At 39.9% G+C, this 122,195-nt stretch overlaps 1 protein-coding gene across 2 annotated transcripts; it reads right to left on the bottom strand.

Annotated features, from left to right (window-relative positions):
* Positions 1-11,083: 11,083 nt before the first annotated feature.
* Positions 11,084-97,799, bottom strand: LOC145988847 (organic cation transporter protein). Of its 2 annotated transcripts, none has more exons than XM_083124082.1 (10): positions 97,661-97,799; positions 59,915-60,026; positions 52,776-52,974; positions 50,155-50,258; positions 45,992-46,149; positions 33,118-33,286; positions 24,146-24,379; positions 22,455-22,669; positions 15,772-15,962; positions 11,084-13,775 (listed from the first exon to the last, which is right to left on the bottom strand). In XM_083124082.1, the coding sequence occupies exons 1-10, from the start codon at positions 97,740-97,742 to the stop codon at positions 13,554-13,556; spliced, it is 1,686 nt and encodes a 561-aa protein (XP_082980208.1). In that variant the 5' UTR covers positions 97,743-97,799; the 3' UTR covers positions 11,084-13,553. The 2 variants fall into 2 exon arrangements, with proteins under 2 accessions (XP_082980208.1, XP_082980209.1); XM_083124083.1 differs by lacking the exon at positions 97,661-97,799 and adding an exon at positions 90,703-90,827.
* Positions 97,800-122,195: the final 24,396 nt, after the last annotated feature.

Below are 122,195 nucleotides of genomic sequence, written 5' to 3'. Positions count from 1 at the left end.
TGGCCAGGACTCGAATTTAGAACCTTGAAAGACTGAGATGTCTTCCCTACTCTGTTTGTTGCTTGTCTTTTTATATTATCTTGTTTATCTTCCCTCTTTTCTTTTACCTTCTATCTTTTTTAAACTTTTCTTTTACCATTCTTCATTTTCCCTCTATACCAATCCTCTCTTTTTCTTTCCCTTTGTCCTCGTAGCTCCTCTTTCTTTATCTTCTTACACTTTATTTTCTTTCCTTTTCTTTCTCGCCCAACTTTACATTACTTACTTTCGCTTTTCCTGTTGCTTCAATTTTCTTCTGAAAAAAAAAAGAAAAACTTCCAAGACAAAAATACCAAGAGAGAATATGGAAAGAACTCAAAGGTTGGGAACAACACCACGTTCCAGATTTTTATTCTGTCCTGTTCTTTTCATTTCCTTTTGCCTCGTCCTCGTGTGTGTGATTTGTCCTTTCATCAGTTTCCAATTATTTCCATTCATTCTCATCTTCACGATTAGTCAAAAGTGCCTACTCGTTATTCCAATTTTCCTTTAACTTCGGGATTCCTACTATTTTTCTGTCACTTCCTCCTTTTCCTTATCCACTCCTTTTCTTTATTCTTCTGCTTTCTTTCGTTTCTGCCTCCCTCTCTCTATCTTACTATGTTACTCTTTTAACGACATAATTCCGAACATTCTCTGGTGTACAATATCGGGAACAGGGGAACTCGAAATACATAAAAATGTTTCATTTTATAAGTGAGGATAATTTAATATTGGTGTACGGACGACGCTAAAGCCGGACAGGGTAGGTCACTGGTTCCAGAAAGCGGTTCCTGCCCATTGGGGCAGGCAACCCTGTTCACCCTCGTGGTGCTAGTATAGTTGATGTCTGTGGTTGGAGCGTTGTTTGACTAGCATATTCTTAATTTTTCTCCACAGAATAAAATGGTGGCACGGCAACTATTATGTAAAATACATGGCAGTGTCTCGCTGCCACGTTCTTTTTCTGCTCGAACCTCAAAAAAGATGCGCGTGGCAGTAGACTCGGTCTTTGTTTTATCGTGATTTCATCATGCTATGTATGCAATTACGTCTGTAACACATACTGTAAAGTTGTAGCGATTACTTTCACAAAAATGTTTTAAGATTAGGTCCTTCAGCATTCTTCTAATAATAAACCTAAATGCTCTCCTAGTTAGGTTAAGTTCTATTAGCATTAAAATAATATAGTTAAATGCTTTATAAAGAAAAAGGTTCTAAATTACCTGTACATTCATTTCCACTAATCATAAACTTGCATTTCTCTCGTCTTAATCTGTTCTTAAGATTTGTAACATCCTCTTAGCAGACGAATTACGTGGCAGCAGCAAATTTGATGCTTATTCTTACTGCTGACACGTGCGTGGCAGCAGACTCGGCCAAAATACATACAGATAGCTACCTGGTATCAAATTGTCCACACCGTAAGCACTTTCCCCCAAAAGATACTTTCAAACCATTGTCTCCCATATTTATTCCAGACCAATGCTGGGATGGTATCTTGGACGAATACCAAGGACCCTTGGATTTATTTCCGACCATCGTTTTTGCACTTTCGCAACATTGGATTGGATTGTTTTGTTGTTTTAAGTCCACTTTATGCACAGTAAGGCTAATCGGGACTGGACCTACAGTTTGAAGTGGGATCCGAACCACTATGTGCCTCCACTGGGGATCGAACCCGGGACCCCTTGCTTACAAGGTCGTCCACTGCGCCGTCGGGAGGCCCACCTTTCAAGCACAAGCTGGGAACAATGCAGCGTTGCCAGGTCAGATTTTTAAAAATCGGGAGATAGTCCCCTGAAAAATCAGGAGATCTGCTTAAAAAATCAGAAGAACTAATAATAGCGGATTATTAACGTTCTGGGGGGGGGGGGGGTAGAGTTGGAAAAGCTTTCCACTATCATTATTGAATGTTAATTATTAATTTTTGGAAGTCAAAAGATAAATTTATTACTGTTATGTTAATACAAATTTTATTGAATTTGCACTTCAAGGGTACGATAACCCCACCCCCTTAATTCACCTAAGGTAAAGGTACAGTTTCCCCAAACCAGTGGCGATGATCGAGTACCAAAACTGAGGTGGTGCAAGGATTGCCTCCCCTAATCGCCGGCATTGCACCTACACATTGCAAAAAGCAGTGACATTACTGAAGAAAATCCAACCTCGATTTTCTGTTCATCTCTCACAAATGTTCTAAAATAAATTGTTGTGACTGTGCGTGGATTTATGTACTTATCGTTTAAAAGTTTATGGAAACATTTCATGATTTTTGTGTTAACTAAATCTAGAGCTTCAGCCACTACGCATTCGAGGATATATTTTTTAAATGCTCTACCTCATAACACCTTAGATTGCTTTTATTTAAAAATAGCCAAAGTTACGGGATGTAAGAAAACACAAACTTTTTTAACAACACATTCAAAGCATACTCGCATTAATGGTAATGGAGAAGGGCTATAATGCCTTAACCCCCGAAATATCCTTGAATTAAAACTTTTCTTTCAATCACGGAAAGTAACCAACCAGTATTAGACAGAGTGATTGATTGATTTGATTTATTTTACTTCGCATCTGCCATATTTGTTTAATCGTAAAGATGTGAAATTGACGAAGGGACACTCACAAAGAGCACCCAAGCCCAGTCTGGGATTCGAACTCGTGACCCAGTATCAGACATGTCATGTCGCAGGTTTTTTCTTCAACTTTTTCCCCAGTCACTCGAGACAATGTAAATGTTAATTAAGTCAGCTTTTTGCATTCGAGTATTACCTGGTATAAAATCGGGAAAGAGAATTTCTACCACTACAGTATTGATTGAGTAGAAAGAGACATAAGACCAATTGTAGTAGTAGTTACGCTCAGAAATGGCTTAAAAAAACAATGCTATAACAGCACGAACTATGATATCTAAGTTAAGAGGTGATTAAGAAAAAATAAAACTGCGACGTATAACTGTGGTATAAGTCTGCAACAGCAGTTTACTAAGCCGACCTCCGTGGCTGAGTGGTTAGCACAGAGCTATGAGATCAGGGATCCCGTCTCGGGATCAAATCTCGGCCTAGGCATGGTTGTCCCTTCATCAATTTCATCATATCATCACTCATCCTAGTCTTCGCGATTAGCCAAAAGTGGCAGAAATGCGAAGTAAAATAAACCAAATCAGTCAATCGACAGTTTACTAAGAGTTTTGTAACCATAACCTTTGGCTACATTCGTAATGTGAACTCCCTATTTTATCAAAGTTAAAAACTTGAACCTGTATCTAGCATTTGCAAGAAACATTACCTTAAAACTGAATACTTGTTCGTATGTGTGGGTGGCAACATTGGTATCTAGTTGTAACCAGTTTCCAGTTGCCTCCCCTTTGACAAAACCTCACCAGATGGGGAAAGTTAGGACACCCGCCTTGGAGTTCCCAATCACAGATCATATTTCCCAATGCACAAAGGGCTCAAGAAGCCGCGCCTCTTTCCCAGTGTCATCAAACCTTGTATGACACTCCTTCCCCACCTCTCTCTCTCTCTCTCTCTCTGTGAGCAATATTCATGGGTCTTTGCATTCCATCAGCTGAATATGTAAATTGTAAATCAACTTTCGATTTTTAAAAAATAATTGTTCATTATAAATATTTAAGGAAGAAAAAAATCAGGAGATTTCCACATGTTCCTGAAACTTGTCAGGAGATCAGTAGATCGTGCTGAAAATCAGGAAATCTCCTGTGAAATCAGTAGACCTGGCAACACTGGAACAATGTAACATTAGGTATCCACCCACAACTATCGCACGACATAGTACACCAATTTACCACCAGAGCACACATACGCTAGGCGAGAGCGGCACAGTGGCAAAGTGTGGAACTAAGTGGTGAGACATAAAATTGTCCGCAAAAATGGTATGCAGTATTTATTGCATATTGCCCGAAGTCTCAGGTTCGATTCACGACAAGTGCTCGAATGAAGTATTGACAAGGCTTACTGCGGAGAGAGCCTTGGTCTAAAATGCCATATATAGACATTAGCAATGGAAGACTGCTCTAGACAATTCAACTTAGTTTACATGACAAAGTTGACCAGGGACTGACAGGGCTCTGAATCAGTATAATCATCCCCCTGTGGAGCGTCTGATGTCTGATGTCAGGCACGTATCCTAGAAATATATTTCGGGGGGATCCTAACCAACTGTCTCATAATAATAATAATAATAGTAAATAATAATAATAGTTTAAATTAAAATAATTATATTTAATTAAATATATGTATATGAATTGATATTGTATTTTCATTACATGACATTATCTAGCTTACATATAGTTTAGCCGGCCCCCGTAGCCGAGTGGTTAGCACATCGCGCTACGACGCCAGAGGTCCCGGGTTCGAATCTTGGCCTGCCCATGGATGTTTGCGAGTGTCCATCCATCAATTTCATCATATCATCACTCATCCCCATCTTTGCAAATTAGCCAAAAGTGGCACAAAAAGCGAGGTGAAATAATGCAAATTAATCAATCAATCAACATATAGTTTAGATCGCCAAAATGAAAGAAATTAATGTAAAATACATAAAGAATTGAATATTTATTCAATAACAAATAAAGAATGTTAGATCCAGTTGACGAAAAGTAAAGTCAATGATTAATACTTTATGCATATTATTGATTGATTGATTGATTGAGTTGGTGTTTTAAGTTCACTTTATGCACAGAAAGACTAATAGCGACTGGACCTACAGTTTAAAGTGGGCTCCGAACCACTATATGCCTAAACCGTTTATGCATATTATCGTAAGTAATAGTGTGCATAAATCTTCTTTGGTACTGTCATTCAAAGTTATGATCCCAATATAATGCTTGCTTTCCAATAACAAAATGTTAAATTAGTATATTTCCATTATTTAATTTTAGTACTTGGTAAATCTTTCGTGAAGGGGAGGGGGGGGGGGGGGTCTGGACAAGAAACGTCCAGCCTTCGGTGGCCGGGCCTCTTGAAGCCGTGTGAGGCCGGACGTCGACCGTGAGCTCGGAGGCTGAGGCCGTGGTTGAGATGGAGTTCGGAGGATGAGGCTGTGTGAGACCGGAGGCCGACCTTGAGCTCGGAGACTGAGGCCGTTGGAGGCCGGAGTCTGAGATGGAGTTGGGAGGCTGAGGCCGTGTGAGGCTGCAAGCCGATGGGAGCTCGGAGGCCGGGCCTCACGAGCAAAGTCAAATAGACATCTCTGCATACACGAAAGCAGGATTCGATCACACAGAGAGGGCCTGCCCGATGGCGGAGTGGTAGCGTCGTCGCCTTGTAATCAACGAGTCCCGGGTTGGATACCCGGTTGAGGCACATAGTGATTCGGATCCCACTTTAAACTGTAGGTCCAGTCCCGATTAGCTTTACTGTGCAAAAAGTGGACTTAAAACACCAACTTAATCGATCACACAGAGCTCAATACCACCACTAAAGCTACATCTCGTTTCCAATAGATGGTATTATGAGAATTATTGAGAAATTCGGATTATATGAAACTGTCTTTCAGAAAGGAAGCCTGGCCTCTACTATTTTGTTTGTTAGGAAACATGCCAGAGTTTATTTAGGCCTCGCGGCTTAGGAGCTTTCCCTAATTTGGCACCTTGTTTGGCTCCTTATTGCGTGGAGTGTGGTCTTTTCCCCTAACTTCTGGACTTTGTAGCAACCACGTCCTCTGTCGTACACAGGATTTTTGTCAGAGAGGGATGGTGGGGGTGGACTTGTAAAAGTGCGTAGTACCGTATGTACCTGAAATTTTTATATGGGGGTCAGGCCATTGATAAAACTTGAACAGTACAATTATTATTATTATTATTATTATTATTATTATTATTATTATTATTATTATTATTAAATATTAATACTATCATGCTAGTGATTAGAATGTTGATTTATAGGCACTAAAAACCTCTCGAATAGGCAGGCAAATAGACACCAAAAATGATGAAAATAGGCATTTAAAAAGGCACTATACGAGTAAAATCAAGAAGGCATAAATAGGCATTTAAAAATTCACCTTAAAATAAAAAATAACAATAAAATAAGCATTGGATTTTTCATCTTCTAATGAACAATTACACTGACTGCATTAGCATTGCAATTTATAATTTATAATTACAGTTTATTCATAAAAGTGCGTTGAAGCTTCACAAACTATTAATACTATTTTGAGCTAAATTCACCTTTGCTGGAAATCAAAAGTTGAAGTAATTCTGGTATAAGTATGTTATTGATTGCGACAATTTCAACAAATGCCTCAATTGCGGGTACCATTCTTCTCAATGAAAAAACGAGAACATTTCCACTCTTTTAACAAAAAAAAGTTTTAAAGGATGTTATTAAAATTTCTCTTTAAAATTATGAACTTGTGTTACCTATTGTGCTAATTGTGCACAAATTATGCATAAATAATTCACAAGAGTTTGAATTAAATCCTTACTTGCAGGAAAAGGAGGGTAACATAACCTGGTTAACTTAAAGAATTTGCATTATTTTATATTTGTGCGAGTATATGACCTGTTTATCTGTGTATGTGCATGAAATTTTAGAATAAATAATATCGTTTGAATTAGTGTGATTCTCTGTATGCAACGTGAGGCCACTAAAGTACGTTTTTCACATATCTTAATCACAGCATTGTTGTATTCGGAACTGGGGTAATGTGAGATCATAGGCGTAACTTGGTGGTAGCAAGGGGGCACTTCCCCCAAATTTTCAAGTTTATTAACGTTTACAAGTTGAGGGTATTTTGTTGACCTCCTGGACCTGAAGAAAATAGAAATAATGATTAAATTTTATGATTTCTGAAATGTAGCAAACTTGCCCTGAACGCTATTCTAATGGAATGGAAATATTCTCGATTCTGTATTTTTCCAGAAAAGTGAAGTCCTCTGTTCGATTCCCTCGCCCACCGATATTTGGTCCGAAGTTACTCCAATGTGTGAAATGATGGCTCGTCACAGTATCCATTGTTCACCATTTACCCTGGAAACAGAGTTTGCAGAGTAGTCGGAAACAAAGATGGCAGCCAGCCTCATGAGGCCCGGCCTCAGCCTCGGCCTCCAAGAGACTTGCGAGGCTGAGGCCATGTGAGGCCGGAGGCCGAGGTCCTGTGAGGCTGGAGTCCCACATGGAGTTCGGAGGCTAAGGCCCTGTGAGTTCGCAGTCCCACATGGAGTTCGGAGGCTGAGGCCCTGTGAGTTCGCAGTCCCACATGGAGTTCGGAGGTTGAGGCCGCGTGAAACCGGAGTCCCACATGAAGTTCGGAGGCTGAGGCTGCATGAGGCCGGAGTCCCACATGGAGTTCGGAGGCTGAGGCCCTGTGAGTTCGCAGTCCCACATGGAGTTCGGAGGCTGAGGCCGCGTGAAACCGGAGTCCCACATGAAGTTCGGAGGCTGAGGCTGCATGAGGCCGGAGTCCAACATGGAGTTCGGAGGCTGAGGCCGCGTAAAACCGGAGTCCCACATGAAGTTCGGAGGCTGAGGCTGCATGAGGCCGAGGTCCCACATGGAGTTCGGAGGCTGAGGCCCTGTGAGTTCGCAGTCCCACATGGAGTTCGGAGGCTGAGGCCGCGTGAAACAGGAGTCCCACATGAAGTTCGGAGGCTGAGGCTGCATGAGGCCGGAGTCCAACATGGAGTTCGGAGGCTGAGGCCGCGTAAAACCGGAGTCCCACATGAAGTTCGGAGGCTGAGGCTGCATGAGGCCGAGGTCCCACATGGAGTTCGGAGGCTGAGGCCCTGTGAGTTCGCAGTCCCACATGGAGTTCGGAGGCTGAGGCCGCGTGAAACAGGAGTCCCACATGAAGTTCGGAGGCTGAGGCTGCATGAGGCCGGAGTCCCACATGGAGTTCGGAGACTGAGGCCGCGTGAAACCGGAGTCCCACATGAAGTTCGGAGGCTGAGGCTGCATGAGGCCGAGGTCCCACATGGAGTTCGGAGGCTGAGGCCCTGTGAGTTCGCAGTCCCACATGGAGTTCGGAGGCTGAGGCCGCGTGAAACAGGAGTCCCACATGAAGTTCGGAGGCTGAGGCTGCATGAGGCCGGAGTCCCACATGGAGTTCGGAGACTGAGGCCGCGTGAAACCGGAGTCCCACATGAAGTTCGGAGGCTGAGGCTGCATGAGGCCGAGGTCCCACATGGAGTTCGGAGGCTGAGGCCCTGTGAGTTCGCAGTCCCACATGGAGTTCGGAGGCTGAGGCCGCGTGAAACCGGAGTCCCACATGAAGTTCGGAGGCTGAGGCTGCATGAGGCCGAGGTCCCACATGGAGTTCGGAGGCTGAGGCCCTGTGAGTTCGCAGTCCCACATGGAGTTCGGAGGCTGAGGCCGCGTGAAACCGGAGTCCCACATGAAGTTCGGAGGCTGAGGCTGCATGAGGCCGGAGTCCCACATGGAGTTCGGAGGCTGAGGTCGCGTGAGGCCAGAGTCCCACATGGAGTTCGGAGGCTGAGGCCGTGTGAGGCCTGAGTCCGAGATGGAGTTCGGAGGCCGAGGCCGGAAGCCGTCCTTGAGCTCGGAGGCCGAAGTGAATTGGACATCTCTGGTCCAGACTCTCTGCACTCCCCCCCCCTAAATACGTCCTTGTCTGATGTGTCCAGTTCATGCGTGCTTCTGTTCGTCCTTCCATTTATTTATTATTTTCACTATTCATCCTTATGTTCGCGATTAGCCAAAAGTGATAGAAACGCGAAATAAAAAACGAAATCAATCAACAATTTTATATATATATAATTGTTACAAAACAATAGAATGAAGAATGTGAGAGAAGAAAACTAGAGTTCAATAGAGGAAAACATGGAACTGTCAAGTTGGGAAATAAATAACACTGCACAACATGAAATTTGCCCTTTAGATGAAAATGCGTGATTCTAATGTATTTGTGCATGACAAAACCGAATATGTAATTTGTTTCCGTGTATCACGTGTCATTTAGCCAAAAACACAAAATTTGAAACTTACATAAGAAACGTATGGTACAATAGCCAAAAGTGTATTTCTCCTGTGTTACAAAGAATGAAAGCTCGAAATTATACATTGGTATGACAGGATAAGATGTATGCAAGAAGGTTACATGAAATACCGTTGATTCATGTTAGTGGGACAGTCGGGACAGAGGTAATCATTATGTCCCTTAACACTGGCCACCACGACAGGCATCAAGAACATATCACGAGATCCAATTGACAAGCCCCAAAATGTGGGATGCGGCAACGAGAAATAAGCTTCACGCGATTTAGCCCACCATAGGTGCTTGGCGTTCCTCCCTTTCTCTGTAGTCAAGAAGTTCTTATTCGACTGTGTACTGGACACAGCCGTCTAACCATGCAAGGGTTGAACCCTCCATAAGCTGTAATGTCATTGTGAGTATTCTACATATTCTTGTTGAATGTACCAATTTTGCTTTCCTCCGGTAAACTTCTAATCTCATCAGCTGTTTTTCATCCCTGTTGGGAGATGATAGCAGTGTTTTATCACATGATTTTAGCTTTAGCTGGTCTGTGAGGAAGCTTTAATTAATTCGACTTTTTAATGTATTGTTTTTGTCTTGTCTACAACCTTGCGCTTTTTACAACCCTTGTTTTAACATTTTAAGTAAAAATCTTAGATAAGGGCAGAGCGTGCCCAAGGGGGGGGGGTTGATGGGGGTTATAGCCCCCCCTTTGGCCTAGCATTCCTAAAAAAAAGAAAGTCAAATGTAGGAAAAAGACGGCAAAATGAGGGATGAGTATGAAAAAGAGTGTACGTAACCCCTCCCTTTCGAAAATCGTGGGCACGCCACTGGATAAGGGGATATTTTCCTGCATATATTGAAGGGTGAAAAATGGCCACACGTGCCGACGGAACCAAAAATTTTGACACAATCAGAATGTCTTTCTGTTCCATTACACATCAGGCTTGGTTTGATGAAAATCTTCGTCAAAGCACTAGGCCGAGAAGGCCAAGCTTTCAGGTACCTCTGGACAAAATCCCCACGCTTAAGTGAGGCAAAGGTTATGGAATATGTGTTTATTAACATGATGCTGCGTTTCAAGTTGGTATGCTCTAATTTCCTAGGTAATTTGAAAGCACAAAATTATGAAGCCATTGTTCGTGACATGTTGCATTCATTTCATGTCAAAGGGTGCCACATGTTACTCAAATTACACTTTCTGAATTCACGTGTAGGCTTTTCCCCACAAAACCTGGGAGGAGTCAGTGATAACATGGGAAACGGTTCCACCAGGACATTGCTGTGCTTGAAGAGCGCTTCAGAAGACGTTGGAACGGTAGTGTGTTTGCTGACTATTGTTGGTCTATCATCAGGGAGACCCCTACATACGTATATGTATGTACAAGCATAAATGCTCTACAACGTCATGTTCGTAGGTATTGTTACTGTGTTTTCTTACTGTACAGTGTATTGTAATATGCCTATCACACATACTTGTAGCAATGCATCAGGTGGCTGTCGTCCAATGAAAATGATGCGTGATAGAAGCATACGGTTTTCACACTTCAATTCTGTATCTTTTCTTTAGTCCAAATCACATTATTTCATCTCAAGGACAGAAAATGTCTTCAAATGTGTTGTGCAGTGTAATTCATTATGCAGTTTTACACTGTATTCTTCCAGTTACTCTTAATAATAATGCATATTTGTCCTGTCAGAAAAGATAGATTTTCTTGTTTACACATGAAATCCAATAGTGGATTCACATTCCCAGTGAAGGGGCGAGAGAAATGCATCAGTGGCTAAAGGGGTAGGATTATTTTCTTGGGGTAGTCTTATTAATATACCATGCAAAATACCTATTTGGTTTAAAATATCATAAATTTATTGAATTTTTTCTCGTTGAGTGGAGTCAGCGAGTAGGGTGAGGGTGACAACTTCGTCAGCGTCGACCCGCTTGCCCCCCTTCTCTGGCGCCGTCACTACAGTCCGCCCGGTAAGCAAAAAGTTTAAATCGCTCATTGCCGTTGCTAGGGTAAAATATGAGTATGCGATAGGGAGTATATTAGGTACGAGTCACATTTAAAGGTTAGGTCTAAATTAGGAAAAACAAAAAAATATATTAAAGAAATCTCTTTATTTTATAACATTCACAACTACCATATCGATAGAAATAGATAAAAACTCTTATAAATATTAACACAAATCGCCAGCTGCTCGACTCAACAATGGTGAACGGTAAAAGTCTTTGGCTTAATCATCCACTCACTGAAAATACCAACAGTGTAGCACACATTAAAACGTTTGTGTTAAGATATGTCGTACTCTTCACAGCATTTGCGTTTAGGTTCAGGGTTTGCAGGAGTTGAGGCAAGTGGTGGAAGCGCTTAGCACACTGCTGGATTCTCATCTTCGTGTTCGATATGGTTTTACAACAGGGATTAAGTTACGTTTCACACCAAATAAAGTTTCCAAAGCATTGTTATTTGTAATATGTAACTACGTAGGTCCGTGTAGCAAACTTGATTGTAAAATTATCAGGAACAAAACATTAGGCCTCTTTTATGTAATGCACGATGCTATTTTCATGTTAAGGAAATTGCATCATAAGGTAAGGAAAAGTTCCCCCCGCACATTCTCGAACTCGGCTATTTTTGGACGTGATGTGAGAAGCACCACGCCCCGACCGCCTTTATCTCTCAGGGTTGCCCCCCAGCTACCCACTTATTAGAGGCTGGTTGAGCTCCAGAGCCTCTTTATGGAGAGACGAGGTTGGAAAAACTCCGACTTTAGATCCATCTTTCCGGGAATCGAACCCGGGTCTCCCGCGTGACAATCAGGCACCGTACCAACTAGACCACCACGCGTCCACACGCACACAGATATATATTGAAATTTGTCCAGTCTGCGCGGTCACACACAAGATATGGGTTCGATTCCAGGTGCGGGTGAACTCAGGTGGGAATTTTTCTTCCGGTGGCCACTCGCAAGCCGCTCTGGGGTTCACTCAGGCTCTCATCAATGAATACATTGGGGGCAACCCTGATAAGAGGTGGGGTAAATGCAACAGCAGTGTGGTGCTGATCACATCACTAACACTATGGCCGACATCAAGAATGGGTGAGGCTCTACCTCCACACACCTTTTTTCTCTTATGGTATGCTGCAATGTACAGGGGGTAGTTTTATCTATACCCTGATTCTGAGTGCTTAGCCAATGAAGTAACTTGAAAGCTTTAGCACTACACTAAAAAAAAACCTTGCAATTCTGCTCATAAATTCCCAGCATACTGGTGAGAACGTAATATACATATTTATACGAAGCAAAACTTCACACCCAGCAAGATAATTCTCACAATAATAATGAGAATGATAACTAACTTTTTTTCCCTGAGACGAGATATCGTTAGATTAGTCCGTCTGCAACAATGTCACGAACGCACGTCAAATCCGTAACGTCAAGCATCAGTGTTTTTGCTAGGTTAACATACCTGGTAAGTAATTCAATAGCTCAGGGACATATTTTCATGATGTGTATAGTGGACGGCTATTTTCGTGTATTTTTGGTATAAGATAAACTTTTGGCAGCTGAGAATATTACAATCAGTCTTCAATGTGATATGATCAAGTTAATGTGTTGTAGCAATTTGAATAACATGTGCTCTCTGGTCCAGTGCTTCCTGTAGAGAAATATTCACTCAATTTTACCTAGGGTCACAAGAGGTTCTAATTTTCCCAACAGGTCCTATATTTTAGACTTATGTCCGAAGAATTTGTAAAAAGTCGTAAATGCCCTGCATATCGAGCTAGAAAAACCTTTTAGTGTATAAGGGAAATGTGACAAAAAATGGCTCCCCAGAAGAATTCTTGAAACACTCAAGAATTTGAAGATGTTTTATTATTGAACTAAAAATCCGTCATTTCACAAGATTTACTCACATTATGATATTATTAGCTCTGAATGATTATGTTCTAAATTTTCGATGAGTGTATCATCCCTATATTTTGTCTATAATAATCTAGTAAACCTAATTATACTTTTGTATTATTAAAAAAAGTAACACAATGGCAGGATTTTGCACTGATTTGAAGACAATTTATAGAAATATCCGGTAGGTAACATTATCGACAATTCTACCTAATAACAAATCCATTTATATGTCTTATCAGCTCATAGCGATGGAGTAATCTACATGTCAAGTAAAATTATTGATAACTTACTGACGACTGTGAATGTGACTGTATTTAGGACACTGTCTTACTTTTGTTGTTGGTGATCTGGTAACCCTAATTTCGCCATAAGATATAGGATTAGCATCATTGAAGATGCTTCGATACAAAATGCAACTAACTTCACCCGATCCAAGACAAAAGAAAAAAATAACATTCCCCTCCAGCCATCTTGGAAGATATTTTCCCAAATCTTCCCTTCTTCCTCATAACATTCACGAACAAACAAAAAAATATATATAATATACACCTTTCTTTTGAGAATTAAAAAAATATCCATCGTAGCAAATACGTTGCTCAACTCTCGCACAAGTATATAAAAAAGTCGAACTTCTTCCATACACACGTCAGCATGTAGGCCTTCTAAGCGGTGACATCGTGAGTTCTAAGCGGGAGGGATTCCTTCTGCTGCTTCTTCCCGAAGCACGACGCGCAGGCGGTGTCCCCCTGCCCAAACTTCTCCCCGTCCTGAAGGGTCTGGGGCAGAGCCTGGTTGAGGGTCTCAGGGAGCAGCAAGGACAAGAGGCCAGAGATGAGGGCGATGGTTCCGAAGATCACGGTCGGAAGAGTTTTATCAAAGGCGTCCTGCGGAAACAATAGCACAATCAACAGAAGAATAACTCCAGACCAGTTACATGGACTACGAACAGCACGCTACAATGGCTGTGACCCTTCCACGTAGTACACCCAATTGTCAACCTCACTTCCACGTAGTATACCCTGGACTGAACTTTGCACACTAACGAGGCTTTGGCGTCTGGACCTACGGCCAGTATAATCCTCTGTATGTGTGTGTGTGCTGTCTTGTGTTCTCTCCTTATGTGTGCTGAGTGCCCCTTTACAGCCTCAGTTTTTAACTTAAGCAAGAATATTTTAGTCCTACGACATTACAGTTATATTATTAGTTATATTTTAGTTAGCCTAAGTGCTGACGCACCAAAAGTTTTAAATTCAATCAATCAAGCACGCTACAACGCTACTACTAGTAGAGGTCGTATCCTGGCTTGGGTATGGATGTTCTTTGTGAGTGTCCATTCATCAATTCCATCACATCATCACTCATCCTTATTGTCGCGATTAGCCAAAAGTAACAGAAAAGCGACGCCAAATAACAAAAATCAAATCAAGTGAACTACGAACATTGATCGATTTGATTTATTTTACTTCGCTTTTCTGCCACATTTGGTTAATATCGAAGATGGGGATAAATGGTGATACGATATGGATGGAACAATCACAAACACATGTGGGCAACAGAACACAAATCCTACAGAGAATTGTCCTGTCTGTAGGTCCGGCGAAAGAGCCTCGTTAGTCTGCAAAATGAAGTCCAGGGCATTTTAGATGGAAGGGAGGTTGAAATTTGGGTACTTAGGGGAAGATTACCCCTTACACTCCGAACTACGAACAGACTGTTCTTTTTCAGTGATGACCATATAAGACTAAAATGCATTTTCAGTAAAATTTTAACCTCAAATATATAAAGAAGAAAATGTAGAGACAAGAAAAGAAAAACAAACCTCCAGGTTTCGAGTTTTAAGTCTACGTTAAGAGCAGATAAGCTATCATAGACTAGATCTACAGTTTAAAGTGGGATCCGAACCACTATGTGCCTCCACTGGGTATCGAACTCAGGACTGCTTGATTATAAGGCCTATGCCATCGGAGAGGTCCTCCATATGTTTCCAAAAATTATGACAAAACAAACATACGCTCATATGTACAACGTATACACGGTAGTCATATGAACATTAATTTTCATTTATTTTGTTTTTAGCAAAGCACATTTGTTCATTAATATTGTGCCAAGAAACACTGTCACAATTTAAATGCAAAGCAGTTTCCAAAGTTCACGGTTGAAATACAATTTTTACACTAAAACATAATAATTCCGTGTAACTTGCAAAAAAGTCTGATATCAAGAGCCCCAACTATGATCACATAGGCTACATTATTGTAGCATTGTAGCCTACTTATATGCGAAGTAGTTTCCAAAGTTCACGGTTGAAATACAATTTTTACACTAAAATTGTGGCCGCGGTGACTCAGTCGGTAACGCGTCTGACTACCATGCTAAAGGTCCCGGGTTCGATCCCCGGCCGGTTCAAATCCGGGAACTTTTCTAACGATGGAAGCGGCCCCGGCGCCCACCCAGCGTCGAATAACATGGGTACCTGGGGGAAACCCTGGGGGGTAAAGGCGGTCAGGGGCGTGATGCTGATCACATCACCCCCACTCACGACCGGATCAAGAAAGTGTGGGGCGTTACCCCCACACCCCCTATACGCTTTCATGGCGTGGTGCTATGCACAGGGGAACACTTTACCTTTTTTTACACTAAAATATAATAATTCCGTGTAAGTTGCAAAAAAATCTGATATCAAGAGCATCAACTATGATCACATAGGCATTGTAGCATTGTAGCCTACTTAATCATGTGTCATAGAATAGATATAATGTCAATTAACAGCCTTCTATGAATGGTGGCAGTAAGTCACCGAAGTCGATATGCGAATAAATTATGTCTTTTTCGCAAGTTATAAGGAATTATTATGCATATATTAGTGTAAGAGGTACTCACCAGGAGCGTAATTAGCGGCGTGAGCGCCCCGCTGAGACGCGCACACATACTTCCAATCCCCAGAGCAGTGTTCCTCACCACGGTTGGGAAGAGCTCTGCCGTGTAGTTGTAGATGATGGCAAAGGACCCGGCGATGAAGAATTTACCAATCATAACAATGGTAGTTGCCGACACGCTGCCCACGGAGGTTTCTGGAAAACAACTGCTCTTGCATTAATTGTTCCCTGCTTTCCTATACAAGAAAGCAAAAGAATACAAATATGATCTGAATCTTAATGTAGCATGTGGAAATACATCAGTGCACTCCTAGTGCAAAGATTCCAGGGCATGATTTTCAGGCAGGCTGTGGTACGGTGATAAATTTGGGGGGAAATTCTAAAATCAAAAGAGACAAACACTTTGTATGACATTACATGTTATCACATTATGGTGATTTGATAATATTAATACATCAATAGATTTTTTAAAAATAATTGTTATTTTGTTGGTCAATAATTTCCAGTGTTCCTTATTCCAGAATAGAATTGGATTATTTGTAATGCCCATTTATTTTGTATATTGTGCATAATAAAAAAAATCATCTTAAAACATTCATCCTTCTGGTCCTCTCTTAATATTCATCAACATTACTAAGGCTGATAAGTGCGAGTAGATTTAACAACAATCAACTCTGAATTATCAATATTCATTGAGTTTCTGTGATCATCCCTCTCTCCAGAAATCATATCCTCATTGGTTAGCACTCACCCACTCATTAATTGGAATAGCTTTATACTCTTTACAATAGCTGGCCGGAACGATTGACTTGGTAAGTAATGACTTGTGACTTCATTGGGGGTAGGTAGGACGGTTAAGCCCTGCAATTGGAAAATGCCCTACGGTAGGCAATTTTTTAGATTCGGTTGTCCAAATCCCAAGCTTAGAAACAAAAAGTTAAGTAAGTTCCTCGGCATTTTGACCGCCCCCCCCCCCCTCGCAACACACGCACACACACACACACACACACACATATACACATCTATTTACTCAGTTTCGTGATGCACCTCTAGTACGAGGTAGTGATGGACATTCCGTCTGACCTCATGACCTCATTTCTTGTCAACCAATACCCGTTGAAAGACAGTCATTTACCTACCTATGTGTATAAACCTTATTACATCAGCATTGCGGCATTCTGTATGCGCATGCGCACCTGTTGTAAGTGTCTGATACTCCTGTGAGCTAGAAGTAGTTAGCAACTCCTTTTGAAAAATTTAATTGCTTTTAGTGCTTTCTTCGTGTTAAAAAGGATGAGCGTCAGGAGGAGACACTCACCAGTTCAGTATGTACTGTACCACATTATTCTAATTTAATCTGGGGAGGAGAAATACTATTGTTTAGACTGTAGATAATTTGTGAGGTTCAATTTGTGTGTTATGGTATGTAGCTTCTCTAAAGTCAGTGGTATCGGGAGTTTATTGTACTCTGCAAATGCAGTGATTAAGAATGATTTCTTTTCTGGAGGTTTGTCTACTTTCTTTCAGTATTTCGACAATTGTTGCTATATATATACACACAGTGGAACCTTGATAATTCGAACTTGAGGGGGAAAAATTCAAGGTATCAAGAATTTCGACTTACCAAGGTTCAAGTTATCAAGGTTCCACTGTAGTGTATATATATATATCCAGTGGCGCAGGAACGTTTTTCATTTGGGGGGGGGTACAAAATTCAGCCTCCTCTATATATATATATCGAAAATATTCCATTTTAGAACAGCACACGAATTTCCTGTTTTTTTTTAAAATAAAAATTGGCATAAATATTTTTTATTTCTTTATTTTCCTTAGAATTTATGGTCATTTTAAGAACAGATTTTAACCAGATAACAATTCCAAAAAATATAAAGCTCTGGACCTTGTTCATGGGCTCATTTTGAATTTAATGAAACGGAATATCAAACGGAAATGTGAAAATTGCGAACAAAGACATCTATTGATTTTTAATGCAGAGTGATATTTAAGGGGGTGAGGAGGATTCCCCCTTCCCTCGATCTTCAGCCATCCCAACCAGGAATAATCGTCTCTCACCAACTGGATATAGAAACCATATTATTGAATATATCATACTTATAGAGTCCACATCAGTTCAGTTCATTTTAATTTTAAAGTCCCATAGCTAAGCATAAAAATATCTTTAAACAATTTATGGCAGATGTGTACCACATCCAATGCCTTTTAGAAGCCATGTATTCGGTATTTCCTCAGATATCTATAGGGTGTTGTATTTTTTAAAAAAATATTTAGTTGAGATGGTTCCCGATCAGCTCGTAAGAGGTCTAATTAAGTTTGGAATATTTGTAAAACATTTGACAAAGCATTTATTTGTAACATAATTACTTTTACCTAACGACGTTCTTCAAGCACTGAAAGTAATATCATTACATATACAAAACCGAAATCCTTCAGATCTCAGAGCAAGCTAGGAAAGCCAAACGCTCGAAAGTTGTTTTATTTCTCTTTTCAATCTTCGGTTCCGGCCAAGGTTTCTTTTCGTATTTAGTAGTATTAAATGCATATACATGCATGTTTTAAGGTGACTTGTCAATTCCTCGTTTACGTGAAAAGGTGATCATTAATCTAAGGAAAAGGATGTGCGCATTACAGTTAAAGATTTTCGCATCTACAAAGAAAATCCAAAACACATTCCCACCTCGCCAGCCTATGTGGCGGAGGTGTTAGCATAGCGTTCTACGACGCCAGAGGTCCTCTGTTCGAATCCTGGCCTGGGCATGGGTGTTTGTGAGTGTCCCTTCAACAATTTCATCATACCATCACTCATCCTCATCTTCGCGATTAACCAGAAGTGGTAGAAATGCGAAGTAAAATTTACCAAATCACTCAATCAAACACTCCCATCTTGCTCAAAGACCTTGTGAATTCATTTCAAACTCTACCAATATCTACGATACCAGCCGAATGTGAAATGTCATAAACCTAACCTTAACTGATTAGAAAAATAATTTAGAAGTTTTAAACATACCTTTTCCTTATACCCCCAGTGCAGTGCTTTCATGCAGAAAAATTTGCAAGAAATTGAATGAAGTCTAGTTTAGATAACACAGTGGCCTTGACAAGCCAACTGGCAAACCATAGGACCTGCAGTGAGTCTCATTTATCCCGTGCATTCATTTGACTAATGTAATTTCTTCCAGTTTGACTTTAGGGTTTAACTTCGAATGGAGTGGTAGCGTCGTCGCCTTGTAATCAAGGGGTCCCGGGTTCGATAACCGGTGGAGACACATAATGGTTCGGATCCCACTTGAAACTGTAGGTCCAGTCCCAATTAGCCTTACTGTGCATAAAGTGGACCTAAAACACCAAATCAATCGTACCAATCAATCAACTTCGAACGGCATTGTGTTTGTGTTGTATTCGATATCAAAATTAGATTTTAAGCGATTAATGTCCAATTCTAAGTACTATATCTAATACTTAGGTAAAAGTTAGTTGTCGTCCCCTGATAAAATCACAAATTGCACCTTGTTCTAATGTCTAGGAAAGGGGAACCTTTCATTTGACCTAGGAATGACATCGAGATGAGACAAGTCGAGAATTGTCACAGCCTCATCTCGTCTCCTGTGTGGTGAGTTTGAGTTTGACTGAGTTTGAGTTTTAAGTCCACTTTATGCACAGTAAGGCTAATCGGGATTGGACCTACGGTTTAAAGTGGGATCCAAACCACTGTGCCATGTGCCTCCACCAGGTATCGAACCCGGGACCCCTTGATTACAAGGCGACGATGCTATCACTGTCCCATCGGGTGAGGTCCTTCTCGTTCTTGTTTGTGGTTTTCTTTTGTTTCGGTGTCCACTCAGAAATTGTTAAAACTTATTCTATGTATATTCACTTCATGGGCTAATTGGGACTGAATCTACAGTTTAAAGTGGATTCCAAAGCTCTGTACATGTTGGACCCTTCAATTACAAGACGAGATATTTCGTCCTGACCCACGAAATGTTTAGTATAAGCAACACGTACATTGTGTCACCACTCAAAGTTTCACAACGTATGTCATTAAAGCAAAACTTTTCTTAACGTCTTTCGGCTTTATATCTTGTTTCGATGCTGTGAACCGTCGAAATACGGAATTATATTGTAAATAGATTAAACCGGGCAGCACAGGCTCGCAATTGTTACTAATGCATTAACTTTGCAATTACAGTAAACAAAATACACGACATTTTGAAAAAATAAGTCAATACGCTTGGTATGTCTGATAAGACACACAGTAATTTAAAATTATTTTACCAATTTCTTCAAATATGATACCAGAGTTTCGAACGAGATCATCTCGGACATCAAGTATCGCCTCGCTTTGATTTTTCAGAGATCTATTTCAGTCTCGTTTCGAAATTGAGAGGAAACACAGACTTTTCTTGTCTCAGTATCATCTTTATGTTCAAAAATCTCTTAATATATATAGGTTTAAGTATAGTTTTCCCTCTTACAAAGTTATGAAGTACAGGAGTACATTGTACCCCCCCCCCCCCCAATGTCTCGTCTCATTTGTGTAAGTATTTCGTTTCGGAAAATTCAATTTGAAAAATTCAAAAGAAAAGGTCAGTCATATACTCTTCTGATGAAGATTTATACGTATATTATCTTTGAATCGACGCGACCACTTCTTTAGAAAAGTGTACCTCCCTTACGCAAAGTAGCATTCATCTGGAGCGTGATTTTCTGAGAGTAAACTTTATCTGATTCCATCATTTCACAGAAATTTTACACAATTTTCATCTCCTTAAAGAGGTTTCCAAAAACACACGTCAATGAACTAACTACATAGTAACAAGCACAATGTAGTAGAATAAGTTTATAATGGTTTGAATTTCTGTGGTAGCTAAGTAAGATAAATTAGATAATGCTTGTAAGTTATAAACAATATACCTAAACCTTTTTTATTGAGCGAATTGAAAATATGTTCCTTTAACAGTAGCACCTTGCGTCTGTCAAATTATCTAAGGGGGGTACAGGGGGTACAACGGGATTTACGGATTTAGGGGGGTACAGTACCCCCCTTCAAAAATTTGAGGGGTAGAATGTACCCCTGTACCCCCCGTTCCTGCGCCACTGTATATAGCTATATATAGCTATATTGTTCACAATTCTGTAGAGAAACGGATCTGACTTCCATTTGCTGGTTGCTTTTTGCAAAGTCGGATAAAGAAATTGTTTAAAAGTTTGAATATGTGTGAATGATAGCCTAATTTTTGAAGTTTGAAGAACTAAGTATAAAGACGAAATTTGGGATCACAGTGAGGAAATGACAGATTATATGATTTTTAAAGGCTTAGATCTGTGTGAAAATTCCAAAATTCTCGATAAGTTCTATCTGGTTTGGAAACTGGAAAGAATGAGAGCTATTCTTGTTAATGGTAAAATTAGCAATGAAAAAATGAGAGCTATTCTTGTTAATGGTAAAATTAGCAATGAACGCTTGCTGCAAAGAAAAAAATGATTTTTGATCCTACTGTCAAAATAATATACTACTGTATATGCGTTTGAAGAGCTTAATTATGCATGAAAACCCAAAAAATCCTGATAAATTTAACTTGGTTAAAAAACTGGAAAAAATTAGAAATTTTATCAAAAAGTAGAAAACCATGAGATGTTTTTAATGTGGCGTTTATAAGTCTGGAATCGGTAACTGTTACCGAAAAGTAGGTTGTCGAAATCCTTGCGCTCAAGTTTTAGCTGATCAAAGCGTGTCTCAGGAAATGTTTAGGCCTAAGTGACAAGAGACACTTGTTGCTTGGAAACCAATGATCAGAAATAAATGCAATCTTCCGAATCGAAGCAACACGACAAGCTGCACGTGTCGCTTGAACTGGGCAGTTTTCTCAATGGTGCGCATTATATCCTCTCTATCTGTTGTTAGCGCATGCGCGGTTAATGCTTTCTTATATACTGAAGGGACCACTGTCGCTTGTTGCTTCGGTATGAAAGCTCCACAAGACTTGAAAATAGTGTTATGTACACGCAAAGGAAAAAAAAACGTTGTGGCAATATAACCAACTCGGATTTGTACGTTGAGGAGGCATTAGGTTTTAAAAAAATCATGATAAAAAATACGTACAGGGGAAATATTTCCTAATATACTCACGTGTGGAATAGAAAATCACTCTGTAAGAAATACGGACATGAACTATGTCTCTTTATGTATGTGTCTTTACATGTGCAGCGAATTTATGTGACAGGGTCATAGATAAGAAATAGATCAGGATGTAACAATCGAAAGTTGAACAGGGAAATGCAAAAGTCAATAACTTTCCCGGTCTTCAACACAATAGCCCCGTCTAGTTCGCTGCACTTCTTGACTCTCTCTGCACTCGCTCGTCTACCGTAGTTGATTACACGGAGCAACACAAACTCGTCTACTTTGTTGATTTGGTGTCTGCGCCGTTTGCACTACGTTCTAGAGCGGTGTAATGTGTGGTGTATGGTCACGTGGTGCATGATAACTAATCAAATGAACGTTTAAAGCACCAGACAGGCCTGGAACGTCATTTCCTTGCACAAGCCTTACACCGGGATACACCTGCACTGCAACGAGAGTCAAAAAATGCAGCGAACTAGACGGAGCCAATGAGACAAATCTAAAGGTAATAAAAAGTGAAGAAAATTTAAACGTAGACTGGGTACCTGTAGGAATGTAGGCGGCTGTTATGCAGGCAATCCCACCCAAAGCCATGAGGGAACTGATGAGGCACCTCCGCCCCGTTCTGTCCATGAGAAGCATCGTCATGACGTAGCTGGGGATCTCCACCAACCCCACGATGAACAGCAGGAGGAAAGGGTTTCCGAACATTTGCCCCGTGTTCAGGGACAAACCGTAGTACGCCAGGCTGTTTGCGAACCTGAGGAAAGATAACGTAAAAGATTTGCTTGTCTGTCATATCTATAACATGGAATTCTACGTTTTCATATTCACATATTCACTGATGAAAATGATTTAAAATAGCAGCAAGTATCTGAACCTTATTTTATTATATATATTTACCAATGCATTTTAATTCTTTGGCACACTCGGTTGCCAAAGGACAGTGTCTCCCAAAGAAGCGGTCGCCAAATGACAGCGTCTCCGAAAAGAAGGATCGACAAAATATAGTGTCGCAAAAAGCAGGTCGAAATAAGCCAGGGTCGCAAAAAGACAGGGTGGTCGAAGGACTAGGTTGCCAAAAGACAGCATCTCCCAAAGAAGCGGTCGTCAAAAGAGTCTCCTACCTTTCGGAAATAGTGATGATTCGTGACTTAGCTGGAATACGAAGTGGTCAGGATAGCGATCTAAGGGGTAAGGGATTCGAATCCTGGACAAGGCATTGAAATTTGAAATGAACAGGTTAAAAAACGATTAGAATGAAAATAGAGATGAAGGCAAATGGCAATCGGAAAAATGATTACAAAATAAAAAGAAAACTGGCAGAGTACTGCCATGCAATTACATGTTCGATTCTCAGCTCACACATAGCAATGTCAAATTCCAACATTGTTTGTCGAGACAAAATGGCTTCCTTGGTTATGAATTCTCACAGACGTCGTCATTTTATTTATATTTACTGCTTTTTACATTTTTAAGACACATTCCAGGATTTCAAAATTCGTAAGTTATGCTTGCTGCATAAAACGAAGGTACAATATTGGAACGATTCGATTACTGAATTAACAACTTTTCAGCAACTTAACAAGTGTTTACTAATTTATTTGTCTGGGTTTTCTTTTGATTATAAATCATGCAGTACGTGTCTTATTATCAGCTTAAAGAGCACAATTTAATAAAGTTTGATAGCATACATTTATAGTACGCTGGGCATGGCAAAACTAATCGTTTGATTCTGAATTTGATGTGATTACTTTATAGGGGAGCGGAAGGACTTTCAGAATATAAATGCCTTCTGAATTTGTTTTGAATACTTGTTTATAAAAGAGGTAAAAAGGTAAAGTTATCCCCTGAACATTGCAAGATATCTTTGCATAAGGTGAGAGGAGTGGAGGTATGATCCCACGCATTCAAATCTTGAGCATCTACCACGCTCTGGCAGCCTTTACCAGTAAGGGCTGCCACTAGGTATCCATTTATTGCACGCTGGGTGAATCCCAGAGCCGTTCCATGTGGGACATTCCTGGAAATGTTCCATCCGAAATCACCCGTCCCGAGAATCGAATCCGGGTCTCTCGCATGGCAATCAAAAATCCTACCGACTGTGACATCGCGGCTCTGCTTGTGTATAAATTACCCTAAAATACCACTTGTATGAACTATACAACTTCTTCAAAATATACTGGGATTAATTGTAATTTTAAAAACATGCATTCCGATAATGAAAACCAAGTACCAGTTTAGGCACGTGTTGAGGGCTTTCTTGCGAAGGTTGGGGGTTCGGAACAGATCAAGGACTCCGTAAGTTCTTCCCTGCTTCCCCGCCATAGCTTCCGTCCCTTTGGACATGAAGTGGGCAACATCGACATCCAGGCCCCTTCGGTTCTTCCTGGCCGCCTTCTCAACGATCTTCACAGCCTCCTGGATGCGACCTTGGCTCCACAACCATCGCGGCGATTCGTCTATCAGCCTGGAATACAATAACACTACGATTACTATTGTTGTTATATAATAATATTGCGGATGCATCCCCTAACAAGGCACTGGTTGCATTGATGGCCCAGCACGTTGGGCACTGGATCGATCATGCCACCTATGGTGCAAGGTTCGAGTCCTGATGTGGGCACGGGTGTTTCATTGTCAGTAATCTCATGTAATACCCATAATCGCTATTAGCCCAATTAGTCAAAAATAACATGCAATAAGAAAAATACTAATACAAAGCATGAGTCACTCATTTACCAGTTAAGGAGCTAAGACAAATGTAAAACAAGAACAAAACACACACACACACACACACACACACACACACACACACACACACAACAATTGATTTCTTCTAGTGTGAGGTTTAAAAAAATCATTTCAATAAACGATCAATTACAGGCTGCGAATAAGACCTATCAAATATTTCCTTTCTGATAAGTTCTGGGAGTCCAAGCGTCGGATTTCTCAATCATCCAGAGATTAAAATTGTGTGTGTGTGCAAACTTTATAAATGTGCGATATTCGAGCCACACCTGCATGAGTAAACAAAGGTTCCCTAACAATAAATTATTAAGTAAACTCTGGAGCTGATAGGCTCAGAGAGCATTCATTCTTTACCTTAAGAGAGATAATATTCAAGGTAAGTTATGATTGAGTTGTGGATGCACAAAAAGAGACATTAAACTATTGTTTGCCCCTTCCTTTGACATCAAATAGAAGTAGCTATTACAAATACTATCTAGATAATTGGAGTTTGTGTTGCTTCTTTATCTGACAGGAATGTTTGTTTTAGGAAACAGTTAGACTTGCCAGTATGAGGAAAATGTATTTGCCTGTAACACATGCTTATCTACACCAGTTATTCCAAAGTATATCTCTGTGCACGTAATCGAAAAAGTGATTGCAAATAATAATAATAATAATAATACAATCGTCTTTATTAGAGCGGGGCGTGTTTCGGCCTCGAGGACCGCTCTTACAACAAACCCTTGTCTAGGTGATTAATACAAAGTAAAGTAAAAGTAAAGTACACATGGAATATTTGAACATATCCTGATGACATCTATGATGGATGAATATTGAATACAAAATACAAATTGAATAAAAATAAGAAAGAAAAAATATTATATGTATAAACTAATGGACATGTCAGCTGGAACAATGAATGAAACAGCAATAGCAATAGCAATAGCAATAATAATAATAATAATAATAATATTGAAAAGACAAAAGAAAAAGTATGAAATTTAGAGTGCTAACAGTTATAACGAGTTACATGAACAGAGTTGCCAATTATTACAATGGATATATATACAGGGTGTCAAAAAAGTTCGTTTCCAACGCTTAGGAGATGATGCTACAAGTGAAAATAAACACAAAAGTTCATGTGACGAAATGCCGAAAACGGCACCCATTCGGAGTTATTAAAGTGGGAAAATTATGTTTACAAGGAAATAGTGGCACAACGGTCAACCATATGACCGCGGCGAAGGACGTTCCACAAAGAAATGCGGCATGCTCTATTCAAAAAAGCACATGGCAGATGTGTGAAGTTGATGCGCAAGGGATTCCCCAAAAGGAAGCGAATGGGTCTGTTGAAGTCAAGGGGGTAGGGAAGGGTTTAGCGAGATGTGTTATCCACGGAAAGTGATATGTGGAGACTGACAACTAAGAAGAAAGCGAATATCCGTAGTGGACATCACCATTACGTAGAAAAACAAAGATGGTGGTCGTGGTGCGCTAGGTTGCATATGTGTCGCCATGTTCACTGTGTGCATAGTGGAGGTGCCGAGGGAACCACATCACAGACGATGTTCAAACTGTCTGCCATTAACTTCCACGCAGAGATGACAACGCCGAATCAACGATTGTCTAGTGTGACCAAACAACCCCGCGGTGTCTGCTATCGTCGCTGCGGCGACATTAATACGTGCAACGAGATCATCGGCTGACACGACAAATGTTTCGTATACGAGGCGTTTCACCTCTCCCCATAGAGAGAAGTGCAGGGGGGTGATGTCCGGCAATCTTGCTGGCGAAGGGTGTTCCACAAAGAAATGCGGCATGCTCTATTAAAAAAGCACATGGCAGATATGTGAAGTTACGGTGTTAAATGTTGTCATGGATCGTCCTGACACCAGTACGCGCGCTATAGCCAGTGCCCACAACACCTCCCATGTTAATGTGTGGCGCGTCCTATCCGAAGAGGGAATGTACCCTTTCAAACTCCAAAAGGTACAAGACCTTTTACCTCAGGTCTTTGACCCACGTGTGGTGTTTTTCCAATGGTTTTTGCATCACAAGGAAACTATCCCGAATTTTGTGAACAGGGTGTTGTGGACCGATGAAGCAATGTTCTCCAAAACGGGCGTGTTCAATAGTAAAAACAGTTACGTTTGGGATTTTGCAAATCCACATGCAATTCTCGTGGCACACCATCAGCACAGGTTTGCAGTTAAAGTGTGGTGTGGGATAGTGCATGACCATTTGATTGGGCCGTACATTTTCCCTGTTCGCCTGTATGGCGGTACATATCATGCATTTCTTCGTGATGTTTTGCCTGAACTGTTGGAGGACGTGCCCTTGGCACTGATGCAAGGTCTATGGTTCCAAAACCTTTGTGCACCAAAGGCGGGAAAAAAAAAAATACAAAAGAATTTTATTTTCCTAAACAGTATACAAGATATAGTTACATAGAACGATTATTATTTTTTATGTATACGGATAAAAGTAGTCAAGCTACTTTCGGAGGTATGTGCTTATGCCCTGGTACCTGAAAATTAACCCAGGGCGTCAGTTCCGTGAATTTTTTACGGATTCCCCCGCTTTTCTTTGATTCATCCTTGATTTCCATTATTTTTTTAATTACAATAATTCACTGTGACATTGGCAAGAATGTCCCAGTGTGAAGAACCAAATTTGTTCGGTTTTCCTGAACAAAGTTGGTTTCACATCATTCTACAAGGTAAGAAGATTAAGATAAAGGTTAGAAATAGTAGGAAGTAAATAAGTGTTAGTGTTTAACATTAATATTATTTATGATCACAGATACGAAATTACATGAGTGTGTAATTGGGTGGGTAATGTTTTCTTAGGATCAGTTTTATTGTGTGTCGTGTGCATTAGTGTTGATGGATGAGATGAGGAATGGACATTAACACGATTCTATGAATGTTAAGCAGGGTCTATGTTCTAGTATGTTATGTTTGAGATAGTGAGAGTATTATTGGCTTTGAGATGTACGTATTAATAGTAGGAAGAGATATGAAAGAACGAGTGGTACCTGATGCAAGGAGACTTGCGGGAGACCAGCAAGAGTTGGTCGGACTGGGATGAACATCGGTACGACGGTTGGTACCCGGGACATCATCAGGAAGGGAAGAAGTAGGGAGGGATTTCCTGGGAAGTATCGGGTACATTAGTACGTTCGGTAGTGGAAATATAGAGAATTGTCAAGAATCAGTGAGAGAAGTTTGCAGTGTGTTTAGTAACGAGAATAAAGAAGGGGGTGTAAGCTTACAATTTAAGAAAGAAACGAAAAAGAAGAATCTTGGTTAAATTCGGTTGGTTCCTAGGTCGAGTCCTTGCAGTGTTATCCTTTGCCTTTCTCCGGGGAGACGTAACCTTTTTTCGTTTTGGCGTATCACTGTCTTCTGTATTAGTGTCTCCTTCTTGATGTTCCTGTGGGAGGTTCTGCTTCATTATCCTCTTGGTGATCTTAGTCCTAAGGAGGGATGTCCTGTTGTTGAGTTTGTCGAAGGTGGATTCTTTGTGATCTTCTGGGGGGTATATTACATTCCGGAGGTAGGGGTTGAATGGGGAGGTGAGTGATGCCGGATTTGAAGAGGGAATGTTCCTCTTTCGACACCAGGTTTGTTAAGTCGTTTAGTGACGTAAAGTGCTCGGGATTTCTTATTAACTGGTACGTGTTGAAGTTTGGTAGCTTTTGTCTTAAATCTTCGATTTGTTTGTTTGATGTCTGGCAAAAGAAGGCTTTATGTTCCGGTGTGTCCGTCTCGGTTTTACATTTCAGGCATTTATCAGTCTGTCTGAGGTTGTGCTTATTTAGGTGTTGACCGTAGGGACCGTGTCCCGTTAGGAAATGTATGAGACCTCTCGTGGGATGGAAATGGTCCATCGAAAGTCGTTCTTTTATGTTTGGAAGGAAGCTGTGAAGTCTCCTTCCTTGCGTAGCTTGTGTCCATTCCTGTTGCCAGACGCTAAACAAGTGGTTGTAAATTTCTGGTACCGTGGCAGGGCGTATTCCAATTAGTTTATAGATTTCGTCCTCTTGTCCATTTCTGAAGTAATACTTTGATGCTCTAGTTTTAATAACGATTTCAATAGGCTGTAGGCCCGCAATCATGAGAAGAGCCAGGGTTGAGGTTGTTCTGAATGCACCCGTTAGGCGAAGTATCACTTTGCGTTGTGAAGATCTCAATCTGTTTTTAATGTACTGTTTACTGGTTTCCATGGCCCACAGGGGCGAACCATAGGAAATAATAGAATTATATATGGTAATGAGATATGTTTTTATGTGTGATAGTGGAAGGTTGTAGTTTGCTGAACTCAATGTGGCTAGACTGTTTATAGTTGTTTCGGCCTGAGTTGTTGCCAGGGCTATGTGTCTGTTAAAAAAAATCTTCTCTTGAATAGTAATACCAAGGTATTTAGCTTCTCTTACTCTTTTTAAATTTCTTTCTCTGAGTTTGATTTGAGGGTTTCTTTGTAACTTCCCCTTAAGGATAATATAATGAGTCTTTTCCGAAGCTATTTTGAGTTTAGCATGATCACACCAATTGGATAGCATATTGATTGCAGTGGATGCTTTATCTTCGATTTCCCTTCTTGAGTTACCGGAAGTGAGCATGATAATGTCATCCGCATAAGCTATGATCTGGTCTATGTCTGGATGGTCTTGTAGTTTCATAAGCGCAGGCTCCAAGTTAGTATTCCAAAGCTCGGGTCCCAGAATGGAACCCTGAGGACAACCTTTTGACGTGATCTTACTCATTTGTAGATCCGGATATTTTATGCTAATTTTTCTGTTACAGAAATAACTTTTCAGAAGTAGGAAGAGTGTACCTGGGCAGTTCATATTTTTAAGTGTTTGAAAAAGGCTGGGCCACCACAAGTTGTCAAATGCCCCGGCGATGTCCACCATGATTCCAACCATGTACTTGTTTTGAGTGTTTTGTGTTGTAGACGATAGCAGGCGTAATGCATCGTCAGTGCATTTACCTTTCGTGAACCCAAATTGTATCCCTGATATGGGTTTGAGCAGGCGAAATTCTTTGAGTCTTTTTAGGATAAGTTTCTCGAAGAGTTTTCCCAAAACGTTGAGAAGGCATATTGGTCTGTATGAATTGACCCTGGTTTCATCTTTATTTGGATGTTTCTTGATGATTATTAAGTTTGCTTCCTTCCAGGTTTCTGGGAATATCTTCTGAACAAGGCACTCATTAAATAGTTGAGTAATGTAAGGCGTAAGTACTGGGATGATTTCTTGTATTATTTCCACAGGAATTCCGTCTGGTCCCGGGGACTTCTTCATTTTCATGCTGCTTATTTCGTTTTCTACTTCCTGGGTAGTGAAAGGTAATATTGGTGATTCTGGATATGGCTGGTGATAGATTTTTCTTGTATCCTTATTTTCCTCGCTGTCGTTTTCAGGTTTGTCGTCTGGTATGAGATTCTTCATTAAGAAGTTGATGGTTTCTTCCAAGTCCTTTGTCATATTCGTGTTGTTCTCGTCATTAATTAAGGTGGAAATGGTTTGCGGTTTTTTTATTTTGCCGGTAGCGATTTTATACGGGGTGCCCCATTTATTTATTTCCAGACGTTTTTCGATGAAGATATTCCATTGTTGTGTCTTATAATTTAGTAGCTCGGTTTCGTATTGCTTTTTTTTGGCACGGTAAATCTGGAGGTTGGCATTTCTGTATTGTGCGATGATGGATTTTTGATATAGTTTCCTGGCTTTTTGCATTTGTTTCTTAAGGTTGGTTAATTTCTTTGGCCATGGCTTCCTCTTCATTTTCCTTTGGTTATCTCTGGGTGATGAATTTTCAATTGCTTGTCTGATGTTTGCAGAGAGTTCCTCTGCGAGCGTGTTGAGTGATTTTTGTTGGTCCAATTGTTCAGGGATAATGAGCTTTTCTAGGAATTTTTGATGATCGATTTTTCTCCAGTTCAATATGTTCTCCTGGTTTGTCTGTTCAAGCTGATGTTGCCTGTAGATTAAGTCGAATAGTATTAAGTTGTGGTCGCTTGTTGTGGCGAGATCTATAACTTTCCAGTTTTGGACATCGCCCAAGGCCCTTGCATTCGTGAGTGTTAGATCAATGTTGCTTGAGGCGCCCGCCCTTCCCCTGTAGGTGGGGGGATTATCTGGCTGATTTTCGACTTGTAGGTTGTGCTCAGAAATGAATTCCTCCATGGCTACCCCCTTGGTGTCGGTTTCTTGGCTGTACCACCACGGAGAGGAGGAGTTCGTTTCAGCTGTGATTATGATCTTGTAGTTTTTGTACGCATTGCAGATCAGATCGATTTTTTCCAAATATGGGTCTATGTCATGGCTGAATTGAAAATAACTATTTATTAGGATCCAAGAACCATGCTCGGAAGATATTTGAGCGCAATTTATGTGTGTGTCACAAAATTGTGCTATTTTGGTGATTGTTAGATTTCTGTTTAGGTTAATTATTGCTGCCATGGTTTGATTGCGGTCCTGAATTGTGTGAACGTTGAGTGGTATGTAGGGAATTTTGTTTTTGGATGTGTATGGTTCTTGCATGAGAATTATGTCAATGTATTGCTCTTTGCAGTAATTGATTGTTTCAAGTGTTGCAAGCTTGCTTCTTCTGGTGTTGATCTGTGCAACGCGTATCTTGTCGTTATCTATGAGTGCCGTACTAATTGGTGGCATCGGGGCCATTCGTTTGTAGCTATGAACTCCATTCTCCCGTGTGCCCTTACAAAGTCCGCGTAAACATCGTCAAGTACCAGGGACTCTCCGCGACGTCCGAAAGCTGTCTCGGTTAGCCGGAGCAGCTCCTCTGTGTCGGTAGGAAGGTTGTAAGTTTTTAACGTTATCCTGTCCACTGCTTCTGGTATGGGGAAGGTAATAGTTTTGCCCTTGCTATGCTTCTTCCTGACTAGTAGTCTCAGTGCAGTAATGAGAATATCTCTCTCTTCTAGGCGTGAAAGTTTCAAGTTGTGCTCGAAGTTTCTATATATTAGGTACGGATCCGAGGGATGGGATGAGTGTTCTGGCGAGGGTGATGGAGGTTCCGAGTCAGTATCGAGATCGGTGTCATATAAGTCAAGTGTGTCTTCTGCAGTGAGTTCAATTTTCTTGAATGTGAGAGGGGTGTGAGATGATGTGTCAGATGTAGGTGTTCGTGTCAGAGCGGGTTTTATTACCTCAATTGGGGCAGAAGGTGTTGGAAAAGGGTCGTTGAGGATGGAATGGGTGTTTGTAGTGAATTTTATATTCTCCGATAGGTTGGACGGTTCAGTAGAGAGGTCGAGAAGGGTTGGGGGATTGAAGTATGTGCTATATGGGTACATACTTTTGTTCACCATCACATTTCGACCAAAATGTGCGTCACTTCCTCGATGGCTTGTTCCACAATCGGTGTATTGGTAGGGGTGGGCCTGTGCCGTGGCCAGCAAGATCGCTGGACATCACTCCTCTGCACTTCTTTCTATGGGGAGAGGTGAAACGCCTCGTATACGAAACATTTGTCGTGTCAGCCGATGATCTCGTTGCACGTATTAATGTCGCCGCAGCGACGATAGCAGACACCGCGGGGTTGTTTGGTCACACTAGACAATCGTTGATTCGGCGTTGTCATCTCTGCGTGGAAGTTAATGGCAGACAGTTTGAACATCGTCTGTGATGTGGTTCCCTCGGCACCTCCACTATGCACACAGTGAACATGGCGACACATATGCAACCTAGCGCACCACGACCACCATCTTTGTTTTTCTACGTAATGGTGATGTCCACTACGGATATTCGCTTTCTTCTTAGTTGTCAGTCTCCACATATCACTTTCCGTGGATAACACATCTCGCTAAACCCTTCCCTACCCCCTTGACTTCAACAGACCCATTCGCTTCCTTTTGGGGAATCCCTTGCGCATCAACTTCACACATCTGCCATGTGCTTTTTTGAATAGAGCATGCCGCATTTCTTTGTGGAACGTCCTTCGCCGCGGTCATATGGTTGACCGTTGTGCCACTATTTCCTTGTAAACGTAATTTTCCCACTTTTTCCCACTTTAATAACTCCGAATGGGTGCCGTTTTCGGCATTTCGTCACATGAACTTTTGTGTTTATTTTCACTTCTGGCATCACCTCCTAAGCGTTGGAAACGAACTTTAGTAACACCCTGTATATATTTATAACAGAAAAGTTGCTCGTGATTATGTGCTTAGTTGCCTTGCTAGTAGATGATTTTTTAGTTTCTTTTTAAACTGCGACCATTTAAACTGAACTAGCTTTATGAAATGCAGGGACATTACCAGAAGAATTTCATCCCCCCTCCTCCCACCAGGAATCGAGCGTCTTACCGACTGGAGACACAAATATGATGAATACTGTGTAATTATTGTTTTATTCGTGGAAATATTTAAACACACAAACGCAAGAAGATGAAACCATATTTGAATTAACACCATTGTAAAATATTAGTTGCAAGACAAGACACTCACCACCAATGTCCAATGAGAACAGCGCTGTGCAGCCCATACACCACTTGTAGCCATAGCCTGTCTGGTATTATGTAGCCCCACAGTGCTACGGCCATCACACCAGACGCAAAAGCTCCTTGAAATAGTATTCCACACGCAGTGCGTTTTGAGGGTCCTACTATCTCCATCGCTGCAAAGGAAGATTTATATTATATTAATCTAATTCTTCTGTGCGCAAACAGTAAATAATTTAAACCAATATAATGTACAGTGTCTTTCAAAAGTCTTAGGACAACGACATTTTATAATAGGCAACCTAACTTACATAAGGCGTTGGAGGATTACCTGTAGAGTTAGGTTCAGTTTCAGGGTTGCCACATGCACAATAGATATGTGTGAAATAAGCGAAAGGAATACCACTATGATTTACTATGTATTTTAAAATTATAAAGAAATTGAGTATTATATCGCAAATGACAAAATACTTTATGAAAGAAATAGAGTTCCATTACATAAACAAAAGCGATTTTCTACTGTTTTATCGTTGATGATTCTACACATAAGAAAAGAAGAGGCAGGAAAGGAGAGGAGAAGAGAGGAGGCGAAAGGAGAAGATAAAAGCAGCGGAGGGAAGGAAAGAGAGGATAGAAAGGTACAGAATAAGAAATGAGAGAAAAGGAAAGAAGATGAGAGAGGGAGAGAGATATGAAGAAAAGAGAAAAAGAAAGGGGGAAAACAAGATTGGATGAGAGGAGAGTGAAGAGGAGGAGAGGAGAGGAGAATATTATAAAAGATAGGAAAGGGAAATTGTACATTGGAGTCTGGAATCGAAGACAGGAGTGGAGAATAGGCGAGAATATGAGGCGACATGAAATAGAAGCAGAGGAGAAAGAGGGAAGAGGAGAGAGAGAGGGGGGGGGGAAGAAGAGAGGAGAGGAGAAGGGAAGCAGTTGCAGTAAATGAGGACTAAAAGTGATAAACGTTGTAAATGCCAAAAGCGAAAGTGTTGGGAAATCGCATCGTTCAGCACATCGGCCCGTAAAACCGTGCACACTAGTGACCTCTTTACACGCCCTCTGAACTACTTAGAGGGCTCCCAGTCACATTTCATGTTTACCACATTTCACAGTCTAACGTGGAAAACGGTGTTTGAATTATTGTGGCACTTACAGCGTTTACCAATTTTAGACTTCAAATATCGTCTGAGCTTCAATAATTGCTGCATTAATCAAATTATCAACATAAAACATTCAAAAAACATTTTGAAATTCCGATTTAATAAATAGGCCTACATGCTCGGGGCGAAATGTCTTTTGGCTGAGTTCAGAGCAAGATAAGATCTTCTGCATAAGATTTTCGATTTTACCTACGATTACACCACAAAAACCACGAATTTAATTTTCATATTCATGAGTAGTTTCCAAATTTGTTCCTCTTGTCAATTCGTTGAAATGGAGATTTTATTATTTAATATTTCATAGTTAATACCAAACGGAACCATCCTATTCACACGGCGTGGACATTGAACACAATGGGATATGTCTAAAACTTACGAAAAGATTCTGCTATCGGAGGGGTTTGAACCTACGACCATTAGGTTGACAATCCTGAACGGTAACCACCAGTGGCGGTGATTGGGTTACAAAAACCGGGGGGCAAAGTGCTAAAACAGGGGGAGGGGCAAAGACAGTATAATTCCCTTTGCATATAAGAGTTAGCATTGTGTAGGGGTAAAAGTGGCGAAAAGTGGGGGAACTGCCCCCTCGTTCCCCCTAATTGCCGCCACTGATAACCCCTACCCTACAAAATTACGTGTTTTTCTATTTGTACTTTAAAGTGTTAGATAGAGCTGGCCAATCTGAAACGTAGATGCAACTCACCTCCTACATGGAAACTTCTCATAAATATGAAAATGAAATTCGTGTTTTTAGTGGTGTAATCGCAGGTAAAATCGAAAATCTTAGGCAGAAGATCTTATCTTACTCTTAACTCAGCCAAATGACATTTCGCCCCGAGCATGTATTTATTAAATCGCAATTTTAAAATGTTTTTTGAATGTTTTATGTTGATAATTTGATTAACATAACCCACAGCGCTACAGCCCTTGAAGGGCCTTAGCTTACCTACCGACTGCTGGTCTCCCTCACACACTGTTCCGCCGTCACCTGTTATAGCGTGGAGGTCTCAGACCAGTGTTGGGGTGACGGGTGATCAGCCCGACGAACCCCCAGCCGTTATTGTAGGTCTTCTTGACCAGGTTACGCTCACTCACTCGGAGCTTCCCAATTTCCTCACGATGGTGGGTTGCCACCGGCCCTATACGTAGGCCGAATAAATTCCGACCAGAGCCGGATTCGAACCTACGCCGTCCCGCAGCGAACGATCTCAAGACGAGTGAACGCCTTAACCCGTTCGACTACGGAGGAGGACTGATTATTTGATTAATGCAGCAATTATTGAAGCTCAGACGATATTTGAAGTCTAAAATTGGTAAACGCTGTAAGTGCCACAATAATTCAAACACCGTTTTCCACGTTAGACTGTGAAATGTGGTAAACATGAAATGTGACTGGGAGCCCTCTAAGTAGTTCAGAGGGCGTGTAAAGAGGTCACTAGTGTGCACGGTTTTACGGGCCGATGTGCTGAACGATGCGATTTCCCAACACTTTCGCTTTTGGCATTTACAACGTTTATCACTTTTAGTCCTCATTTACTGCAACTGCTTCCCTTCTCCTCTCCTCTCTTCTTCCCCCCCCCCTCTCTCTCTCCTCTTCCCTCTTTCTCCTCTGCTTCTATTTCATGTCGCCTCATATTCTCGCCTATTCTCCACTCCTGTCTTCGATTCCAGACTCCAATGTACAATTTCCCTTTCCTATCTTTTATCATATTCTCCTCTCCTCTCCTCCTCTTCACTCTCCTCTCATCCCATCTTGTTTTCCCCCTTTCTTTCCCTCTTTTCTCTCTTTTCTTCATATTTCTATCTCCCATTTCCTCTCCTTTCCTCTCATTTCGTCTTCTGTCCACTTCTATCCTCTCTTTCCTTCCCTCCGCTGCTTTTATCTTCTCCTTTCGCCTCCCCTCTTCTCCTCTCTTTTCCTGCCTTTTCTTCTTTTCTTATGTGTAGACTCATCAACAATAAAATAGTAGAAAATCGTTTTTGTTTATGTAATGGAACTCTAATTCTTTCATTAAGTATTTTGTCATTTGCGATATAATACTGAATTCTTTTATAATTTCAAAATACGTAAATCTTAGTGTTATTCCTTTCGCTTATTTCACACATATATATTGTGCATGTGGCAGCCCTGAAACGGAGTCTGACTCTACAGGCAACCCACCAACGCCTTATGTAAGTTGGGTTGCCTATTATAAAATGTCGTTGTCCTAAGACTATTGAGAGACACTGTACATTACGCTCAATCAATATAATTTCTATTAGATAATGCATGGTGCTTTCGCAACACCAGAACCTGATGTTTAAAATTCAACGATGTATTTGATACAAGTTAACAACACCTTTTAGCAACAATAACAAAAAAAGTGTTCCCCTGTGCTTAGCACCACGCCATGAAGGCGTATAGGGGGTGTGGGGGTAACGCGCCACACTTTCTTGATCCGATCGTGAGTGGGGGTGATGTGATCAGCATCACGCCAAAGACCGCCTTTACCCCCCAGGGTTTCCCCCAGGTACCCATGGTATTCGACGCTGGGTGGGCGCAGGGGCCGCTTCCAACGTTAGAAAAGTTCCCGGATTTGAACCGGCCGGGGATCGAACCCGGGACCTTTAGCATGGTAGTCAGACGCGTTACCGGCTGAACATCAAAACGTAATTAATCTTACATTGTTTTGAAGTTTCCATTTAAAATATGGTAAGGTTAATTGTTTACCACAATCCTTTACTATCGTAATTATTGATGGTAAAGATGTGCAAGTTCTGTAAGAAGTGTTGAATTGGTACCACAAAGATAATTTTGTTCTCGCTTCAACTGAATATAATGTTTCAATGGTTTAAAATAGATGTCATCAAGCGAGGAACACAATAATAAAATAACACGAATGCGTCTTTCGTAAGAGATACAAAGAGGGGCCTTAACACTTTATCAATTTTAATATTTTGAAATTTGTAACAACGTGGATGCTTGGCGCAGGTTAGCGACTCTTCTTCCTTCTTAGTTCTATGAGCATTTAGAAGCTGTTTTTCTTCCTTACTATTAATCGGTTATCTTCATGAAATATTTTCAATATATTAACTTTCCTCCCATGTAAAACGCTGTGTAAATTTCTGATAATCTTCTGTCGCAAAAAGCGTCTCTGAAACGAACGGTCACAAAAAGACATCGTCTCCGAGAGAAAGGGTCGACAAAACACAGTGTCGCAAAAGATCAGGGTCGCCAATAGACAAAGTCGCAAAAGATCAGGGTCGCCAAAAGACAAAGTCGCAAAAGATCAGGCTCGCCCAAAAGACAAAGTCGCAAAAGATGAGGCTCGTCAAAAGACAAAGTCGCAAAAGATCAGGGTCGCCAAAAGACAAAGTCGCAAAAGATGAGGCTCGCCAAAAGACAAAGTCGCAAAAGATCAGGGTCGCCAAAAGACAAAGTCGCAAAAGGTCAGGGTCGCCAAAGGACAAAGTCGCAAAAGATCAGGCTCGCCCAAAGACAAAGTCGCAAAAGGTCAGGGTCGCCAAAGGACAAAGTCGCAAAAGATCAGGGTTGCCAAAAGACAAAGTCGCAAAAGATCAGGGTCGCCAAAAGACAAAGTCGCAAAAGATCAGGCTCGCCCAAAAGACAAAGTCGCAAAAGATGAGGCTCGCCAAAAGACAAAGTCGCAAAAGATCAGGGTCGCCAAAAGACAAAGTCGCAAAAGATGAGGCTCGCCAAAAGACAAAGTCGCAAAAGATCAGGGTCGCCAAAAGACAAAGTCGCAAAAGATCAGGGTCGCCCAAAAGACAAAGTCGCAAAAGGTCAGGGTCGCCAAAGGACAAAGTCGCAAAAGATCAGGGTCGCCCAAAAGACAAAGTCGCAAAAGATCAGGGTCGCCAAAAGACAAAGTCGCAAAAGATCAGGGTCGCCCAAAAGACAAAGTCGCAAAAGGTCAGGGTCGCCAAAGGACAAAGTCGCAAAAGATCAGGCTCGCCCAAAGACAAAGTCGCAAAAGGTCAGGGTCGCCAAAGGACAAAGTCGCAAAACGTCAGGGTCGCCAAAGGACAAAGTCGCAAAAGATCAGGCTCGCCAAAAGACAAAGTCGCAAGAGGTCAGGGTCGCCAATAGACAAAGTCGCAAGAAGACAGGGTCGTCTGAAGACTCCGTTGTCACAAAACGGCATCTCCGAAAGAAACGGTGGCCAATAGACGGAATTCGAAAGAAAGAATCCAGAAAACAAGTGGTCACAAAAACAGATGGTTGCAAAAACACAGGATCACCGAAATATAACGTCGTCAAGAGACGTCTCCGAAATAAAGCATTAAAAGAGCACTGTTGCAAATATGTAGGGGGAACATGCGCAATGCTTTAAAGATTTATCCATAATCAGTTGCTATCTCAAGTGCCGAGGTCACCGCACGTCACTGATGCGGAATATTCCGTTCAATGCTTTATGTTGGTTGCTACAAACTGCAAACTATAGGTGAGTGTTCTTACAAAGTGATATTATGCAAATGCAAATAGAAACAATTTCAAGTTTTTTTGGTGGGCAATTTTTTGTAGCCGTGACACATTAAATATTAGTTTTGCAATGCTATTATTTATACAAAACAATGAACTAAAAGCTTAATATGTTAAACATAGAAAGCAATACTATTTGCATTAGATGTATCAAATAATTGAAGACTTGTGCAAAAGAAGGGTAAATGAATGAAGGATATTATACCTAGGAGATTCTTGCCATTGACAGAATTGTGTTCTACTGCTCAGGCTATAAAGATTAACACTAGCGTCTCCAGGCAACGGATGGTCCATTTCCAATTCCAATTCACTCGTTCCCTCGTTACCTTGAGCCCAACCCAGACACACTGGTTCTAACCAGGGTTTCGGAGCGGAGTGCGGAGCGTACTAAAGGAGCGCTCCGGAGCGACTTCGAAGCGTCATTTCTACTCCGCTCCTCGCTCCGGAGCGGAGCGTGGTACGACAGCACTCCGATCCGGAGCGGAGTGGTTCGATTTCTTGAGAGACACGCTCCGCTCCGGAGCGGAGTGGTTCGACTTTTTGAGTCGCACGCTCCGATCCGGAGCGGAGCGTGATATAACAGCACTCCGCTCCGGAGCGGAGTGGTTCGGCTTTTTGAGACGTACGCTCCGATCCGGAGCGGAGCGTGATACGACACCACTCCTCTCCGGAGCGGAGTGGTTCGGCTTTCTGGGACACACGCTCCGATCCGGAGCGGAGCGTGATACAGCAGTACTCCGCTCCGGAGCGGAGTGGTTCAGATTTTTTAGACGCACGCTCCGATCCGGAGCGGAGCGTGAGACAACAGCACTCCGCTCCGGAGCGTGGTGCTTTTAACAGCACGCTCCGATCCGGTTAGGAGTTTTTTTTTTTACACGAATGCTGTAATGCAACTATGAATAATGGAATGTGCGCATTAAAGCCGACTTCCGTGACGGAGTGGTTATAGTGGAACCACATGGAAAAGAGCCTACAGTCCTGTTTCCACGTACTCTAGTTGTTTGTCTGTATGATCGCCCCCGCTTGGAGGGGAGGGACAGAGTGGATCATGCTTCCTTATGGCCCTAGTCGAACGGGTGAAGGGGGAGGTGCGCGGGGAATTTTGGCCGAAACTTTTTTGTTTGCGGTCGCTCTACAGCACAGCACCCTATGACGTCAGGGATCCTCCCCCATACAACAGACAGCTTCGTTTTGTGCCGTATTCCGTTTTCCTTGCAGGTGACTCAGTGCAATCGGCTAGGGCATTGGTCTTGTGCCCGTTTCAAGAGGGAAGGAGAGTGAAACTGGCACATAGCTTGTTTGTGTGTGCTTTCGGGGTTGAGAACTTCGTTCGCTGCGCTGTACGTTTCGTTCGACGTGTCCGTATAATAGAGACATCGCCTTTGCCAGACAGTCCAGTGTTGCCAGTTGTATTAGAATTATGCTACACCAATTCTGGCTAGATTGTTCTCTTTTAAAAGTATTACTTGCGCGTGTTGTTCTTCTCTTCACTGTCATAAAAATAAGCCTTTAAAAGCTGTGTTCTCTTGTATCATTACATGCATATTATGTGTGCTTGTCAACTGTGTTGTATGGACATTTAATTAAATTTTTAACGCCGCTGATACATGGACGTCTTCAGGATTTTTTCCAGGAAGGGACAAGCAAGATATTTTTCCAAGGGGGGGGGGGCAGAATGAGGCAGAATTTCCCCAAAATAGTATTACTCCCTTTAAAAAAATTCTACAGTTTGAAGTTATCATGTTCCTAATTAATATATATTACTGTGACTGAAATGAAATTATATGCGTGAAATATATACTTTTTGATTGACTTTCATTTCCGGGTGGCGTGGCCCCCTCCCTTCCGGACGTCCATGTGAATGGAGAAATCATTCCAACCAGTCTCGGTTAATGGAATTATAAGGTGACTAGATTTATTAAATCAATATACAAGAACAAAAAAGAAAAATCCGTAATTGTTAATTCTATGGATTATAAGCCACGAGAATCATGGAAGATCTATACTGTAATAATGAATTGAAGGAAACCATGCTGAGTTTTTATTTATAGTCTACCTGTTCAAGTAGGAATGGAATGGTGCACAAAAAGAATTACAAAAATGTATGTAAAAGAAAACCAAGTATTTCGATCAAGTTATTTCTATAATTGTAATCAACAATGACCAATTGTCCTTTCAACTAAGTATAAGTTTCAATTTGTCTTTTCCGGACTATTACCTTTGCCTTGCCTTTAATCGTATATTTATCATGATCCGTAATTTTAAACAAATTCTAGATAAGTCGGTAAAAAAATAGGACACCGAAACTATGGAAAAGAAATATACTGTGATAGAGAAACAAACAGAAAGGAAACATTAATGACATTAACGCGGGTCAAACCAACACCATTTGTCGTTGAGAGCTGAACTCACATCCACGAACTCGCAGAAATATTCCCATGGAATTCGTTATTCATCTGATATTGAATACCCAATGATGCTTTCTGTTATGTAATAGACACTTATAAAGTGAATAATTTATTAGGTAAAAAGTAAAGTGTTCCCCTGTGCTTAGCACCACGCCATGAAGGCGTATAGGGGGTGTGGGGGTAACGCCCCATACTTTCTTGATCCGGTCGTGAGTGGGGGTGATGTGATTAGCATCACGCCCCTGACCGCCTTTACTCCCCAGGGTTTCCCCATGTACCCATGTTATTCGACGCTGGGTGGGCGCCGGGGCCGCTTCCATCGTTAGAAAAGTTCCCGGATTTGAACCGGCCGGGGATCGAACCCGGGACCTTGAGCATGGTAGTCAGACGCGTTACCGACTTTGCCTGATTTCAGAAAACACACACACACACACACACATACGTCAAAGATATGAATAAGAGGCTGTTCATTTGGAAATTAATTTCCAAGTTGTATTTTTATGCTCTTCTGAATAGATGTAAAGGAAAGTGAAGTCTCTTATTGTTAAACAGAATTATAAATGTATATTTGCTTAAGGATTAATTTATCACAATATACTTTGCAATTATACATTCAACATACGTTGAAACAATGCCTTTTGTTATGGACTTTTGGTGGATTTAAGACTCAACAATACGCTATCGAGAATAGACCTACAGTTTAAATCCTACCTAAAGTGGGATTCGAGCCACTATGTCTCTCCACCGTGGATCGATCCCAGTGCCCCTTCATTACAAGGCGACGTTGTTACGACTATGTTATCGGGGTACAGTGCGCTACTTTTTTTTTCAGTTCACATTTATCAATTCTCTCATTATCATCGTCGCGATTAGCCAAAATTCAAAGCTAAGTAACAAAAATCAAATCAAATGCCATCAGTGACGAAGGCACGTATTGCTCGCAGCCCTGTTTTTCAAAATGAAACATAAAATTCAGGACATGCCCCTATCCAAGTAGGTAATATTACATTTTGTGTTTATCACGGTTATTAAGGTTTATACATCTTGTTTCGACTTATCTGCTGACTACACATTGTTCATTACTGAAAACTTGCTTTCAGTTTGCTGTGTACAGCGTACTCAGTACAAAAAATATTTATACGTATACTCAGAAAGTTAAATATAGCAACATTTCATTCGTTGTTTTTCCAAAATTTTTACAATTTTCTTATAACCACCATGCCTATTTCCAGGTTACTGCTTACAAACTTGAAATGTTAAGATATGGCAACCAGACATTTCTGTCTTTTATGAGTTCCCTATTTTGTAATTTTTGCAGTAGTATACGTATGTAACCATTAAATACCTATTTTAACTTCCTGCCTTTAAAATTGGGAAAAAGAATCGATATGACAACCCTGTATTTCATACTATTTAAATTCCCCTGTTCGGCTGTATACAAACAGCATTCCGATTTTCGACTTTATAACTTCATAAAAGTAAACCAAATGTGGCAACTTACATTTTTGGTTAAGCCGGTTTTCAACTTTCTAGTGTCAGGATTTTTAAAAAGTTAGATATGAAAACTCTGTAGCTATTTCAAATTAAGACGTTTCCTTATTGGCCGACGGTAACATTAATAAGCATGATTCCGATTTTCAACTTCATACCTTCAAAAATCGAAAAGTTAAAATTAGCAACCTGAATTTTCAATTAGTTTAAACTTTTCCCTTTCGCTACATTCAAAGTATCATACATAACCAGCGTAAAAGAAAGTAAGATATGGCAATCATGCACCAGCGAGTGTTTTGCATGAACACCTGTCCGCCTTTTATCTTCCTCCGTACAAGTTGCTTCGGCTTTCCTCTACGCGCTCCTGACCTTTTAGAAGGTCGAAAGGATTTTCTGCAGTAGTTTCGCCAGTGTTACTCGAACCAATATTCCGGAATAACTCACTTCTCCCGCGGCGTGGACTGTAACGTCGGGCCGATATGCCGAAGTGCTTAGCCCGAACCAGAAGCTGAACGGAAATGAGTTTCAGTCGCGATCCCTGGTGGCAGGAAATGAGAGTGGTTCCATTCTCTCAACTTATAAAACCACAGGTGGCACACCTGCTAGTGAAATATATTGTCCCCAGAAGTAGTAGTAGAGTAGTAAAAGTTATAATGAAAATAATAATAATAATATCGCTCTCTTCACGAAAACAGTCCAGTGAAGATCGAAGCTTCCCCTTGCATTCTCCACACCACTGGCCCTCCAGGTTTGCCACACTTCTTCTACGCTTCACAGTTGACACATTGCGCGTTGTACGTCACGGACACTGCCGGCTTGTAACGATTCCATTGAAAGTCAATGTATTCATTACAAGCCGGCAGTGTCCGTGACCGTACGTATGCGGTTGATTGTGCCTTCTCTGGTGTATTGTGTAAGGATTATTCCTTGCTTATTGGCAACACTGTAGGTGAGTGACGTAATCTTTTCTGGACTGTTTCCGTGGCGTTAGCTTTAGTAATAATCAGTTTTATAACAACAATAACGGGTGATTTTCAAATGCCGTACAAATTCCACAAACAAAATTACTAAGATATTCGGAACCTTTGATCGTTAGTTTTCTGTATACACTCGTATTATCCAACCTCGGAGCGCTCCGGAGTCGCTCCGGAGCGGAGTGTGTAAGTTCTTAGAATATCGCTCCTCGCTCCGGAGCGGAGCGTCACAAGGTATCGCTCCGCTCCGGAGCGGAGTGAACCGTTTCCTAAAATTTCGCTCCTCGCTCCGGAGCGGAGCGAGAAATTTTCCAACTTCCTCTGCTCCGATCCGGAGCGGAGCGTGTCAAGGTAGCGCTCCGCTCCGGAGCGGAGTGAACCATTTTCTAAAACTTCGCTCCTCGCTCCGGAGCGGAGCGAGAAATTTTCCGATTCCCGCTGCTCCGCTCCGGAGCGGAGCGGGCTAAGACATCGCTCCGCTCCGGAGCGGAGCGAACCATTTCTTAGAATCTCGCTCCTCGCTCCGGAGCGTGGGCAACAGTCGGAGCGTTGATCCGCTCCGCTCCGAAACCCTGGTTCTAACTGACCTCACCATAGGTATATTGATTGTGTGGCGGCTAGAACCAGAAATCATGCTACATATTGCTGGAAAGTCCTTTACTTTAGTTCCACTCGGTTGTAGGGGAATTTAAATGCATGGTTCAAGTAGCTATGATGATTACGTAATAGTAAATATGAGTAAATAGTATTAGTTCTTAGAGTCAGGATAGTCAGGAAGATGCTTGTCCTCAATATACTACTTTGTATGCAAATTGTTTTCACTCGAATCCAAGATTAAGCACATTCCACATTTCAAGAACTTTGGGTGCAGATTTGCTTGTTCCACCGTACCTTAGCACACCCTATACCACCTTCCCAAATATTCTATAAGGGGATTTTCAGAATCAGCTATAGTAAGGCAAGAATCTCAGCAATGAGGGAGAGAGAGAGAGAAAGAGACAGCGAGAGAGAGAGAGAGAGAGAGAGAGAGAGAGAGAGAGAGAGAGAGAGAGAGAGAGAGACAGCGAGAGAGAGAGAGAGAGAGAGAGAGAGAGAGAGAGAGAGAGAGATTCAAAGAGAGATAGAGAGAGAATGAATGCAAAACAGAAGAAGAAAGATAGATTAAAAGCAAGGAGAAATGCAAAATGAAAGGAAGATAGAGAGGGAGAAGGAACAGAAGAAGGAAAGAGAAGTGGAGAGAAGAAACATAAAAAGAAAGATAGAGAGAAGAAACAGAATGTAACAAGAAATGGAGAGAAGGAACAGAAGAAGGAAAAGGGATGGACAGAAACATAGAAAGACGGCAGACAGAAAACGAGTAGAGAGAGCGAGAGATAAATAGATAGAGGAAGAGAGAGAGAAAGAGAGAGAGAGAGAGAAAGAAGAGAGAGAGAAAGGAGAGAGAAAGAAAGGAGAGAGGGAGATAGAGAGACAGAGACAGACAGAGAGAGAGAGAGAGAGAGAGAGAGAGAGAGAGAGAGAGAGAATGAATGCAAAACAGAAGAAGAAAGAAAGAAAGATTAAAAGCAAGGAGAAATGCAGAATGAAAGGAAGATAGAGAGGGAGAAGGAACAGAAGAAGGAAAGAGATGTGGAGAGAAGAAACATAATAAGAAAGATAGAGAGAAGAAACAGAATGTTGTAACAAGAAATGGAGAGAAGGAACAGAAGAAGGAAAAGGGATGGACAGAAAGATAGAAAGACGGCAGACAGTAAACGAGTAGAGAGAGAGAGAGAGAGAGAGAGAAGGCGAAGCAGAAGCAAATCTTAGTAGTTTCCGAAACAACTGTCTCCAATAAATTATTTCGTTAGGATCAATCAGGAATAGTCGAATTCAAATAAGCCATAGATTTTATATACGAGTACAACTATAATTTGCTCAGCATATATGCTGCACATACATAGTTTCAAGATTTACCATATCATGATAGTACGATTAACATATATAACGACACCTTAGTGTAAGAGAACTATTAATAACAATAAGGTTATACTTGTAGAATAATATTATAATCTGTATATTGCATGTATAAATTATATTCTTGCTCAATTCAGGAATAAATTGAAGAAATTAAATGTTACATTAGTTTTCACTACAAGTACATATTTATTGTTATTAGATATTACATATTACTGGAGTATTAATTTGAGGAGCCCAATATTCATGCATACAAGTGTATAGGTCATTAATAAGAACTTCTTTCTAACAATAAGCTTCAGGCAAGAAATAATAGTGGTGAAGTACTAGACGACAGATATTTCAATAAGGTGTCAAATATTTTAATCTAGCCATCACTTTAAGAATACTTGCTTTATGTTCTTACTGAGAACAAATCCAGTGATATAGGCTCCCGCAGACCCGAACATGCCGTAGAAGAAACGAACCACGAGGAAAGAGTAGAACTCAGAGCAAAAGGCCACGGCAACTCCCAACACCAACTGCAACACGGCCGAGATGTAGAAGATTTTCTTTCGACCATACCTGCAGTGAAGAGACAGAGCAAGGAGCGATATTAGACAAAGCGCTACAGCTGCGTTAGAAGCATCCAAAGCAAAGAAACATTGTTATTTACAATCTGGACATGCTATTAGCAGCCTGTTAAACTTGACGCCCACTGGAGCAGAACCGCGATTAAGAACCAGGTGCGGGAGAAGCAGTGTTGCCACAGTCTAAGGACACAATATCCCTCTGCAAGGGACAAAATTTTCCTATTTTTTCCTTCATCTATAGAAATATTAAGATTTTCGTTGGTTCGAAAAATGTTGAACAAAATTAACCACATGCAAGCCTATAGCTAGCCTCCTCGCTACAGGGCCCTTGTGTCAGGTTCGAATCCTGTTCAAGTATGCATGTACGTTCGATTTTTGTTTACACGTTCGATGTATCGATATCGGAAAGTATTGGTTGGAATTAATTTACCGATAACTACCGATACTTCAGAATTTTGGTCTATCGCTAACTTAAGAACCCCGCAAAATTGCCGTGCGACACTATCCCGGATATTATGCAAAATTCGAAGTCTCTTTTCATTTTGCACCAGTTGCACCAGTTTCGTGTTTAAAACTGAATTTTGTGATAACGTAACATGTAATTTAGTATTCTGATCTAATTCTAAAAAAATAGAGTAAAAATCTTGGTAATTTAATGCATATAATTCGAGTGGAATACTTACACACTGACAAATTTGAATTATTACAATTTTCAGGCATTGGTATCGGTGGGAATCGGTGAGAGTATCGGGATCGGTGTCAAAATGGTATAGATTCAGCTCTAGTTATTTAACGTCGCTTTTCTGCCACTTTTTGCTAATAGTAACGGTGAGCATGAGTGATGATATGATGAAATTGATGAAGGGACACTCACCAAAAATACCCATGCCCAGACCGGGATTCAAACCCGAGAACCCTGGCGTGGCAGCGAGCTGTGATAACCACTCCGGCATGGAGGTCGGCACAACTGTGTTTGTTTCATCACATAGTTCATCATTCTTCCTCATCGTCGCTATTAACCGAGGATAAATAAAGAAAATAAAAATATTGAGATAAAAGCTGATACTCAAAGAAGTGGGAAGTGAGAAGTAACAGCAAGAAATTACAGATATGAAGCTGGAACCCAATATAATTTCTAATATAATATTTGCTAATATTGAGTCTGATGTTTTCAAATTTGCCTAAAATTTTGGTATTTTGCATCGAATTTCACTTTTCACTTAAAACTAGATCCGAATTTACTTTCATGTGGCAACACTGGGCAGAAATGTCACTGAGAAAAATACACGTAGAAGCTCACACAGACCTTCCCTTTCCCGTGCTTCAGTCTCATTGGGCGACTTTGCTCTTCTTGAGTACATGCACTCTTCTTCCACGATTCCGCTCCAGTAGGCGACCAGCTATACAGCTCTTTGCATAAGCGAAATATTACATTGCGTCTATGAGGCAAGCGTCTAACTTACAAGTATTCTATTGTGTATTTATTGACCGTCTGCGAAAATATTCCGTTCAGTTTTCGAACTCCTATTCCGTTAGATTCGACAGGAAACTAACTGTCATGACTTATTGAAAAGTTAATGAAAAATATTCTAAGTAGAGTTCGAACTTGGGTACTCATTATTCCATATCATTGCTATAACAACCAGTGGCGTGCCCAGGAACCCAAGAATATTATTTTCAGCAGCCTTTTTCCCTACATTTGACGTTCTTAAAAAAGAGAATGCTGGACCAAAAGGGGGTCACGCCACTGATACAAAAAGAGAAAAAAAAACATACCGAAACGTGCATAACTTCTTGGAAGTTATGGTAAATCTGGAAACTGGGTTCCTTGCTATATCAATGCTGAAGCATACCAAAACACCTCTGATTAAACCATTTCTGCAATATTGTATTATTTTCCCTCTGTTCCAAAAGCTATTGCTAAAATATGTACATATTTTAACTTGTACTTTCTTCAGTATTGCTTCATGTTTGTTGTTTACATAAATATTCAACTTTGATATGAATTATATAACAGTTTAATCACATTATAAGATGCTCAGAAGAGTACAGAACATTAAAGCTTGAACTCACAAATGATAAAAACGAATCAGGAGAAGGTCAATGCGCTTTAAACAACTCGACAAATACTCTGATTCACGCACCGTCGTTGAGATACGAGAAAAAGACATAACAAATACGCATTTCATAACATGCGTATGATAGGCATGATTTGCAAGCATGGCCGTTCCTACACCAAGTCGAAATACATGAAAATGTTATTGTCTTCGTTTATTGTCGTTTTCAAAATATTTGATTGTGAACAGCAACTCCAAAACACCACAACCAATCCGCAATAAGTCCAAGTAATTTTGTTAAATACGCGCATGTCCCTTAACAAAACTCGTTGTCTATGCAGGAAGTTCACTCAGTAATCGTACAACATATTCTGCGACAGAAGTTTCGAGTGCGTATATCCTTTATCCCTCCGTTCTATTAAGTAATGTATAATTAATACAATAGCATTTTAATAGCAAAGACATTACCAATATGATGCATGTGTTTTACATAATAAATATCTATATTCATTATCTAATGCATTCATTTTAAACTAATACTATGTATATACCTTCGCAATAATTTCATCAAAACGCCAAACAGGAATTTCAGTTTTTCTCCATTTCCAATTTAAAAAATGACTTGAGTATCGCATCGCCATTTGCAAATCATGTATAACTGCTTTTAAGTAGTACTAAGTATAAACTTGATGTAATTCTGTAGAAATGTTTGCAATGCGAGGTGAGTGAGCATTATTTTTTCTGAAACTGTTTTCTTTTATAAAGCGACAAAACGAAATGAAAATATGTCACCACTATTCCCACGGGGCTCCTGGTCGTTTGTTCTTGGTAGTTCCTCTTGCCGAGCAGCAAGCCCCTTCCCTCTTGGTTACAGCTCTGCATAACAACAGCAATGGGCAACGAAGTTAAAACACATTTAGAAAGAAAACGAATTAAAAATATATGCACTACGAATACTTGAAGTGTTATTGCACGTCAATAAACAGATCTCGAGGAAACGTCAGTATTGGACACGCTAGCTTGATGCCTTAGCAACTCATCATTTTACTTTTCACTGTAAACTTATGAACAAAACCGTCATGATAAAAGGTAACAAGTTACTGATAAGGTTGAATCGTTCTCTGCATGAGTAGTAAACTTCCAAGTTCCATTACTATCACAAAACCACTTAAGACATTCATCATTGTAAATTTTATGAATTAAGACCACGCAAACAGTTCACACCAGTAATTAAAAATATCAGTTTTTGTTGTGTGTTCCGTTGACTAACTTATATAATATCTCTCCATTTTTTTATGTGAGAATACCTCATCGTTTCGATGTTCCCCCCCCCCCCAAGGTTTTAAAACAAAAACAACCACATGTGCACCTAAAGTTTTAAACTGTTGTGGAGATACAATCTGGGGTGCAAATATCGCGCTGAATTATTGGAAGAACCATTATTTGAAGTATGTATATATGTATACAGCAGTATCAACACAACCCATGATGATATTGTTCTCTTCCTGGATGATATTAGGACTTGTATTCCACTACGATTATAATATGAAACAAACATTGAAAGAAAACTATTGCAATACTATCACTAAGAATAAAATATAGAAATGAAATTTTTCAACATGACAGAAAAATAATATTTATGCAAGCATATATATCAAGAAAAAACATTTAACAACGTATATATATAAATATATATCTCATACACATACATTATGTCCCCTGTGTCTTTCAAAAACGTATGCTGAAGGATTAGAGGTGACACATCACACAAGTAATCAGTATTATGGAGAAGAATGCGTTTCTTTGGATGTAATGGAACAAATCTACAACTATCCCTGCAAATCCTTCAAAATGGATATAAGAATTGTTACATCTTCACGTTCGTTACAATTTTGAAGGGTGTCATAAAGTTGCTTACTCTGGTTGGATTCCAAACTTACTTGTCTGCTAAGCTACCCAATATAACTGCTCCAGCGAATACACCAAACATGTACGTTGTTTGGCCCACCGCCCTCATCCATCGCTTGTCGCACACTAGGTCCCACTGAAAAGAAAAGGAACTTCAACTTCATTGAAGACACCAGGTGGAAAACGTATTGGATAATTTTTCATGTAATGTAGCTCAACTGTAACACACAGTACGTTTTCCACAATTCTGAGAAACTTTTAGTAATTAAAAGTAAAATTTAAAAATATCAAGTTAGAACATCTGAAGTAACTACGTGAAATAACCTCTTTTCTAGTATGTCGGTATCGCTTACATTGTAGGATTTTTCATTACAAACATTCAAACACGTTTCTTGATGTAACATTACGAGGGAACATACACATTTATTTGTAGTTTGATCAATGCTACAATTATAACAATAGCCTAAATTTTAAAACAAGAAGAACAAAAATGAAACATTTGTACAATGAATATTGTCAATAATGCTATGTATTTTGGAGCCTAACAACTGAATTAACTGTGAAATGAGCAACCATTTTTGGTTGTTTGAATGTTTGCAACAACCGTAAACTATTTACTTATTATTTCCCATGTTTCGCACATCGTGCTTCTCCATTTACTGTTATTTGGACATTCACTTGGAAGTTAAAACTTAGCTTTGTGTGTTTGTTTTCACGTGCATGTGTGTGAGAAGAGTGGTGTGCACGGGTGTTCGATGTTTTTCTGGGTATTATTTTCGTTCAAAGCATTAATATAATTGTAAAATATGGAATTTACTGTAATGCAAGGAGTGAAAATATAAACCCAGTCCGTCAGGTTCGTTCCCAAAGAACATTAAATAATGGAACGTAACGTGGACCGAGTATTATTCCATGTCGAGAACACGAGACATTACGATCGACAATCTTCATCTCGTATTTCTCTTTGGCATCACTACTCAATTTACAGAGATACCCGTGACTGGTATACAAGCCGCAGAATTGCAATGCTGGTTGGGTTGTCTAGTCACAAGGCGCTTGGTGGTCAGACATGGATGGCTTGCTTCAGTGCTTCTTCAATAGGGTCGTTACAACCCAGAAGTGTCCGTGACTGTACACACTACCTTAAGGTGACTCCACAGAAAAAAGTCAGGGGGGTCAAGTCCGGTGATCTTGGGCGGGGGCCATAATCCTTTCGAAATCACTCGGTCAGGGAAAAATGATTCCACCGCAGCCATACTCACGTCAGACGTGTGGCATCTTGCTGGTACCAGCCAAGTGTCAGTTCCTCGTCATCCAACTGGTTCACAAATTCATGAAACAATACCTGGTACATATCACTGTTGACAGTAGTGTCAAAAAAAATATGGCCCGATGATGCGCCGCTGTGATAATGCACAGAACACGCCCACTTTCTGTGAATAATGGGGTTCCTCAACGATTGCATGCTGGTTGTCACTACTCCATAAACATGTGTTTTGTGAGTTCACGTATCCTGACAACATTTCACAGATTTATAAAGCTGCCACGTCGACGAGTTACGTGAGAACATTCACGAACATGCAGCGCCGTGTTGAACTGTGTATACAGGTGGGGGGAGGTCACTTCCAGCACTTCTTGCAATGTACCTTCATTTCTCAACCATAAAGGTATGTCATGAACAAATTTGGTTTCATATCCTCTTTAATTAAGATGTTTATAACACTTTTTCCGGGGCCCCTTACGAGTGGGACACTCTGTATATTTTAAGCTTGTGCTTGTATAAACTCTTTGCAAAAATATCAATGGTGGTATATTTAGTCTTGAAATTGTGTTGAAAGAGTTACACCAGTTGCACGCACAACGGAGCGGTAGAAAGAACTGACGTTTTCGCTCTGGCAATGAAAGATTTTATGATTGAAACGCTTTTTACAAACAGGAACATTAAATGTTACGGTTGATAAAATGTTGGAATCGTCTATTATACCGTGAATTACTTTGTAGAGGAAGAGCAAGTCACTTAATTGCTACCGGAGTTGTCGAAGTTGTTCTCTGAAAGTATATATATTTTCGTATGGATCGACTGTTCGATATTCTCCACAGGCTTTGAAGGACCTTTGACTGAATATGTTAAAGTCTATGAATAATGAAATAACCTGTAGTACACAGAGAATTTCATCTCGTATATGTGGCTCAAGAAAGGATATACGTGTAATATGGCTCTTTGGCATTTCATGTTAATGCTTTACCACTTAGTTCAAAAATATATATTTTTTCTATGTTTCTCCATTGTCTTCCTCTTCATATCTCCTTTCAATTTTCACTTCATTCTGCACGTTTCATTACGACAAGACGAATATCCATATCTTACCAAACCCACTTTCATGCGGAAGTATATTGTTACCATAACGCGTTACGACGTCATGGGTTCCGGGTTCGAATTCCGGTCCGTGCATGGATGTCCTTCGTGAGTGTCCTTTCATCATTCATATGATCAATCATCTTCATCTTTGCGATTAGCCAAAAGTTGAAAAAAATTAATCAAATCGAACCGACTGAAACCAACCTATCTGGTTCTCTGTGTCATCTGGATTTATAAAAGGCCGCCTCGGGAGAAGACCTTAAAAATATCGATCAAGAGGGAAAACAAAATCACCTCTATGACTCTGGACGAAGGGTGGTAGGTGGTGTCGTAGACCCAATTGTTGCAAGACACGGAGTTGTTGAACTGGTCCAGGATGTGGCAGGAATCGAGGGAGTCATCGTCGGGATTTCTTGGGATGACTGCCAGCACCTGCGAAGAGTTCCAGTCGAAGGTTCCTCCAGGCAAAACAGTTTCCCCTGGTACCATACACCTGTAGAAGATAAACGTTTATCATATTATGATATCTGCATATGGTGCTACAAACATAACATGCATACACGTAGATAACAAGTTTAGCACGGCGGTGAGAGATATCTCATCGTAATCAAGAAATACAGTTTAATTGATTGATTGAATTATGTTATTGTATGTTGCTTTTCTGCCACTTTTGGCTAATCGCGACGATTCTTGCAGGTCCAGGCACCAGAGCCTCGTTAGTCTGCAAAATGCAGTTAAGGGTGTACTGCGTGGAAGAGAGGGAGGATCGCCCTTACACCCCAAGAAATACAGTTGATTGAGTTGGTGCTTTAAGTCCACTTTATGCACAGTAAGGCTTATCGAGACTGGACCTACAGTTTAAAGTGGGATCCGAACCTCTATGTGCCTCCACCAGATATCGAACCCGGGACCCCTTGATTACAAGGCAACGACGCTACCACTGCGCAATCGGGGAGGCCCCAAGAAATACAGTCTATGTTAAGAATTACTTCTCCAAACCTTGATGATGGTGTTCTTTTTGTAAGAATCTTATATCATCCAAATTTCATATTTTTTGGATTCCTAGTTCGGTAACCGGTGTGTATACATTAAAAATTGCAGTAACCAAAAAATATGTATTTTGTTGGCCCTCCTTAACTTTTGCATGAAACATTTTTTATATATTTTTCAACGGTGAGAGATGAAAGTAACAGAATGGCAAACCGTCTTGAGTATGCACAAGTGTTGATTTTACTGAACACAGGTAAAATCTCTCTTTCAAGATATTTTGTACAAAGATATATCACACCGAAAAGATAACGCGATACGTTAATACCCAACTCTGCTCCTCAGAAGGTCGACATGGTTTCAGAATTGTCTCGATTATACAAGGGTGTGTCTAGTTAAGTCTCTTTTCAACAACTCCTGAAGTGTGTCGTGTCGTTCTTATCTCGATTTTTGAGATGCTATGTCGGTATCATTCTACCCAGGATAGCCAGTTGCCCTCCACGGAGAAGTGGTCATCTTCACCTGCTACGAAGCCAGAGGTCACAAGTTCGAACTCTGGTCAAGGCATGGATGCATCATTGCGTTTGTTCCTTCATCTGTTCCATCAGTTCATCTCATCACTCGTCCTCCTCATCGTTGCAATTATTCCAAGAGGTAGAAAGGAAACATGCGGTGAAGGCATGTGGTAGGATAAGAAAGGAATCACACAGTCACAATCTTGGCGATTTGTGGAGGTGATGTGATCAGCACCACGCTCCGGCCACCTTTATCCACAGGCTAGTTGAACCCCATGCCGCTTCGTGAAGATTGCTGGAAAGACTTCACATCTGAATTCACCCGCCCCAGGAATCGAACCTATATCTTCCGCGTAGTAGTTAGACGCCCTACCGATTGCGCTGCTGTAAGAGGTAGAACATCTATATAATATAATATAAATATAATCTAGAATGGCCTAAGAGAGAAAGAAAAATAACTCTCTGACCTTCACTCAGGGCAAAAGACTTCCATGAACTCTCTTTTTATCTTTTCTCGGGGTAATGACTCACGAGCCAAAACTTTGGCCGCGTTGGAGGCCACGATCCTCCGTTTCGATACTCTTCTGGCACACACTCGTTTGATTCGACTCGTAAAAACACACAGTCAAGAATTTTGGCACGATTGCTCACAAATAGCGCGAACCAAAGCAGATTCTCGTACGAGATGGCATAAGTTCAGGTCGCTAACAGATGCGTATTTGTTTGTACTCCAGGCCGATAGCTGTTGGAAAAATGGATGAATGGGGGCTGTCAGGGCACGGCTTGTCTGTAACGGAAAATCTAATTCAAGTTATCAGGGACGTCATCATCGTGTGGGAGACTTTCAGAATCACGCTCATACAATTTGACCAAGATGAGAACTCCGGGAAACTTGCGAACTAATGGGGGGTAGTCATTCATTTTCTCCACTTACCCTCTATTGTGCCCTCGTGTTGCCGTATTCATAGTTTCCCTCCCTTGCCTTGTTGTCAAAAAGTTCAACAACGTTAAATATTACATGTCTACTTACGCTGTGAAATATGGGGACAAAGTGACGGAAAGAATGACAGAGAGAAAAATAAGAGAGAATTGCAGGGAGAAAGATACAGAGAGAGAAGAGGAAAACAGGAGAGAAACGGCGAGAGGGAAATATGGAAAAAGAGAAAGAGGGAGAAACAGAAAAAGGAACGAAAATATTTCGTTCACCCAAGCAACATTCTCTGAAGGTGTCAATGTAAGTTACACCATTGGAACGACTAGAATTCATTGCCTAGCAGCTGCTGAAGATACTGGGCGAATAGAACTTGTAATTTTGTGGGCTGTAGTACATTTCAAAGTAATACAAAATTTTCACAATCGTCTCCTCACTCAAACATCTCTTCGTAGTATTTGCTGTTCCTTTGCTTACAGTATTAAATATTCATTTTTAGCGAATTGTTATCACATTAGTAATTTGTTAGTCATGAAGAAAATGTAACTGTTCCTTTTATAGAAGCCAGTGTTTAATATGTTCTTTTTTAATGTAAGATTTATAAACCTGACCTTCTAGAAGCAGGGAAAGGATTTAATGCAAGCCTGGTCTACTCGCCTATTAGTGTGAGAGCTCCCGTATTTATTTATTTATTCCAAGTTTCAGATACAGCACTTATAAGGCCATTTTACACTGAAAACTCTAATAAATCAACAAGATGGTTTTAGGTAAAAATAAAAAATGTAAATATAAAGATAATAAGACATAAACAAGGAAGCAAACAAAATATTTACATATTCGTTCTTAGAGAAGATGGGAAAAATACTTTCAGGGCAAAAATGTCGATGTTTGTGGGTAGTTTATTATGGAACAGGGGCAGCCTGTGGAACAGAGAGCGCTGTATAAGGGAAAACCTGGCGGTAGAGTTGTGGAAGAATTCTGTGTTTCGGGTCGATTGAGAGGGAACTCTGAAATTGAATTCTGTAAGTAGAAATTCAGATCTTAGTTTTCCATTGATCATTTTATAGAAAAATTTCATATCGGCCATATCGCGTCGGGTCTGAAGTAACTGAATGTTCAAAGTAGTCAGGATGTCAGGTTTCTGAAGATGCGTCAGAGAAGGAATTCTATGACGAACAATGGCGGTAAAGAAGCTGAAGACGGAATCCATACTAGAAAGATTTGTATTGGAAGTCATGGCGTAGACTGGAGAGCAGTATTCAATAATCGGAGAAATGAATGACTTGAAAAATAGGCTAAGAGAAGTTGGAGTATCAATTTCAGTGAATCTGTAGAGGAGACCCAAGAGGCGCATTGCACTTTTAGTTGTAGCTGCGATGTGTTTCTTAAAGTTCAGTTTTTCATCTACGATAACACCTAGATCTTTTTGGGTCGCAACTGTAGTAATATAATTATTTTCAAGAACATACTCGTAGTGAGAATGTATTAGGGTAAATCAAACACTAAAGGCAATTTTTAGTTCTCGCAGGAATAAACAAAGACTGGGCGTGTCTGATGTCAGCACGTTTATACTTGGAGTGGAAGTAGGAGTATCCATCACTGCCCCATTCAGTCGAGTGTCTCGGAGCAAAAAGGTCACACGTATGGACGCACCACTCCACGAATGCACCATCGAGGAACAGCGCGCCGTATTGCGCTTTCTGTGGTCGGAGGGAGTTAAACCGGCCGACATTCACCTTCGGCTGTTAGCGCAGTATGGAGCAAGCACCATGACTGAACGAAAGGTGTATGAGTTGGTGGACCGCTTTAAAGCGGGACGCACAAGTGTAACGGACGAAAGTCGAAGTGGACGCCTGGACGCCCAGAAGAAAACGTCCAACGGGTGGATACCATTATCAGGGAAGATCGAAAAATCACAATAGCACAAGTGGCGGAACTCTTCGACATAAGTTTCGGATCAGCATATGCAATAGTGAATTAGTGTACCAAAAAGTTTCTTCGTGGTCGTCGGTTCAGGTCAGATGACGAGGTCCAGCAGGCGGTGCAGACATGGCTTCGTGAGCAAACAAAAACCTTCTTTGCGGACGGGATACAGAAGCTGATTGCACGATACCATAAGTGCATTGCCGTGCAGGGGGCATATGTGGAAAAGTGACATGTGCAGTTCTTATTCTTGTGTGGAAATAAAGATGTTATGTGAAAATTGCCTTTACTTTTTGATTTACCTAGTATTTTGTTCTTTTTTAAAGAGACTGTGAGGGAGGAACATTTCTGCGGGTTAAGTTGTAGATTCCACTGCCTACACCATGTGACTAGTTCGGAAAGACCATTCTGGAGAATCACAGCATCTTGTGTGGTTGAGATTTCTTTGGACTGTAGAGCGTGCAGCGCTACTGTAGCGTCTTGAGAAGGACGGAAAGGAGGGAATGGGTGAGGCAGGAGGCTTGGTCGGTCGCGTTTGTGCAGTGGGGAACCTTTAGTTGACTGATTTGCAAGTCACAATACATTGGAATCATGGCCGAAGAAACACGCTTGTTCCGTGAAAAGAATGGCTCCTTCCTCCATATAATTGTTTTATTTCTTAACTGAAACGTCCTGGGTCTGCCAGTTTATTTAGAAAGAAAATTATTTGTTCATATTTGTTTGCGAGCAGCTTAGAATGCAAACGAACAATGAATAAAAGACAGGACCTCAAATCAAGAAGACTTAGGTGGCCATGTGGCACGTTTACAGGATTCTTGATGGGGAAACCTGATGGTAAGAGACATGTAAAAAGGCCAAGACGAGGATAGAGGGATTATATTGAGATTGACCTAAAGGAAATCGGTAAGGATGGAAACATTAGATTTATCTTGCCCAGGATAAGGACAGATGGAAGGCCTGTGTTGCTGCAGCCATACACCTTAGGATTTGAGAACGCTAGAGGATTAGTGGGAAGCACCATATCGCATTTATCTGGCCTGACTCGACAATGACCCCTTCTGCGTGCTATTCACTATCGTTAACCTTGCGATCGTCAATTTGTGCTTATTTTCGTATTACTTGCTCTCACTGGATCCACTCGATACGAAGTCATTACTCTCTTGGCTTCATGTCACAACCTTATATGTTTTTTTACACTGCTAGCGCCAAGTCGTTAGTGCTAAGTCAAAATGCACTCCGAACCTTGTGCAATGGAGTTGATAAGTAATCACTTCCCACGTTAGATAATCCCTGCCTCCGTCCAAGATTATAGATGACAGGATCCACTGGGTTTTGAAATGATCTCTAAAAAAATCTTAGTTTATGTTTAGCTGGTTCTTTGACCGATTAATGTAATGCCATCAGTACGTGATGTATCGCATACTAAACTACGTCTACATGCATTGTCTACGCGTAGATCACACTGGCTTACGGTTTACAAACATCGAACCTTCCTAACTGTTTATCTTCCATGCTTATTAATTTGGTTTATTTTACAAGGTAGAATCAAAAAGTAAGGTAACAAGTGCCCTGAAAATGTACAACGATATGCTAGTAACTGTTTTTTTTGTGTGTGTGTTGTAGGTATTGATGGATAGTATCCCTGGTGACCGCTAGAGAGCAGCACGGTGGCACAGTTGCAGAGAATCGCAGTTCGAAGATGGCAGGGTTACTGGAAACATGGTCAAATGTGGAAGTGCGAAGTGTGATCAGGTTTTTGCATGTGAAGGAGAAGAAACCAGCCGAGATCCATCTGGAACTTGTGGAGGTGTATGGAAACAACGTGTTATCCAGGAAACAAGTGTGGTGTTGGTGTAAGGAGTTTGAAAATGGTAGGACTGACATTAATGATGATCAGCGAAGTGGCAGACCGTCAACTTCAGCTACCGACCAGAACATTTGTCAGGTGGAGGGAATGATTAGGGAGGATAGGCGAATCACACTGTCACACATTGCAGATGCACTGAACATTTCGTATGGTTCTGTGCACAGTATTGTGCACAACACGCTTGGCTACCGCAAAGTGTGTGTGCACATTGGGTACCAAGAAATCTCACTGATTATGACAAAGGCACACAAATGGGCATGAGTCTGAACCACCTGATCTGTTATCAACAAGAAGGGTCGTCATTTCTGTATCGCATCATTACGGGTGATGAGACACCTGTGCCATTGTGGACACCGGAATCCAAATGTTCCTCCATGATGTGGAAACATCCATCATCGCCCTCATCCAAAAAGTTTAAAACAGTAACATGTGCAAGGAAAACAATGGCCACGATCTTTTGGGACCACCTTGGTGTGATTCACCTGGAATTCCTTCCACGTGGTACCACTGTCAATGTTGTGACCTACTGCCAGACATTGGACAGATTGAGAGAGGCCATACGTCGGAAACGACCTGGAGCACTCAGGGAGGGTGTATTGTTGTTACACGGCAACGCTCGACCTCACACAGCGCAGCTCACCCGTGACCATGTCACACGTTTCCACTGGGAGGTTTTGGAACACCCCGCATACAGTCCTGATCTTGCACCCAGCGATTTCCATCTGTTCGGACCAATGAAGAAGCATCTTTGAGGACGACGCTTCAACACAGTGCAAGAGGCACAGGATGCAGTGAAAACCTGGTTGGACAGCCTTGACACTGATTTCTTCACTCGTGGCATTGATGCATTGGTCACCCGCTGGAACACGTGCTTAGACAACTATGGTGACTATGTGGAATGTTAGTGTGCAGTGTCATGTATACCCTGTCACAGTTTAGGCAACCACGACATAAAGGTTTCTGTGGAAAAAAAATGTTACCTTACTTTTTGATTCTACCTTGTACTTCGCTTTTCTTCCACTTTAGCTAATCGCCAAGATGAGGATGAGTGATGATACGATGAAATTGATGAAGGGACACTCAAAGAACAGCCATATCCAGGTCGGATGGTTTTGGGTTCAAGGTGACTTAAGGTGGGTAAAACGTTCCCTTGCCCCAAAGAACCAGCACGCCCCTGATTGTCATTTCTCGCGTGTCGCAAATGCCTCACCTGTGTTCGGGAGTGGCCGCCACGGTGACCAGGGAGAGCATGTGGACTCCCGCGGTGAAGGCGGACAGGATGTGAAGCAGGAACTGCAGGCACTGGTACCGACCGAAATCCCCTACGAAAGAGAGAAAAAGAGTAGGGTGAGTTTCTGAACTTCGAAATCCTGAAATAAGTTTGCAATTTAGAAAATATTATGGCCCTGTTCACAAGGCTCTTGCTGCAAAGTCTGGAAGATTGTACTGAGACGAGGCACTCTGTCTCGTTCTTCATTTTGCCTTGATATCTAAACTCTATTCTCTTATCGTCTCGTACTCGTCCCAAGCCTTCGATTGAGCAATACAAAAACATGCAATCTTATCACAAAGTTTGTAGACAAAAGTTATTCCTTAAATATATAATATACGAGGGGAAGTCAAAAATTATCCGCACTTTCATCATAACTCCTATAGGTTGGCCACACTGCCTTCAGCGCTTGCCTGCTGAAAGGTGGTACTCTTGTGGTTACGTGGCCGAGGTTTCATATTAATCGCTCCATTTATCTTTCTTTTGTAACAGAGTAAACATGGCCTCGCTGCTGGCAGTGTGCACCAAGGTAGAACACAGATCATTGATCCGTTTCTCTACTCCGAAAGGATGTCAGGGGCTGAAATTCATCGCAGGTTTTCGGTACAATACGAGGACAGTACTCTACCGTGTAGAAGTGCGTATGAGTGGATCGAGAGGTTTAAAAATTAGGACAAGTGGAAATCACGAAGCGGGAGCAGGACGCCCATCAACCTCCACCACTGACGGGAAGATTCAACAAGCTCAAGAGATGATTCTGACGAACAGACGGATCACAGGGCGGCAGTCGGTGAGGTGGTATATTCTCTGCAAATTAGTCATCAGTGGTATGCCTGAGGGGAGAGTATGGTGAGAGTTATAACCCCTCCCCCTTTGGCCCAGTATTCCTCAACAAAAAGAACGTCAAATGTAGAATAAGATGTCAAAATGAGGACCAACTACTAAAAAAAATGTACATATACCTTTCGAAAATTCTGGGAACACCATTGTTAGTCATGGTTCTGTGTGCGAAATCATCCACAACAAGCTTCTGTTCTACCTTGGTGCACACTGCCAGCAGCGCGGCCATGTTTACTCTGTTACAAAAGAAAGAAAAATGGAGCGATTAATATGAAACCTCGGCCACGTAACCACAAGAGTACCACCTTTCAGCACGTGAGCGCTGAAGGCAGTGTGGCCAACCTAAAGAAAGTTATGGTGAAAAGTGCGGATAATTTTTAACTCTCCCTAGTACAATAACTACTTGACATCTTGTAAAGTTACAGATAATTTATATTTATTTAAGGGCGTGGAGACGTTTCTGCCAATTATCCATGTTTACATCTTCATTATTTTGTATGTGAAATTCACAATAGAACATATACGACGTTGCATCAAGGGGAATATTTCAAAATTAATTCATAAAATAAAAATAAAAAGGTTATATATAATAAATGCCTAACCTACGAGCGTACATCCGCACCTGACAATCATTTGTAGGTTGGAATATTATTTTTATATGTGTACACACACACACACACACACACACACACACACACACACACACACACACACACACACACACACACACACACACACACACACATGTTTCTTTCGTTACAACAAAATGTTATTAGTTTTACTTCCACCTGTGAAAAGGTGTCAGTACGGCGCACCATTGCGCACCGCCAGAAAAAAGCACTACACATATTATGATTTGAGTACATGCACCACTACACCACTGCGTGTCAAAAGTTCTCGATAAACATCTCCATAAGTCATATTTAATTATCGCAAGCTTTACAAATCCCACTTATTCGTTTCCGAACAAGGTGTGCGATAAAATTCAAGAAATGAGTGTATAAGAATGATTATGCAAGCGTGAGAAAATGACCAATATTTCCAAGAAGCATTGGCAGAGAAAAGTACTTGATTTTTCGGTGAATGGGTCGTGCGTGGGGGGAAATCAATGGGTATACAGAACCGTGGCAAGGACGCAAACTTCGATCGATGCGCCGGTGCCAATGACCTCGCCAGCCCTACCTACAGCTTCTCTCGCGCGCTGCGTCTCACTGGCCGCGCCGGCGCCAAAGATAGCCAAGTGCAACCTGTGTTTACAGAGTTTCGTCACGTTACGTTGCAGAAATTCAATGAAATAATATCGTTTGGAAAGGACTTGATCTTGGGTTCGAACCCTGGTCTAGCCACATTGCTCGTTCCTAATAGTTTGGAATCATGGGTGTCGAACGGGTCGACCCCCTGAAAACGTAAACTTTATGATTAAAATTTCCTTCCTACTTTGAAAAAAAATTCTTGAAAGAGATGTAAGAAAAAGATAAAGTTCCTCGTGTAATGAAGGCACATTTAGGGGATGTGGGGGTAAGGCCGCACACATTCTCGAACTCAGCCATTTTAGAGGTGATGTGATCATCACCACGCTCTGGCTGCCTTTACCCCTCAGAGTTGCCCCACAGGCACCCATTTATTTGAGACTGATTGAACTCCAGAGCCGCTCTATGCAGAAGCAAAGCCGGAAAAGTATCGACCTTTTATCACCCACCCAGGGAATCAAGCAGTCAGACACCACACAGACTATTTTTTTTTAAAAAAAATAAAACCCTTAACTGGTAGTTTTCGCTGTCATTCCCTTTATCTGTTTTCACATACATCAATTTTACTCAATTCTCAATTTTTCATTGAGGACATAGAAAACATCCATGTTTTACCCAGGATTCCAACCCGGGACCAATGGCGTTGTAGCGCGTTGAGATAACCAATCCGCTACGGAGGTCGACATCGACGTGGTAAGAGAGAGAAATAAAGAGAGAAGAAGGATCGGGGAAGGAAAAAAAGGTAGAAGAGAGAGAGAAAGAGAGAGAGAGAGAGAAAGAGAGAGAGAGAGAGAGAGAGAGAGAGAGAAAGAGAGAGAGAGAGAGAGAGAAAGCAGAAGGTTTAGAAACAAATAGAGGGTAAGAGAAACAGGTCAAGATAGGAAAAAATAAAGATGAATACTCCTAGGGAAAGAAAAGAGGCAAAATGAATAAAAGGTAATATATAGAAAAAGAGATAGATGTACACTCACCGGCAATAAAAATGAGACCTAGATCCTGAAATACTCGATTCTCTGCAAGGCGTTAATGTGTCACCTAACTCCACGGCAGTCATACAGGTTGCCATTGAAAATTTGCTATTGAATTCCACTTATCGCCGTAGAGTTAGGCAACACACATAACGCCTTGCAGGGAAGGAAGCATTTCAGGATTTAACTGTCCCATCTTTATTGCCGGTGACTGTACACACGTAAGAAATATTTGTCTGGTAGGGCGTCGATTAACTCAGCACCATGCCAGCGGGTATTCGCACTTTCCATAAAGCCACAGTACTTTATCCCAGTGAAAGCAACTCTCTAGATACCCAAGGAAAAAGGCAACGCCAAGCCAAATCCTGTTAGTGACTGGGACGGGCAGTTGTAGTGGGAGATGACCAACGAAGAAACCACGGGTGGAATCTTCGAGTCCTTTTAGATTGACCCACTTGGTCTTATCTCACATTCTCATCTATTTCTGAGTGGGGTCCACAAACGCAATCTTACTGTGTCTGGATAGACGCCACGGGTCCTTACGTGCTGTAAACACCACGAGAAGCATGAAAGACAAAAGAAAATAACTATTTTAACAACGTAGAGGGTTGACCTAAGAATTATCTTCTAATACAAATATTAATACGAACTGTCTCTTTAGTAGCTAAACATCTATAATAGCATGACATTTTTCTGTACTGTACGTACAGATTTGGCAAAATCCAGGAATATAATGACATTTATTGTCAGTTATAAAAGGTATTTGCCAATAACGTTATCACAAACAGGGGCATTGCCAAAGGTGGGTCAGAATGGGCAATGGCTCACTCCAAATCAGGTTGGTCCCCTTTCTGAAAAATGTTAGTGATAAAAATAAAATAAATGTGTATAATAATTATGTATATAATGTAAACCTTGTAATGTAATGTAATGTTGAATCGTGCAATAACAATCTGAATACCATATTTATTTTTACTTTACATCCAGTGGTGCCTCCATTGATAAGGCCTGGTATAGACGGAATCATTTCCTTTAACATTTTTGCTAGCATAAATACTACGAAAATACTTCCAAAATTCTTATTGCATTCTTATAGTACACAATACTTTAGGCAGAAGTATTTCATGTAATATTCCGGTTAGCATTTGTGATTGCGATGCGAAGCGTTCAGAGGACATTATAAAATATATACAGCACGAAAGTCATACCGGGTTACGCGGTCTTGATATAATTAAGAGAAAATGATTTAATTTAAAAAGGATTTAAAAAAAATAATGATATAACCTGCGAACAAACTTTAAACCTATTTTTTTAATTTTTTGTAAAATTAAGCAACCACCATTTTCTGTCCACGACAGACGACATTGGAAATTCACACCGAAGCAACAAGCGACACGAGCCCCTTCAACCTAAATAAAACATTCACCGCGCATGCGCGTACAACAGGCCGAGGCGACACGATGCACGGTATTGAGAATAAGGCCCAGGCCGAGCGACACGCGACACGTGTCACTCGTCGACAGTGGCGTGTCGCTTGTCTCTCCGGTCTGAAAGCTCCCTAAAAGTAACTCTTAATTTCTTGATAGGATTAACTGAGTTAACCAAGTTATAGTTACCGTTACTTCAAAAAGTAATTGTTACTTCTAAAGACTTGAAAAACAATAAAAATTAAGTAACCCTTCAAGGTCAGATGGACTTCCGAACTACCAGCGTCTCTATCAGACGCCGCAGAAGCCCTTTATCCCGCTGGGACCAGATCAATTACTCTTCAGCGTTAATGATTCTTCTTCTTCCTTGCAGCGGCAAAGCCAACGTTAGCTGTTGCCTTGGCAACCAAACTAATGTTTATGGAGGGACTACCACACGGCAACAGTGGAACAAACTGCTTCGCTCCAACATGTATATTTAATTCTCATGCACAACATCTGGGGTAGTGGCTCCCAGATTTTCTAGGTCATCACCTTCTTACTATCATCTCCCTAATCCCTATCCTGTCCTATCCTACACAACGTCATAACCAGGGCTTATCCTATTCCGGTTTCTTGTTCCCTGTATAATTCCCAAATTTAAATATATGATAAGTACGTGGGAACGCCTCTGGGTATAAAATGAGTATAAAATAACTTACGTGTAATGCCATATTCTTACGTACGCCTATTATTAATCCACCGTTGTCGAGAAGCTAGGCGCCTATACTCTATCCCGGGAATCTCTGGAGCAAGGCCGCGCACACAGGTAGAGAAGGGGAGATATCGAATGGGCGAAGCTAAGCAGTACATGCTGCTGCAAAGACTGGTAAATGCAGTCGCGTTTCCCCCCTCCACGAAATCCTGTTTCCTCTCCTGTATTCATTGGTCAAGCTCTCTCGATTTGCTTTCGTTCGCCCGCTCCATATTTTCCCGGGACAGAGTATAACTTTGTCCAGCCTAACCGGCTCTGGGGTCATCACGGTCTCTAGTGTAGCGGGTATCTGGACTATCAGAAAGTGGTTCTGACCGCACAATCATATAGGATATTATCAATAACGTATTTTTAAAGATAGAAATACAACATATTTTAAAGAAAACTGAGTAAAACACAGATTAATCTTACACAGATGCAATAGTTAGCGCTTAAAAAAGCTGCAGTCGACTGGGGCGACATAAACTCGTTAAGGCAGCTACAGCTCGATCTCATATATGTAAAAGGTTTTTAAACTGGATTCTCACTGAAAAATAATTTAAAGGATTTTGGTATTTGTTAAATACAAGAAAATTGCAAATTGTTGTAAAAGTTCTGTAACTATGAATGTACAAACAACTATAGTGTTGCCTTGGAAAAATGTAAACAAATTTTCTGTATAAAGGGCAATAGCTTTGTAAACCTGTGGGACACTCTCCTGGTTGCTGAAAGGCTGGTGATTCAGGGGGCAGTTGGGGAAACATCTAGCCATGTTCTTAGGGGCGGCTTTGGAGTACTAATATTCCAAGGCGGATATTTCTAAACACGACGCTGAAAAGGTGCTCTTCGGCAATCACCAAAAGACCAGGGTTTTAAACTGCGGTATAACTAATAGGTTTCGGCCTACATGTTGCATCGGGTGAATCGAGGACTAAAAGTGGTCAACGTTGTAAGTGCCAAAAGCGAAAGTGTTGAACATCAGCCCGTACGAACGTTCACACTAGTGCCTTTTTACACGCCCTTTGAACTACTTAGAGGGCTACCAACAACATTTCACGTTTACCACATTATCAAGCATGGCACATTTCACAGTTTAACGTGGAAAACGGTGTTTGAATTCTTGTGGCACTTGCAGCGTTTACCAATTTTGGTCTTCAATTGTCTGTTTAAAAAGTTTATGTATATCGTCAGAAGCTTAAATAATTATCTAATTAAGAGATACTAAAAAAACAAATCCTACACCACAGACCACGCAGGGACTTGGTCCTACTAACCCTCTGATGCCCTTGAGAAGTCCGATAAAGGGGTTGTTGTATACGGACTAACCTAAAGCCCTAAAGGCAGAAGGTGCGTGTCAAGTTTACTCAACCTTCTTTGCGTATGCGTGTGTAGGAGGTGGGCGGTGGTTACTTGGAAAATTTCTGGTCAGTTCAATACATATTAAATGACACACAATGGAGCCGTTTCGAGATAGCTGTACAATAATTGCGGTTGCATGACTTCGGTTCCAAGCACGCTCATTTTACCTCAATGCTTGTTGATTTTCAAGTCACGTGCATTTGAGTCCAAATCTGAGTTATTGGCTCGCCATTGCGAATGGGTCCCCATTGTTATGTCTGAATGGCGTCTCCGTTCTTGGCTTGTGCTCTAACCGGACAAGGTGTTCAATCTCATCAAGAAACGTTTTATGACTCGGTGAAATTCCTCTTCAAACTGGCTAAATGTGCTACTTTTCTTCCCTGTTGCTCAATCGATGATCGCCATGTGGCTCTAACTGCCTCACTTGCGAAGTTCTTGAAAACACTACGTAATATAGAACTAATGCTTCCGAGCCATCCTGTCTAAGTAAAGAGTGTTATCATTTCACAGCAAGATCGTAAGGCGTTGTAGTCAAAAGAAGATTGTTTCTCACAATGCTATACTGACAATGTCGTATTTGCATTTTTTTAATGTTTGTTTAAGTCCTCTCCATGTTCAGATAAGGTAATACGGACTGGGTCTACAGTCCCCCACTGGGGAATGATATCCGGGACCTTTTGATTACAAGGTAAAGCATTACCACTACGCTATTGAGTAGGACCTATTGTATTTTCAATTCAAGTGGCAGTTATACGTGATGCATAGGCCTATTACAAAATTCAACTGAAAAAATGACAATTCATTAGAACCAAACGGTGAAATTCTCGTGCGAGGAAATAAATGGGATTCATTGTTTAGTTTTTCTATTATAGTAATTGAGTGCAGTAATCTCTCTTCCACGTAGAACATCCTGGACACTGCATGCTAGCAAGCGAAAGCAGCTCTGGTGTCTGGACATCAGTCATTATGATCCTTTGTGGTTGATTTGGTTTATTTTACTTCGCATTTCTTCCACTTCCGGCCAATCGCAAGGATGAGTGATGAAATTGATGAAAGGACATCCACAAAGCCCATCATGCCCAGGCCGAACCCGGGACCCCTGACGTCGTAGCGTGCTCTGCTAACCCCTTCGCCACGAAGGTCGGCTGCTTTGTCCTTGTTATTGGTAATACAATGATGATGATGATGTGCATTTATTTTTCCCCAGATGTGTATTTGCTTTTACATTTACGCCCAAATTTGTAGAATACAACTTCCACTTCAAAAACTAAACTGATTCTGTTCTCAACTTTTTCCTCGCCAATGTTCGCCTTCTCTCTCTGATATTATGTCCGTCTTGAATATCCAAGCACTACACACTCGTCCCGAATAAGCAGACATAAATTTTTTACATAAAATCACGAATGGCAAAATTAAAGCCGATTTCTGATCAACCAATTTCATCTATAACTTCCCAACACGACCAACCCGCAACGTTAAGCTCTTCCACAATCCCACCACAAGGCTCTCCCTTCTATAGCGGTCTCTTTTCTACAGGCTTCCTCACTCATATAATAACCTGCCTCCAAATGTGAACATATTCTTGCCAGAGCACTGTTTCAGAACTTTGTTAACAATGTATGTATATTTTTTTTCCTGTGCGATCTTGTACTCTATTGTTTTGTTGTTATTGTTGTTGTTTTCCTGCTGTTTTTTTCACTACTGTATCTGGATCTTTATGTAAAACAAAAATAAAATAAAGAAAATATATAATTTTGGATCCCTCAACTTGAAATAGCTAAAGTTTACGTAACAAGCTGGAGTGCGATAACCTAAAAGATCTGAAAGTGAAATTCCGTAACTGGAAACTTCTTTCTAGTGGCGTTTGAAGTCCGAACAAGCTATCAGGAGGAAGTTGTTTACATGTTCCTGGCGGTCTCTTTGGTTTCGGCTTTTCCGGTGGCTTGATTGAGTCACGCACCAGCTAGGAAAAGCAACGGTCCACTGGTCTCCACTGAACAGAGGGTGTTTATATTCGTGCATGAGAATGTGTGGATAGTGATAGAGTGCTGCGAAATGAAAAGTTCTGGGTTGGGACGCCAGAAAAGCTATAGATAGGGGAGAGGCACAATGGCAGAAAAGAAAAGGGGGGAGGACACAAAATGTCTCAGAATAACGATGCCTCTGACCTGGGTAGCGGAGCACGTTGAGCATTGTCGTAAATTGGTGGGGCATCCCCCAAATTTTCTGGTTTATTAAAATTTACATTTATGGCACTTTTGTTAACCTCCTGGGATCTGAGGAGCAAAGTAATGAGTAAGTTTTATGATTTCACAAAGTAACAGTACAATTATATAGAAATACAGTCTCGGACGCTATTTTTATGGGATAGAAAATGTTTTGATTCATTGTTATTCTTCTAAAGATTTTTCCTGAACGAAATGTGTAAAAGTTAATAAGAAAAGAGAATAAATAAGCATTTCCATTAACTAACTGAACACAAAAAAAAATAGTTGTACTGGATTTTCACTCATCTGGTGAATCGTGTAGTAAGCCCCTCCAGGATATAAAATAACAATTTATATTATTAATTTAATTTTTTGTTAATTACCGGCGCTTTTTTCACTTTTGGCTATGCGTGATGACGAGGATGAGTAATGACATGATGAAGGGACACTGACATGATAAAATTATTATTATTGTTATTACCGTATTTTTACTATTCAAGCTTTATCAATTGGCCTTCCCGATAAAAATTTGTGGCTACGCCAATAGAAGCAAGAGATATTTTTTTTTAGCCCTTCTCTCTGTGTGACCACGACAGGCCATTAAACTGAATGTTGGGAGTTTATTTTTCTGTCCTTTTCGGGGAAGATCCGCTCCGTGAACCTGTCGCCGAGAATTTATCCAAGAAGCTGGAACTGCTTCGCAGGGTGCGTTGAACCACAAACTCCCGCCAATCACGGTAAATAATATCCCGACTACGTCAGAAAGAGACAAGATGATCAAAACACATTAAAACCATGTCACGAAGATAAATTAGTCACTGGAAATAACCTCATCAAAAGTGCCGAAACACGACAGTAGTGGGATTTACAATAGGACTGGCACCACTTACAAGTGTAGGAAAGAAGAGGTTTTTGATTGAACAGCCCGATTTGCTTACACTTGAAACAATGCCAAGAGGGGCCTATACCCCAATTCTTCAGGTGTGATATGCTCTGATTTTTAAGAAATTCTGGATTCTAGTGTGGAAAGGAAGAAGCCTCTCAGACAGATTTGCTTACACTTAAAATTATGCCAAGTTCCTATATGATTTTATTGTTTATAGTGTGTTTTTCTGTCAAAATCCCAGGAATCTTGAATTGATATAAAGCTCATAGCTATTGGGTTCTGAGACCCAGTGAGTGTGGTGCATGGTTTTTATTGCCTTGTAATCGGGAGGCTCGGGTTTGAATTCTGGTAAAATGTGAAGCCTCCCCTAATGGCAAAATGTTAATATTGTTGTCTTGTAATCAGGAGGTTTTTGGGTTTGAGTCCTCATAAAATGTGAAGCCTCCCCTGATGGCAAAAATGTTAATATTATTGCTTTGTAAACAAAAGGCTCGGGTTTGAGTCCTGATAAAATGTATAAGATTGAAATACATGTTGCAAAATAATATCTCCACGCGTGAGATTTTGAGAATAATTACTGCTAGTTGATAGCTCCCAGATCTGAACCCCCCCCCCTCCTCTTCTCAGACAGATTCGGCCATGTGTGTAAAAGCTATATCTGTGTGATTGTTGTTCATAAACTTGTCAAAAATATGGCTTTTTTAATATTATTTTTGGCCATATTCCCATGCTCTACAACTTACAGATCTAATTCAATACAATTTGAGCTGTTAGCTGCTTTTTTTCTATTCTCTGATCAATTCCATTGCTTGGGGTAGGCAATTATTTAGCTCGGAAAAATGCATGAATTGATATTAATCTATCAAAAGACTAATGTTTTGCTTACATGCCTTGCCGGCACGCAAGAGATATAATCTACACAGCTAGAAGAGGCCATTAATTTTTCTGTACAACATGTAAAAGTGTAACGAAGATCATTGAGATAAAGATACACATTTTCTGTGCGATAGGGGGGAAGTGTAACAAAGATTATTGAGATAAAAATACACATTTTCTGTGCGATAGGGGAAAATGTAACAAAGATTATTGAGATAAAAATACACATTTTCTGACATAGTAGCAATGAACTGCCTTGCATGGTGAAACCAATTCTCATTCTGATAATATGAGCCTAGGCAAGACTTGGAGAATATTATCACAGTTCAAAATCCAATTTTGTCTGTATAAGGGTCTCAGAACCCAGTAAAATGTGGATATATTCCATATAGAGAAGTGTTAATATTGTTATATTGTAATCAGGAGCTCTGGGTTTAAGTCCTGATAAAAATATGTAAGATTGAAATACATACAACAAAATAATATGCCCACACATAAGATATTCACTGCTAGCTGATATACAGTTGAGGTTTGTGTGTTGTACAACAGGATAATAGAGCAAATATCTTCTAGAATTGCTCCGTGACTCTCTCATTTCTTACATCATAAACATATGATTTTTCACCTATGAGAATAACACTACATATGGTGTCATCAGGTAATGCCTCATGGAATTCACAGATAATTTTAATGTTTGTCCTGTCATTCACCACAACTTGTTTCCTTTTTGAAGTGTTAATTACAAACATGGGTCTCTGTGCTTTGAATTCATCTGGTGTGTAATATATGTCAGTATTGCCTGTAGTGACTCTTTTGAAAGCCGAAAATGCCTCATATAATTTGAGGAAATCATCCTTGGACATGTCTAAATTGTAATTTTCTCTAGGAAATACCTCATTTCTGCCATTTTTAAGATATATGTTCTTGATGTTGCAGCTATCAAATTTACTTGAATTTTTTCCTGATTGTTGTGTCTTCCAGTCTGAAACAGTACCACTACAAAATCAGGCATGTCGTATTGTATGCTGGAGAATGAATTTGTAGCATCAAACTCATAATATGTACCAGTTGCGGGCTTCTGTACACATTGATATGTATAAAATTGTAAAGGAACCTGTGGATTTTTTAGAATATCTGCTTTGTATTTAAGAGCATAACTGGCCTCATATTCAACAACAGGGATTCTTAACTCCATAGTCTGAATAATGCATTTGCCTGCATCTGGTAGGGTATTAGGCAGAGCTTCCCCTGTAGAGTTTAATGCACTGTACCTCATCAAAGCATTATTATCATTGGCAGCTCTTCTAAATGTGATTCTTAAACCACCCTTCCACATAAAATCTTTATAATCTGAGAAGAATCCTGGCAATAGGCGCATCGGGAACAGCACTGTGTGGTTTTTAGATAATATTTTATCACCAGCCTCAAATCCACCTATTTTGTAGTAAGAAGCCTCGGTTTTGGATAATTTTAATGTGGCCAAAGCTGTGGAGGTAATGCCGGGATAATCTATTCTGTTTATAACAACGCCATGCTTTCTGATCTCAATTTCAGAGAATAGATGCGGCACAAAATTATCAACCAATCTTATATTTGAATTTGCCGGATAATCTGTTCCATCGAGCTTTACAACATCAAATTTGATGTATAGATCTGCTCTGTGGGGGTGTATAAAGCCATCCCCTACATCAAGATCAACCTCAATCTCTGTGTTGGGTTGATTTAAATTTGCAAATGTCCTCCTGTTTGGAGGGAATGATTGTAGCTCATAACTCTCAATATTATCCATTTTCTTCTTGTATGTATTTTTATTTAAATGTTAATCTCTATGATAGCAGTTGTTGTGGCTCCAGCAAAATCAACTAATTCTTCTTTTTCATTAGTGACCATCAATTCAATATAATCTATTCTATTATGGCACACAGGAAAATATAATGTTGGGGATGGATTTTAGATGATGGGCTCCATGAATTCAGAATTAGGTTTGAATGTTGCAATGATGCCGGTTTGTTTGTGAGTGCCTATGCCATTTGATTTGGTGATCATACCCTCAGCCACATTACAGTGAATATTCAGAGTCTCTATGGCTAAGAATTTAGGTATATTCATAGCAGTGTGTTTGATGCCTGGTTCAAGTTTTGTGTTGTTCTCAAATCCTAACAGCTCTCCTATAGTACCCAGATTCACTGTTTCTGTAGCAGATACAATTTCTACTCTGTGAGTGACAGAATTTTGACTTAACACTACACCTCTGGGTAATTGAGCATTTAGAGTGGACAGATTATACTGCCCTGGAGTGATGACAATTTTTTCATCCCCTACTGCAATTGTGTTGTTGTGGTGTGTAATATTGGGGATTAGGTACATGCCATAAAATGCTCTGAGAGCTATTGTTTTGGGATACACTATGTCATCATGCAATTTGAGTTTCAATATTGAATTTTGGCTGGTGAGATGGAATACCCCATGATGTTTCAGATACCACAAGGCTTTTTGAAAATCTTCAATTGATGGTTTATTTATTTGAGACATATATCTAAGAACAGATAAACACAAATGTCCACAATTAACATCTTTGAAGTTTTGAACACGGGCATTATTGTAATAAAGATTAGCTGAATTTAGATATTTTATTAAATTTTCAGGTGGAGCACCTCCAAATGAATCAAAAACAAATGCCTCATTTTTTAAATATTTAAGATAGCAAATCCAGTGAGTGCCCTGATTTTTGTACTCATCCAAATTAACAATGCCACACTCTTTGTTGAGTGGTTGTTCTGGCAAAGAATCAGACATGTACACACCTCTAAAATGTTTGATGCCCAGTGGCTTGATTAAAGCTTCAATATCTTGGTTTGTAAGCGGCTCTTGTTTTTTTTAAACTTATTCATGGCTCTCTTAACACCTTTGCCTTGTTTCTCAATGGCCAGGTTATGGCGCCTCTGCTCATCTAATTCTGCCCTATTCTTCTTGGCATCTATTACTGTTTTTGCTATGGCGGCTGATCCCCCGGCCAAGCTCCCCACAGCCCCGAGAGCAGCTAAGATGGCAGGGATGGTAAATATAAATCCCCCCACATGTGATTTTTTTCTTGATTGCTGTAATTTTTTTAATTGGGGGGTACTAAGCAACAATTTCATACCATGCCCCTTTGCAATACAAGAATTTTTCTTCTTGCGCTGCTTTTTGGTCAAAAGGCTGTCAATAGTTTTAAGAGATTTGAGACCTGCATAAGGTATTTGATACATAACACCCTTGGCCTTCATTGTAGGTTTATTATATACATATTCACAGCCCCCACCCCAGTTTTTGTTTGGTGCTCATAGCTATGGTGGTTCCCAATGCTGCTATTTTTTCACTCAAAGAAGCATCTTTGCTTACAAATCTACCAAATGCAGCCTCTTCTAATTTCTTGTCTGCAACATGTCTCTTGTCAAGATCAGAATGTGTGTTGTATGCTATGTCATGGTCTCTACAAGCAGCATCTAGGGGATTAACACCAGGATCCCCTCTGTTTAATCTATGGTCCAATTTTGTGCCTGGACCACAATACTGATAACCTGGAATGTGTAGTTCAAATGGCAGCTTGTTTATAATATCATTAACAAGGCCCCGACCCTCAGAAATATTCCAAAATTTAGGTGGTAGAGTATTAATAATTTTTATAAGATATCCAATCCCCTTAGTGTCATTCACTATAAAATTAGACAATTTTGTGCTTATCATGTCCATAAATCCAACCTTTTCATTGTAAAAATTGTGGTTCCCAGCATTTTCCTCCCCAGCTATCACCAATAACCTATCTACAAGTTTCCTGACATCATCAACCCACACAAATTCTTTAGGCAGGGTGTTGTATTGTTTGGTTCCACTGCCAGTCTTGATCTGAGACCATATGGGCTTCATTAAATTATTGTATTTTGCTCCACTGCTAGACTTGACTCTTTTTTGTGTGGGATCATTGTTCTGGTATAGAGCATCTGATTTTATTAATATTTCTTTGTAATATTCATAATCTTGATCTGTATAGCTGCCAGGCCTTTTCCTAGTCATCAGTTCCCACAATCCAGGTGTGCCGGGATACTTAACAAAAGCACCTTTTTCTCCGAGATGAGATTCTGAATATACAATAAGATCATCTCCCATAAATGTTACTCTGAAATTGCCAATTCTATGTATGATGCTACCATCAAGCTCTGTGTCAGCATATAAGCCAAACACCTCATCTTTATTGTCTTTAGGTGTGGTTAAATATTTTTGAGCAAGAAGGCCCAATTCAATAGGATCCTGAGTAGCTTCAATTCTTCTAGGAGCAATAGGACTAGGTGTATGAATACTGGAAAGTGGGGTGAATGGATAATCTAATATGTTCCTTGCAGCTACAGGTACAAGCTCTGTGATCAAATTTTGATTTTGCTCTGTAACAGTTTTGATATTTTTACCTAATTCACCAATAGCATCAATTATAGGCTGTTCTGTTTGTTTGTGTTTTTCATAAATTCCTCGGTTCTCTGATTTCCATCCCTTAAATCTTTTTACAAGATAATCTCTTAATTTAAGATCATCAATGATTGGCCTTTTCATGGTTATTTATTTATGTTTCAATGTCTAGAAAATTGTTGATTTTATTTCTGTATTTGCCACTATTAGGTGTTCTTGTCATATCAATTGTGACAAACCCATAACTGTCCTGGTTCCAGCACCTGCTGCAAAACTTAGAAAAATCATTGTAGCTCAAGTCCCCACCTACATATTCATCATGTATGTGTTTGAGGTTGGTATGATCTTGATGAAACACACATATAAAATTGCTGTTGTCTCGGATCAGCTGCTTGGGTATTTTTGAAAAAGTCTGTGCCAGGTAGAAACAATCTATGTTTTTGTGTCGGCCCTGTGTAAAGAAATTTCTAACCTTGTTTTGATTATCCAGTATAATGTCATCAAACACAACAACAGAATTATCGAGACATTCATGAAGTGGCTTAACATCTGGTTCAAAAGTGGCTATATCCAATCCATCATATAGCTTCATCAGCTGCTGATATTTTAATTGTTCCAAGCTCTTAGAAAAAACATACAAGTGCCTGTTTTTCCAGTCTAACCAGTTGGGTGCCAATAAAAAATTATCAACCATTAGTGTAGTTTTACCACAAGCAGATGGCCCAACAATAAGACACCTAATATTTTCAGGCAGCAATTTTCCATTTCTCTTATTTTGTTGTTCAGGTTCTGGCAGCCTTTTTATAACATCCCAGGTGCTCATATTATCACTTTGTTTGCATCGATCCAGCTGTGTTCTGGAAGTCCCAGCCATTTGACAAGTAACTTGTTGCCTTTTCTGCGGATAATTTTTTCTATGAGATATGTGTCAGGCTGTTTAGTTTTGCTGAGCTCTTGTTCATAGAACCTGCCTTTGAAAATTTCTCCTCGGTGATCCTTTATTATATATGTGTTAAGGGTCCCAGGTTTAACTTGAACCACTGTAAATAATTCAGTGCTCCAGTTTCTTGTAAAGCCTCTTTTGAATAAGTGCTTATATTTGCTGATTCTTACTTGATCACCCACCCTGTATTTGGCTTTTCTTATTGTTGGCTGGTATCTAGGATAATAAACAGTTCTGATCAATTTTTGCTCATGAGATGAAGTTACTTCAGAGGGTTTCATGTTGATTGTGGAATGGACCGAGTTGTTATATTTATGTAGAAGTTCTGGAAGAATATTAATCCATTTATAATTACCTTGAAGTGTAAATTGTTTATACATAAGATTTTTTAGGGTTCTGTTGAATCTCTCTACAATTGAGGCCTTGAGGTCACTGTAACTCGAATAATGTTGTATTGCCTGGCTTTTAATAAATTGTTGAAACACTGAATTATAAAATTCTTTGCCATTATCTGTTTGCAAATAGCGCGGGGATCTTCCACTCTGATTGATGATTGTTCTGATGGCTTCTGTAACACATTTTCCAGTCTTGGATTTGAGTGGCACAGCCCAGGCAAATTTTGAAAATGTGTCTATGATAGTGAGTAGATACTTGTAGCCCTTGTTGATTTTGTCTAAGTTTTTCAACTGTCCACTTGCCATTTCAATCAAGTCGCTCTGCCATAAATCATCTATGCCCTTTGTGACTACTGGCAGTCTCTTATAATTATGTCGGGCTTGTCTGTGTAATTCATCAACAATAATTTGTCTAGACATAATATGAAAACAAGAATATTGCAACTATGGGGTGTTCAGCAGCTGAGACTGCAGGATTTTCTAAACATAATTTGTCCCCTATTTGTATTTTAAATTCCAGAGAGCCATCATCTTCAGTATAGGCTGTTTCCAATGTATTGGGATCTGTAAAATCCTCCAATTCTACACTGGTGATTTTCAGTTTGTTATCAGCATTTGTTATTGATAAGGTAGGGTATTGGTGTGCCTGTGGTTGAAGCCAATATTTGATCTTGATTGGTCTCAATGTGCCCCCAACAAAAAATTGGTAATAAAATTGTGCAGGGGACAGCATATATATTTTGCCACCTGGTGTAAATGGAGAATCATATTCTTTGTTGGGGATGCTGTACAATTCAAGAATTACTGTATGTTTAGGATTTTCAATTATGCCTGTTATTTCTTTTTCTGCTGTGAGCAATCTGCTTGTTACAGATTCAAGGTGCTCATTGATGGTCCTAACAACATCATCATGGCCTGGCTTGATTTTTATGTCCACAACAAGTTTTTTGTATTGTTGCACAATTTCTTGTAGCTGGGTGGCAAAAACAGAGAGCATTTGCTTGATTGGATTCCATGGTCTCTAGCTGTTGCTTGATATTGGCTACAATTTGTTGCAAATTTTCAACAACTGCCAATTTTGAATTTTGAGCTGTAAGATCATGGACCTGTCTTCTGATATCCTCAAACAGGGCATGCAATTCATTAATATGTTGATTAGTTGGAAGAGTGGCCACTGTCTGAGTGAGATGTTTGATCTCTGCCTGGATATTCTTGATATCTTCTGATTTCAATATGCGATTCACTGCTCTCTTAATATTTTTAAGTTCCTGTGATGTGGGCAGATTTGATACTGTATTTTGTAAAAATTCAAGTGCCAATTTCACATTGTTTAATTCAGAAGCATCAGCCACATTTTGCATAGCATTTTGGAGCAGGGCTATATCTGCCTGAGTGGGTGTTGATTGTTGTAAAATTTCAAGTTTTGTTTGGATATCATCGATCAAATGATGAAAATGAGATAGTTCAGATTCAGTGTTGAGGTTTTCAAGCTTTGTGATTTGTTGCTGGACACTAACAAGGGTATCTACAATCCCAGGCAATCGGGATTCTAGTACATTTGCCAAATCACTTTGCACTGCTGCTATTGTACCTTCAAGATGGGTTATGGAACTATGGAACTTTGAATTTTTCCAAAATCTTCATATGTTTCAAGTTGCAGCTTAATATTTGCTACACTCCGAGTTATTGCATTCAAAGCATCAGAAGATGGCAAATTGTTCATAAAATTTTCAAGTGTCTCAATTTTTTCTTTAACCTCGGCTATGGCATTGTTCAGAGGATCCAGATTAGGTATCTCCAGTGACCGAATCTGTTCTTTTAGAGTGGAAATCACTAGATCAAAATCTTCTTGTGATTTTATGCTTTTGACAATTGTTTGGAGCTGTGCCTGGACATTATTTATTTGCTCTTCCAATTGCTGTTTCAATTGCTCAGAGTTGGTAGCCTGGGTCTTAAATTTGGCTTGAAGAGCTGCTAGAGCTTCTTCTAAACTTTGAAAATTATCCAATGTGGCCAAATCAGTATATTTCTGAAGCAGCAATTTGAGTTCAGAATCAATTTTAAGAAGAGGGTCCATGCATTGTGATTGCAAATTTGTAATTTCAAATTGAAGACTGGCATTGAGTGTGGTTTGTAAAGCTTGTAAATCACTTCTTAATTTCTTGACTCTGACATCAAGCATCAAAATCTCATCACTGTGATCTTCATGTCTTGTATGGCCAAATATATCATTAGGCATTTTGTTTAGTGGTTATTTATTATTGAATATCTGATTCTTAATTCTATAAAAAAGGGTATAAGCTTGTCATATGATCCAGGGACCTCAATATATAAGCAGTCACCAGCAGAAACAGTATATACAGTGCCAGAAATCATGTTTGAGTGCTTAATTCTATAAATATTTCTCCCTATTGAAATTTTAACATCACCCTCAGGAGTTGTAATAAATTGTAATTTCCCACCTACAGGTAATTGGTAATGATTTAAATTATTGTTAAATATGTACAATTTTTTACCTGTTTCATCATCAATATCTGTAAGTATGCTGTTCAGATGAATAATTAACAAGCCACTTAGTTTAGACAGCATAGACTGTATATCAGAAGAGGGTTGTGGTGTTGGCAGGTCCATAATACCTTGTTTTTTGAACCCAAATAAGTTCATCGGCATGTTTATTTATTTCAAATCATGCTCTGTGTTTGTGCATTGTTTCCCAATTTTCAAATCACAATGACCCCATGGTAAAGTATGTATGCCACATGATAAAATGCATCTCTTATCATCATGTGGGTCCAGAGCCACTTTTCTTACAACATTTGTAGTCAATAAGTGATCCACACTCTGGATTCTGGATTCTGATGTTTTGATTGTGCTACATGATTTGAGACAATTTTTATAATCTTCAAATTGGAGCTCTTTTTCAACAGTTACTCTGCCAATGCCCTTGGCTTTTTTGGCAACAACACCACTACATGTCTCAAAACTGTACATCTTGGCCCTTAACCCAGCAAATGCCACAATAACATCACCAAGTGTCTCATCTTTTAACTTGCCAGGCACCTTTTTGTTGTGGGGTTGAATCTTTGTATGTTCACTGGTATCAAAATATTCAAGCAATGCAGGCTGTGACATATCTTTATAAACATCTTCTTTTTGAATATCAAGAACAAAACTATCAGTGTCCAAGTACATCAATTTTACATGATCCTTATAAAAAGGTTTCAACACATCATAATACAATATTAACATATGTAATTTTGCCAATTCCAATATGGCAGCCCCTACATAAATAGGTTTATCAAACTTAATTTTTGTTTTTTTCATGTTGAAAAGTGCCATATTTTCATCATAAATTCTTCTATAATTGAAATTAGGCTTTGCAACCAATTTTTTGCTCAGGCTGGGGTCAGTAATTATTTTAACATCGGTATGTTTTCTGACATTTTCAATTGTTTTGCCATACACAGAATTGACCATCAATTTAAACAAGGCCTTATCAAATTGGCTTTTTGCAGATGTTCGAAGCTCTGTATTTGTATTAATATATGGCTCCAACCATTTTGAGTGCCTGAACCTCAAAACTTTTCCAATTTTGGTCACTTGAACACCATGATGCATCAGGAACTGGAGGTTTTTGTAATATATGACATAACCCTGTTTTGGCTCTAGAGTCATCATCAATTTCTTCTGTTTAGAGCCAGGTGAGCACTGAACCTCGGGAATTGGGGGCAGATCAGAAAATTTGTTATGTAAATTATCTGGAATTGTCAGATCAACCTCTAAGAAGAGGCCATAGTCACTGTCATCAAAGTCCTGAAGATCTTCAATATTAAAATCTTCGACCCATTCAAGCCCTGCATATGGCAGTTTATCCATCATGGCATAACCATACAGGCTGTTTGCATCCACATACAGTATATAATTTGATGCCAATGCTGGATCATAATCACGAATATATTTGTTATTTGCTCTGGCATATCTCTGAGAGCATTGCACCATGCCTCCTCTTATACATTGCTCCATAAACAAGTACATATCTTGATCTTGGATCAGATCCAATTGCATTTTAGTGTTCAAAAACATTGAAGACCATGCTAGGCCCGGGGCACTGTAAAAATACATTGGATCCAGTCTATAATTTTGCATGGAAGATTTTCTGAATGCTTGAAGTATATCAGCTAAGAGGGTCACATCAAGTTTTAAATATGCCATGTAATAATCACCAAATGTCTGGCATTTTAAATTGTTCCACATCAATTGGGCATGGTGATAATCATCATCACTGATTCCAGATCCTCTGATTTTGCTGTAAAACTCTTCTTGTGGTGGCAAAAAACACTCATCAAATTTAGAAAAATCTGTAACATAGTCATATGGATATACACACTTCCGCCTAACTAATTTCAGGTCCTGATTTGGAAACAAAGCACATGTAATTTTGAATTGATCATCAGATAATTGAGTGGCCAGTGTAGCCAGGCTAGCAGATAAAATTCTGTAAGAATCAAGAAATCTTATGTGAATAGGAACACCATTAACTTTAATTATTTTGCTAATAGCAATATATTTTTCATCATTTTCTGCTAAAATATTTAAATTCTGCTTCTCAAACCCCTCATATCTGATCAGATGATGGAAATCATAATTGGATGCTCCATGGCAAAATATAGGGATAAATTTTGGTCTCTTGATCTTAATATTACAGCTATTACACAGGGCCATTTTGAATTTACCATCTGTATGAGAATGGTGTTTCACCTTGATATTTGTATCTGAAAATTCAGAATCACATACCGGGCATTTTTCTGCATTGTTGAAATCTTCAATCTGTTTCTCTGTTAAAGGCAACATAGGTTTTGATTTTAATAAAACATTAGATGCTATGTCACGGCACTCATTTTCTATTCTATGTGCAAATTTTTTGATGGCATCTGGTCCCAAGTATGAATCTTTTTTACTAACAACACCATCCTGTACAACAACATAACAAAAGCTGGAAGGTTCATGTAGCTGGTATGGTGTAATTGAAGATTCTTCAGGATCTGGATTGCAGAATGCAAGGGGTTTGAGATTTGATTCAAAATCACAGACAATATATGCTGGGTGTTCCAACAAGGCTTCAAACTTTTTGAATTTTGCATTTTCACTTGGCATTGGCATCACCATATGAACAGGTTTATAATTGCCACAATATTTCAGATGCTCAATTAACTTGTTTTTGGCAATTTCTGCATTCACTTCCCGAACCCCATTCACCATTTTTTGACCATCAAGTACAGTTAAACATCTTCTGCACAACTTGAATATTGTATTGGATTTGTCTATTTGCTTTCTCACTAAAGCTTCAAGATTATGTATCAGAGTGTAATGATATGTGCCATCCCCTTCAATTAAGAGCAGATCAATCGGAACAGCAGATTTATCATCAAATGTACTGATTCTGAGAGGTTCTATCAAGCAATTGCCACGGCCAGTGGAACAAATAAATACATTAATAGATAATTGTTTGCCATTGATATGCCTGGCCTTTTTTTCAAATTTATCAATATTCTGAACAGATATTGGATATTCTAAACCCTCCATTGCTTCATCAAAATCATGTTCATGTTGTTTGTAATAATTTATTCTCTGAGGATTTCTTGAAACTGGATGCAAAGCAGCTAAAATACACCACAAAAAGCATTTCTCATCATTATTTTCAATATTAACCACGGCTTTTTTGTTTTTAATATTGGCAGGTAATGGCAAATATGTAGATCCTTGTAATGGGCTGAATTCAGAAATATTAACATATAACTTGTGTGGAGAACCGCATAGGCTCCATCCAGACTCTTTTGCTGCAAATTCAGAGTGTTTAATATTCAATTGATCTATCAAACTGCTTATTATTTTGTCTGAATTTGCATTTGAATATACCGGTACAGTTTCTGTTATGTGGGGCTGTGTAAATTTTGTGCCATTTGGTTTCTTATATTGTGTAAACAATTTGAGGGACAGCTTATAAGAGCCATTTTGTGCATTAAGAATTGCCTGCACATCAGGATTTACACTGTTCAAAAAATTCTTAATGCCACATCTTGGCTCTGATACAAACCGATAATCTCTTAATTGGCCATTAAAACTGCTATGGATAGGTGGTGCATAGCGTGGCTGCTTTGCAGGTCCAGCATTAACAGGTGCTTCATGCTTTCTTTTCAGACCAGATGTAGATGGTTGTGAGGGCAATGTTGATGACTGTACATAAGAATTACACTTATGCCATTTGTAATATGCCTTGCTTAATATTTTATGGCATCTTGGACACAATTTAGTAGCTTTTCTGCATTTCTTACGGTCACAAATACGGCAATGCCTAGCCCAATTAGAACTAGATATATTTTTATTACACTGATTGCAATATTTTTGTTTTGGCATTTTTGTTGTTTATTTATATAAAATTTCCTGGTCCAAAAAAACAGAACTATGGACAATATGCCAAATCAATTATAACAGCAGTTAATAGCTGAGCTGGTGCTTTTATACCCAAACAACAGCAATAACTAGGCTCGGGTGGTTCCCAATATAAAATAATTTTGCTCTGTTGTAAAACACTTTTTACCAGGTTTCAGATCTGGGAGCTATCAACTAGCAGTAATTATTCTCAAAATCTCACGTGTGGAGATATTATTTTGCAACATGTATTTCAATCTTATACATTTTATCAGGACTCAAACCCGAGCCTTTTGTTTACAAAGCAATAATATTAACATTTTTGCCATCAGGGGAGGCTTCACATTTTATGAGGACTCAAACCCAAAAACCTCCTGATTACAAGACAACAATATTAACATTTTGCCATTAGGGGAGGCTTCACATTTTACCAGAATTCAAACCCGAGCCTCCCGATTACAAGGCAATAAAAACCATGCACCACACTCACTGGGTCTCAGAACCCAATAGCTATGAGCTTTATATCAATTCAAGATTCCTGGGATTTTGACAGAAAAACACACTATAAACAATAAAATCATATAGGAACTTGGCATAATTTTAAGTGTAAGCAAATCTGTCTGAGTGGCTTCTTCCTTTCCACACTAGAATCCAGAATTTCTTAAAAATCAGAGCATATCACACCTGAAGAATTGGGGTATAGGCCCCTCTTGGCATTGTTTCAAGTGTAAGCAAATCGGGCTGTTCAATCAAAAACCTCTTCTTTCCTACACTTGTAAGTGGTGCCAGTCCTATTGTAAATCCCACTACTCACGACCAGAGCGTGCACGTGGATCGCCAGAACAACTGCAAAATGGATTAAGTGCGAAAGTGAAATTTTCGCGGTTATTCCGTTCGCGTTTAATCCGTTTCGCGCATAATCTTTTCGCTCTTATTCGCTTTTATTACGTTCGCGCTTAGTTCCTTTTCGCTTTAATTCCTTTCGCGGTTATTCCACCGCCCCATGCACGTTCCACTTTGGACCTCGTCCTCGGGTTAGAGTCCCGGTCATGGCAAGATCGTTCTTTGTGACTGCCCCTTCATCAATTTTATCTAATCCACACTAATCGTCATCGCCGCGATTAGCCAAAAGTGGAAGAAATACGACGATAAATAACACAAATACTTTGATTTGATGAAAAGACTCTCTGGGGATATCGACCAGGTGAGTTGTGGAAAGGAATCCAAGCTTTGGTCACTCTTATCTTAAGAAGTGTGTGACAAGTAAGAGAATGTTTCTCATCATTTGTCGCCAGGAAAGCTTCAAGACTTGCTTTGATTTAAATTTTGGTATTTAGTGTCGCTTTTCTGCAACTCTTGGCTAATCGCGACGATGATAGGATGAAATTGGTGAAGGAACGCTCACAAAAAACATCCAGGCCGGAATTAGAACCCAGAACCCATGGTGTCCTTCCGCGCTGTCCTAACCACTTCACCACGGAGATCGACACACCTCGTACAAGAAAATCTTTGGAAATTAGGAGGTTCATTTAGTCATAATATTTTACTGTGAATGATCTTTCACTTAAACATCTTCTTTTTTTTTAATTTCGAAAACTAATGAAACAATGTATTCATTGCATAGTGATAGAATGTGAATATATAAAGTTGCAATCTGATTCCTCCATTTTACGTGCACTAAATTTTTGGAACTTTACTTTGGCTGGAATACTGCTTAAATGAACTTTACTTATGCTATCGACCATCAAAATTACAATCTTTATGCTTTCAGAAGGTGACATCCCCTTTCGCTACAGTGTCGGTGAGCGATCAAATGATCTAACCGGGGGTGCCCGTTGCTTCCGGCGTCCAAAATTTGAAGGTTGACTGACGGGCACCACGGTCAATTTAGTTACCGCAGCAATTTTCACTATCTAACCTATTGAGTGGAAATGTCTGATTAATTGGAATATTTCGACGTCCGAAATTGAACATGCCAATGGAAGTCACCACTTACAAAATTAATTCAATGATACTGGCCAGAGGAAACTAAAGGATTCCATTAGATTTCCATAAGCCTAGACATAAATCTCTATGATTGTGACGTAATTTATTTATTAATATAAATTTGAAGGATACGTATTAATCAACGTACATTTTTTTTTAAAATCAGAAAGCTGATTTCGAGTAAAATTGTTGGGATCGGGACATCGACTTTTAGAAAACGAATTTACCTGACAGCGGGATCACGAAGGTTGAGAGACTTCATTTCACAGGCTACTGTCGCCAGCAGAAGCCGTACCAGTCTCCACAGAACAGCTCGGCGACACGAGACGATAGAGTCAACAGGAAAATCGAAGAAAAGGGAACATTTCCGTGGCACGAGAGGTGGCGTTTTGTGAACTCGTTTCCTGACCGCCGGATATCGACACGCTAAAAACAATGTTTCCATGAGGCGATTTCATTTCCAAGTTCAGCGTTTCTGGCAATCTAACCGTTAGAAACAAAGAACTTTCGATGCAAAGCAATATTTAGTTATACCCCAGCCAGTAAACTTTTCATGTTGGGAATAATTCTGTAAATGCCGAATTCTGGTCAGTTGATAGAACACTACTAGGGAGCAAAATCCCAAAAGTCCCCGCCCCTCTTCCTATTTGCTTCCCCCCAGCGCCCCCTCGAACCTCAGATTTAGGGACTTTAAGTTCCAGAACTATAACTATAACTAATTGCCATATGCAGATAATAAGTTTTTAGTCTTGATCCTCATTAGATGGGCTGTTTGATTTTTCGCTAATGTCAGTGGTTTTGTCGTAATTAAGAATATATATATATATATATATATATATATATATATATATATATTATTAATGTAATTTTCTAGTATATTTTGAAAGTTTTACAACTTTTGAATAAATTAAATGACAGGAAATTGTTTGGAACAAAAGTTGTAGCTTAATTTATAAGCTTTAAAACGATACAAGTATTCACAGTGGCGTGCCCGTAAGGTGGGGTCAAAACCCCGCATCTTTGGTCAAGTATTCCACAAAAAAAGAATATCAAATGCAGGAAAAGATGTCAAAATGAGGGGTGACTACTGAAAAAATATACGTAATCCCTCTTTTCCAAAATACTAGTCACGCCACTGATTTTTCATGTACTTTTAATGAAAGATGTACCAGGAAATGTGTCTTCAAATGGAGGATAGTCCCAAAAATTATCAATGGAAAATTAAGATCTGAATTTCTACTTACAGAATTCAATTTCAGAGTGCCTTCTCGATCAACTCGAAACTCTCAACTGTTTTACAACTCTACTACCAGGCTATCTCTTATACTCTGTTCCACAGGCTGCCCCAGTTCTGTAATAAACTATCCGCAAACATTAACATTTTCTACCCAGAAGGTACATTACATTGCGATCGTCACTCACAATGAATCTGCAGATCTTTGATTGTTTCCTTGTTTATGTCTTGTCATGTTTATATTTACCTTTCTTGTTTTCACCTAAACCATCTTGACTTGTTTTTTGTTTTTTTTGTTAATCTATTACAGTTTCAGTATCAAATGGTCATTACAGTGCGGTGCCAGAAACTTGGAATAAATAAATAAATAAATAAAAGTGTATCTTTAATACAGTCCGGCGACCAAGTCCCAAATAATGATTTTTTTGATACAAGCAAGAGATTTTGTAGTATTAATTGTTATATTAATGATATTTTCAGTCGAGTAGTCAATCTCTATCTGCTTGCTAATGGCTCCCATCTTGAAAAGAATCAGAAATATTGGATAATCTAAAATTTGACATATCTCGGGAACGGTGGCACTTATCAATGTCCGGCTTTCTCAGAAGTTTTCCTGCACTGTGAAAAAAGTCCCGTAATTGATCATTGGCCGATGTGGCCTTTCAGTGGCCCACCCAAGCCAGAAAATCTGATGCCACCACTGCTGTTTCGTTGTCTTTGTTATAACGAAACTCATGATCTATGATGCCACAGCTAAGCTCTGAACGAACGCTACTAGACTGCGCGAGGACTTTCTTTCGGCGAAAGATAGTGTAAAAAAAACTATAGGCGCTTAGCTAATTACATCTATTAAGACAGTCAAGTACTTGAGCAGATAACGACCAGCTTACTTCACTGACTGAAATGCAACAACGATATGTTATTGCTTTTGGATGGCTAATAACGAAGTTCAAACCAAGCTGTGTGTATTGTTTACCGGTATAAGCCAGTTTGTACGAGATAAGGCTGACTCAAGATATCATCAGGAGAGCCTGCCTGAATGAGTAAGACCTGTGTGGAAGGAAAACGCTTTTTTTCACTTGCACAACGGCTAATGAAGCTTTTATCAATTGTTTCTTTCCGATGGCTGTAGATATTAACTCATAATAAAGAATGTATGGTTGAGCTGATTACATTTCAAATTATGAAATAGGGATTCCAATGCAATATGTTGTGGTATTTAGGAGCATGTGTGCAACCATCCGGCGAGAGAGAGAGTGGACTTTAGTTGTGAAATGAACGAAAGGCTTTAAGGTTCAAACATTCCAGAAATCTGCGTTTACAGTCGAGATTTATTTTCCCACTCGTGCTTTTTATAGTGCAACCCACAGAAAAACTAATATCTGTAACTGACCTTCATGCCATTTCATTGAAAATGTTTTGCAAGTTCGTGGTGAAAATAAATGTGGCTCTGTATTATCTTGTCTTGACCCCCAGTCGAATAGTCTTAGCTCACCCAAAGAGAAAATTTCACAATTATTTAAAGCACAGGAAATATCTCTTCCTCCTCTTTCTCACTCATGCATACACGCGGGGATAAAGAGGGAGACAGGATTTAATTTTTGTTATTTAGCGTAGGTTTCCTTCCACTTTTGGTTAATCGCGACGATGATTATGAGTGATGATGAAATTGATGGACACTCACAAGGAATACCGATGCGCAGGTCTGGATCCGAACCCGGGGCTCTCTGGTATCGTAGCGCGCTGTTCTAACCACTCCGGCACGGAGGTCGGCTGAGGGCTACAGATAGACAAGGAATAGAGAGAATGAATGAGAAAGAAGAAGTGACTCAAAGAAATAAAGTAATAAAAGGAAACAGATGGGAAAGAGAAAGATAAACAGAACGAACCACAGAGAATACAAGAAAGAAAGAGATAGAAAAGGAAGAATAGAAAATGAATTAGAGAGAGAGAGAGAGAGAGAGATAAATGGATAGGGAAAGAGGAAGAGGAATGTTGAGAGGGAACTAGAAAGAGAGATATTGGGGAGGGGGGAGAAAAAGAAAGCTAAAAAAACAGCCATGGCCAAACGAGTCAGACCTCACCGAACAGAATTCTCTAATGGCGCCATTGTTACAATATTTCGTTTAAACCAAAAGTTCATTTTACTTTTTATGTATTTGATTTCCATATTTCTACCGGTTAGAACGAAAATAGGATTGCGAGGTGGCCTTCGTGGAAGGTTCCGTTGCAGCAATCGCCGGAAGAGACCCTCGCCTGTACAGTCACCAGCAATAAAAATGGGACAGCTATATCCTGTGATACTCACTTCCCTGCAAGGCATTATGTGTGTTGCCTAACTCTACGGCGGTGTAGAACTTGACATTGAAATTTTGCTATTAAAATACACCTATCATCGCAGAGTTAGGTAACGCACATAACGCCTTGCAGGGAAGCGAATATTTCAGGATAAGTGTCTCATTTTTTGCCGGTGACTGTACATTGATATACTGGTAGGAGAAACTCAACTTTCGATAAAAGCTTGCATGCAAGCAAGAATTTGAATATGAGTCGGAACGAGCGACGAAGCGGAAATCTGGTTTTATGAAAAGGGATGTTACATTCACGTCTGGAGGTTCGTTTCCAAGAGGCACGTGTCGCTTGTCGCTTCGGTCTGAAAGCTCTCATAAAGATAAGTCCGATTTATTGATTCTTCCAAAGTTTTGGTCTCGGTATTGTCACCCTGTCTCGTTGAGCCGAGACAGAGACTTGTCTCGTTTCAGTACAATTTTTTTAAAAAAAAGAAAGGAAGAAAGAAACGTCTACAGGGATATCCGTTTATAATTAGGTGCCTTAAGTCACGCCATAAGTTCCTACGCATGTTTTAAGTTTAAGTTTGAGATTAAGGTTAAGATCAACACGTGTGATTTAGTTTGGTATTCCTGATTAGATGGTATGGTTGCCTTCAGCGGCTTAACTTGGGGGGGGGGGGGTGGAGTACATGAACATTATGTCCCAAGAGATTAATAAAGATATTCTTAAATTGTAAAATTGTTATGAACCTGAAAATTTGGTGGGGGTAAGTGCCCCCTCACTAAGTTACGCCTATGGTTGGGTTTCTCGGTCAATACAATTGAAACAAGCGGTTCACGTGGAAAACTAACGTGTGATTTGTTCGATTTGATATTTGTGTAAGAAATGACAAATCCAAGTTTCTCATAAATATATATCAAATCTTGTAGTCTCAAATCTGTAAAATAAATATGTTGATCCCTTCGATATTTCTGGCTTTTCCAAAATTAATATCGAGTGAAATTATTTCAATTATTTTCACAACATCTCGGAATTTTCGAAACTCGAGGAACACCTGTTAAGATTCACCGTACTACTCGTATCAAAGAATGGATTGAACATAGCGAGTCAACAGAAAAATTGCGTATTAGGCCTAATCTAAATGTCGTGTTCCGTGGCGGTTGGAAAAGTTTCCTTGAAGATATTGAATAGGTACCCAGCTGTCCTTTCGAAAATATTTATTAATTTAAATTCAATATAAATTTTGCTTTATTGTTCCCCTTTTGAAGTTGAATTAAACTTTCTTTTAGATTGCTTTATAATTTGACACGGCAAACTGTTCAAGTGGTAGGCTAAGCCAAAATTATACATTTCCTTTAACGTTTACGTGTTTTTTCTTTATTTTCTGGGATAATTTCAAATACACCAAGTTGTGACATATTATTTGGAATAAGGTTGTAATTGCTAAATATTACTAATTTCATTTGGTTATATTTTGTCGTTGTTCTACCTCTTGGATTCATCCCAACCATGAGGATGAATGATGAATAGTTGAGCTGGTGATGGGACAAAACACAACGATATATATCCATTCCTGACCGGGATACGAACTTAGAATATCCGACTTCGTAGTGCTTTGCGCAGACAACTGCGTCATAAAGGCCGGCTTATAGATTCTGGTCGACAGAAAATGAATGCTAATCAAGGGGTCCCAGGTTCGATACCATGGAGGCACATAGTCGTTCGGATCCCACTTTAAACTGTAGGTCCAATCCCGATTAACCTTGCTGTGCATAAAGTGGACTTAAAACAAAATCAATCAATCAATCAAAAAAATAATTCTATGTGCAGTGGGTTGCATAAATATCAATCAACGTGTCCATCCCATTTTCATTAATTTTCTCTTACCTACCACCCATCATTTTTTTAAAGAAATGGTGTCCTATTGATAATATTCATGCACGCCACTCTAGCATTACTCTATTCCATTCCTGTCTCCAAAATCTGGTCTGTTTGGTGGAGACTGATTTCCAGTGTGGTATTTAAGAAATTTCCAGTGGGGGGAAATTCTACTGACTGTCTAGGGACAGCATGACTTCAAGCCATATAACATATCCCCCCAATGGATAAAATTTAGCAAGCAGAGGGGGGAACACAAGTACCCAGAGGGGACGAAATCCCCCTATCCACCCTTACAAATACCACCCTGCTGATTTCACAAAACACGAAATGCTTAAGTAGATCATATCACTTTTGTCCCGAAATCTACTTGCGCCGATCGAAAAAAAATTAAGTAGTTTGGCGGTTTGAACCCCTGCATGCCCGTGCCATTTACGGCCCTGCACGAGACTGGTTTCACAACACTTCAAACCACGTGTGAGTTTCGGGAGAAGGAGATTTAAAGGATCGTGGCGGATATTCGTTTCATTCTGGGGGGATCACCAACACCGAACGAAGACAGCAAATCGTCTCCTGAGTACTCACCCAGATGGCCCATCAGCTCCTCCAAGTCCGTGTCCAGATCCATTTTCCCGGAGATGGAATCCTGATAACTGTCCTGTGCACTGCTTTGGTCTTGGAACGACGAACCCGACAATGTTTCGTCCCCAAATGACGCGTGCTGCGAGTTCTGTTGACTTGGAAACCGGCCAGGGTGAAACTTCCTCAACGCGCATGCGTTCGATTGACGCGTTTTCTCAAGACCCTATCTCGTAGTTCGAAGGCTCAGATTAGATATTCTCATGTTGATGTTATCTACATTGTAACTGCAATGAAAAGTGTTCATTGTTGGTCTGGTTTAAACCTCGGATCAGCTGCAGTGTCATATTCGTCTGTTAGCTGCAACGTTGTAAAGGCAGTGGCGGTCCGTACTATAAATATTTAGTTATCTGAAAACACGAATAATTAATTACGAGTATAAATATAATGGGAGTACACAGAATGGGCATAGGGCTCGAACGGGTCCTTCGACCACCTCCCCCCCTGAAAATTGTCATAGCTATTTGATTTCGTTACAGGGTCATTCCATGTCAAATCAACTAATTTTAAAGTAATTGGTTGTATGACCATTTTAGAAAAAAATCATTTTAGTACATACATTTGAACATGTTTCTAGATATCAAAACCAATGTTAAAAGAAAATCCTGTCCTCAGTTCCCCTGGGGCTGCCATTTTTCCAACATGGTACGAGGGTCACTATTTATATTTTGAGCCTAACAATGAAAAAACAACAATTTGGCATTGAAAACTGCTTTATTGTTTTTCGAAGTATTCTCCTTTATGGTCAATACACTTTTGCATTCGTTCGAACCATTTGTCAAAGCAGTTTTTCCAATCTTCTTGAGACACCTCCATAATATGTTTTTTGAATGCATCAACGGCGTCTTCCGCCGACGAAAATCGTTGTCCACGCAATTTATTCTTGACATTCGGGAACAAGAAGAAGTCATTGGGTGCCAAATCAGGACTGTACGGCGGATGACCCATCAATTCGATTTTTTGACTGTTCATAAAGTCGGTTGTTAGACGAGATGTGTGACGCTGGCATTGTCTTGATGAAGAATGATCCGACGGCGTTTGTTTGTTTTCCGTATTTGACCGAAGACCTCTGGCAAACAAATTGTTGTGTACCATTCAGAGTTGACCGTTCTACGTTCCTCTAAAGAAACAGTTGCCACATGACCAGTTTTCCCGAAAAAACAGGCGACCATTTGTTTCGATGTGCTTCGAGCGCGAACAACTTTTGTTGGATTGGGTTCATCTTGAAACACCCATACAGTCGACTGCTGTTTACGTTCCGGCTCATATGCATACATCCATGATTCGTCACCTGTTACAATCTTATATACGTCTTTTGAAGCACCACGATTGTATTTATTGAGCATTTGTTTGCACCAATTGACGCGAGCGTCTTTTTGAGTTTTTGTCAAATTGTGTGGGATCCAACGAGAACATATCTTTCTCACAGCTAAATGCTCATGTAATATTTTACATATGCTGGTGAAACTAATGCCTATGGTTGCCTCAATCTCACAGTATGTCACATGACGATCTTGCAGTATTAGGTTTTGCACAGCATCAATGTTTTCTTGAACAACAACTGATTTTGGACGACCTTCGCGAATCAAGTCGGTGAGCGAATGGCGGCCACGATTAAATTCGTTATACCAGCGTTTCACAGTGGCAAAGGATGGGGCTTCATCGCCAAATGTGGAAGTATGTTGCACTCTTGTCTTGATAATCCACGTCGAAAATCGTAAAAAATCATCGCACGAAAATGTTCACGAGTTAATTCCATTTTATTGTTGTCGCGCAATCTCCAAGGCAACATAAACAACACAAATGAAGCTATTGACAAAACATTGAAGTACGTTATGGTCAATAATGCCAGACGATTCCGTGCAAACGTCAAATCGCGCCTAACTTCAATCAGTGTTGCCAAGGCTCAAAATATAAATAGTGGCCCTCGTACGTACATTACTTTTTTTGCTCATGTAGCAGTTTACAGAAACCTTAATATCCCGAAACCTACTAGAGCTATAGACCAGGAACAAAATTCATTTTCTATCTAATGAAGTATACTTTCTATGATATTTAAATATGTATTGTTCAAAATTGCATCCTAAGTACGAAAATTATGGTGGGAATTTCGGTAACAATAGTTTTAAAATTGGATTTTTAAGCGATTTTTTTTAAATGAAGGGGTTTAGTCTAAGGCTTAAAGTTTTCCATATGTGTAGTGTCTCCAAATAAAACATCAGTGACTAAAAGTGGTAAACGTTGTAAGTGCCAATAGCGAAAGTGTTGGGAAATCGCATCGTTCAGCCCGTAAGAACGTGCACACTAGTGACCTCTTTACACGCCCTTTGAACTACTTAGAGGGCTACCAGCCACATTTCACGTTTACCACATTATAAAGCATGGCACATTTCACAGTTTAACGTGAAAAACGGTGTTTGAATTATTGTGGCACTTACAGCGTTTACCAATTTTAGTCTTCAGTTCTTAGAAATACAATACAATAAAATCCTTTTTTACAGCATGGGCTCAAACATTTCCGTTTATGTAATTTTGACAGTTTTCAGGATTAAATATCTCAGATGGGTCCTCATGAAAAATTCTGAAATTTGGCACAAAGGATGCCCTGCATGAACGTAACTCACAGTAAAAGTCTCAACTTTGAGACTCAACACGTTAAGCCAATATGAGGTAGCGTATACGACCTAATTGGTGAAGTTGCGGAGTAGGGTTAAGCTACATGCATACATAGAATAATGAAACCTTTTCTTTTTCTTTTTTTAATGCTGGGTTTAAAAGAGCCTCAGAAAATACCTATAGTAACATATGATTTTAATACTTGACTTACTGAAAATGAAATTACAAAGTATGACAATTGGAAGGTCTGCAAAATGTTTGATTTGTTTGCTACCCACGTCCAGTTTGTGCTGTCATCGCCAGTTTCATACTCATTCTCTTTGTCAAATGAGGAACAATTCCTTGTTCTTTCACTAAGTTCGTACTTACTCTCACTAATGGTCAGAAACCCCCAGTTCATCACATAATATTTTTTCTTGACTTCGTGGTAGCAAACAAAGTGATAATTCTGACCTTTTCAATATTAATTTTTGTTAAATTACATTTTTCTTTTAACATTTCAATGAAATGATTGTACTGTCCACGTAATGGATTGTCACATTTGGCTTCTTTTTCTTAATTTCTAATACTCTCTGAAAAATTGAAAAGCAACTCTCCAGTTTCCTTTCCACTTCTTGTATTATGCGAATAGTTTTGCGAGGAAGAGAACTTTATTGTTTTTCTGTAATCAGCATCCTCAGTTTTGAAACAGGAAATTTATCGAAATCAGAAGAGCCTTCATCTACGAGTTCCTTCAGTGTTTGTTGGGTTGAGACATAGACATCATCATTTCCATTCTGGCATTTAAGTGAGTCACTCTCTCCAGAGATGAACATTTTACCATAACATGTTGGGCATTTTTATTTACCTGGTAAGGCTTACTTGGTCTTTTTTGCCTTATCACGTGATGCAATTTGATTGAATAAATTCCCTTAACTTTATCTTTAAATAGTATTTCAGAAGATCACAACATACTTTACCATATGAAAAACCTTTTTCAATTATATTATTATTATTATTATTATTATTATTAGTATTCCTTAAACAATTATGTTATTATGTTTGAGACAGGAAAAGCTGGAAAAAGAGGTCTGTCTACTAAAAAGGTATGTGTAAGCCCCCTCCTCACTTTCAAAATTTCTGGGCACGCCACTACCTACTTTTAAGCTGCATGCACTACTACATTTAAAAAATCACTTGCTGACACCTGTGTTCCAGCAAATAAAATGTTGAGGAAACTCACAATTTTGGAGTTGACAGCACCAACTGGACGTGGGTACAAAACAAATCAAACATTTCGCAGATCTTCCAATTGTTATACCTTGTAATTTCAATTTTCGTCGAGTCAAATATTAAAATCCTATGTTACTATATTTTCTCAGGCTTTTTTAAACCCAATTTGTCTGCATGTAGCTTAACCCTACTCCGCAACTTCACCAATTAGGTCACATACGCTACCTCATATTGGCCTAACGTGTTGAGTCTAAAAGTTGAGACTTTTACTGTGAGTTACGTTCATGCAGGGCATCCTTTGTGCCAAATTTCAGAATTTTTCATGAGGACCAATCTGAGATAATTAACCCTTAAAACTGTAAACATTCCATAAACAGAAATATTTGATCCCATGCTGTAAAAACGGGTTGCTTTTCTAAGCACTGATATTTTATTTGGAGACACCCTGCAGGTAGGTCTACACATATGGAAAACTTCAAGCCTTAGACTAAACCCCTTCATTTAAAAAAAAAATTGCTTAAAAATCCAGTTTTAAAACTATTGTTACCCAAATTTCCACCATAACGTTCGTACTTAGGATGCAATTTTGAGCAAAACATATTTAAATATCATAGAAAGTATACTTCATTAGATAGAAAATGAATTTTGTTCCTGGTCTCTAGCTCTAGTGGGTTCCGAGACTACATGAGAAAATAAAAGTAATGTACCATGTTGGAAAAATGGCCGCCCCAGGAGAACTAAGGACAGGGATTATTTTTTTTACATTTGTTTTGATATCTAGAAACATGTGCAAATGTATGTACTAAAAATGATGTCTTTCTAAAATGGTCATGCAACCACCATTGGATGATTTGGTATTAAATGACCCTACAGAAAACAGAAAGCTTGTTAAGAACAGAAATAAAGTTAATTTATTTAGTATTCGAACAGAATAACCATAGTAAAGACATATTTTACCATGGTTCCACAGATTCCAAAATTCAAGAAGTTATAGTTATATGTGAGAGGTTACACAACAAAAACTTTATGAATAACATTTTCCCCTAACTTTTAAAGTCTTTTCTTGAACGAGGTGTGTAAGAGTTAATAGCACAATACAATAGCTATGAACTCCAGTACATGAACTGTACGGAAAAAAATGGAAACAATGGAATACTCACTCATCTGGTGCTTCGAGTAGCGAAGTCTGCCCGTTTATATAAAAAATAATAAATATGGAATAAAATTAGTTTGTTTTTACTAGTTTTTATTATTAGTTATTATTGTAAAATAACAATTATAACTGTAGTAATAATAATTATTGTTATTATGTCTACTAATTAAGTTTTAACAATGTCCTGAACCCCCCTCTCCTACAAATATTTCTGGCGACGCCAATGGTGCCCAGGAATATTAAAGAGAACCTCGACTTCTGTTACACAGTCCATGTTATAATTTACCGTCATCCGATCTTGTCTTTCTTCCTTAGGAATACCTGGTCAAAGACACATACAAAACCCCGTAACACCTAAATTTTCCTAACAGCCTGGTTCGAATACCGTACTGGGTGTTCTTCCTGAGTGTCCCTTCACCAAATTCATCATATCATCACTCGACCTCATCGTCGCGACTAGCCAAAAGTAGCAGAAAAGCGGCACTACATAAAGTTAACCAAAATGTTGTCAAAAGTCCAACTTAAAGTAATTTTGGCACAAAATTTATTCTCAGTAAAACTCCTCAACAGCTACTTGAGTGTTAAAGCCTGTCTAGTTTTCAGCGGCTCGAGTCCCATCGCTGCTGTTTTCTGGCTTTCGAGACCTTGCTAGAAGGTTGAAACGTAACGTTTAGTTTATGTTTTAAAATAAAATAAATTCTGCCTTGGTCAGCATATTGAGTTTTTGGTAACCATTAGGTACGCGGGAGCCGAAATTTACCCTAAAAACTACCTTACACCCCGATAGGAAATTTTGGACAAATTGTTGGTGAAATAGCAGGGTTAGATATCGTATAACATACAAGTATGATTACTCCAACAATAAGTGATGTAGTGATGAGCTTCCACTTAGTAAAATCTAGACTGAATTTTGCAGACTAACGAGGCTCTGACGACTGAACTCACAACCAGTATAATCCTCTGTGTGGCTAGACTGCACAATCGACCCTTGTGTTTTACCCTTTGAAAGTAAAAAAGAAATATTGTGCGCTAATAGTACGTATTTAAAACTTCGAATTGCCACTGTGCATTTCTAATTTGAATTTACATTTCTATGAAATAATAAAAAAAAAATACTACTACATTATTTGCCATAGCTGGTTTCCTTGAACCTAATCCATGTTGTAAACACACAGTATTGCCATGTCAAACTTTGGTTTTCAAAGTGAATATAGTCTATATGCGAATTTCTACTAGGATTCAACTTTTTTTAAATCATATTTTCATTCGTATTTTTTAATGTTTTTATTCAAAGGGACTCTATAGAAAAAGGCGGGGTCGCGGTAGCGGTAGGCGGCGGTAGTTCAATTACCCCAGGGGCGGAGCCCGGAATCGGGACGGTAATTAATACTACTTTTTTCCCAATTCCAATTGTTTCCTCACCTTACATTTCTGGAATCCTTGATTCATACCCTTTCCAACGATGTATCATACATATTTCTATTAAGAAGGGTCGATTCGACATCCTTACTCTCTGTGTTGTGTGCTTTCCATGTATGTTTGTGGTTGACTTTTCATCCACGTTATCTGTTCATCACTCATTCTTATTGTAGCAACTAATCCGTGAGGTAGAACAGCGACGTAAACTAATGAACATAAAGAAAGAAAATAGTAAAATGGAGTATGTGTAAATGTATATAAACTTAATACCACTTTCAGTATTTAAGTTCGGTGCATTTTTTTAAAAAAAATATTTATACTGAAGCTGTTAGGAGTTCTGTAGTTATTCGTAACGTAAGTTATACAGCTTTAAGTGTAATCTTTGTCGTGAATTAAGTTCTAGTTTTCTTTAAATGTAGAAAACGTATATTTCAAGTAATCGCAATTCACGATGGTTGGGAATTTGTATATGTTGAACTTACTGACTAGGTTATTTAAAATTACCAATAATATAAAATAAAGGATCTTCTGCACTTTTTGTGGTGAATGGAATTCCACAGGTATTTCCCACGCACTGATCTTCCATCACAGATAACAAGATACATTTTTATGAATCACAAACATCAAAAAACATACTACACAAAGGAGCTTTCGCGACATTCTATGTAATAGGCAGATGACGAAGATTGTACACTTTAAGCTTGTAATGGGGCAGCTAGCGTCATCAATATTAACAATGTTAACTAAAATATAAAATTATCAGTCGCATTAATTAATATAAATACATTCTCCTTCAGTTTATAATTATTTTACTTTGAGCACACCATAAACCAGTTTTCATAAATAAAAGCAAAGGAAGTGCATTCGTAATATTTTAGTTTATTTTAGATCGGTTTAATAAAACTCAGTGGATTTGCAAATGACAATTTATAACTCTATACTAATTCACAAACAAAATTCTGTAAGAATTAACACGAGAAATGATTTTTTAAAAAAACTACTCCATACCAGTAACGACAGCAAACAGTGGCGCACGCAGAGGGCGGCTGATGGAGCTACAGCCCCCTCCGAAATTTTGATGAAATACAAATTTTCATGGCAGATACGAAAGTGGTAAATGCAAGCTTCCCTTAAAATGAACCCCGGTCCTCATTTTTGTTTGTAAACAACTTTTTTTTAAAATGAATGTTTATTTGTATTAGTTAGTACCATGCTCTCCTAGAACGAAGTTATACTATATTCAACAATTTAATTCCAGACCCCTCGCCCAAAAGAAAAACTGCGGACGCCAGTGACACCAGATAAAAGTGACTAGGTATGAGTATGTAGATTTTTGAAGAAAACTTTTCCTTTTGCATTGCATAATGGCTACAGAATCCAGAATCACTACGGAGGGTGGGGTGGAGGTATAGTAGAGATAATGTGATTAGCACCACTCTCCGGCCAACTCCTGTTGACTCGCACAGAAACAAACACGATGTTTGCCCCCAGGTACTCATTGATTAGATGAATGAATGAAATAAAAATTTTGGGTGCATTAGCACTTAAGCTATTTGCACACGTCACATTTACGGGGTCTAGCCGCTTCATAACTGAAATCAATACATGTTACTGAGTACTGAAATCTCCTTACCTATATTTGAAAGCTAAGGCTGTAATGGGGCACTCAGTACACATGACAAAACACAGCCCTACTAAGGATTACACAAACTGTAAATCCAGACGCCAGAACCTCGTTGGCCTGCAACATTGCCATTGATTAGAGGCTGGGTGATTCCCATACTCATCTTATACAGCGACGTTGCCAGAAAAATTGCCACCTGTAACGTTCACCATGGGATTCGAGCCCTGCTGACATGGATGGGGACGGCAACATTTCCTGAGGAACAAAACGTGCATATTTACTTCTGGTTGTTTTCTGGGGCGAACTGATCGACTGGTCCTCCCCCCCCCCCCCCCGACATGGCAACTTCCATGATATAATGATAAAGGTAGTGAGCTGATATTTGGTTATGAACCCAGTTGCCAAAGATGCTATTTCCCCCACGAGCGACTCGCGACGGCTTTAGCAACTTGGGAAATGTATGTACGAGCGTCTAGGGACAGCCTTAGCAACTTCGAAATACGTGCTAATAGCACCAAACCTGGCCTGCCTAACCTATCCACGTAGGCACATAATAGCAGAAATAAGCATATAAATAGGTTAGGCAGGTTAAATTTTGTTTATTTAAGCTATTATGTGCATGTATTGTCTGCTGTGCAGGGTATGCTAACAGCACTAAACCTAATCTACCCAACCTATTCACATGTCTACATGTCTATTTTTGATATTAGATGCATACGCGAATAGGCCAGGCAGGTCAGGATTAGTTCTGTTACCATCTCCAAGTTGCTATAGCTGTTGTTAGCGGCTTGTATTTTCCTACAGATACACCTCTATGTCACTATGGCCGGATCATAACACTGTCGCAAGAAGACGAAAATTGAATAATCGTCAAATAAATTCTGAGACAGGAATAACGAATGAATGCAAAGAGAACCGACATAAACACATGTTACAGTGGAACCTTGAACTCGAACCTCAACATCTCGAATTCCTTGATAAGTCGATTTTTTTGTAATCCCCTTGAATTGTCCATAACACTCAATACTAATTTTACCTCAACAACTCGAATAAAACCTTGATACAGTTTATGGGATGCCGTTCGAGCTCAATAACTCGAAGGTAGACTATGGAGAACCTCTATGAGTCGAAGTTAAATTCTAATCACCTCTATAACTCGAGGTTTTAGTGGCACGGACCTCAATAAGTCGAAGTGTAGGGTGCTTACGTACAATGTCAGGTGATCAACAATCGTAAATTGATGCTACGTACGTTATAGGCATACGTAGTGCCGACGTTCAGAAGGGTCAGTAAACTTTGGACCTCTATAACTCGAATTCGTCGATTTTCGCCCTCAATAACTCGAACCTTGGTAAGACGAAATCCTTGATACCTCGAATTTTTTCTCCCCCCCCCCCCTCAAGTTATCAAGGTTCCACTGTACTAGAATACTAGTGAAACCACAGACAAATTAGTCTGTGGTGAAACGTGAAAATATGTACTAAAGTATACACCAACAGCAGTAACACCGTAATTAGACGAAGGCGAAATTGGAGAAAAGTTTCCCTTCACGATCTCAACTTAGGGCATTGATTTCCCGACTTCTCGATATGCTGATGCTTTCTACAAGTGTCTGAAATTCTGGAAAGTATCAATTTTTAAATCAAGAAATGCAGTCACTTCAGGGAATAATTACTGTGTAGATTTCGAGATTTACAGGCCAGGGAAATTTTGAACATTTCTTGTTTCCTCATCCAGAATGTCTGGATTTTACAATGTGTGCAATAAAATTCTGGGAAGTATCAATTTTTAAATCCAGAACAGTCACTTTGCAATAATAGTATGTAGATTTCGAAATTTACAGGCCAGGGAAATTTTGAACATGTTTTGTTTTCCCATCCAGAATGTCTGGATTTTACAATATTTATCAATAAATGTTGTTTGGCAATGTAATAAAATACGTGCTTAATTTTGCGTGACGTTTTATTTTTTCCCGAGCTTGCCAACAGCTGACTAGCCTGTCCGCCTGTTTGTGCGAACGTGGCAACGCAGAAAATCCCCAGCCACATGGCAGCCAACGAGGAGACAGAATTTGGTCAGAAGGAGGCAGAACGTTCTGCGTTCTAATTGCACACCGCTTCTTATCGCGGCCCGACTGTAGTCCTTGACGTCAGGCGTGACGTCGCGGGCGGACAGATCGCTCTACGCTCCGGTTTCGCAGCCGAATCAAAGCAGTAATTATGGAAAAAAAAAAAAAAAAAAAAGAGCCGTAATTATGCCCAAAAGCTAATTGGGAGTGAATTCCCCGACTTAGGATCCGATATAACGTATGTCCTTACAGTTGGATTACACAGCCATTTACGCACACATTTTATCGGTAGTTTATATGTCGTCACATTCCTCTGTGAAACATTAGGTTTCATGTAAAATTGGTGTTAATACACCTAGTAATGCATTTTGTTAGGGCAGAAAGAAAAATATACGTTTAATGCGTTAATTAATAATAATAATAAATGATACTTATGAAGTCGTCTGTTTCAGAGGTGAGGGACGAGCTGTTTCACTTCAACTTTTTCTATTTGTTAACTTTGGTTCTGCTATTAATATTCACTTCTTCGTTAACTTTCGTCATTCGGATTACAGTTCTGAGTCTTATGACTCTTTGAACAACACTTGGAGGAATGTGTGGAAGTTCTGTGTGTATTATGTCACAAACACGTTTAACAACTTTCGACCTTAAGCAAAAATTCTTAAGGTCATGGAATTGAAGAAAGTGGAGGTTCATTTTCTTTATGTCGGTAAAAAAGGAATCAGTGGGATGTGAAAGTCCTCCTCTAGATAAGAAAGACAGCCAGTTATGTGTCTCCTTAGACGAACTCTCTGCTTCTGCGTTCGCTGTTAATTCTGGGTGATTTCTATGCTCTTTGAACGCTATATATCCTGCTATGTAACGCAAACCTTCCTCTAGCATGTTTAAATAGTTTGCCAAACGCTTTTCATTGACACCTTCAACGTCTGCAGATTGACTGATTATTTGAAATTCTTCAGAATCTTCCTGGATTAATTCACAGTCGTCCACATTGCTCAGGTTCTGTGTATTTTGAAGTAACTCACTGCAAAGCTCAGATGAAATGGAGATGTCGTCATCTGTAACTGAAACATTGGCGTCTCGGTTTGCCTGAACACTGGCACTTAGCAGCAATTTTCTCATTCTGTATTTTACATCGAGCGTAGTTGGATGGTCATACTGCCTGCCTATGGAACGTATGTGGGATAACAAATTTTCCAGACAGTCTTGATTAAGTCTGCTTGTCAATATGTATCGCACACGGTAAACATCTTTTACATAGTCAAATAAGCCGAATAATGACGTTACTGATATTACTATACCTTCCTGAAATGGGAGCAGATGGTTTGCATTAATTTTTCTCATTCCCAATACGAGTAGCAGCATCTGTCGGAGAACCTGTGTCTGTTCACTTAAACGATTTCTGAAACCGCTTCTCAGTTGCTTTTTGAAATCAAAGGGGAGACGAGAATTCAAGACATCGAAAAATTTGTCTACAGCCAGGAGAAAATTTGCTACATTATTTTCTTGTGGAAATAAAAAATGCACAGCTGTCGATACACTTTCAGAAAAAAGTTCAGTGGCGTATCTCACGCGCTGTTTGTTTGTTCCGCTTACATTTAAGTGGCTTTCACGCAACTTATGGCACATGCGAATTTCGTCGGAATCAATCTCCACAAGATTTACCAATGCCTGTTTTGTCACCGTGCACTCGGTTCTCAACACAAACCCCTTCGACAAAAAAAAATGTTCCTTAACAACTTTACCATATGAGGAATGTCTGCGAAGTAGTAAATATTTCTGCTCTTGCACACGGATGTTCACAACAAGTATTGTTAATAGTTATGCCAAATTCGTTTCACAATCTTCTAGTTACACCAGAAAGATCACATACCGAGGTAACCACAATTAAACCAGCTCTTTCCAACTGCTGCACAAGATTAACAAATAAAGATTTGGTGAGCCGAACATAAAAAAAGGTAAAGTGTTCCCCTGTGCTTAGCACCACGCCATGAAGGCGTATAGGGGGTGTGGGGGTAACGCCCCACACTTTCTTGATCCGGTCGTGAGTAGGGGTGATGTGATCAGCACCACGCCCCTGACCGCCTTTACCCCCCAGGGTTTCCCCCAGGTACCCATGTTATCAAAATTATAATAAATAGGCTCCTTCCAATTTCCCACAAGTCCAGTTGCCATCACAATTAACACCTGATCACACGGGCCATAAATGTTATCAGTTTGTTTATCGTAGCACGCCTTACGCAAAATTTTCGTTTCATCAAACACAAGTACACAGAGCCTCTCCATGACATTCATTGATTCCACATTCGCTTTTAATATTCGGAGGACTTCCGTCAAAAGTCTTGGGTTGCACTTGATCGATCAAAACCACCGACGAAGAGTGCTTACACTGGGGAGGGGGTGATGTAGTTTCTCTCTAAGGAAAAGGTACTTTTTTTTACTTAAACTCCAGAGCGACAAAGCAATTGTCATGTCTTCTGGATTCCAGTGGGTTTTCCATTTGCAGTTGAGCAAATAGTCGATCTGGCCTGGTAAGAAACACTTCTGTAGGATTCCTCGAACTTGATTGAAGATGATTTTTCGTTGTTTAATGGGATTAAGTGTTTTCCGCAAAGTCGAAAGTTGTGCTGTAAGTGTTATGTTTCGTAACTTTCCTTCTTTCAGTTTCTCCTCCAAGTGTTGTACATGCGATCTTAATTGTTCATTCTTCTCCTGTACAAAATTGATGGGTGCATCATTGTGACAGGTCTCCTCTGTCCGTAGCTTCTTTTTGGGATTCACATCGCCCACCAACTGTTTCACACGCTTCCTCGTCTCCCTGGCCTCCTGTCGGTCGTTTCGGGCGGACTTCCTGGGGGAGCTAACACGAGGTAAATTACGCGAAGGTAAAACGCCCGTTTTTTTTTGTTTTTTAAGAGGAAGTCCCAGCAATTCATTTTGCAGATCTCTTTCAAAATTTTCTTCACAAAAATCTTCTGAACAAACCCTACTGTTTTCAGGTTTGAACGGTTCTTTTCGTTTACATCGCCCAACCCACAAAGCACAAACAACAATTTTTTTTGAATTTGTGAAAACTAATATTCTTACTGTTTCTCCTGTTATTTTTGCACGTCCCGACACCGCACTCGGAAGGCATTATAAATGCAACATAAACTGCAACACTTCACACCCACACAAGTAAGAATTACGAGAAAAATAGCCTTTTAAAGCACAAAGAACAAAACAGATCAGCCTTTCAAAACAGTAAACACTTTTCTTTCCGTATGGGGTAAAAGTTCAGCTGGATTTTGTCCGCCCGTGACGTCACACCCTGGCCGGTCGCGGAAATGGGCGTGTCTGACCCCAGCCTCTTCCTTCTAGTAGTCTTGGTATGGTTCTATGTATAGAGTTATTGTAATTATGAACAAGATCAGAAAAAATGGTTACCTAGCAAACTAAACTGTGTTCACATATGACTTTTTAATGTCCTGTTGAATTCTCAATTATGCTAGCTTTCAAATCACTGTATGTAGAATAATGTCTAATGTCATGCTGGACCATTAATTTGGTGAACGTGGAATTGTAAAATTCGTTTCCTCTGGCTGTCTGTAGGTCACGAGGTATTCTGCCTTGTTCAGACTTAAAGGCCTCAGTGACACAAGCTCCTGTTTTAGATTTCAGAGGAAAAGCCCAAGCATATTTACTAAAAGTGTGTATTACAGTAAGTAAATACTTAAAACCATGATTTATCTTATTCAGTTATTTTCAAATTTCAGGTGTTCATTTCAATCAAATCTGCCTGCCACAGATCATCAATTCCTTTTGTTACCACAGATAGTCGTTTGTAGTTACGACGAGCTGGTCTGTGTAGTTCATTAACTATATTTTGTCTAGACATTGTGTCTGGTAAGAGAAGATTACATAAAAGAGATTAGCCTCAGGGTACAATTGTTTAACTTCAAATAATGATTAGTCACCAGTTTCAACATCAAAAACAGACAATTGTTTATCTTCATGTATTTTATATTTATTGGTAGTATTATCCCAAGATGCTATTGGTATTTGAAGTGCTCTGAACACACCATCTTTTCTTTATATCGTGAAAAGTGGCACCTCAGATTGTTTTCCCTTTTTCAAATAGTACCATTGAGGAAAAATTCATGAGTCTGTGAGTAAGGATATAATTTGTAAATATTACCAGCCTTAACATAAGTCCAGTGCCCTCTAGTATTTTGAATACTGTGAAGTCTGACAATCTCAACAGAGAATAACTGACTAGATTCTACTTCATCCAATTTGCTCAGCAGTGGGTCCAAGTGTTCCCCTATAGTACGAACAATCTCCTCATAGCTGGGTTTGATTTGCACATCAACATACAGTTGTTTAAATTGTTCTTCTATATCATGAAGCTGTGTGGTGAAACTTGATAAGGCTGATTCTTTATTTGCTTCTACGTATAGTCCCAATTTGAAGCTTAATGTTTGAAATAATTGCTGTAAACTCTCCACAAGCCTCAATTTGGAGCTTTGGCTAGAGAGATCATGTACTTGGCTTCTGATTTCTATAAATAATGAGTGAAGTTCACTGACAGTTTGGTTGGTGGGTAAAGTGGCAATAATTTCTTGAATTTGTACAATTTCCACCTGAATATTTTTGATACCTTCAGATTTGAGTATTCTATTTACTGCTCTTTTCACAGTTCTTAGTTCCTAAGAAGTAGGTAAGCTAACTACAGTATTCTGGAGTGTCGTCAGAGCTTCTTTCACAGCATCTAATTCTGTAGCATCAGCTACAGTACTTAAGACATTTTGGAGTTGAATTATGTTATTTTGTGTAGGTGTTGATTGTTCAAGTGTTTCTAATTTGTTTTGTATGTCATCTATCAAATGATGAAAATGAGATAATTCAGATTCAGCGTTCAGATTTTCCAGCTTAGTAATTTGTTGTTGGACTATACTCAGAGTTTCAGTAATGCCAGGTAATTTTGATTCCAGTATTTCCTGGACACTCATTAGTTCATTTTTCATAGTTACCAAAGTATCCTCAATGTGGGCTACGGTTCTTTGAATTTCCCCAAAATCCTCGTAGGTCTCAAGCTGGAATTTGATGTTAGTAACATTACGAGCAATGGCATTAAATTCACTGGAGGAGGGTAGATTATTTATAAAATCTTCCAATATTTGAAGTTTGGCTTGGACTTCAGTTATAGCAGTGTGCAGCTCATCTGTTTGTAGTTAAATTTTTATATTTTCCAATGTAGGAATGTCAAAGGATTGAAACTGCTCACGCAAATCAGCAATTATACTATCATAATCTTCTTGAGTTTTGATACTTTGGATGATTGCTTGTAGTTTTGTACGAATACTGTTTGTTTGATTATTTATTTGTTGTTTCAGTTGTTCTACATTAGTAGTCTGAGCTTGTCTGAATTTCTCAACCTCATTTTTTAATTTGCCTACACTCTCTTCTAAGTTTTGAAGATTGTCCATTGAGGCCAAATTAGTGTGTTTTTGCAGTAGGGATTTGTGTTCAGCAACAATTTTGAAAATAGGATCCAGACACTGAGACTGGAGGCTAGCTATTTCAGATTGGAGACTAGAGTTGAGAGTTTCCTGTAATGTTCGTAGATCAGTACGTAATTTTTTGACTTTAATATCAAGTACAAGAATTTCATCACTGTGATCATTGTGTTTTGTATGACCAAAAATAACATTAGGCATTTTGGTAATGCTTGTTTATTATAGGATAAGTGATTTTCAACTACAAAAACAGAGGTATAAGTTTATCATAATCTCCCGGCAACTCTATATACAGACAATCATTTGCAGATATATCATATGTGGTGATAGTATTCATTTTATCATATTTAATACGACAGATAATACTCCCAGTAAATATTTTTATCTCACCTTTGTTCTCAGGATTTATAGTAAATTGAAGTTTCCCAACAATGGAGAATTTGTAATAATTTAGATTATTATTAAAAATATAAAATATTTTTCCATTATCATCATTATATTCTGTTAGGATACTGTTCAAGTGGATAATTAGTAGTCTATTTAGTTTAGACAAGAGATTAGTGAGATTTGGTGGGACTATCTGAACAGGCACTTCCATAGCTTGTTTTCTAAACCCAAACAGATTCATGGTTATTTTATTGGCAAATATACATTGGTTGTCATCTTCTAGGCAATAGTGACCCCATGGTAATGTATGTATTTCACATGAGAGAATTTGTCTCTTGTCATCCTCTGAATCCAGGGCAATTCTTCTTATTTTATTTGTAGTTAATATATGATGAATACTTTGGATTCTCTTCTCCTTCCTCAGTTTGGGAGACTTAGTTTTGAGACAGTTGCAATAATCATCAAAGGAGAATTTATTCTCTACTATGGTTCTACCTACTCCCTTGGCTTTTTTAATAATGTCTCCCTTTTATCTAATTGCAAACATCTTTGCTCGTAATCCAATAAATCCCTTAACAATATCATTACTTTTTTCATCTTTTAGTTTGCCAGGCACCTTTATTCTTTATTTGCGTGGGCGAGGTTCAGCCTGAGGCTGTTCTGCCACCTAACCCGTGTCATCGATTACATTTAAATTTACATTTCTTATACATATGTTATAACAGTATTAATACAGTGTACAATAAACTGTATGATTTAGTTACAAACTCTATTGATAAAGTAATTGTAATAAATGTATGAATAAAATGATACAAAAATTGTGAAAAGACAACAACATAAAAATAAAATAAAATGAATAAAATATTAATTTAAAAAAATATGTAGACAATATACATAACATAAACATATAAGTTACATCATAGTTTTTGAGCACAATCTCTGCTCTGACAAAATAAAAAACCTTACTTCATTTCTGAAAGATTTTATTTTAGATATGCTCGACATGGTCTTAGGTAGGGCACTCCATATTTTTGCAGCAAAATATGAAAACGACGACTGATATGCCTGTGTGTTGCAGAGTGGAAGGTTAAATTTGAAATGATTTATTGTATGGTGGCTGTGAATACTGGTGGGAGGGATCAACATGTCTGCCAGATACGACGGCTTGCCAGATGTAATAATTTTATGTATAAGGCAATATGTATGCAGTAGTCGCCTACGGTACATATTGAGGATATTCTTATTATTTATGGATGGTAAAATATGTTGCAGTAGTCGCCTACGGTACATATTGAGGATATTCTTATTATTTATGGATGGTAAAATATGTTCACGCCTCGGGATGCAAAATATGAACCCCATGCACGCATTTTGGCATTTTTGAATTTTTGCTAGTAAAGTTTTATTTATTCTACCAGAGTACACTACGTCACAATAGTCGAGAAATGGATATATAAGTGTTTCAACTAATCGCTGCTTGATTTCTGAAGATAATAGTTTTTTAAATTTAAACAAGAATCTAAGTGTTCCAAATGATTTATTGATTTGGCGGCTAATATGCTCATCCCATGATAGACGAGTGTCAAATATTAGTCCAAGACTTTTAACTACTTAAGCTCTAGGTACGACATCATCATTTATTTTAATTGTTGTATTAGTGTGCTCGACCGAACCAATAGCATTTCGAGTTCCAATAAATGTATAACATGACTTATTAGCAGGGACGTAGCTAGGTTCATCAGTTCGGGGGGGCCCAAAACTTAAGATTTTTTCTATCAAACCATTAAAAACTAACAAACTATTAATATACCATATAGGCTTACATATATGTACAGTATGTGTGTGTGCTTTATATATATATATATATTGTTGAAAGAGAACATTATATTCTCCTGTAGCCCCTAAAATTTACGAATATAGACTCGCGAAATCCACGGCCATTATTCGGGAATCTAAATGCACAATGAACGCATTAACTTCATGGCATCTAGACAGTCTTTAAAAATCCATGCATTTTCTCTTATGTTAGATTTTTGAGACACCAAGAACAATGTCATTAGTCCTTACTCCTTAGATTTATAAATTTGCTCGAAGAAAATTGAGAAGTAGAGAAAACTCTTTTCCGTGGGTTTAGATATAAAAGGGTGCTGGTATCAGGTGTACAATTATGACAACGGTGCGAAAATGAAATGTTTGTGTAATGAGTTCAAGATAGGCATCGCATGTATATTGTTTATACCAGAATCGAATCCGGCGGCCTTTATTGCAAGGCGACACCCTTAACCACTATTCTATGGGACATGCACGAGTCTTTTGTGGCGTCGTACTGTTCACATTGGAGAATGATGACGATAAATACGAAATTTTATGCTCACATCTAGTTTCTTAAAAGTAATCTTCTTTGCGCGTGCAAAACTGAATATATGATGGCAATAGAAACAACAAAATTCTCGTGCGCTCAAATTATTGCGCTCTAGTCTTTCAAGGTTCGATCCCTGGTAGAAACTCCAAAATTTCTGTGATGGCCTAACATCGTGAGGACAATTGGGAAGCTACTTGAAATCAATATGTAAGCGAATTCCACTCTCAAAGCTAGATGGGACTCGATGTGATGACCACGCGTCACCGAATGGAAAAACACTTCGGAGGCTTTGTCCTTCAAAATTAATTTGACTGAATAACTGCACTTTTCTTTAGAGGACCTAAACATGGCTTTTTTGCACAGTACAATGTTGTTTTCTTTCACCCTACTTTTATAGTTTTTAATTCAAAGGATTCCACTCCCGAAGCATGAGCATGACACACTACGAAACCAGAGGTCCAAGGTTCGGACCTTGGACAGGTGTGGTTGCATCATGTCTCGCATCGCTATTCCTTCGGATCATCATTCAGTCTCATCGTCGCATTTAACACAAGAGGTAGAAAAGCGGCGTAAAATAACGAAATAGAAATTATTGATTGACTTGGTTCATTTTACTTCACTTTTCTGACACTTTTTGGCTAATCGTGAAGATGAGAATGAGTTAAGATTAACTTGATGAAAGGACCATCACAAAGAATACACATTCTCAGGCCGGGATTCGAACACGGGACATTCTGCTTCGTAGCGTAACCTGCTAACCACTCCAGCACGGAGTTGTTGGCCCAAATAGAAATGTAAATTAGAAAATGCCGTCTTGAATTTGCAGGAACAGAGTTCACCAGCAAGGGCAAATGATTTTCGCTCCCACTAGGATAGACAAATAACAGAAAATGCTTGATAAGTAATTTGGCTCTCCGTATTTCATGATATTATTATGTAAGTAACTATTATTCGCTATATAACTTTCGATTAATTATGTTTGTATGTCTAGTCAACTTTCCACAGCGTCTGCATTTGCGGGTGGAGGCCATGGTTGTTAAAGGTCCAGGAATTTTAAATAAATTCAATTCCGGTCCAGGAGAGAACGGTAAGCGTAAATGGGTTCTGAACCGTAATGAACCTTTTCATTTGTAAAGTTTTCAATTCGGTCCAGGAATATTCTTCCCAGATGAATTTCAATTCGGTCCAGGAACCTTATTTCTTGATGAATTTAAATACGGTCAAGGAACATTTTTTTCCGGATCACTTTAAATAGGGTCAAAGTTCGGTATTGAAATGAAACAATTCGCAACTTTGTACTAATTTAGATTGTGCGAGAGAATAGGTTCCGGTCCTACAATGGGATTAGAATGTATGCGTTCCCTAATCTTTAACAATCCCAGGGTTGTTAATGGTCCAGGTATTGTAAATGAATTCATTTCACATCCGGGAGAGAAAATCAGCAAGTGTAAATGGGTTCTAGGCGTCAATTCGGTCCAGGAACCTTTTTTCCGTATGAATTTAAATACGGTCCAGGAACCTTGTTTTGCGGTTGAATTTAAACACTGTCCAAGAACCTTTTTTCGAGGACCAATTAAAATTCGGTGCAGGATTTTTTTTCCGGATCAATTTAAATACGATCCAGTAACTTTTTTAAATGGAACAATACACTACTAAGCCCCGCGACAGGTTAACTTTGCAGCAGATGTTATGTATTAATCCACGCTAGAACAGCGCTCAGCATCTCCTGTGCCAGTCTTGCCTTAACCGCCGAGCTGTTCATATCACAGACAGTGAGAAAATCTGCAGTATTAGAGCGGAACTATATTCTGCGCGCAAGTTTGAGTCCATATATGTGAAAAGTTGCTGCAAACTTAACCTGTCTCGGGGCTTAGGACCGAATTTAAATTGTGCGAGAAGAAAGGTTCCGGTCCTGCAACGGATCCCAATAAAGCCCATAGAACTTATGGGTAGATGGACCTTTGACAACCCTGGTGGAGGCTAAATAAAGAAAAATCACAAAATATGCAGAATTTTGAAACGTATTATTTCTAGAGCATGCACACTACTATAAAATGTTGACTACATACCTCATTTCCTTCCTTAATTGAAATGTGACTTATGAGATCAACCGCCCTGGGAACAAACGCGGTCTCCTGTGTGGTAGTCGGACACCAATTAAAAAGTTAATGTGTTGGACATTTGGTTGATCAGTCCATCCTACTTCACCTTTTTCGAGAGGAAAACAAGCTGGCAGCTTCACACTCGAAATTTCACTTCGCCTACCCCCGTGGCGGAGTGGTTAGCACATTGTGCTACGATGCCAGGTGTGCCGGGTTCGAATTCCGGACTGAGCATGGGTGTTTGTTGTGTCCATTGATGAATTTAATCATATCATCACTCATCCCCATCTTCGCAATTAGCCAAATGTGACAGAAGAGCGAAGTAAAATGAACCAAATCAATCGAAATTTCACTCGCAAAGCATAAAAATGAGATCTCAAGCACTCCGTGATCCTACGAAACAACTGCTTGGATTAAACTGTTCTTCGAACTAGCTGACAGTCATCAATTGTCGACCAATCAACACAGTAGGGCAAAAAGAAGCAGATGTTTCTTGAAAATGAGTGGAAAGTTACCAAGGAAGGATATAAACTCGATACATTTCAAAGGCTTATTATGGCCTTTCCCTTCATTGCAGGTTTTGAGCACAAGTGTTGAGTGTGGGAACCTGAAGGAACCGCGACATCTTTGTCATTCATCTCCCGCCAGAAAAGGGACAAACAGTAGAATTTTGTCTCTTGCAATTTGAAAAGCCTATGTCCATGCTGAACCATAAAGTAATTAACCCAGAAAGTCCTAGCTACCTGCAGTGCGTCTCGGCGCGGCCGATAACCAGAGCCAGATGAAGAGAAGATTTTGTGGGAAGGGGTGACCTGGCTTAGGCCCCCTGGTGTGCATGAAGGGAAAGCTTGTTTTCAAAAGGTCCCCGACTTCCCAGAAAGGGACGACCCATAAAATCACTGCGTTTCCTACCAATGCATCCGTTTGTGTTCAACCAAAGTGTCGGTTGCGGGACTTCTTGAGTCTTTTGTCAACATGGTGCCAATCAGAGTTTCTTTCTGCCAAGGTCGTTGCACCCAAGGTCCGTCGAAGCCCACTTTCCCCAAGCGGCAAACACATGTCAACGGACCTTGGTTGCACCTATGAATCGGCTCTTCAGCTTGAGTGGCAAAAGAAATGTTGTACGGAGGAAAGTTGCACCGGAAAAATTACCTTCTTAAATGCGATGAAACCTGTAAAACATCCACAGATATTTATTCGGGGGTGGTCCCTTTGACAAAACATCAATATTCTCAAAATTCTTCGAACGGACTGTCTAAAACATTGCAATAGCCTACTCCAAAAACTGAACCTGCTCTGCAACACAAGGAAAATGCCTCATTTAGCAATCAATGTGCCTTTGTTAAGTTGGTAAGTTCAGTATGGCACTACATTTTAAATAATGCTGATGGAATAAATCAATAAAGTTTGTTAAATGACAACGACTCCTTACCACAAGAATATAATTATTCTTTACGGATATCCCCTGTAACGGTTGGGGGTTCGACGTGCTGACCCCACGTCACCCCGTTACTGGTTAAAGATCTCCACACCTCTAGGTAGGATTGTGGGAGGGACTGGCAGTCGGGAGATAGACCAAGCCCCTTCCAGGGCTGTCGAACCACGGGTTATTATATATTTATAGATGCTTAAATATATGTGCAACCTCACATGTGTTTCCAGTGACTTATTGCAAGGGTTTGTTATTGTACTTGACTCAAGAAAATAAGCTTACTGTGTGAGGCAGATTCATATGAACCAAAAATACCCAAAATAATAATAATAATAATAATAATAATAATAATAATAATAATAATAATAATAATAATAATAATTTACTTCAAAATTACAAAAAATGTATTTACTTGTTCTTGTTTAAATTTTCGATTCTTCAAAAAGTTTGTTAAGGAGTTGAATTGGTGATTTTAAGTCCACTTTATGCACAGTAAGGCAAATCGGGACTGGACCTACAGTTTAAAGTAAGATCCGGACCTCTGTGTACCTCCACTCATGTATCGAACCCGGGACCCCTCGATTACAAGGCAACAACGCTATCACTGCGCAATCGGGGAGGTATCGTTAGTTAAGGAGAATTCTCAAAATCGGTCTTCACGATATCGAGAAAAATATGCGCCTCGAGAAATCGTACAGTTTGTGAAGATAATTACTTTTAACACGTTGCGTGTTTTAGTTGAGTTGGTGTTTTAAGTCCACTTTATGCACAGTAAGGCTAATCAGGACTGGACCTACAGCTTAAAGTGGGATCCGAACCAATTGTGCCTCCACCGGATATCGAACCCGGGACCCCTTGATTACAAGGCGATGACGCAACCACTGCGCCATGGGGGAGGCCCGTTGCGTGTTTTAGACTGTTTCAATAGTAGAATAGATATTTGGTGCGAATAATACTACTTACCCGGAGATATGAGGCATCCTGCCACCATTATACTTATTTAGCGTGTATTGCGCTCTGATTCAATACCAGTTGTAACTGTTTGCATATATGTAGTTTACCGCTGCACAAGCGGTTGTTCTTCAATCTACCAAGCTCAAAACATTGTTTGGACGCAACGGCAACACTAAACGCCCAACCCTGCCTGTTGTTGACCTGCGACTGCTAGGGGTGGAAAGACCGCTCCCTCAAAATTTCGAGAAACAACGAAGTTCTAGGTTCCTACAGTGACATCCCCTATAGCTAGAACCAGGAAAACGAGAAAGAAATGTGGTTTTGGGTTCGTGCCACTCAAATTAAGAACAGTGTTTCTAACTGAAAGAAAAAAATACTGAAAAACTATTTTGCAATATTTGTCATGAAAGTAAAATTTTCAGCAAATGTAGAACAGTTTGCCGGGGCCACGTGAACGTTTCGGGGGGCCAGTGCCCCCCCGTGCCCCCCCCCTAACGACGTCCCTGCTTATTAGCATTAATTTTAAGGCAATTTGCATCACACCATGTCTTTATCGCACCCAAATCATTACTTATGTATTCAATACTTATGGCAATTTCTGTTGGATTGAATGATTTGGTTAGTTGAGTGTCATCAGCGTATGAATGTACGTTACAGTATTTGACAACTGAGGGTAGGTCTGCAATATAAATCGTGAACAATAAGGGACCTAGTATAGATCCTTGTGGAACACCAGATGAAATACATAAATTATTAGATAATAAAGTAGGCGACAGTTTTACACGTTGATTTCGGTTACTTAGATATGAAACATACCAGTTAAGGGTAGATTGTGAAAAACTGTAATATTTCAGTTTACTGAGTAGTAATTTATATTGTACCGTATCAAATGCTTTGGACAGGTCCAATAATATTAATGCAGTGAGGAATTTCTTATCTGGCTGGAGAACGTCATTTGTGACTTTCAGCAAAGTCGTAGCAGTGCTGTGTGCTGGCCGAAATCCTGACTGTGAGGGTGGAAGAATATTGTTTTGGGCAATGAAGCTAAATGTCTGTTTATAGATTATTTTTCTAGGAGTTTTGAACACACAGGCAGAACACTAATAGGTCGAAGGTCGTTTACATTAGTTGGTAGGGTCGTCTTAGGGAGTGGTGGTATCAAAGCTTCCTTCCATTTCCTGGGAAATACGGATTTCTCGAGCGAAAAGTTAATAATATGTGTGATAATAGGCAAAATAAAAGGTAGCGATAACCTCAGCATTGTAGTTGATATTCCATCTGCACTAATAGCAGTAGACTTGATTTCGTACAAACATTTTCTTACAGTATAGTCATCCACTTTTTCAAAGCAAATTCGAGAAGCGTATTATTAAACTTTTGGTTACTAAATTTTAAACATTCTTGAGATACCAGACGTTGGTCGATATTTCGACTTTCAATTGAACTAATAAAGTGTTCATTTATCTCGTTCGCATTGTCAAACGTGGAGGGGAGATCATTTTTATTTGAGCCAATGCCTACAGATTTCAGCTGCTTACATAAATGCTTTGGTTGTCTTGGTGTTTTGTTGATGTTATGCTCAAAATAACACTTTTTTTTTCTTGCCGAATAACCGATGTCGTGAAATTTCACAATTCTTTGTTGTCCTTCCATGCAGATTCAGTTCCGGTTCGCTTGAATTTACGAAACGCATTGTCCCTTAGTTTCATCAACAGCTTCACATTCGATGTAATCCACGGCATACGTTTGTTACGAACTCGTATTTTACGAACTGGCGCGTGCTTGTCAAAGAGATCAAATAAGTTGGCATTGAAATACTCTACTTTCATATCCAAGTTATCTGTGTTATATATTTTTCGCCAGTTGATTTTTTCTGCATCCTTCACGAATTTATCATAATCAATATCACCGTATTTTCTGTGAGTAGAGATAAATAGCCGCTTCACCAACATCTTTTTCGGCTCAGTGGGCTCGCAGTGTTTCCAACCCACCCCACTAAAATTTCACCATATGATATTTTTACAGGCGAAGCTAACCTACAAATAGGAGTTGGCAACACTGACTACGATCTATGCTGTAATATTTTGTAGCCTTCTAAGATGATAAGTATGCAGTAAGATGGAGAGTTGGTGACAAATGACTACGATCTAATATATGTTAATTGGTAATAGTGGTGGTGCAGTGTTGATGCTCTTGTTAACCCCCCCCCTTTCCCCCCTCTATCTTTTCTAGCATACTGATCTATTGCATGCTAACTAAAACTCTTAAGCAAAGCAATATTAGGAGGCAGGCTCTTCTCTCTTGTAACGCCACGGACGGAAACTTGCATTGTTCTGCCCCCCACATGTATGTATGTAATGCGATTTGGGGGGAAGAAGGGGGCCAATTTTGAACTTACGTCTGGAAATGTTTCTATAAAATAACAATGCCAATGAATCTGTTTGGCTTTAGGAAGCAAGCTATGGAAGTGCCCGTCCAGCCTACGTCGTCGTCGAGCTTCAACGAACTCCTGCCTTCCATGCTATCTAAACTTAACGGTCTGTTAATTATACACTTGAATAGCATTCTGACCCAGTACGATGATGACGTGGGCAAAACTTTCTATGTATTCAACAACAACTTGAATTATTACCGGTTCCTCATCTCCGGCAAACTGCAGTTCAGCATGAACCCTGAGAACAAAGGGGAGGCCAAGGTTTCCTCTGGCAAGAACATCTATCGCTTCAAGCATGATAGGATGGACAGTACCACTACGTACGATTTATCTGCTGGCGATGGCCTGTACGTGGAGCTCTTGGACGACTACGATAAACTCATCCCTCTTTTCATAGAAATGAAAATCACCTACCCTATAATAAATAACCATAGCAACAATGCCTAATGACATCTTTGGTCACACCAAGCGCCATGATCACGGCGACGAGCTACTCATGCTGGACGTCAGGGTGAAGAAGCTGCGAAGCGACCTGCAAGCTCTGCAGTCGACGCTCAACTCTAGCCTCCAGACCGAGATAGCTAGCCTACAGTCTTAGTGCCTGGACCCCGTACTCAAAATTGACGCCGAGCTTAAATCGCTGCTGCAAAAATATACCGACCTCGCGTCAATAGACAACCTCGAGAACCTGGCACTGAGTGTAGGCAAGCTCCAAAACGAACTTGTGAAGCTGCAGCAAGCGCAAACTTCTGACGTGGAACAGCTAAAGCAACACTTGCAGGACCAAACGAGCACCATCCAGACTGAACTGCAAAACATTATCGAGAGTATAAAAACTCAAGATGACTACGATCGCGTGAATGCTAGTATTGCCAAATTGCACGAACAGTTTCAATCGTTCGAAATTCCTACGTTGGAAAGCATCAAGGCTGAGCTTCAAACGAACGCTTTGCATGCAGCCATCAACGAAGTCAAAACTAAACTCCAAACGCTACAGGTCTTCATCGACAATCTACCTTCGTCCAGCGAGCTGAATGCTATTGCCCGTAGTGTTGCCAACATAAAACTCCAACTTGAGACCTACGAGGATTTCGGGAAGCTGCAAGGTACCATAACGCACATTGAGGATGCTCTTGCTGTCATTAGAAATGATCAGGCAAACGTACACGAAGCACTGGAATCCAAACTGCCTGGCATCAGGGATACTCTGGCCAGCGTCCAACAGCAGCTCACCAAGTTGGAAAATCTAAACACCGAATCAGAGTTGTCGCATTTTCATCACTTGATCGACGACATACAGACTAAGTTGGAAACTTTGCAACAATCCACCCCCACCCAAAACGACATAACACAATTACAAGAAGGCATACCCGCTGCTGCCTCCGAGTTGGATGCGGTGAAAAAAGCTTTGGAGTCGCTCAAAAACACGGTAGAAACCCTGCCTACCTCGCAGGAATTGAAAAGCGTGAAGAGGGCTCTCAACCGAATACTCAAATCCGACAACATCAAAAACATCCAAACCGAAATTGAATTGCTTCGGGAGTCTGTTGCAACCTTGCCTACCAACCAGAACATCAGCGAGCTACATGGCTTGTTTGCGGAAATTAGAACCCAGGTCCACGACCTCGCAACCCAGAGCTCCAAGTTGACACTCGTGGAAAGTCTACAGCAGATTATCGCCAATGTGAAAGAGCAAATTGGCAGCATCGGGGCGAGCCAGGAATCGGCCATAACCAATTTCAGTACCCAACTACATGAGTTAAACGAAAAATTCAAGAGGCTTATTGTCGATGTGAAGATCAAGCCCGATTACGACACTTTTGTCCGTGCTATCGAGGAGCATCTGGAATCAATAAATGGTAGATTGGAGAATGTGGAGAGTGAGGTTCGAACCACTGTAAACACTCTGAACGCCAGCATCGACAATCTCAAGTCCACTGTTGTCATCGAACTGTACAGCATTCCAAACAGGGAATTTTCCTCGCTCTTCCATCCGGGTGCCAAACTCTACATGCTGACTCCTGCCAAAGCCTATCACCAGTTTTTCATCGCTGGCACACTTCAGTTCGTCAAGATTTCATACTGGTCTTTGCCTCACGCAACCCACTACCCAACCATGACCGTGACGAACATCAGTGACGAGCCTAAAATAAGAGGAGTGGAGTTGGTCGATTTCACCCACGCCGAAACTCGTGAGGCAGCCTATGCCGAAGATGCCACTCAAATTATCGACATAGAAATAGGTGACAAGCTGTACATAGAAAACCCGGCATTGTCTGCGGCCAGAAATCCCATCCAAGCTATATTCTTATTTTACCACAATGTCTAGGCAGGCTATTGTGAACGAGCTGCACAAACCTGCACGGCGAAATTATAAACGATTAGCGGTAGTAACCAAAAGCATAGACGACCTGTGGCAAGCTGACCTTGTGGAAACGAGCAATGGCAACTTAAAGAATTTACATAAAATCAACAAGGGGTACAAGTATCTTCTCCCCGTAATAGACACATTTTCAAAATTTGCGTGGGCTTTACCCCTCAAGGCAAAAACAGGAACCTGTGTAGTGGAAGCATTCAAAACTATTTTCGATAAAAGTGGCAGGCGACCTCGATTTCTTCAAACAGACAACGGAAAAGAATTCTACAACTCTGTCTTTCAGCAATTTTTTCAAAAAAAAAATATTCAACATTACTCCACCTTTAGTCACATCAAAGCCAGCATAGTGGAACGTTTCAACCGAACTCTCAAAACACGCATGTGGAAACAATTCACGCTTCAGGGGAATTACAAGTGGCTCGACATGCTTCCGGAACTTGTTAACAGCTATAATCACAGCTTGCATCGCACGATAAACATGAAACCAGCTGACGTCAACAAATCTGACGAGCGACGTTTAATTTCTACGATTTATTGTCCAAAGTACAAATTTACAAGCAAGAAACCGAAATAAAAAATTGGAGATCAGGTGAGAATCAGTAAATTTAAGCGGGCGTTTGAAAAAAGGCTTCACTAAAAATTGGAGTACGGAACTTTTCACCGTGGTTCGAGTCTTACCCGGAAACCGTGACACGTATATAATAAAAGATAACCGCGACGAAATTCTGAAAGGAAGATTTTACGAAGAGGAACTTTCTAAAACAAAATACCCCGACACGTATCTTATTGAAAAAGTATTACGTAGAAAATGTGACAAACTGTTGGTGAAATGGCTGGGACTCGAGGAAAAAATTTGGATCGATGCAATCGAGGTGATTGTGATTGTGGGATGTGGTACGGCGACTGCCAAATTTACCATCGGAACGTCAGGCTAGGAAAAATGGCGAGCTTCTACCCGACAACATTTGCTGCCTTATTGTTGGACCTTATGGATGTGGAAAAACAACGTTACTTATTGATAATTTTCTTCTTGCACCCAACTGGTTAAACTGGAAGAACAGGCACCTATGTTTTCTCAAAAAGTTTGGATCAACCGAAGTATCGCCACTGTCGAAACTGTACGAGGGACTAGGCATAGCTATATTTGCTTCTGAAGTGATACCACTAGACTGCTGTCTCGAAAATTCGGTGGTGGTTTTTGACGATGTGATCCTGGAGATCCAGAACGAAATTCGCAATTTTTTTTTACTCAGGGTCGGCACAGAGGCATGGACTGTTTCTACCTTGCTGAGACTTTTTCCAAAATCCCCAAGCAGCTAATCCGAGACAATGCTAATTTCATTTGTTTGTTTCGTCAAGACTACACCAATTTAAAACATGCTTACAATGATTATGTAGGTGGGGACATAAACTACAATCAGTTTTCCAAATTTCGCTCTTCATCCTGGAATCAAGATGATTTCGGATTTGACACAATAGACATGACGAGGAAACCCAATAACGGAAAATACAGAAACAAAATTAATAATTTTCTAATGGCCGCGGTGGCTCAGTCGGTAACGCGTCTGACTACCATGCTAAAGGTCCCGGGTTCGATCCCCGGCCGGTTCAAATCCGGGGACTTTTCTAACGATGGAAGAGGCCCCGGCCCCCACCCAGCGTCGAATAACGTGGGTACCTGCGGGAAACCCTGGGGGGTAAAGGCGGTCAGGGGCGTGATGCTGATCACATCACCCCCACTCACGACCGGATCAAGAAAGTGTGGGGCGTTACCCCCACACCCCCTATACGCCTTCATGGCGCGCTGCTAAGCACAGGGGAACACTTTTTTTTTACGTTGCAACGATACAAGAAACGTCTTGACTTATTATAAAGAACTACATACAAAAAAAAAAAATGAAACGCAAACTTGCAAACGACAACCTGAAGCTGCGTAGCTACCTGGCAAAACGGTTTAAGGGTTGGAAATCCGAGAATCGTGGAATTTACGAAGAGAAAAAGCGTCAGAACCAACCTATCATCGATGCTATCAGTGGACTTGGTAAAGAAATCAAAGATGTCATCGAGCAAAACAAAGAGTTAATCAACGAGCCTGTGCCACTCACTGCTCGAAATTATACCATACCCACACCGATATCCAGCATTCACACTACTCCTTTCGAACTTGCTCCGGCTCCGAGACGCCAGGCCCTAGGCAGTACCTCTTCGGGCAAGCTAGTCGAGCTGGGTCCGTTGGCGAGGGATTACCTAAGCAACGGGAAATTCGAAAAAGACGAGGTATTCGGATTGTACCCGTCCATGGAACATATCGAGGGTGTGGTTTGGAAGATTGGAAAGTCAAAAGTCACGTTCGAGGGCGACGACGTGAAAATCAATTTGGGCGAGAAGAACAGCTGGACTAGGTATCCCGGCACCGTGGGACTGTGGGAGCTCATTACCAAAAAGCAACCCAAAGATTACACGGATGAGGATTACCAAAGTTACACGGAAATTTTCATCATGACGGACGCCCTGTACCAAAACAACGACGCAACACAGAATCGCGTGAAATCCAGCAGTGGCGAGAAATACAGGAACCTTATCAAGCCGATATGGAACCAGGTCAAAACTGGCAGCGGCGTCAAAATCTACAATACCCTACCTAAAGAGTTTGTTTGGGTGGACGACGTGAGGAAGCTTGTGGACCGTTTGCTGGTCATCGCAGGCGAAGAGAATGTAGGAAATCGCAATTTCCACAACGAGAAGGTGGGCATCGTGGACATGATCAGCTCGAAGCTTGCTAACTTTATTGTGAACGACAGCAAAGGCATAGGGTACCTCATCAAGATCATCAACACCCTGCCTCCGAAATTTTGGAATATGGCCGAGGGTCGAGGTCTCGTGAACGATATCAACAAGCTGCCCTTCGAGATGCACCTGCCAGGTTACCAGTACTGCGGCCCCGGTACCAAACTCGAACAGCGACTGGAGAGAGGAGACAAGGGTGTGAATCCCCTGGATGCTGCATGCAAGGATCACGACATTGCTTACAACACACACACAGATCTCGACGCACGTCACGATGCCGACAGGAAGTTGGAGCATCTAGCTTTCGGGAGACTCGTCAGCAGACACGCCTCGCTAGGTGAACGGGTTGCTGCATTGGGTACGACCATCACTATGAATACAAAACGAAAATTGGGGTGGGGGCTGTAAATAAATAACACCCTGTGAAAATAGCAACTATGAAGCCCAAGGGCGTCGTTTACCATATACCCTACGCAAACCTCAAGTCTCTCTGAACATTAGATGGAATTCTCACCAAAAAGCAGCGCGAGAAGAAACATTCCTGCATGGCAAAAGGTCATGGAATGAAATTGTTGCTCAGCATTCCTAAGTTGAAGAGGTTACAAGGTTCGCGAAAGCAGCAGAAGACTGGAGGTTTCATATTCAGCATCTGAGCATGAGCATGGTTGTTGTCGTCCTCAGAGATGCCTGAGCCTCGCAGCTTGCTGTAGAACTTCGCTCGAGGAGGCAGCGACTTCTCCGCAAACTTGGTACAGTCGGTGATGTATTCGTAGGGGTAGACCCCCTTACGCCTGAAGAGACCGGCGTCCAAATTCGGAAAGATGGCAGAGGTGATTATCATTTGTTTGTCGCTGAGCTTTTTCGCCAGGGCATCGAGGCAGGCCGGGAGGAACCTTAGGGAGTCGAGGAAACGAAGTTCGATGCGAGAGCCTGATTCTGAGATTCGCACCCACTTGCTCAAGCTAATGTAACGCTCCTCGTTCTGCGCCAGGACGTTGATTTGCATGTCGTCGT

The sequence above is a fragment of the Lepisma saccharinum genome, chromosome 6 (genome assembly GCF_977018435.1).
Source record: "Lepisma saccharinum chromosome 6, izLepSacc3.1, whole genome shotgun sequence".
In the NCBI taxonomy this organism is placed as follows: domain Eukaryota; kingdom Metazoa; phylum Arthropoda; class Insecta; order Zygentoma; family Lepismatidae; genus Lepisma; species Lepisma saccharinum.
The sequence above is the reverse complement of the archived record's forward strand: the minus strand, read 5'-3'. Positions and strand labels throughout refer to the sequence as shown.

Bases quoted from the DNA above. Each gene is read 5' to 3' on its own strand.
- LOC145988847 (XM_083124082.1), bottom strand. From the start codon at position 97,742: ATGGAAGATCAGTGCGTGGGAAATACCTGTGGAATTCCATTCACCACA. The intron at 33,287-45,991 runs GTAAGAACATAA...CTTCCTTTGCAG, and splicing joins TATCACTGGATTTGTTCTCA to CGATGGAGATAGTAGGACCC. The intron at 13,776-15,771 runs GTGAGTACCTCT...TTGTTTCCGCAG, and splicing joins CGCCGCTAATTACGCTCCTG to GACGCCTTTGATAAAACTCT.